General features: G+C 38.0%; 1 protein-coding gene across 1 annotated transcript; it reads left to right on the top strand.

The window, feature by feature from the left end:
* The first annotated feature begins 1,899 nt into the window (after positions 1-1,899).
* CEP135 (centrosomal protein 135) lies at positions 1,900-70,107 on the top strand. The gene is made up of 24 exons (XM_065877903.1): positions 1,900-2,012; positions 4,060-4,250; positions 5,533-5,700; positions 8,132-8,273; positions 10,374-10,458; positions 19,959-20,087; positions 22,013-22,228; positions 25,111-25,176; positions 27,701-27,839; positions 30,548-30,771; positions 34,919-35,071; positions 35,972-36,124; positions 40,804-40,881; positions 47,884-48,035; positions 54,009-54,124; positions 54,199-54,353; positions 54,780-54,835; positions 57,396-57,564; positions 58,421-58,531; positions 58,817-59,002; positions 65,190-65,399; positions 66,511-66,713; positions 67,629-67,733; positions 70,008-70,107. The coding sequence occupies exons 1-24, from the start codon at positions 1,900-1,902 to the stop codon at positions 70,105-70,107; spliced, it is 3,420 nt and encodes a 1,139-aa protein (XP_065733975.1).
* The last annotated feature ends 51,789 nt before the right edge of the window (positions 70,108-121,896 follow it).

Genomic DNA, 121,896 nt, shown 5'->3' with positions numbered 1-121,896 from the left:
ACCAGGGAAGTCCCGAAAGTTACTCTCTTGAGGCAGTCTTACCTTATCTTTGAACAGGGAGGGTGTCCTGCATCCTGTCTCCCTCACAGGGTAGTTGTGAGGACCAAATTTTGCATGTATTCACATACTTGCATGTTTTATAAATTGTGAACAGTAGAGATATATAACAAAGTTTTTATTTGGTTTAGAAATATGAGTATTAGGACCATATTTACCTGGCAAAGTTAGAAAAGAGCACATTTTTCTAAAGAAGTGATCTTTGAATGACTCCATTTTAGGGCAGGTTGATAGATAATATATTCATAAATATTTAAAAAGACAAGGATAAAAACATGTACAGAGATACTTATGCGTTTGTGTCTTTTTTTTCTAATCTAAGTAAAATTTACATGGTGAAATGCACAGATCTTAAGTGTGCTATTTGAAAAGCTTTGATAAATGTATACACTGGTGTGACGTCTGTCCCCATCAACACAATATTTTCATTACCTCAGAAAGTTCCCTTGTAGCCCTTCCAGTCAGGCTCTCCTCACACCCGCATAGCCCTAGGCCACTGCTGTTCTCATTTCTGTGCACATAGTTTAATTTTGCCTGTTCTTGAACTTCATATAAATGGAATCATACAGTATATGTATCTTATGTAACTTATCTTTCCTCTATTGATGGATAAATAGGTTGTTTGCAGTTTGGGGCTATTATGAATAAAGCTGCTTGTAGAGTCTCTTTGTAGATGCTTATTTTCATTTCCTTGAGTAAATACCTTGGAATAGAATTAGAGAGTCATGGGATAGAAGTATGTTTAACTTTATAAGAAGTTACCAGGCTTTTTCCACAGAGATTTTACACTCTTGTCAGCAATGTGAAGATTCCTGTTACTCCAAGTCCTTAATGACATTTGATATTGTACCTTTAATTTTAGCCATTCTAGTATGGGCATAATTGTATCTCATTGTGGTTTCAATTTCCCTGATGTCTAATGGTATTAAGCAACTTTTCATATGATTATTCCCATTCAGGTATCTTTTGCAAATCTTAGCCCATTTTCTTATTGGGTTGTCTTTATTATTGAATTGTAAGAGTTCTTTATCCCATATACAAATCCTTTGTTAGATATTATGAATATTTTTCTCCTACTCTTTTGTTTTTGTCAAATAAAAGGGCATATTTTGATGAGCAGACTTTTTAATTTAAAGAAATCCAATTTATCAAGTTTTTCCTTTGTATTTAATGCTGTTAAAAGAGGCTTTTCTAAGTATTCTCTGCCTGTCTCAGGCTTGGGAAAATATTTTTTTTTCCTAGAAGCTTTATTGTTTTAACTTTTTTTAAAAAAATTATTTATTTATTTTTTGCTGCATTGGGTCTTCGTTGCCGCACGCGGGCTTTCTCTAGTTGCAGCAAGCGGGGGCTACTCTTCATTGTGGTGCACGGGCTTCTCGTTGCGGTGGTTTCTCTTTGTTGTGAAGCACAGGCTCTAGGCGTACAGGCTTCAGTAGTTGTGGCACGCGGGATCAGTAGTTGTGGCACAGGGGTTTAGTTGCTCCGCGACATGTGGGATCTTCCTGGACCAGGGCTCGAACCGATGTGCCCTGCATTGGCAGGCGGATTCTTAACGACTGCACCACCAGGGAAGTCCCTGTTTTAACTTTTCTGTATAGGTTTATGAGGAGATGTTTATTTTAATGCAGCAATGTGAATATCATAAACGTTGGATTTAAATCAATCTAAATATTCCAGAAGACTGCCTACCTGAAAAGAAACAAAGAATAATTGCTTCATATTAAAAGATTCTTTTCTTCTTAACGTGAAACAATAATAATAGCTGATAACAGAATGATGTTTCATTCTTTTCTTTTAGGATTTTAACTTTTGGAAATGAATAAAACCAGTTTGGAAGACAAGATGACTACAGCTGCAGAAAGAAAATATATTAATATTAGGAAAAGATTGGATCAGTTGGGATACCGCCAGACTCTGACAGTGGAGTGTTTACCTTTGGTAGAAAAACTTTTCAGGTAAAGATGAAAATACGGTTCTAAACCTGTGTGATCCTTAATCCCATTTATCTAGTTTCTGATTGAACTTTATCCTTCAGTAGAGAAATGGGTAGATTTTTTAAAAGTCCTTAAGTCATCTGAAGTTTCTCTATTCTTCTTAGATTCTACTCTGCTGTCGTCATTCAGGGCCTCCACATTGCAAAACTCTAGGGTCACCATTCACACTATACTATTCAGAGTGAATGTTTCTGCAGGTTTTGTCTGTGAGTAAAAGTACAATTTTTAATGTGATTTTCTGATCTAGTTGAGAGTTCTGTAACTGCTTTATTCACTGATCATTAATTTTTTATTGAAATATATTTGACATTATGTTAGTCACTGGTCTCTAATTACTATTACGTTTATAATGTTTCTCTAATGTGGTTGACCATGACTTTAGCTGTTACCTGTTACTTTAACTGAAAGAGTCTTTGTGATTTTTGTTCTTTTCTGCATGAATTCTACTACTGTGATTTGAGACTAGAGCAGGGAAGTGGCCTAGGAGGCTTTTGTAGTAGGACTATAAGTGATGATGATGGAAAGGAGAGAATGGATGAAAGATACTTTATGGTCTTTAGCATGGCCTGCAGAATCCTTCATGATCGAGTACTAGATCGACAATTCGGAGTTATAGGGTAGAAGTATATTTAACTTTTCAGGAAACTGACAAACTTTTTCCACAGTGATTTTATACTCGTACACCTTCATCTCCCCTGTATTAACCACCTGAAGCTCCTAAACATGTGTTCACTTTCTCCCTTGGTCTCTCCATATGCTATTCTATCTGCCTATAAAGTCCCTTTCTCCTCTCCCTCCTGCCTTGCCCTTATGTTCAGTTAGCCATATGGCCTGCAGGACTCTGTCACATCTGCTGCATGTTATTAGTTATTATCATTGTTGGAAACTTGTGTTATCTTCCCGATAGAATGCAAACTCCATGAGACTAGAGACTGACTTTAAAACTGGCATACCTAGAACAGGCTGAACACATTGTGGGCACTGAAATATTTGTTGAGGTTATCACGTAGTATTATAACTTTTGACAAATTGTTAGTAGAATATAAGATCCGTGATAGTGGGTTCTTTACCATGTGCCCTGCTCAATAAATGTTGATGGAATGAATATTCCACTGGTCTGTGTTCTTAGAGGTCGGGAACTGACTCATTATTTGTTGCGTCCCTGACACAGCATATAGCAGGCATTCAGTAAATGTTTGCTGAATGAACAAATAAGTTTCACAGATTCCACCGGATTAGGTGACTAATTAGACATGGGGGGGGTAAGTTAGAGGGGAGATTGAAAGATGATTCTGCCTGTGTGTATATGTTTCATAACTTTTTTTTTTTTGCGGTATGTGGGCCTCTCACTGGTGTGGCCTCTTCCGCTGTGGAGCACAGGCTCCGGACGCGCAGGCCCAGCGGCCATGGCTCACGAGCCCAGCCGCTCCGCGGCACATGGGATCCTCCCAGACCAGGGCATGAACCCGTGTCCCCAGCATCGGCAGGCGGACTCCCAACCACTGTGCCACCAGGGAAGCCTGTTTCATAACTTTTAATTAATCTTGTTTTGGGACTTCACTGGTGGCTCAGTGGTTAGGAATCCGCCTGCCAATGCAGGGGGCACAGGTTCGATTCCTGGTCTGGGAAGATCCCACATGCGGCAGAGTGACTGAGCCCACGTGCCACAACTACTGAAGCCCATGTGCCTAGAGCCCGTGCACCACAACAAAGAGTAGCCCCTGCTCACCGCAACTAGTGAAAGCCTGTGCACAGCAACGAAGACCCAATGCAGCCAAAAATAAAATAAATTTATATTTAAAAAAATCTTTAATCCTGTTTTGAGAAGTTTTTGAGTACTTTCTGGTACCTTGAAAGACTCCTAGTGTTTGTTTATGTTTGTTTGTTTTTAGATTTGAGCTCACTTAACATTAACATTTATTTTAAGTCTTTTTACAAATATGTTTTTAGTTATTAAAAGTTAATGGAATGTTTCCTTGTATTTACATTTTCTGTTCTTGAATATTAGTGATCTGGTTCATACAACAGAAAGTCTTCGGAAATCAAAATTATCTGCTGTGAAAGCTGAAAAAGAAAGTGCCAATTTTGATTTTGTATTGGAACCTTATAAACTTGAAAATGCAAGATTGAGTAAGGAAAATAATGAATTATACCTGGAATTAATGAAACTGAGAGAACAATCAGGCCAACACATTAAAGGTAAAATATTGTGATTTTTTTTTTTTGCGATACGCGGGCCTCTCACTGTTGTGGCCTCTCCCGTTGCGGAGCACAGGCTCTGGACGCGCAGGCTCAGCAGTCATGGCTCATGGGCCCAGCCGCTCTGCCGCATATGGGGTCTTCCCGGACCGGGGCACGAACCCGCGTCCCCTGCATCGGCAGGCGGACTCTCAACCACTGCACCACCAGGGAAGCCCAAATTTTGTGATTTTTAAAATGCAATATTTTTGCCCTTTTCATTTTATATATAAGAAAGCCTAGTCTACCTTTAAAACTTGATTAGAAAATGTGATAGTCAGCCTATTGACACCTCTTGAAATATTGTAGGGTGTGTTGAAGAGTTTCCAAGAAGGAAAGTAAATTTGCATTCCATAACTGTATTCATTTTTACTTTATGTGGATTAAATTTTTAGAATTAAAATTGCTGTAGAGGGCCCTCCCTGGTGACACAGTGGTTAAGAATCCACTTGCCAATGCAGGGGACATGGGTTTGAGCCCTGGTCCAGGAAGATCTCACATGCCGCAGAGCAACTAAGCCTGTGCACCACAACTACTGAGCCCATGTGCCACAACTACTGAAGCCCACGTGCCACAACTGCTGAAGCCTGTGTGCCTAGAGCCCATGCTGTGCAACAAGAGAAGCCCGCACACCACAACAAAGAGTAGCCCCCGCACGCTGCAACTAGAGAAAAGCCCGCACACAGCAACAAAGACCCAACACAGCCATAAATTAATTAATTAATTTTTTAAAAAATTGCTGTAGAAAATATTAAATGCTGGTACTGAAGAAATGTTCTTGAAATAACTTTTGTTTTTCTCTTACTGAGAGAAAGCCATGTATCTGTCGTTCTGATTCTTTAATATCCCATCTTTGATCTGGAAGGTAGAAATAGAATGATTTCAAAGGTACTGGGCAAAGGGTAATTATATGGCTAACTTATTATAAAATCTTCTCATATTCAGTAGGAAGCCCTGTCTGATACCTGGCATGAATTCATAATCCCTTAGCTTCATATTCAATTTACTGGATCAAAAGCCATGATTTATATTAGGCTCATAACACAGAAGAAAAATATAATTCCTTTTTGTGCTTAGTGACTTATTTGCAGTTTGTTAATGGCGGTAGAAAAGGTATAGCCTTTCTAACAAAGCATACATGAGAATCAGGTGGAGCCTTTCAAATTACTATGGCTTTTTGTATTTTGTGAAATGGAAGAATTTCTAGATTGTAAAATACTCTTTGAATCTTTTTCATTTTAAGAGTTGAAAACCACATTGAAAAAGTGTGCACGTGAAACAGCTGATCTGAAATTTCTAAATAATCAATATGTTCATAAACTCAAACTTTTGGAGAAAGAGAGTAAAGCTAAGAATGAAAAAATTCAACAACTTCAAGAAAAGAATTTGCAAGCTATAGTACAAACTCCAGGTGAGTCTGTTCCCTCTCAAAACAAATTGTACGCATGTAATATTTTAAAGATATTAGAACTGTTGACTGAAATGGGACTTTGGATTTTCATGCTTAGACTTTAGTATTTGAAAAGATGTACTTGGCTAGTCACAAAAACTTTTAAATTTATTTCTGAATATGCAGCTTATATTCTATACATGTGCTTAGAAATTTATGTAATAATAACTTCTTAGATACAAGTAGTCTGGCTTCAGTGCCCAGAGTTTTATTTCCTTAATCATTAATTTAAATTCTTTTTTCTATTATTTTTATCATTATTATTATTTCAGTTATAAAAGTAATTCATACTCATTAAAGAATTTGGAAATGATGTACTTTCTTATTTCTTAGTTTATTTTACTCTTTTTTTTTTGCGGTACGCGGGCCTCTCACTGCTGTGGCCTCTCCCGCCACGGAGCATAGGCTCCGGACGCGCAGGCCCAGCGGCCATGGCTCACGGGCCCAGCCGCTCCGCGGCATGCGGGATCCTCCCAGACCAGGGCATGAACCCGCATCCCCTGCATCAACAGGCGGACCCTCAACCACTGCGCCACCAGGGAAGCCCTATTTTACTCTTTTTAGCTTTATGCTCAGTAGTTCTTAAGCAAGAAAAAAGAAATGATGGGGTATGTGCAGAGTTGGTGGTTGTCTGGGCATAAAGTCAGTGGAACAATCTCCAGTACTAGTAACCAGATCATTGAGATGTCTAAACCATGGGATTAAGATTATGGAAGTAAGTGAGGTGTAGGAAAGTGCTGAATTATGAGACTAGGTAGAGAGTGAAGTAATTTGGTCAGAATGAAGATTGCCATCAGAAGAGAGTTGAAGATCTGGGCACTGGCACAGTTCTAACCAGTGACAAAGTCCAGGCGTAATCATGTTATTGTGTGCCTATAGCTGAGTGAAGAGGAGACTCATGAGAGTTGAGGAATTGTGAACCGAGGGGTCAGGGTCGGGGAGGAATCAGTGGGATTTGAAATGGCAGGAAATGAGATGGCGAGGGAAGACCGTGAGCCAAAGGCAGAAAAGATGGAGAAATGTGGAGAAGATCTCAGAAGTACCTAGAAGATTAAGAAAACAAAAAAGAGGATTTTCTGAGAAAAGAGTGGGACAGATTCAAGAGAGATTTAGGAGGTGTAATCTCTAAAATTTAGTGACTGAATGTGGTAGACTTGGGAAGTAGAGAAATTCCTAAATTTCTGTTTGAAGGGAATGAGTGGGTGGATGATGGTAATATTTCTTAAGGTAGAGAATGTGGAAAGCAGAACAGAAGTCCACCCTTCACAAAGGGTGTGTTGAGTGTGTTATACCTACAGGACATTCACACTGAGATTTCTAGTATGCAGTGGGATAGGTAGATCTGTTCTCAGCAGTATGATCCCAGATGGAGATTCACATTTGGGGATCATTGGGATATCATGAGAATTGAAGCTCTGAATGTGGTAGGAATTATCTAGTAAGATTATGTAGACTGGAAAGAGAGGAGAACCAAAGACAGACCCTAGGAAAATTGGCATTTAAGGCACAGGTGGAAGAAGAGGGTCTTTGAAAGAAACTGAGGAGCAACCAAGGAGGAAAACCAGGAGATAAGGGAAGAAGAAAATGGTTTACCTGTTCAGGTGTGTATACAAGCAGGTCATTTAAATACTTTTGACCCAGTTTCTTCATCCTCAAAACAAAAGATTAGGAGTATAAAAAATTTGGTAGGATTCTAATGAAGACAAAGTTGAGAGTTATGTTTGTTCTTTGTGAGGGTCGATTAGTTTTTCAAGTACATGTCTAATCTTGGCCAGATACTGGAAAAGGTAAATTATCCATGTGGCTTGGACCAAGGCAGGATATATCTAACCATAAAAATAAATTACTCCTGCTAGTTTTAAGGATAATTGAGACAATTTACTAATTAAGAAATTATACTAATTCAGGGTATACATTCCGCTATATATTAATTTGGCTTCTTAAAGTTTCAGTTATCTTCTCCTTTGGCATTGCTTAATAAGCATGTTTATTTTAGTTATCACTACCTTAAGCTCCTCGTTTGACAGTTTTCTGCTGGTGATGATTTCTTGAGCTCATAATAGCGAATACCACAAGGCACACTCAACTTTCATCTTGCCGAAGTCTGGTCCTCATCTCTTGGAGGAACAGATTAAATCTTGCCATATGTACCAAGCATGCAGAAAATAAAGCTTGTTTTATAACCATATCTTGTTGAGGTTTTTAGGAATGCATTGTTTAAAGATCAGGTGGGTATTTATATATAAGGGAGAAAACATTTTATCAGTATGTAATATGAGCTAGAGACACACTTTATAACTAAAAGGCTAACCTTCTGAAATATTTAATTCTAAGACAGTGTTTTGTTTTCAATTTTTTTTTTTTTTTTTTTTTTGAAATACACATTTGCTAGGTGGCAAGAAAAGAAGTATTGCTTTCAGGCGCCAGCGTATGCAAATTGATGAACCAGTCCCTCCCTCTGAAGTCAGTTCTTATCCAGTTCCTCAGCCAGATGACCCTTACATTGCAGACCTCCTGCAAGTGGCTGATAACAGGTGCATTAAATAATTCTTTGTTGGCTTCAGTTAATTGATCACTTGGTTCCCCTTCAATTTCTTCATAGTAGGGCTTCTGTCTTCTTAACTAGCATATCTCTGGTGCCTAGCACAGAACTTTGCACAAGCACTCAGTAAATGCTTTCTGAGTGTATTCTGAATATAGAAGGTTTTTACTTGTTTTGAAACTTTTGATTTCAAAGAGATCATATATCTGATGTTTCTGTCCATATTTGATTTAAAACAATTTAGTGCCATCTAGAGCCTGTTTCAGTAGAGTTGCTTTGACATTTAGTTTCATCACCCAGTAAATCTTTTACAGACTCCTTATTACTTCAGATTTTTGTCAAATACCAGTAGACATGAGTAGACTTGTAACTGGCTTTGAAATTCTGCTTCATGATTCTCTAGCTGTATATGTTGATATTTCCTTAAATTGGAATCAGATATAAATTGTTTTAATTAAAACTTCATTAAGTTCTCTGGAAAAGGCAGTATGTAACTGTTCTGGGGATGTAAAGATGAATAAGGTGGTGTTGCAGCTTTTGAGAAGCTTATAACCCAGTATAATAAAGATGAGACAAGGGAAATACACAAAATGCCATTAAGAAAATTATAAGAGGTACAGAGGAGTGAGAAAACACTAGTGACAGCCTCTGTGGTCTTTGCTGCAGAAACAGTTTAAAGTACGGAACACACTAGTGGAAATGGTTAGTGCAGTTAGCTTTTTACTTTGTAGATTATGCAGAGAATATGGGGGAGTTTTCTACTTTATTAATCTCAATATAGCAAAAAAAAAAAAAGACATTGATTGAGGGACCAGTTAGGATCTTTTAGCTCAGTTCATCTCACACAGTATTATGTACCTGTATTTATATAGTTATCTGACCTTACCCATGAAATATCTCGTGTTTTGTTTTTATGGTACAGTTATAATCTAGGACTTAGACAGTGTGTTAGTATTATGCAAGAAGTTTTTGGGGGCTACATGTGTTATCATTTTCTGTCTTTTTCTTTCACCTTAATGTTCTTCTTCATTCTTCTTTTCTATCAAACCATCATAGGTAGCATTAGTCTCCCGATTATCTTGTTTGTTTTAATTTGCATGTGCACATTTAATTGTATTCAGAGTTATTCGTGCATATGTAAGTGTGGTTGCATACATACTCCTCTCCTACACCTAGATTAGTAGGAAATGTTGGTTCCAGTAATGGCAGGGACGAGCAGTGTTTAGCCTTATTCACCCCTACTCCATGGGAAATCTCTTTTTTTTTTTTTTTTTTTTTTTTGCGGTATGCGGGCCTCTCCCGTTGTGGAGCACAGACTCCGGATGCGCAGGCTCAGCAGCCATGGCTTCACGGGCCCAGCCGCTCTGTGGCATGTGGGATCTTCCTGGACCAGGCCACGAACCCGTGTCCCCTGCATTGGCAGGCGGACTCTCAACCACTGCACCGCCAGGGAAGCCCCTCTCTTAAAAGCAGACCTGGCTTCAGGCTTTATTTTTCCAGTATGAAAGTGGTTGTGTCATATTTATGTTAATGCGTGGCAAAGTTTGATGTAAAACAAATACATTTGGGCAGTTGCAGAATTCAGATAGTTTAGACAAACCTTGTTTCTCTTAGAATTAACGAGTTCTGGAAAGGAGTAGGTTTTTTACTGTAGTTACTTGGAAAGTGGTAGTATTTCTCAATATTTTTCTTTTTTCTAGGATTGCAGGATAGTTCATTAGAAAATACAGGGTCATGTAGGATCCCTTATTTCACTTTATAATATTGTGGATTTTGGACTAGACGCTTAGTTCCCTGAACCTGAGAATTGGCAACAGTACCTGGAAGAGTTGTCCTGAGGATTAAAATGCAGTAGTAGGCATAATGTATCTGAGTTTCAAATTATTTACCACTCAATTTTTTATCTATTCTTGGAAAATTAAATCTGCAAGATGATGTACTCTATGCTGTGGCTTCGGAACCCTTTGGCACAGTACCTCCTACCTCACTGAGAAACAAAAAGTAGAGGGTTTTTAAGAGAAGGCATCTGGTTTCATTTCTTGTTATTTTGTATTTCTTAAGTATATTGACATTAGTTATAAATGTGTTTCAGAATTCAAGAACTTCAGCAAGAAGTCTACCAGTTACAAGAAAAGTTAGCAGTGATGGAAAGTGGACTGAGAGATTATAACAAGCAGGTAGGATTTTTATTTACTTGCATAGTAGGTATGATTGTAAGTGAAATTAAGTTATATTTGATATTACTGATACTGAGTTTTTAATACAGCTCTTCTTTTTCATATATTTGTTAATATTTAGAATTAATAGATGGAATGGCTTAGATGGCTTCAGGGCATTCAGTCCATTCCCTTCATTATGGATGAAGGTGAATAGTAGTTTTTTGTTTTGTTTTGATTTTTTTAAGGTGAATCATCTGTCTCCCCAAATATAACCATATTAACTGTTTCCATCTCAGGAGGTATTTTATTAAAGTGTGTTATGCTTTGTAATGGTATTTTAAATAATTTTTTAATCTTACTATAGATTTTGTCATTTTGAATATAAGGCTCTTCGAAAGTTACTTTTCTGTGTTACCATATTTGTTGCATGTTTTTGCTATAAGCACTAGTACCCCATAACACAGTTTTCTGAAGAAGCAGGGGAATTAATAGATGCAGAGTTAGATTATAACTTTAACAAGCTTTGTTCTTTCCTACTTTCTGTTGACGTCTTGGCTAAATTCTGACTTGGATAATTATAGGCTTTCTTTCTTAACAGCTTACTGAAGTTTAAATTGGGTAACATGTTTTTCATTTTCTGCACATGACTACCTTTTTTTGGAGTGAAGAAATCTGCACATACAAATATAGATGTAACTTATGTGTTGGTGTAACTGTTAAGTTTATAAAGTACTTTGAAGATTACTTGGATAAAATAGAGTTAAAAGGAATTGTTATAATATCAACCAAAAAACTTACTTCATGGAGAGATGTTGAAGATATCAAATATGCACGTGAGATGAATTGTATTGATATTTTTCAATTTATATTCAGTCATTCTTTCATCATATTTTTTTCCAAGTACTTTATGAACATAAACTGACCAATCTTTGCTATCTCTGCATGAGGTGGCTGGGGTGTTTGGAGAAAATAACCTGACCATTCTGATTGAAACCACCAATCTATTGTGGTTATCAATCTTGATTGAGTCCACTGTGTTCCCTGTCAGTTTTTTTTGTTTGTTTGAACTTGTTCTGTTTTTCTCAGCATATATTCCAGATTTTACTGTTCTCTTCAAGCTCTTTCCCTGGACTATAAGACCCTCCTTCTCAGGATATCACCTTTTTCTCAATTTCCTATCTCTACCCCTTTAAAATGAGCAATATTCACACTCAGGCTCTCCTTAAGACTCAGTGGGTAGGGTGGTGCTTCTTCCTGTTTAAGGTTTAGTCTTTCTGCCTGTGCACTTGGCCCCATTTCCTCTCTTCTCCTTAGGATATTGCTTTAATCAGTTATTCTTCAACAAGCTTACATGGCCGCTTTACAATTATAATTTTTTTAGTCTTCTTAACAGTCCGGTGAGGAGGCACTAGTGTCATCACTAATATCCCGTTAAAAATCTCTTTTAACTACTTTTCCCTCTTGTTAATTAATGTTTTCTCCCTCAGAAGTACTTCTCTAAAGAGTATCTTATTCTTCTTTCTCTGCTTCTTCACCTCCTGTTCACTCCATAACCTTTTGCATTCTGGCTTCTGTCCCACACTTTATAAATTGACCTAGTAATTGATACCACTGACATCAATTGCTACCTCCAGAAGGATACTTTTAAGTCTTCATTTTTGTGACCCACTCTGTAGTATTTGACATCATTCATAATTTTTCTTTGAAACTCATCCATGGCTTCATTTTCTGTTGGTTTTCCTTTTCTTGCTTTTTTTTTTTAACCTCTTATAATATCTTCTTTGCTCTTTTCCTTTGCCTGCTCCCTAAAATATCACTGTCTCTCAAAACTCTGTCTTTGACTCCTTCTCCTCTCCCTCTGTGTTTTCTCAAATAGTCTCATCCACTCTCTTAGTTTATTACCTGAATACTGATGACTCCCCAGTGTCTCAGGCTCAGACCTCTCTGCTGAGGTCCAGACCCATATACCCAACTTGACACTGGGCATTTTCACTTGGATGAATGCTCTCTGTACACATATGCCTAGTACTGAACTTCCCAATTTCTGTCTCAAATCTCTTTTTCCTCCTATATTCTATACTTTGGTTGGAAGCATCAGCATTTGCCCAAGCCAACATTCTGTAGTCTTTCTAGATCTCATTCTCCTCTTGTCACACACCACTCACCATGCTCTGTCAGTTCTGAGTGCTTCTTAAACTTACTACTTCTGCTCTGCCCTATCCCACTGGCCCTAATCATCTCTCATATATTTCCTACAATGGTCTTCCTGCCTCTGGTCTTATCAAATTCATCCTTTAGTCCAGAGTAATATTTCTCCCAGCGAAGTATTCAGTGCTTATCATAATTAGTTCCTGCCTAATTCTTCAGACTCATCTCCAACTATTAGTTTCCTCGCACATTACAGTCCAGTCATACTGAGTCATTTCTGCTCCCTCAAACATATCGTGTTGCTTTATGCTTCTCTGTCACTGCCTGGAACATCTCTCCTTTCTTCTCTGCCTAGCATCATTTATAAGTTTTTTAGACTTGTTTTTTGATAAGGCCTTCATTAATTTCGATAGAAATGACTGTATAATGGAGTCTAAATCACTCTATTCCCTTCACTACTTTGGTACCATATACCTATTTCTATTTTTCTACCACTGAATAACATATTAAAGCAATTATTGGTTAGCTTGCTTGCTTTTCCTGTAAAGCTGTGTGTTCCTGAAAGTAAGGGACTGTGTTTTATTCATCTTTGTATACTTAAGAACAAAGCTCAATAATTGTTTCTTAAGTTGAATACTTGGTTTTTGTTTTCAAATTTTTTGGAAAACAAAACCAAATATTCAGAGTGTGTGGGGTTTTCTTTTTTTTTTAATATTTGAATTTTATTTTATTTATTTTTCTATACAGCAGGTTATTATTAGTCATCAAATTTATACACATCAGTGTATACATGTCAATTCCAATTGCCCAATTCATTACACCACAATCCCCCCACCCACCCGCGGCTTTCCCCCCTTGGTGTCCATATGTTTTCTCTCTACATCTGTCTCTCAACTTCTGCCCTGAGAAATGGTACAGATGAACCGGTTTTCTACATTCCCATACATGCATTAATATACGATATTTGTTTTTCTCTTTCTGGCTTACTTCACTCTGTATGATAGTCTCTAGATCCATCCACATCTCAACACATGACCCAATTTCGTTCCTTTTTATGGCTGAGTAATATTCCATTGTATATATGTACCACAACTTCTTTATCCATTTGTCTGTCGATGGGCATTTAGGCTGCTTCCATGACCTGGCTATTGTAAATAGTGCTGCAATGAACATTGGGGTGCACATGTCTTTTTGAATTATGGTTTTCTCTCGGTATATGCCCAGTAGTGGGATTGCTGGGTCATATGGTAGTTCTATTTTTAGTTTCTTAAGGATCCTCCATACTGTTCTCCATAGTGGCTGCATCAATTTACATTCCCACCAACAGCGCAAGAGGGTTCCCTTTTCTCCACACCCTCTCCAGCATTTGTTGTTTGTAGATTTTCTGATGATGCCCATTCTAACTGGTGTGAGGTGATCCCTCATTGTAGTTTTGATTTGCATTTCTCCAATAATTAATGATGTTGAGCAGCTTTTCATGTGCTTCCTGGCCATCTGTATGTCTTCTTTGGAGAACTGTCTATTTAGGTCTTCTGACCATTTTTGGATTGGGTTGTTTGTTTCTTTAATATTGAGCTGCATGAGCTGTTTATATATTTTGGAGATTAATCCTTTGTCCATTGATTTGTTTGCAAATATTTTCTCCCATCCTGAGGGTTGTCTTTTCTTGTTTATGGGTTCCTTTGCTGTGCAAAAGCTTTGAAGTTTCATTAGGTCCTATTTGTTTATTCTCATTTTTATTTCCATTACTCTAGGAGGTGGATCAAAAAAGATTTGCTGTGATTCATGTCAAAGAGTGTTCTTCCTATGTTTTCCTCTAAGACTTTTATAGTGTCTGCTCTTACATTTAGGTCTCGAATCCATTTTGATTTTATTTTTGTGTATGGTGTTAGGGAGTGTTCTAATTTCATTCTTTTACATGTAGCTGTCCAGTTTTCCCAGCACCACTTACTGAAGAGACTGTCTTTTCTCCATTGTATATCCTTGCCTCCTTTGTCATAGATTAGTTGACCATAGGTGCGTGAGTTTACCTCTGAGCTTTCTATCTTGTTCCATTGATCTATGTTTCTGTTTTTGTGTCAGGACCATATTGTCTTGATTACTGTAGCTTTGTAGTATAGTCTGAAGTCAGGGAGTCTGATTCCTGCAGCTCCGTTTTTTTCCCTCAATACTTCTTTGGCTATTTGGGGTCTTTTGTGTCTCAATACAAATTTTAAGATTGTTCTAGTTCTGTAAAAAATGCCATTGGTAATTTGATAGGGATTGCATTGAATCTGTAGATTGCTTTCGGTAGTATAGTCATTTTCACAATATTGATTCTTCCAATCCAAGAACATGGTATATCTCTCCATCTGTTGGTATCATCTTTAATTTCTTTCATCAGTGTCTTATAGTTTTCTGCATACAGGTCTTTTGTCTCCCTAGGTAGGTTTATTCCTAGGTATTTTATTCTTTTTGTTGCAATGGCAAATAGGAGTGTTTCCTTAATTTCTCTTTCAGATTTTTTATCATTAGTGTATAGGAATGCAAGAGATTTCTGTGCATTAATTTTGTATCCTGCAGCTTTACCAAATTCATTGATTAGCTCTAGTAGTTTTCTGGTGGCATTTTTAGGATTCTCTATGTATAGTATCATGTCATCTGCAAACAGTGACAGTTTTACTTCTTCTTTTCCAATTTGTATTCCTTTTATTTCTTTTTCTTCTCTGATTGCCGTGGCTAGGACTTCCAAAACTATGTTGAATAATAGTGGTGAGAGTGGACATCCTTGTCTTGTACCTGATCTTAGAGGAAATGCTTTCAGTTTTTCACCATTGAGAATGATATTTGCTGTGGGTTTGTCATATATGGCCTTTATTATGTTGAGTAGGTTCCCTCTATGCCCACTTTCTGGGGAGTTTGTGTCATAAATGGGTGTTGAATTTAGTCAAAAGCTTTTTCTGCATCTATTGAGATGATCATATGGTTTTTATTCTTCAATTTGTTAATATGGTGTATCACATTGATTGATTTGTGTATATTGAAGAATCCTCATATCCCTGGGATAAATCCCACTTGATCATGGTGTATGATCCTTTTAATGTGTTGTTGGATTCTGTTGGCTAGTATTTTGTTGAGGATTTTTGCATGTATATTCATCAGTGCTATTGGTCTATAATTTTCTTTTTTTTTTTGTATCTCTGTCTGGTTTTGGTATCAGGGTGATGGTGGCCTCATAGAATGAGTTTGGAAGTGTTCCTTCCTCTGCAATTTTTTGGAATAGTTTGTGAAGGATGGGTGTTATCTCTTCTGTAAATGTTTGATAGAGTTCACCTGTGAAGCCATCTGGTCCTGGACTTTTGTTTGTTGGAAGATTTTTTTTTTTTTTTGTGGTATGCGGGCCTCTCACTGTTGTGGCCCCTCCCCGTTGCGGAGCACAGGCTCCGGATGTGCAGGCTCAGCGGCCATGACTCATGGGCCTAGCCGCTACGCGGCATGTGGGATCTTCCCAGACCGGGGCACGAACCCGTGTCCCCTGCATCGGCAGGCAGACTCTCAACCACTGCGCCACCAGGGAAGTCCTGTTGGAAGATTTTTAATCACAGTTTCCATTCCATTACTTGTGATTGGTCTGTTCATATTTTCTATTCCTGGTTCAGTCTTGGAAGGTTATACCTTTCTAAGAATTTGTCCATTTCTTCCAGGTTGTCCATTATATTGGCATAGGGTTGCTTGCATTAGTCTCTTAGGATGCTTTGTATTTCTGCAGTGTCTGTTATAACTTCTCCTTTTTCATTTCTAATTTTATTGATTTGAGTCCTCTCCCTATTTTTCTTGATGAGTCTGGCTAATGGTTTATCAATTTTGTTTCTCTTCTCAAAGAACCAGCTTTTACTTTTATTGATCTTTGCTATTGTTTTCTTTGTTTCTGTTTCATTTATTTCTGCTCTGATCTTTATGATTTCTTTCCTTCTGCTAACTTTGGGTTTTGTTTGCTGTTCTTTCTCTAGTTCCTTTAGGTGTAAGGTTAGATTGTTTATTTGAGATTTTTCTTGTTTCTTGATGTAGGCTTGTATAGCTATAAACTTCCCTCTTAGAACTGCTTTTGCTGCATCCCATAGGTTTTGGATCATTGTATTTTCATTGTCATTTGTCTCTAGGTATTATTTGATTTCCTCTTTGATTTCTTCAGTGATCTCTTGGTTATTTAGTAACGTACTGTTTAGCCTCCATGTGTTTGTGTTTCTTACGTTTTTTCCCATGTAGTTCATTTCTAATCTCATAGCGCTGTGGTCAGAAAAGATGCTTGATATGATTTCAGTTTTCTTAAATTTACTGAGGCTTGATTTGTGCCCCAAGATGTGATCTATCCTGGAGAATGTTCCATACACACTTGAGAAGAAATTATAATCTGCCGTTTTCAGATAGCATGTCCTATAAATACCAATTAAATCTATCTGGTCTATTGTGTAATTTAAAACTTCTGTTTCCTTATTTATTTTCATTTTGGATGGTCTGTCCATTGGTGTACGTGAGGTTCTAAAGTCCCCCACTATTATTGTGTTACTGTCAATTTCCTCTTTTATAGCTGTTAGTAGTTGCCTTATGTATCGAGGTGCTCCTATGTTGGGTGCATATATATTTATAATTGTTGTATCTTCTTGGATTGATTCCTTGATCATTGTGTAGTGTCCTTCCTTGTCTCTTGTAACATTCTTTATTTTAAAGTCTGTTTTATCACATATGAGTATTGCTATTCCAACTTTCTTTTGATTTCCATTTGCATGGAATATCTTTTTTCATCCCCTCACTTTCAGTCTGTCTGTGTCCCTAGGACTGAAGTGGTTCTCTTGTAGGCAGCATGTATATGGGTCTTGTTTTTGTATCCATTCAGCAAGCCTGTGTCTTTTGGTTGGAGCATTTAATCCATTCACGTTTAAGGTAATTATCGATATGTATGTTCCTGTGACCATTTTCTTAATTGTTTTGGGTTTGTTTTTGTAGGTCCTTTTCTTCTCTTGTGTTTCCCACTTAGAGAAGTTCTTTTAGCATTTGCTATATAGCTGGTTTGGTGGTGCTGAATTCTCTTAGCTTTTGTGTGTCTGTAAAGCTTTTGATTTCTCCATCGAATCTGAATGAGATCCTTGCTGGGTAGAGTAATCTTGGTTTTAGGGTTCTTCCCTTTCATCACTTTAAGTATATCATGCCACTCGCTTCTGGCTTGTAGAGTTTCTGCTGAGAAATCAGCTGTTAACCTTATGGGAGTTCCCTTGTATGTTATTTGTCGTTTTTCCCTTGCTGCTTTCAATAATTTTTCTTTTTCTTTAATTTTTGCCAATTTGAGTACTATGTGTCTCATTGTGTTTCTACTTGGGTTTATCCTATGTGGGACTTGCTGTAGTTCCTGGACTTGGGTGGCTATTTCCTTTCCCATGTTAGGGAAGTTTTCGACTCTGGTCTCTTCAAATATTTTCTCGGGTCCTTTCTCTCTCTCTTCTCCTTCTGGGACCCCTATAATGCAAATGTTGTTGCATTTAATGTTGTCCCACAGGTCTCTTAGGCTGTCTTCATTTCTTTTCATTCTCTTTTCTTTATTCCATTCCGCAACAGTGAATTCCACCATTCTGTCTTCCAGATCACTTATCTGTTCTTCTGCCTCAGTTATTCTGGTATTGATTTCTTCTAGTGTAGTTTTCATTTCAGTTATTGTTCATCTCTGTTTGTTTCTTCTTTAACTCTTCTAGGTCTTTGTGAAACATTTCTTATATCTTCTCGATATTTGCCTCCATTCTTTTTCCAAGGTCCTGGGTCATCTTCACTATTGTTATTCTGAATTCTTTTTCTGGCAGGTTGCCTATCTCCACTTCATTTAGTTGTTTTTCTGGGGTTTTATCTTGTTCTTTCATCTGGTATATAGCCGTCTGCCTTTTCATCTTGTCTATCTTTCTGTGAATGTGGCTTTTGATCCACAGGCTGCAGGATCGTAGTTCTTGCTTCTGCTGTCTGCCCTCTGGTGGATGAGGCTATATAAGAGGCTTATGTAGGTTTCGTGATGGGAGGGACTGGTGGTGGGTAGAGCTGACTGTTGCTCTGGTGGGCAGAGCTCAGTAAAACTTTAATCTGCTTGAATGCTGATGGGTGGGGCTGGGTTCCCTCCCTGTTGGTTGTTTGGCCTGAGGCAACCCAACACTGGAGCCTATGGTGGACTCTTTGGTGGGGCTAGTGACAGACTGTGGGAGGGCTCACACCAAGGAGTACTTCCCAGAACTTCTGCTGCCAGTGTCCTTGTCCCCACGGTGAGCCACAGCCACCCCCTGCCTCTGCAGGAGACCCTCCAACGCTAGCAGGTAGGTCTGGTTCAGTCTCACTTGAGGTCACTGCTCCTTCCCCTGGGTCCCAGTACGCTCACCACTTTGTGTGTGCACTCCAAGAGTGGAGTCTCTGTTTCCCTGAGTCATGTCGAAATCCTGTAGTCAAATCCCAGTAGCCTTCAAAGTCTGTAAGTCTAGGAATTCCTCCTCTCACTGCTGGACCCCCAGGTTGGGAAGCCTGACGTGGGGCTCAGAACCTTCACTCCAGTGGGTGGACTTCTGTGGTATAAGTGTTCTCCAGTCTGTGAGTCACCCATCCAGCAGTTATGGGATTTGATTTTACTGTGATTGCGCCCCTCCTGCAGTCTTATTGTGGCTTCTCCTTTGCCTTTGGATGTGGGGTATCCTTTTTGGTGAGTTCCAGTGTCTTCCTGTCGATGATTGTCCAGCAGCTAGTTGTGATTCTTGTGTTCTCCCAAGAGGGAGTGAGAGCACGTCATTCTACTCCACCATCTTGGTTCAGGTTGTTTTTCCAGAGTCTTGTATGTGAATTCGTGGTTGGTAGTGATGTTTTTAATCATAGTCTGTTGTTTTCTAAATAATAGATAATTAATTAAATTCACTCCAGCCTCATATCCTTTTTAATATTGAGTTTCAGTAGCAAATCACTTTCCTTTGTGTTTTACATTCATTTGTTTATCCCACATTTATTCCACCAGGCAGTGAAGTAGTTCAGACTCAATTCCAGTAGTTAGTAGTTTCTTTTTATATAAACATTGCCTACTCTTAGAGGAGGAAAAAACAAAACAAAAAAATTAGGAAGAATCTCTTCAATAAAAATACTTATGAAACCTATGTTGACAGTTCTTAGGTTGATATTTTCTGTGTATATTTTTGCTCTGCATAAATGCATTTCATAATCCCATTTATGTGTGGGTATATATATGAATGTTAATCTTTTGTGTATATTGTGGGACCTAAGAAAAATGGAAGTTTATCCAAATAAATGTTTGTCCAGTGTTAATCATTTCAGTTGAAAACCCGAGTTTTTAAAATGATAGCACAACTTTATGTCTTCAGATTGAACTAAGAGAACGAGAGATAGAACGACTGTCGGTTGCATTGGATGGGGGTCGCTCCCCTGATATCCTTTCTCTGGAGACTAAAAATAAAGCCAACGAAAAGCTTATTGCTCATTTAAATATTCAGGTAATGAGTTTTATAATTATTTCACTGAGCATATGAAATCATAAGTGTTTATAATGGTCTGTGGGTTTGTGAAAGTGACAGGGTTGTTTTCTTGGCTATTATTTACGGTGGAAAAAATTTGATGGAGTCAAAGTATCCAAAATTGGGTGCAGCTATTGAAAACTCATGTTTTTTAAGAATATTTAATGAGGTAGGAATGTATACACCATAATGATAAATATTTAAAAGAAGAGAATAAACCATAGGTAAAATGTAACCTTCAATTTGCTTTAAAAAAAAATGTGTGTGTGTATAGAATTGATGACTAATAAGAGCCTGCTGTATAAAAAAATTAAAAAAACACTAGGTGAACACACACACACACACACACCAAAAAAATGTGTGTATGCATTCAGAAAGAGAAAACACTAGAAGAGAATACACCAAAGTACACTAGCAATGTTTATCTTTGTGTGATGGGATAGTCTTCTTTATGATTTTCTCCATTTTCAAAATTTTTATGACAGTATTTCTTTTATAATATATAAAAGGTGGTTTTTTAAAATAAATATAAAAATTAAACATATAGTTTTCACTTACCTATGTAGTGGTTTCCCTTGTCATGCATTTGACCTAAGAGTGAAAGAACAAGAGACTTATATGAAGCATGACAAATGACCTTTAGGAATTTATTTATTTGTTTTTTAATTGAAGTATAGTTGAGTTACAATGTGTGTTAGTTTCTGGTATACAGCAAAGTGACTCAGTTATATATATTATATATTATTCTTTTTCATATTCTTTTCCATTATGTTTTATTACATAATATTGAATATAGTTCCCTGTGCTATACAGTAGGACCTTGTTCTTTGTTTTATATACGGTAGTTTGTATCTGCTAATTCCAAACTCCTGATTTATCCATCCTCCATCCCCTTATCCCTTTGGTAACCATAAGTTTGTTTTCTATGTCTCTGAGTCTGTTTCTGTTTAGTAAATAAGTACATTTGTATTATTTTTTTTATTCCACATATAAGTGGTATCATATGGTATTTGTCTTTCTCTTTCTGACTTACTTCATTTAGTATGATAATCTCTAGGCCCATCCATGTGTCTGTAAATGGCATTATTTCATTCTTTTTTATGGCTAGGTAATATTCCATTGTGTGTGTGTATATATTTACACACCACAACTTCTTTATCCATTCTTCTGATGGACATTTAGGTTGTTTCCATGACCTTCAGAAATTTAAATGTCACTGCTGCCTAGACTGCAACCAGAATATAGTAAGCCCCAAATATCAGCAGTAACTCTCGAGCAGTGCTGTTGAATAGAAATAGGATATGAGCCACATATGTAATTTAAAACTTCCTAGTAGCCTGATTAAAAAAGTAAAAAGAAAACAGATGAGATTAATTTTAATAATGTATCTACCTAACTATATCCAAAATATAACCATTTCAACATGTAATCAATGTTGTTAAATATCATTGCAACGTTTTACTTTTTTTTGTACTAAGTCTTTGGGATCCTGTTTGTATTTTACATTTATAGCACATCTCTGTTTGGACTAGCCACATTTTAAGTGCTCAGTAGCCATGTGTGGATGCTAGTGGCTACTATATTGGACAGCACTCTAGACTAATATTATCATCATAGTGATAATCTTGTCATATTTTTAAAACTGCATTGGGAAAAAGTTCACACAAATTTCTTACTTATCCTTTCTGTCCATGCTTGAAAATTGAAGACAGTGGATATATATTTTTACTAAACCACACATTGTGAGTTTTGCAAATAGAAACAGTATAAGTTTGCAAATGTAAAAGAGCTGGGGTTTTAACTTTTGGGTTTTTTTTAAATATAGTATTTTGAAATATTTTGGAAGTTCAGTATTTTAATAATTTTCCAATTTATATACCTTATGAATTACAAATTCAATTTAGGTTGACTTTCTTCAGCAAGCTAATAAAGACCTGGAAAAGCATATACAAGAGCTTATGGAAACCAAGGAAACAGTAACTACTGAAGTTGTTAATTTAAGTAACAAAAATGAAAAACTCTGCCAGGAATTAACTGAAATAGACCAGTTAGCACAGCAGTTGGAAAGACATAAAGAAGAAGTGCTCGAGACTGCCGACAAAGAACTTGAGGAAGCAAAGGTGTGTCTAGGTTGTGGAGGTGCTCATTAATTCTCCTAGAGTATGGTGAGCTTGAGACCTTTTGATGTCTTATTCAGGCCTTTTGGTTTGTTTTGTAATTCACGTTTTTCTAAGGTGTTGTTCACATCCCCTAAATTCTTGCCCTTTTTCTAGTTGTTTGTCTTTCTGAAGCACATCTCTTCCTAGGACAGCTCTCCAGACTCTATCCTCTTTTTCTACAAGATTTTCATCTCTGTCCTTTTATCTCTGCATTGTGAGCAGGCTTCTGAAGTTTGTCCTCTAGGTCATTTTGTGCTCATGAACCTTTAAAGGTATTTTTTAAAACTGTGTATGTCCTTGCACATTTTTAAGTTGATAGCTAACATTTTTCATCTTCAAGTTTAAATAGATGCAAAGGATGTAATTTCTAATCAATTGTAAGTATTGATCTCTTAAAACTGTCATATCATTCTTTTAAATATAGCCAGTATAATCCAAATGACCCTTCTTGAAAGCCTCACAAAATTTTATCCTATTTTAACATATTTTATGCTTGAATATCTTTTTATAATAACTCATATCAAATGTCTGCAGTTAAAAAAATACATGAATTGAAATTTTTTATTTTAAAAAATGTCCTGCGACTGTAAGGTTCAGAGTGTTAGTATTTAGTATTTTCCTCTAAATAGTGTTATCATTATAATTATTAGTAATCAGTGGATCAAAGTGACAGCTGTAGTACAAATGTTGATAAATACTTATTAAATTAAAAAGTAAAATTTTATTGGAAATACATCTCTTAGTAAGATATAATGGGAGAAAATAGTGTCTTAATCAAAGGCTTCGGCCAGCTCCAACATTTCAGGTTATCTTTTTGTCTGGTGCCTCGGAAGTTTTTTATAAGTAGAGATAGAATTACATTAGATGCATGCCCCTCTTTTGAAAAGTGGGGAAAAGGCAGTTTTGGAAGGGGAAGTGGGAAAGAAGAACTCACATGATACCTAGAGTACAAGCAGGTTCTCAGGTAGATAATTTTTAAGAAGGACTGTATGTGCAAATTTAAGAATCCAGATATTGATTCCTTAAAACTATATATACATATATATATAATATATATTGTAAATAATATATTATTTGTGTGTGTGTGTATATATATATATATATATATGTGTATATATATATATATATATGATAGTTTTACATAATACTTGGATAGTCTTTATGTTATCCCGGGAATGAGTATAACCTAGTTTGAAGATCCCTACTTTACATCAGTTGAATAATATGAGTTAATTTTATAGTGTCACCTCCACTAATTAGGAGAATAGGAGGAAACTACCTCAACATAATAAAGGCCATATTATGAAAAGCCCACAGCTAACATCATACCCAGTGACAAAAGACTGAAAACTTTTCCTCTAAGGTTAGGAGCAAGGGAAGGATGCCCATTCTTACTACTTCTATTCAACATAGTACTGGCAGTCCTAACCAGAGGAATTAGGCAAGAAAAAGAAATAAAAGGCATCCAATTAAAAGAAAGAAGTAAGATTATGTTTCCAGATGAGATGATCTTATGTGTAGAAAACCCTAAAGATTCCATTAAAAAGAAAAAAAAAACCAAAAACAGAACTAATAAATTCAGCAAACTTGCAGGATACAAAATCATTGCATAAAAACCTGGTGTATTTCTATATGCTAGTAATTAAAATATAAAAAGGAAATTAAGAAAATAATCCCATTTACAATAGCATCAAAAAAGAATAAAGTACTTAGGGATAAACTTAATCAAGGAGGCAAAAGACTTGTACCCTGACAGTTATAAAACACTGCTGAAAGAAATTAAGACAGAAATAAATGGAACGATATCCTGTGTTCATGGATGGGAAGACTGTATACTGCTCGAATGTCCATACTACCCAAAACAATGTGCAGATTCAGTGTAATACCTCTCCAAATCCCAATGGCATTTTTTACAGAAATAGGAAAAAAATCCTAAAATTCATGTGGAATCTTAAGGGACCCAGAATAGTCAAGACAGCCTTGAAAATGAAGAACATAATTATTGCGGTTTTAATTTTGCTTTTGTGGCTTTAGTTTCATTGCAACACTCCTATATCTCATTCCTCTCCTTTTCCACTTCCTTTTGCATATTCTGTGCTGTGCATACAACATATTGAACACAGCTTCACGTGTCCCATTGGCAGTAATCAAGAATGACACCTTGGCTCAATAGAAGATTCCTATTAGGTTATAATTTTTTTTTTTTTTTTTGCGGTACGCGGGCCTCTCACTGTTGTGGCCTCTCCCGTTGCGGAGCACAGGCTCCAGACGCACAGGCTCAGCGGCCATGGCTCACGGGCCCAGCCGCTCCGTGGCACGTGGGATCTTCCCGGACCGGGGCACGATCCCGTGTCCCCTGTATCGGCAGGTGGACTCTCAACCACTGCGCCACCAGGGAAGCCCCTAGCTTATAATATTTTAATCTTGGCATTCAGTACTCTCAGTTGCAGTGTAGAGGATCCAGGTTGGTAGTAGCAGGTGGTGAGAAAGCAAATAAGATAGGAAAGTCAGGAAATGACAGGGCCACAAGATGAATCCTAAAAATCAAGGATCAAGAAAAGTCCTACAAGTATACAGATAGAAAAAGATTTTCAAGTAGCCCTCTTTTTTCATATGTTACCGATAGGTCCCTGTAAGCATTCAGGATACCAATAAATTAGAGAAACCTAAACTTTGCCTCCTCCTCATTGAAACTGAGGCTTAGGGCTGGCTAATGCCTCAGGTCTCACTGGTGAGAGGGAACATGAACTGCTCGAAAAATGGCTTGGTCTCATTTGCACTGTGACTTAGTGATAAGTATTCTTGACTTTTAGGTATTTACCTAATAGGCTTTTTATTCCTAGAAAGAGATTAAAAAAAAGCTATCTGAAATGCGGAATCTTGAAGAAACAATGGGAAAACTTCAACTGGTAAGTAGGTGTTATATTGCACGGGTCCCCAACCCTCGGGTCGTGGACTGGTACTGGTCTGTGGCCTGTTAGGAACCGGGCCGCACAGCAGGAGGTGAGCGGCGGATGAGCACAGCTTCATCTGCTGCTCCCCATCACGCGCATTACCGCCTGAGCCATCCCCACCCCCATCCGTGGAAAAATGGTCTTCCACGAAACCAGTCCCTGGTGCCAGAAAGGTTGGGGACTGCTGTTATATTGAATTGCCAGCATTTTCATCAAGAAAATTTTTATGTTTTATTTTACTTTTTTTTTACTAAGATATAATTAACCTATCATGATATTCACTCTTTTAAGTGAACATTTCAGCGGTTTTGGTACAGGCACAAAGTAGTGCAACCATAGTTTGTCCAAATTATGGAAGACATTCTAAACCATGGCAGGATGTTTGGATTTTATTCTAGTGGACAGTAGAAAGCCATCTAAAGTGTAAGCAGAGTAAGACAAAGGCATCAGAGTTTCAAATGAATGAACTGGTTTCTTAGAAAATGGGGTAAAGTAATTTAAGGTATTAAAATGATCTTCATCTCTTGGGGGTCTCATTGCTACTCTCCTCCCACAGTTTTGTATCCACTCCCTGAGGGGCTGTCTGGTCAGTCTTTAACTTGCCATTGGCAAGGCTGGCATGGGCAAAAGAGTGAGGAGGAAGATAGGAGGTGCAATGGTGTTTTTCATTACTATCTAATTCCAGAACATTTTTTCACTCCAGGAAAAAGCTTCATATGCATTAGCAGTCACCCCTCATTTTCCTCTGCTCAGCCTCTGGCGACCACTGGTCTGCTTTCTGTTTCTGTAGATTTGCCTATTCTGGATATTCTGTATAAATAGAATTATATAATATGTGACCTTTTGTGTTTGGCTTTCACTTAGCACAATGTTTTCAAGGTTCAAGCATGTCATAGCATGTATCGTTACTCCTTTTATGGCTAAGTAATATTCCATTGTATGTATATATTTAGTTTCATTTATATTTTTATAATTCTTTAATATCATATATAATAGGTAGCAAGTTACACTCAAATTTGGAAAACCTGTTAGGAATTTTATATTCTTTAAATGACTTCGTGACTTGTCAGTTTACTAATATTTAAACTAAAAATTGATAGTTACTTTGTAAAATTTTGTTGACTTTTATTAAAAGCACTCAGTCGTCTTTTAATAATTTTATTTGGCATTACAAACCATTTTACTAGTCATATTGTTTGTTCCGGTGGTCTTCAAATGAGAAAACTCATAATCATCCCAGCATAAACCTAGATATAGCATATAGTCTTAGAGTCTAAAGCTGGCAGAAAGAATGTCTTGCTTACAGGTAGAAATTTCTAGGTGGTCATCCAAAAGATTGTTAAGAATTTTTTTAATAGCCTGTTAAATTGGATGAGTTTCCACTAATAATGAAAAGACTAATACTAATTTCCAAGTTTTCTCATTACTTATACTCTTTTTACAGTCAAGCTGTAATGTTCTGGTGGCAGTCATAAGGCAAATTAAAAAACAAAGCCATTTGTGATATGCTGGCACATAGTAGGTGTTCAAATACTTGTTGATTTTTATATGCTCACTATAAACAGTGCATCACAATGGCTTCCTGTTTTACTCAACTGCAGGTATTCAGTTCAGCTCAATATTGAATAATTGAATTAGCTAAACCTGCTAAATGTTGTCTACTCTTGAGTTTCGTAGATATTTTTAAATTCTCCAGTGAGGTCAATAAATGTAAAGTAGATGTTTTGATGTTTTCACTACAGTGTAAGCTCTGTGAGGACAAGGATTTTTGTTGTTTGTTCAGTGCTGTTTTTATGCACACTGTATACAGTTATATGTGATTCATAATGCTTATCTCAGAACTCTGACCAAGTTTCAGTCTTGTTGCCTGACAGCAAGATGTTGCTGTACTTTCTGACCTTCTTATTTTTTCCATTGGTACTACATTTTATGTTTTTTTAAGGTAAATACTAATGATATCATTAGCTAACACTTATTAAGTACTTGCCATGTGCCAGACACTGTACAGAGTGCTTCACATTCACAGAGTCATCCATTCATAGATGAATCCTCAGTGTCCAGGTACTGATCTTACCCTCATTGTGCAGATGAGGCTGAGAGAGAAACCTTTGTACTTATGTATACCTATGGTAGTCTTAGAGCACTGTCTTAACTTCTGCTTTCCTTTAAACATAAAAAACTTTAAAATTTTTTATTGCACAAGTACATATTCATTTTTCAAAAAGACAGTATGCTAACAAATTAAAAGAAAATAAAATCCGATAGTTCTACTACTTTAGAAAGGAGCACTGTTGAATTTGGGTTTTATTGTTGCTTTTAGCCACAATTGATAATTAACTTTCATTGAAACCATATATATTTGACTGACTAAAAGTGTGTATGTGACTTACTCTTAAATAAATGTGCTTACAAATATCTATTTTAAGTGCTATATTTATAAAGTTGCTAGAAATCTTAATTATAGTGTTAAAATTTTCAGGAATTAACCTTATGTCATAAAGAAAAGGAGAGGCTGAGTGATGAACTCCTTATAAAATCAGACCTGGAAACTGTTGTTCATCAGCTTGAACAAGAAAAGCAAAGACTTAACAAAAAAATTGAAAGTTTCGCAGTTACAGGTAAAATATAAAATGTTGATAACTTAAAAAGTGATTGTGATGTCTTCTTAATGTATTATTTTTAGTAGTAGATGATCTTTCATTCATTCATTCAATAAATATTTGTTGAGTGCTTGCTGTGTATCAGAAACCAGAGTAGGCACTGAGATACAGTAGAAAACCTCTCTGCCTCAGGGACCTTACAGGGGCCTTTTACATTCTGACTAGTTGGTGCAGGGAACCCCGTTTGAATATTTTTCAATGTACATATATCCTTCTTTGAGGCATGCAGTAATAGAATTAATTACGACTACACGGAAGACCATTCTGAAATAGTGGAAAATTGAATTATAGAATCTTTTTAAGTAAATGCAGTTTTATCACCTTAAAGTACACACACACACACACACACACACACACACACACTTGAAATAGGCTTTCTGCCAGGTACCCCATCCTAAATGAGTTGATTTAAGGAACTTGTAAGAATTCATTCATTTGTTCATTAATTCTACAAGTGTTTATGAACCGGTTTTGGTGCCAGGGTACATAATGGTAAACAAGATACACAAAGGCCCCTGCCCTTGTGGTGGCTTTAATCTAGTTAGGGAGACAAAACTAGTAGCACATAAGTGAAGAAGTTAGTTTTAGGTGGTAAGAATTTTCAAATACAATGGGAAGGGTATGCTAGAGATCGACTGATCCAAGGGCTTAGTGACAGGACACCAGCCATATGAAAATCTGGGGCAATTTTCCAGGCAGAGGGGATGGCAAGTGTGGAAGCCTGGTGCCATCAAACTCCATGTAGTGAAAGAAAGCCAGTGTGCTATTTTAAGAAGAAGCTATATCCTAGGCTCTTCAGCATTCATGTGGATAATCTGTCTAACCTTCTCTACTTACCAGCTGTATGACTTGAGCATGTTCCTTAGCATTGCTTCAGTTTCCATATCTGTTTGGTTAATGATGGCACCTAATCCAAAAGGTTGTTGTGAGGATTAAATGGGTTAATATATTATTAAAGTGCTTAGACCTACATATAAAACTTTGCAATTTACTTCCTTTCATGCTAGCTCTATCCTGCCATTTCAGTGTAATTTTTCAGATACCTGAAACTCCCTCGTTCCTTTGTGTTTTGAATATATCCCCCTGCACAAAACCTAGCCATGGATCAACCAAAGTACTCACACACGAGCAGCTAAGCAGTCCTCGCGTGTGCACCTGACAGTATCAACGGCACCGTAACTTGTATGGTCCCAAACCACAGCACCCACCCCTCAGTGATGTATGGAAATCTTACTCTATACTTCTTACTGCTTAGTTGCCCAGTCTCTGCAGGGAACATTTTCAAGTGTTTTTCATTCTCAGTAAACCCATTCTAAGAGGATGATCTTAACCTTTGGTTTCCCCTAAGAAAATGGAAGCCGTCAGGGAGGCATTCTGTCGGTTTCCTGTCCCCAGATCTTGAACCTGTCCATCTTTATCTTCCCTCCTGTTACTTGTACCTCTTATGAAAGGCCACTGCCTCCATCTGTTCTCTAGATCCCATTCTCTCTAATTTTAAAATGCTTTCATATTAATTATCTCCTTTCCTAACTTTAGCCTTTGTACTGTTTTTTCCCATTAGTATTCAAACATGCTTACCCTTCTCCCATTCTAAAAGCAAAAATTGTACCCATTCCTATCCAGCCACTCTTTCCTTCTCATCATAGCTTTAACACCTTAAAAAGTCATCTGTACTTTTCTGCTTGATCACCAACTACCCTTTATCACCTCAATCCACTCCAGTTGGCTCTGTCCTCACATCACCAATAAAACAGCTCTTGTTAAGGTCACCACTCACCTCCATTATGCTAAATGCAGTGGATACTTTTCCATTCATCAGTTTATTTGACTTAGCATTTAACACATTTGCCTGTTCCTTCCACTCTCATACTTTCTTACCTCTCTGGTCACCCCTCAGAATGAATTCCCCTATTCATCCTCCAGATTGCATTGCATGCTGTTCTTTTGTAGCTCTTGTCCTACTACAACTAGAATAATTATTTGACCTTGGCTATGTTTTTCATACTTGTATCCTTAGCTCATGCTGGGCATATAGTAAATACTCAGTAATTATCTGTGGAATGAATGAAAGAAAAGATGGGAAGTGAATCAGAATATGTCTTGAAAATCATTTCATGCTTTAGAGTTGTAAAGAATATCAGTTAAATTGAACTATATGAAATTGCCAGTATTAGGCTACTTATGACTCCTGAAAAGGTGATTTCTATGGTAAAAGTTAATAATTGTGTTTATTTAAAGAAAGACTAGTTGTTTTGACCTCTTTGTATATATACTATATTAAATTCAAGCTTAATGTTAAAATTGCCCACGTTATGATCAATTGTTTACAGGTAAATTTTATTTTAGTGCATTTTCAGGTCATCAGAATGTACCATGTGGTGATTTACTGCTTCACTGTGTAGTACTAAATAGTACCTATCCTTGTATATGACAAAAGCAGAGGACTTTGACTTATTGGATTTTATTTAAACTTTTAATTTTTGCTTTTGTTTTTTTTCTCTTTTCCTTTCAGCATTTACCTCTTTGATATCTGGCAGTTATAGGTGATATACGAAATAGCTAATGATTTTTAGTAACTTACATTGTAAAAGTTATTGATAATTTATTTGGCTGATTATACATTTTATATGCAACATTGTTTTAATATTTTATACTTTAATTTGCAGAAAGAGAACTTACTTTGGAAGTTGAGAGGATGAGGCTAGAACATGGAATAAAACGACGAGACAAGTCACCTTCTCGTTTAGATACGTTTCTGAAAGGTATAGAAGATGAACGAGATTTTTATAAGAAAGAGCTAGAAAGACTCCAGCATTTAATACAGCGAAGATCTTGCTCTCGAAGTCATTCTACATGTGAAAAAATTACAGTATTTAAGACACTAGAAAAGGTAATATCTCTTTATGAGAGTAATTGATAAGGCAAGAAAGTATCTTTATGAGCAAACTTTTATGGTTTATTATTGTATTAAATGTAACGTTATTCTACTTGCTTTTAAGAAGTCTTTCTTAATTTTGATTTTTGTTTTCTTCCATGACCTGTACTTTAGGAACACTGTATTAATTAGGAAAACTACTTAAGAACAAAGCAAAGCATACTGACTCCTGGAAATTAAGGAAAGATTGAATAGCTCATTATATATATGGGAGGAGTGCAGGGGCATCTGAGCTTCCAGAAACTGGAACCAGGAACTCATGCTATTGGATATTTCCTCTCTTTCTATCCTTTACTTTCTGTATCAGATGCATTTTGTCTCTTGAAGCAAAGTGGCTTTGTTTATATGGCTTCATGCCATTCCCAGCCTTGGACCAGTCAGAAAGCCAGGCCACATTGTACAGACCAGTCATCTTCCATGATAACTATGCAACAGGGGAAGGTACAAAATGTCAGTGAGTACTGGACAGATCATCCCATTTGTGCACTACAATCACATTTGCAACTCGGTAGTCTAAAGACATATATTACTTAAAGTTAACCATGACTTATAAGAGATTAAAAGCATGTGTCTCTATTTTAGGTCTTAATTATTTTCAACATTTTATAAATATCATTTGGGTTCTTTAGATTTTTCTTTATTTTAAGATTTGGAGCTATGGGAGTCCTGGAGGCTTATGTGAGCCTAATGTTGTCTACACACTAGATAAAATTAGGGGAAGTTAGGAGTAAAATCATTAAAACTCAGAACATTTGATTTCAGACTTGGCTCTATTAACCAACTATGTCATCTTTTTCCTGAAGATCTCTGTCCATTGTCAAATGGTTTTGAGTCATTTTCTGATTAGACTGTTTTTTAACCTCATTGGCTAGTGGCTGAATTTGACTTACAAAGTTTAGTTTATGCTGTGTTATCTGTTACAAGCACAATGAATTGGTGGAAAATGCAGTGTAAGTTAATTTATGTGTACTAAGTTGTTTTCAAGCTCCATATATACCTAAGGATCGGGAAAAATCACTGAATTGATCACCTTCATTGTGTCAGACAATCTTGTACAAGAGGGTTGATGAGTTTAATCAAGTATTTATTAAATAGAACTGAGTAGATAAGTACCTTAACGCTTTTAAATATTTGATTTGTTTGCTTGGTGTGAATTCATAATTGAAAGACAAATTGAGATGTACTGGTAAGGTACTGGTGAAATTAGGAGAGATTTTCCCCCCTTCAACTTATTTACTTCTTGAAATATTCTAATGTTACCTGACATAGATAAAGAATTCACTTTCTAAAGTTTAGAAAGTTGGGACATTGATAGCATTTTAAAGTCCCAGTAATAAATTTCAGGCATGGTAGGGAATAATAGGTGATGTACATGAGTGAAATGGATGGAGTGTAAGACAGTTGTGAGTGCTGGGAACTAGAGTAAATTCCCACCTAAAATTGGGTATTTTAAACGTGCTTAGAAACACTTGTTGGCAGACAACAGACTTCTCTAAAGCTGAATTAGGTACAGGCTGTGAGTTTTCAACCCCTGCTTTATGGCAAATTGTTAGGCAGAGTTTCTTGGGATTGCAGCAACTCAGTAAAATATTGACATTTTTAATATCAATGATTTTTGTCAACAGTACACCCATTGATTCTCTGTTGTCTGTGTAGGGACGGCACTGTCCTCTTTCATGTTGTACTGACTAGGGTTCCAAATGTGAGTTTTGAGTATAGTGTAGCAGAAAGTGCTTTGGATTTGGAAACCTGATAGAAGTTTCAACTCTGCACACTGGCTTTATGACCTTAGACAAGTTACCTAACTTCACGTTTCCTCATTTGCAAAGTGAGGAAAGTAACTACAGCCTCTTGTGAAGGTTACATGAGATAATTTGTAGAAGGGTTCAGCATAACACCTAGTTCCTAGTAAATGTTTCATTTCCTTATTATTTGCTGGTTCAAAGCACATCAGGTCTAGGTAGAAAGTTAGGTTCAGTTCAGTAGACATATACTGAGAATGTACTATGAATGAGACACCCAGAATATGAGATAAAGAAGACCTATTTCCTATCCTCACAGTCTTTAGCATTGTGTGTGTGCCTATGTGTGTGTGTGTGTGTGTGTGTGTATATTAGGAACAATGGAGTGGTAAAAGGGAATTATTAACACAAATATAAATGCCTACATACAAGATCTATTTGGAAAAGTAGAGAATTCATTCATTTTACTGGGTACCATGCTAGGTGCTGAAGATGTGGTAAGACCAGATACCTACTGTGTCCCTGATAGAGCTTACATTTTAGTGGTAAAGACACATTAAACACCCAGTCATGTAAATAACTTTATAATCTCATGTAAAGTAAGTGTTAATGAGGAAAGAATACAGGAAAGATTCAGAATGCTATGAGAGTACATTGAGGGAGATCTGAATTAGGTTGGAGAATCCTGAAGGACTCCTTAGAGAAAGTGATGTTTAAGCTGAGACCTAGACAGTAATGAAAATAGACTGTCAAATCCTTATTCATTGAGCTCTCCTTTCTAAAACATAGGCAGCCCACCTCCTTTCGGTAAGATATTTTTATTTAGATACTGTTAAGTTACAGATTTTCTTTTATTGTTATTTAAACCTTGATTAAGTCCTCACCCTAATTGCTTTTGTCCTATAATACATCTTGTCCTTTAAGGTGTCCATATAGCTAATCTCATCCATTATGCCTTGATTTTGCTTGTTTAACCAAGAGGATAACTTATTTCCAAGTGGCAGGTGAAGGGAACTTCACAGATATCTACCATTTACCAAGTCTACATTGGTCATGGTATGTGCACAGTAGATATTGAATAACATAGATCAGGATGCTTCCCAGTGTACCAAATTATCAGATTATCACTATCTGGAGCTTCTGCATTTAGTACTTGAACATTAATATACCACAGATCCCAAGTCTACATTTACTGTATTTATTTTCTACAATAGCTATGAAGATAGTGGATTTTTTGAATTGTACTGGAATAATAGGCAAAATCTTGTTTTAGAAATGTTGGAAGTTGTTGCTTATTCAGTGAACATCCCTAATGTACACCGTCTGGTAGAAATATTTATATTGGGACTTTCCTGGTGGTCCAGTGGTAAAGAATCGGCCTTCCAATGCAGGCCACGCAGGTTCGATCCCTGGTCGGGGAACTAAGATCCCACATGCCGCAGGGCAACTAAGCCTGCGCACGCCACAACTACTGAGCTCGCCCGCCTCAACTAGAGAGCCCGTGTGCCGCAAACTACAGAGCCCACGCTCCCTGGAGCCTGCACACCACAACTTCAGAAGAGAAAACCCACACTCCACAACTGGAGAGAATCCCGCATGCCGCAACGAAGGGCCCGTGAGCTGCAACTAAGACCCGATGCAGCCAAAAATAAATAAATCTTTAAAAAAAGAAATATTTATATGTATCTGATTGCAAAAATAGGCCTCACATAGGTTTGAAGCTGGGATAGTTGGGGGTTGGTGTGCTAGGGAAATTGATCTTAGATTCAGTCACAGAAGACACTGAGGAATGTGCTAGGCTGTACAGTTACTTGTACTGGATGAGCAGCTATACACATACCCTCTTAATTCCTCCCCTGGAGAGGGTTATAAACTAGGGATTCCCAACAATCAGTATGAATCAGAATCACCTGGAGGGCTTGATAAACCAGTTACTGGGCCCTGTCCCCAAAGTTTCTGATCGAGTAGGTCTGGGGTGGGCCCCAAAACTTGCATGCCTAACAAGTTCCCAGATGCTACATGCTTCTTGTCTGGGGATTATGCTTTAGTTACCACCAGTATAAACAACTCAGGGAGAATGACAGTTGAAACATCTCATGGAATCTGATCAAGTAGTATCAGTGGCAACTGAGTCCCTTGCTGGGAACTTGAAGGCCAGGAAATTTGCCCCAGTACTGCCAGCACTCTCTGTCCTTCTCTCCTTATAGATTAAAAATTGTGTTCCTTAATTACATTAAAGGAAGTTGTGTTCTTTTTGTCTGTTAGCATCTTTCAGTCAGTCTCATCATCAGCATCCTTGTGGCAACCAAATGGTGATAATTATAACAAATGATAACTTCTGTTTTTGAATTATGTTTCAGGGTGATTACAACTCAGAAATTCATCTGATCACAAGAGAAAGAGATGAACTTCAGCATATGCTAGAAAGATTTGAAAAACATATGGAGGATATACAGTCCAATGTTAAATTATTGACAGCAGAAAGAGATAAACTAAGTGTCTTATATAATGAAGTAAGATATTGATTATAATTAAGCCAACAGATTATATAGCACCAGTTAACTGTAATGGTACCAGTATATATCCTTTAAATTACTGTAATATATGGACCTTAGTGATTTTCCTTCAGAGTTAGAATTAATAAGTAACAGTTTCTACTATCATCCTGTTCCCAAAGCAGAGATTTCTATTGCTTTTTCTTATTTATTCTTCCTCTTTTCTAGCTTATCTATGGGTCAGGTCAGTTAGGGATAATTCCCTATTTCTAAAACTGCTGAATGAGTCTCAGCCTGACTCTGAGCCAAGTGTATCCTTGGGATTCAGACATGTTGGGGTATGTCTGTGAAACAGTGGGTAGCACTCACTAATTGGATATTAAGGACTTAGCCTCTAGGGATAGGGAGGGGAGATTCAATACAGTTTGGGCTAATTATAAAGCCTCAGTTGTTAGAGGGCAAGGTGAGTCTGAGCAAAGCATGGTGTTTATCACCAAAATTTGTTCCCATACCAATCTCCCATGAAATCCTATTGCTATTTTTAGAGGGAGAAAGGACATACGGGTTAAGAGGCCAAGTTGAAAAAGCCGTTTTCACTTCTGGTGCTTTTTTGGGATTCTGCAGTACAAATTGATCCACTTCTGGGCTTTTGCCACTGTTAGCTTAGATTTCTGCTTTCTTGGGACTGCTTAGTTTATTACTAGTTGTCCATGTGCTATTTGATTTCCCAAATTTTGTGACTGGCACTTCCCTCAATCTCCTTGTCCTTTGTTTTTATTATTACTATTATTACATTAATCCTTTTACTCTCATTTTGGTGGCATTTGGGAAGAGAGCAAAAGTAGCATATGTTTAGTTGCCTTTTTTAAACTGGGAGCATGTCCAATGTTTTTTAATTTATATCTTTAATACATTAAGGCTCAGGAAGAATTATCTGCACTCAGACAAGAATCTACCCAAACCGCAATCTCCCATAATACTGTTAGTCTTATGGAAAAGGAAAAAGAACTTGCATTATCTGACTTAAGAAGGATTATGGCAGAAAAAGAAGCTTTAAAAGAAAAGTTAAAAGTACGTATTGACTTAATTGACTTATTTTTAAAAGATAATTTATTGAGAAAAGGGGAGGTCTTTTTATATGTTTTCCTGTGACATGACTATTTTGAATCTAGATCAGGGGTTGGCAGACAATGACACATGAGCCAAATCCAGAACGCTGTGTTTTTGTATGGACCGTGTGCTAAGAATGGTTTTTACATTTTAAAATCATTGAAAAAATATCAAAAGAAAAATATTTCATGAGACGTGAAAATTATGAAACTCAAATTTCATTGTTGATAATACTCATTAATTGGAATACTCATTGGAATACTCATTCGTTTATGTGTTTTGTGTAGCTTTTTTTGTGCTGCAGTGGCAGAGTTGAGTAACTGCAATAAAAACTGTATGGTCCACAAAGCCTAAATTTTTATCATCTGGTTCTTTATAGAAAAGAACCAACCTCTGATCTCAATAGGAAGTCCTTCATGTGGAGGGGCATTATCTTTTTTTGCAAAACAACTTCATTGAGATATTCACTTTACTATATAATTCACCCATTTAAAGTGTACAATGCTTTGGCTTTAGTATATTCACAGCCTTGTTCAACCATCACCACAATCAATTTTAGAGGATTTTCATTACCTCGAAAAGAAACCCTGTACCCAGTAGCAGCCACTCTTAATTTTCCCCAGCCTCCTCAGGCCTAGACAACCACTAATCTACTTTCTATCTCTAGATTTACCTACTCGGGACATTTCATATAAATTGAATCATTCAGTATGTGTTTCTTTATGTCTGGCTTCCATAGCTTAGCATAATGTTTTCAAGGTTCATCCATTATGTAGTATGTATCAATACTTTATTCCTTTTTATTGTGGAATAATATTCCATTTTATGGATAGAAAATATTTTATCATTGGGGTGGTTTCTGCTTTTTGGCTGTTATGAATAATGGTGCTATGAACATTTGTGTACAACTTTTTATGTGGATATATGTTTTCACTTATCTTGGACGTATACCTAGATTCATATGATAACTATAACTAACCATATGAGCAACTGCCAAGCTGTTTTCCAAAGTGGCTTTACCATTTATATTCCCACCAACAGTGTACAAGAGTTCTAATTTCTGTACATCCTCACCAATACTTGTTATTAGGTTTTTTATTATCATCATGCTGGTGGGCGTGAAGTAGTATCCATTGTGGTTTTCATTTGCATTTCTCTGTTAGCGAATGTGCTTATTTTCAGTGCTTATTTGGTCACTTGTATATCTTCTTTAGTGTCTATTCAGATCCTTTGCCCATTTTTAAGTGGGGTTGTCTCATTATTATTGAATTATAAGAATATTTTGTATCAATATATTCTCAATATAGTCCCCTTATCAGATATATGATTTGCAGATACTTTCCCCCATTCAGTGGGTTGTCTTTTCATTTTCTTAGTATTGTCCTTTGAAGCACAGATAGTTTTTAATTTTGATGAAGTCCAATTTATCTATTTTTTCTTTTATTGTGTGTGCTTTTGGTATAATATCTAGGGACAGTATATTTTATAATCTCCCCCAAAATTTTAATATACATAAAGCACTTAATACTACTCAGTACATTATAAGAACTCAATATTAAACTATTACTGTTAACTATTACAGAGTCCATAGTTTACTTCCAATAAATATTATTGAATTAATGCTTAGAAATTAGTCGCTAAGATTAAGAATAAAAACATTTAAGTATTAGAAGGGTAGTCTTTATGTCATAAATTTTCAGTTAAAGTTTTACCCCTACAAAATACTTTTAATTGGGATCCTTTGGAATATTGCCTTCCAAAAAGTGCTTTTTTATAAAAATAATTGTTAAAATTACCAAATGGAAAACTGTGCAATATGGCAAGTTTTAGTACAAGCTACTGGTTTAGCCTTTTCCATATCATTGAAATGACTAAGGAATGTAAAAACAGGATTAAAAAAATGTACTTATACCAAAAACTCAGAAAAAGTGACATTCATATGACCAGAATCTTTCTGGATTACAAGAGTCAGGATTTATGAGTTTGCAATAGGTCTTTTACATAAAAACTGAACTAATCCTCTCATTCTTTAAGTCTTCTCTAGTAGTTTCCTGTTGTTCCACTATCTATCTACCCAGTTGTTGAACCCAGGCACTGAGTCCTCTTTCCCTGAAAGCTCCTATCTCTCATTTAATCACAAAGTCCTATTGATGCTACCTCTTAAATAATAGTTAACATTTATTAAGCCCTTTCCATGTGGGAAGCTCTGTTCTGAGTGCTTTTTACAAGAGCTATCTCAATAAATCTTCACAATTGCCTTTTTAGTCAGGTAATGCTTACAGATGTGGTCTCTGAGTTACAGTGAGTTTAAATAATTTGCCCAACCAACAGACACGTGAAAAGATGCTCAACATCGCTAATCATCAGAGAAATGACATTCAAAACCGCAACGAGATTATCACCTTATACCTGTCAGAATGGCTGTCGTCAAAAAAAAAAAAAAACACAAATAGCGAATGTTGGCAAGGTTGTGGAGAAAAGGGAACCCTTGTATACTGTTGGTGGGAATGTAAATTGGTGCAGCCACTGTGGAAAACAGTACACAGGTTCCTCAGAAACCTAAAAATGCAACTACTGTATGATCCAGCAATTTCACTCCTGGGTATATATCTGAAGAAAAGGAAAACACTAATTCGAAAAGATATATGTTCATAGCAGCATTATTTATAGTTGCCAAGATATGGACGCAACTTAAGTGTCCATCAACAAATGAATGGATAAAGAAGATGTGATATATATACATATATATATATATATATATACATATATATATATATATATATATGTATATATATATATATATATATACACACACACACACACAATGGAGTACCCACTCAGCCATAAAAAAAGAATTAAATTTTGGCGTTTGCAACAACATGGGTGGACTTGGAGGGTATTATGCTTAGGTAAGTCAGAGGAAGAGAAATACTGTCTGTTATCACTTATATATAGAATCTAAATAAAACAAACTAGTGAATATAACAAAAAAGAATCAGACTCACAGATATAGAGAATAAACTAGTGGTGACCAGTGGGGAGAGGGAAGGGGAGAGGAGCAAAATGGGGTAGGAGATTAAGAGGTACAAACACCTATGTATAAAATAAATAAGCTACAAGGATATATTGTACAGCACAGGGAATACAGCCAGTATTTTATAAAAACTATAAATGAAGTATAATCTTTAAAAATTGTGAGTCACTATGTTGTACACCTAAGACATATAATATTGTGGATCAACTATACCTTAATTTTAAAAAAGCAGTAATAATAATTTGTCCAAGATCACCTACTAATGAAGTCACAAAGAATCTGGCTCCTCAGCTCACAGTGGTTTCTCTTCAATCAGCCTACTTGTTTCTGTTCCCCTGCTACCATCCTATTCTGGCCATTGTTCTCTCTCAACTGCACTAGTGTATTAGCGGCCTCTCAAATCTGTATTTCACACTGAAGTCAGAGTCATCTTTCAAAGATGTAAATCCGATCACATCACTTCCTATTTAAAATCCATTAACTGTTTTCAGGGACTTCGATGATTGGCCCTTGCCTACTTCAAGGTCTAGCTTCTTTTCCCCAAGCTCATCCCCCCCATTCCTCACCCCTCAGTTTCTCAATGCCAGGCTTAATGGACTTTTTCTTGCCCTCAACTTTCTAAGGAAAAAATCCTTCACCCCTTCCAGTCCCCTCACCTGGCTAATTCCTGTTCATCCTTTATAGCCAAGTTAAACATCATTTCCTCACAAAGGAAATGAACCCTAGATCCTAGACTCCCTTTCAGTATGTCGCCATAAAGTTCCTTTTCCTAGCAGAATATTCATGGATTTTATTTTAATATCTGTTTAAGGTTTGTCTTTAATAGACTACAATGTCTATGATATCAGAGACTTTATCCATTTTACTGTATTCCTAATACCTTACTTGGTGCTGGGTATATAGTAGGTACTCAATACCAGTCCAATGATTTAATAAACAAAAAAATGCATACAGCACAGTGATCTTTTCAATGAAATATATAATCCAAACATCAGATGTCTTTACTTATTTTTAATGAATAACATGGATGGAAGTAAGAATTTGCACGAAAAATTCTCACAGAACGCCAACATATCACTTGTCCTAGACTTAGCATCAGCAAAAGTTGGATAACGTAATATAACCAAAAATAACAACACTCATGTTTACACTGTTGACCAGCTCATTGTTGAAACTGATCACTTGCATGGCCCTGTAGTGTTCTGCTTCCTGTGTCTTTCTGATCCCATCTGTTCTTCCTTTATACTCTTTTTCTCTTTCATCTCCTCTCATGAGGGCATTCTCCTGAGCTTACTTAACCTGCTGGGTTTCTCCCTTTATAGTTGTGCTAATGGATTGATCTGTGTAAATCTTTATAAATGAACCCATACCAATCTGTGTCTTGTTATAGTCATACATGGAGGTAAAGCATAAAAGATGAGAACCTCTTGTGTTTTTGTTTTCAACCAAAAGCAGTGTTTTGGTAAAATTTCGAATGATTTTCTTTCTAAAACATTTCTATGTTATAAAAAGACAGATAAAATAGTACTGTAGACTTGCATTGCTTACTTTGGTAATTTTGTTTTATTATCTGATGTGAGTGAACATCTATAAAATTCTCTTACAGCATCTCCATGAAATGAGTATTTTGGGAAAATCAGAATTAGAGAAAACTGTTGAACATTTGACATGTGTTAATCACCAGGTAATTTATCAAACTGAATTTGAGGTATATTTTGTTATATGAATGACTATTTTAATTATAGTTTTAATGTACTGTATGTTTTTTTTGTTTGTTTTTCTTTATCTTTTTTTAATTCACATCTTTATTGGAGTATAATTGCTTTACAATATTGTGTTAGTTTCTGCTCTATAACAAAGTGAATCAGCTATATGTATACATACATCCCCATATCCCCTCCCTCTTGTGTCTCCTCCCACCCTCCCTATCCCACCCCTCTAGGTGGTCACAAAGCACTGAGCTGATCTCCCTGTGCTATACAGTTGCTTCCCACTAGCTATCTATTTTACATTTGGTAGTGTATATATGTCCATGCCCTCTCTCACTTCATCCCAGCTTACCCTTCCCCCGCCCAGCCCCCATGTCCTCAAATCCATCCTCTACATCTGTGTCTTTATTCCGGTCCTGACCCTAGGTTCATCAGAACCATTTTTTTTTTTAGATTCCATATATATGTGTTAGCATATGGTATTTGTTTTTTTTTTTTTATGTTTTTAAAATTAAAAAATAATATGTTAGAGAAACTGTATAACAGTGACTAGGAGTATGTACTCTGAAGGTTGACTGCTTAGATTCAAATCCATCTTTGTCACCTGTTACCTGTAGGCAAGTTTCTTAAACTTTTCATCGCTTAATTTCTTTATTTGTAAGATAGAAATGGTGCTAATACTTACTTCTTAGAGTTTTTGTGAAAATTAAATGAGTTAATAGATATCAAGAACTTAGTATAGTTACTGACATATCGTAAGCACTCAGTAAGTGTTAGCTATGATTATCGTTGTTTTGCTCTTGTTTAAAAAATCATGTAATACAGACTTAGAGTAAAAAGTGAAAATCATTTTCATTCCTTATTGCTCTCACTAGAGATAGGGCTTTTAACAAATTGGTATGTGTTCTGATAGTCTTTTTTTCTTTCTGTGTTTTGTTTTGACTAGTTTCTTTTTCCCTGTCTTCATTGTTTTTATTTGTCTGCTAATTCTATCATCTGTTTCTATCAGCTTTGGGCCACTTGATTTTTTTCCCTCTTCCTCATAGGTTGTATTTTCCTGCTTCTTTGTATGCCTGGTAACTTTAGATTGGATGTCAGACATTGTGAATTTTATTTTCTTGGTTGCTGGAGAGCTTGTATTCCTAGAAACACTCTTGAAGTTTGTTCTGGGATACACTTAAGACAGATGGAGGTAGCTTGTTACTTTTTGGTTTTGCTTTTAAGCTTAATTAGGTGGGACTAGAATGGCATTTAGTTTCGGACTAATTTTGTTTTACTACTGAAACCAAATCTTTTTGAGTACGCTCACTACCAGTTGCCTCATGAATTATGAGGTTTTCAAATGACTGATGGGAAAAGAACCTATTCCTGGCCCTGCATGAGCCCTCAGTACTGTTCCCTCTAATTCTTTGATGGTTCTTTCCCTGGCCTTGGGTAGCTCTCTGTGAGCTGTGCTCTCCTCAGCTGAAGATTCAAGGGGCACCGTTTATAGATCTCTGGTGCTCTTACTCTGTGCAGTTCTCCTCCAGTATCCACCCTGCGAATTCTACCTGCTTTGGCCTCCCTTGACTCTCAGTCCTGTATTCTGAACTTACAGGAATCACCAGGTCCAGCTGGTTTCTTTCCCTGTGCCACAGCCTGGAAATTCTTCAGGCAATAAACTGGAACAATTATAGGGCTCATCTCACTTGTTTCATCTCTCAGGGATCACTATCCATCATTGCCTAATGGCCAGTGTCTGGAAAACCATTGTTCCATATACTTTGCCCAAATTTTTAGTTATTTCAGGTAAAAGGGTCCCTGTCACTCTAGCCTGCCCAGAATCTGAAAGCAAGAATTAATGAACTGGAAAATATATCTGAAGTACTAGAAGTCATTGGAAAGAGACTAGGAGATAGAAAATATAAAATAAGTTAAAGCCTTAGAGAATAAAGTGAGAAGGTCCAACATTTATTTAGTCAAAATTCTAGGAGAATATAATAAAATATGGGAGAAGGCTGTATTTGAAGACATAATAACTGATACTTTTCTAGGTATGATAGAAAACACAGGAATCCTCTGATTCAGGATGTACAGTGAATTCTAGTAGCATGACAAATCCTAAGCAAGATAAAAAGAAAATCCATACCATTTTTATAGCAGTAAATAATTCAAGATACCTATGTATAATTTTGCAGGATCTTAATAGAAAACATTTTGCATCCTTACTGAAAGACATTAAGGAAGACCTAAGTAAGTGGAGAGATATATCCAATTTATTAAAAAGGTGACAGATATTATGTTTATAAAAAAATGTAAATTCTCACCAAGTTCATCTGTAGAGTTGATGTAGTTTCAGCTGAAATCCCAAGAAGATGGGTGGGTGGGTGGATGTGTGTGAGAGTGAACACTGACAATAGATTTTAAAATTTACATGGAAGCAAAGAGCCAAGAATCACGAAGAAATTTTAAAGAAGAACGTGGTGTGGAACTTGTCTTACTAGATATGAAGGCTTTAGAGTTATTAATTAAGATAGGGTGGTAGTGCTCAGGGATTAAGAGAGTGATAAAACCCAGCAGAGAGCAAACCCACAAAATTGTGTCTGGGACAATTGTTCATATATATGTATATAAAAAAGTAATTGGGGACTTCCCCTGTGGTCCAGTGGGAAAGACTCTGCACTCCCAATGAAGAGGGCCCAGGTTTGATCCCTGGTCAGGAAACTAGATCACACATGCATGCCGTAACTAAGAGTCCGCATGCCACAACTAAAAGATACCACATGCCGCAACGAAGATCTCGTGTGCCGCACCTAAGACCCAGCGCAGTCTAGATAGATGGATGGATGGATGGATGGATGGATGGATGAATGGATAGGTAGATAGATAGATAGATATTTTTTTAAATAAAAAATAAAAGAGGAATTGGATCCTACCTAAAATATACCAGACCCAAAAATCAGTTCAAGGTTACTTGCAACCTTGAATGTTCAAGAAATAGCTACAAATTTTAGAAGAAAATACAAGAGAAAAATCTTTTTTACCTTGACAAAATAATAATAATAGCAATCATTTATATAGCATTTACTGTGTGTCAGGTACTATTCTCAACATTTTATATATATTCATGTATATCATTTTAATTCTCACAACAACCATAAGAAGTAAATGCTAATATTATCCTTATTTCACAGATAAAGAAACAGAGGGGAAGCTTGCCCAAGATCACACAGCTAGCAGGTGTCAGGTGCCAGTGTTTGCTCCTAAACAAGACACAAATAAGTTTATTCCTTTAAAGAAAACATAGATAAATAGGACCACATTGACAAGAACATCTTTGTTTATCCAATTGCCATAAATTGAAAAGACAAGCCACTAATGCAGAGAACAACTTACCATACATTTAACCTAAAAAAAACTCAACAGAAGATGTGAATTGACACTTCATGGCAGAAGAAATTATAAATGGTTAATAAATATAAAAAGATGTTCTACCTCAATAAGGGGAAATACCAATTACAACCACAGCAAAATCATTTCACATCCATCAGAAATTAACAAGTTATAGCTAGTATTATTAGTTTTGTGAAGCTTCTGGGAGTGCAAACTGGTGGTACCTCTTTGGAGAATAATTTGGCATTGTTCTAGGTTAGCAAAGGCATACTCTATTAGCCAGCAAATACATTTCTAGACTTTGACCCTGGGTCAAAGTCAATAAACTATGGTCTCTAGACCACATCTGGTCTCCAGTCTGTTTTTGTAATAAAGTTTTTATTGGAACACAGCCATGCTTATTTGTTAATACATTGTTTATGGCTGTGTCTTTGTTACAGTAGAGTAGTGGCAAAGGACCATATGGCTCACAAAACCTAAAATGTTTACTCTCTGACAGAAAAAAGAAAACAATCTGGATGTCAGTTGTGAGGAAAATAAACAGTGGTAAGTCATACAATGGCGTGTTACAGAGCAACATAAATGAATGAATAATAGCTACAAACATCAACATGCATGAATCTTGCAACTATGATGTTGAAGAAAACATGCAGTATGATTCTGCTTATGTAAAGTTGAAAACCATGCTAACCTAAACTGTAAATTGTTTGGAGATTGATACAAATGTGGTGTGCTAAGGAAAAGCAAGAAATGAGAAACAGAAGACTCAGGTTAGTGGATACTGCGGGCAGGAGTTAGGGGATGTCACTGGAGACTGCTCACAGTAGTGTCAAAGGTTCAGGTAATATTTTTTAAGCCAGGTGATGGGTACACAAATGTTCTTGTTTTTAGTCTTTATACCACACATGTACTCTTGTTTGAACAAGAATTCTGGAAGATTTTTAGTGCAAAAAATTTTTTTTTCCTTTCCCACCTCCATATCCCACAAATTACCATCCACAATTCTCTTTCCTGGTGTTTACTTCCCTGTTTCTAAATAATGTGCTCGTGCTATTTAGTCTTTATTGATTTAAGGTTATTTAGTGAGTCTCCGTGATGGTAGATGATGGATTAGCACTCCCCTTTTCTTCCCCCATTACATAGTTTAATTACATATTTTGCTCACTTAAGTAGTTATTGTTTATATTACCAAGACTTCTCGTGGTTTATGGCTCAGCCAAGTGGGACAGTACTACTCTTACCTTTTTTCTTGTAGACCATTTTCCTGGAGTTAATAATTGCTTTTGCTTTGTTTTGTTTCATTTTGTTTTTTGTTACTTTTCTGTTTTTCATTGCTAATTTTTATCAAGAACTCCATCTCTGCCACATGCCTTTCAATATTTTTTGAGTTTTCAAACTTACCAGTTCTGGTCTTTTTCCCCCTTTTTCCTCCTTCTTGAGCTTTCTGTCTTGATTCATTATGGACTATGTCTCTCCATAGCTGTCCTCATAAGACTTTCCCTGTCCCCCTCTCCTGTGTTGAACCTCATATTTTCTTCTTTTCTTGGTTTGTTCCTTCATTATGGTATAGCATCTTCTCCAGCAGTTTCCTGAAAAAGAATACATGGGAGGAAATTTTTTTGGTACTCTACTTGTCTGAAAATGTCTTTATTGAACTTTTATAATTTATGATTTGGCTCAGGCATATGGCAGTCCAGACTGGAAAATTATTTTCACTAAAAATTTTGAATACTGTTCTCCATTGGTCCTTCAACTTTCTTTGAGATGTCTGATGCTATTCTTTTCTGAGTCCTCTGTACATGACATGTTTTTATTTCTGAAAGGATTCGGGGTTTTCTCTTTATCTTGTGTCTTCAATTTACTATACTCTTCTGTTTTCTCTCTCTGGAGCTTTATTTGTTGGTTTTAGACTTCCTAAAGAGATCTAATATTCTTATCATTTCTCCTTTATTTTCTCTTTGACTTTTTGTTCAACTTTCTGGGAGATTGCCTCAACTTTGTCTTTTAGCCCATCTATTGATTTTTTAAATATATTTGATTTCCAAGAGAACTTTCTAGAAAGAGATAACTGGGGTATGAGTGTCCCAGTATATAGACTTTCAGCCAATCTCCTTGTTCAGTTCTCTTTGTGACCCCACCTCACGGCTTCATGCCTCCACGTGTTGAGCTTCTTCAGGCTAACTCAACTGGCTGCGCTCCTTGGTATTCCCGACTGTGGCCATTTTAGGTCAGTGATTCTCTACTGGGGCCAGTTCTGCCTCCTAAGAGATATTTGGCAATATCTGGAGAATTTTTGTCTGTCACAATTAGGGGAAAAAGTACTTATTGTATCTGGTAAGCAGAAGGCAGGGATGTCGCTAAACGTCCTACAGTGCACAGGACGGCCCTCACAACAAACAATTATCTGGCCTCAAAGGTCATTAGTTCCTAGGTTCAGACCCTGCTTTAGATTGTATATATCTTTCTTCCACTCTGAACCACTCTCTGCTCTGTCTTCCACAAGTTTTTGAAGTCACTTGTTCACCCTTGTTTTCTCTCTTGTTCTCTCTGTCCTTATGAGTATATAACCTTATTTCTTTACTGTCATTTTAGCACTGTTTCCAGAAGAAGGAGTGTTAAAAATGTGTGTGGTCAGTCTACAGTTTCAACTGGAAGACTGAAATTTATCACTAATGTTTCTTGGTTTTGAATTTTGTATATAGATCATTATTGCATCTGGAATTTATTTTTGTACGTAAAATAGAATAGAATCTAGCTAATTTTTTGTCTCCGATGAGTGGCTATCCAGCTCTATTTTTAAAAAGTTTATTCTTTTCCCACTTTCTTAAAATGCTGCCTTTTCTAAACTTATATCTGTGATGTATCTGCTTATCCATATGTGAAATCCATACTGTCTTAATTATAGTAGCTTTTTCATTTATTTTGATATCTCATAAAGCAAGTCTAGCTGCAGTCTTCCTCCCGCCCCCCATTTTTACTGTTTTTTCTTAACTTCCTTTTTTCCTAAATAAATTTTAGAATGAAATCTGAGTCACCCATCTAATTTTAAAAAGGTTGTGTCAAGATTCTTACTGAAATTTTATTGAATTTACAATTATTTCAGGAAATTTTAATCCCTTTCCAATATTGTGTTCCCATTCAGAAATATGGTGTGTCTTCACATTGTCAGGTTGTGTTTTATGCTCTTCAGGAACATGTTACAGGTTCCTCATATAAATCTTGTCCATTTTGTGTTTGGGTTACGGTATTTTCTGCTCTGATCTTTCTTCAGTTCAGTCCTAGCTACGTTTTTTTTTAGAAATTTCTCAAAATTTTGGCCTGCTAGTGGTTTCCCTTCATTGCTGTTATGGATACATTCTTTTCTTCCTTTCTTGCCTTTCTTTTTTGGTATCTTTTCTTTGATTTCAATGATATTGAAGAGGAGAGAGAGAAAAATGTGTTTGCCTATTCTGACATCTAGAACCTAAAGTGTACACATGACTTTTAAAGTATTTTTAAATAAATCTAATTTATTTCCTTAGTTTTCTTCCAGAAATATTATGAAAGAGTGCTTAAGGAAAAGAAACTGAGACATATACCTATTAATTTTTAAAATTTAATTATAGCTTGAAAACGAAAATTGTGAATTAAAGTCTAAAATGTTAAAAATGAAAGAAACAATAGAGTCTTTAGAGAAAAAAGTAAAACTCCAAGCTCAAAAACTTAGCCATGTGACTGGTGACTCATCTCATCAGAAAACAGAGATGAACTCACTTAGGTAAGTTTATTGAAAGTTTCATTTCTCTTCTGGGAACAAGCTTGTTGCTATATAAGGTTCATAATGGTGGCATTTTGGACTAGGCCTTTGAAAAGCAGTAGTTCTCAAAGTTGGCTTTGCAGCAGAATCACTTGGGGAGCTTTTGTAAAGTATGGATTTAGGGACTGATCTCTGGAGGTTCCTGTTCACTGAGTGAATCTGGGTAAGTTTTGAGTATCTGTACTTCTAAAGACTTTCATAGCTTGATATGATTGCAGGCAAATTTTTGTACCTACCTCCTTCTAAAATCTCCCTAACAGATACAGGTGTACTTTGTTTTATTGTGCTTCAATTTATTGTGCTTTGCAGATGTTGTGTTTTTTACAAATTGAAGGTTTTTGGCAAACCTGCATCAAGCAAGTTTATTGGTGCCTTATTTCCAACAGCATTTGCTCACTTCATGTTTCTGTGTCACATTTTGGTAATTCTTGCAATATTTCAAACTTTTTCGTAATTCTTATATTTGTTATGATGATCTGTGATCAGTGAGCTTTGACTATTACTACAACTCACTGAAGGCTCAGATGATGGTTACTATTTTTTAGAAATAAGGTTTTTTAAATTAAGGTGTGTGCATCGTTTTTTTCAGACATAATGCTGTTGCACACCTAATAGACTACAGTATAGTACAGACATAACTTTTATTTACTTATTTTTTTAATGGCTTTGAATTTTTAATTTAATATTTTTTATTGAAGTATAGTTGTTTACAATGCTTTGTTAGTTTCTGGTATACAGCAAAGTGATTCACTAATACATATATGCATATATATATATACACACATATATACTTTTTCATATTCTTTCCATTATGTTTTATAACAAGATAGTGATTATAGTTCTCTGTGCTATACAGTAGGACCTTGTTGTTTATTTTATATATAGTAGTTTGTATCTGCTATTCCCAAACTCCTAATTTACCCCTTCCCCCTTCCCCCTTCCCCCTTCCCCCTTCCCCCTTCCCCTTTGTTAACCGTTAAGTTTGTTTTTTATGTTTGTGAGTATTAAACATAATTTTATATGCCCTGGGAAACCAAATAATCCACATGATTCACTTTATTGCCATATTTTCTTTTCTGTGGTGGTCTGGAACCAAACCCACAATATCTCCAAGGTAGGCCTGTACTTCAGATTATTTGTACTCCTTAGTGTAGAATTGCTGGAAATTACAGAGATTTTTGCTACCTATGTCATTGTTCTTCTCGTTCTTCTTTCAAAGAAATGTAAAATCAGAATATTTATATACAGAGTCTAAAAGGTGATGTCTGAAAAATGGTAAAAAAAAGTCAATATGGCCCAAGTAGGCTGTATCTACATGTTGAAGTCAGGTAATAAAGAACTTGGTATGATAACCAAGAGTGTCTGGATTTTATCTTATAAACATGGAGAACAAACAAAATTTTAACCAAGGGGGTGACTTCCTACCATGCCTCTTAGGAAGTGAACTCTCACAAAAATAGGGAAGGTGAATTTGGAGTCTTAAGAGACTGATGGCAGACAATGGAGACAATGTGTCTGGAGTGAAACAGTGGCAATGAACTTGGAGAACAGTGGTGAGATTTAGGAAACGTTTGTTACACAAAATCAAAACAAACTATGTAATAAGACCAAGAGCTGGCTGTTTGTCTGTTTAATTAAGGAATACCATTTAGGAAGAACTAAGGTAGAAGCTTCTTTTTCCGTTTTGTTTTTTTTTTTCCTTGCAAGGCACTACATAACATCCTATGAAGGAGAGCTACCTGAATGGAATGGCCTCTCCCCCTCTGGTTCATGTCTATGTTCAACTCCAAAGTACAAATACCATGGTATATTTCTGTCACCCAGAATTACTAGTCTACCCATTTCCGTTTTGTGTCCAGATGATTGGAGCTGCATTTAGTCCATTTTGCTTTTTCCTTCAAACTATAGCTATAACTCCCCTTTCCTTCCCTCACAGGATGCCCTTTCCAGTCTTATAAGACAGAGCTTTCAGTGCCCTCCCTTGGATCCCCTACTGGGCAGCTCCTTGGGCGTTTTCTCTGCTATACTAATACCCTTTTCTCTTACCCAACCTGCTACTTCCCTCACCTAGGAATAATCCAGTTCACTGTGTTATAGGAATGGGTTGTGGAGAATTTTCTCTTTACCTTGTTATAGGAATGGGTTGTGGAGAATTTTCTCTTTACCTTTGTTTGTCTGTAAACAGAGACAGGTAATAATGGGGGGATTGCAGGATTCCATAACTTTTTTTGCTCTGACAAATATCAGACTTGTCTGAGGAAGGTGTGTCAGTCACATTCTCCATATCAGTATACATCAGTAAACATTAGAACTATGAGTTCAAGCTGTCAGGTTCACATCCAAAGCTGAACCCAATACAAACATAATACCAAGAACTGTATGGAAATAAAGTCGCCTTGTCCAAACCTCATGCAACTTTTGATATGTTTAATAGAGATCTTGCTGTCCCTTTAATCACATCAAGTTGTTTCCCTTAACATGAAGACATTTAAGAAGCTGATACTCAGATAGATAAAGCATATATTCCTTTTCATCCACCTGGTGGGCCCATTTTCTCTTTCCCTTCCTGAGTTAGGCATTTTTCATCAAATTTCAGTGCCACCAAACAGTCTTTTCTATATCAAGCACAGTCTCTAATTGTCCAAATAGAGGATCTTTGGTCTAGTCTCTTGGTGCAGCAGCAGAGGACAATAGCCCTAATCCTTACCACTGCTAGCTATGAGCCTCTCAACATTTAGATTTCTGCAGCTGAAAATACCGTCAGACTGTTTTCATTTCACCTTAGTCTTTAGTTATTCTGTGTACCTTCTTTAAAACTAGAGGGTTATGTACGTATCCAGGATCAAATAAATGCATTAGCTGATTTTCCTGGGAAGAGCCCATAAGCTCTAGTTAGAGTTATTATTATGGCAATAAGTATCAGCTTTTATAGTAGAGTGTGTTTGTATATTCAGAAAACCAAATATAACTGGTCTCCTTTGAGAAGTATTTATTTGTTAAGGGAATTGAGAGCCATTTTAGATAAGGCTCATAGATTCCTTAGGATGCCTAAGAATTATCTTCTGGGCATGTCTAACATTTTTTTCTACCAAGACAGGAAGAGGAGCCAGGGCCCTAAGTAAAGACAGCTGAGCTCATGGAACTGGACTTAGAAGGGCCAAGGGACCTAGGACCACCAGATATAAATCATCATCCTTTTGCAGAAATGTGACAGAAAAGCCAGTCCTTATCCCTATTCCCCTCTCTCAGTTATCAAGAGATGATACTTTCTCAGTTAGTGGTGGGTCATAACCATAGAGTCTTGGAGACATCTGAAATAAAACAGGGATACCAAAAAAAAATCCAGCGATACTGGGCTTCCCTGGTGGCGCAGTGGTTAAGAATCCGCCTGCCAGTGCAGGAGACAGGTTCGAGCCCTGGTCCGAGAAGATCCCACATGCCGCGGAGCAACTAAGCCCGTGCACCACAACTACTGGGCCTGCACTCTAGAGCCTGCAAGCCACAACTACTGAAGCCCGTGCGCCTAAAGCCCATGCTCCGCAACAAGAGAAGCCACTGCAATGAGAAGCCTGCTCACTGCAATGAAGAGTAGCCCCACTCTCTGCAACTAAGAAAGCCCATGGGCAGCAACAAAGACCCAACGCAGCCAAAAATAATTAATTTAAAAAAAACAGGGATACCATATCAATCTCTCTTTCTTCTAAGAGGCCATTAAAATTCCAAACCTATGCCTCTTAGATAGAGCTTCAGCTCCATTTTACAACTTGAACACTTCTTATGAATAAAGGACCCTTTATGATGCTGTCTTTGTTTAAAATATACTCTATCATGAAGAGAAGTAATTACTTTTGCCCCCTAAGATGAGAGCATGTATACATCCATGTACTGTAATAAAACTCAGGAATTTGAGGCTCAGAGAGATGGTCTTATCCAGCCACGTGGCTGGTAAGTGGAGAGCTAGATTTTGATTCTAAGTTTTATTGCTTCACTCTCTGGTGGGAAGTCATCACTTCCCTTTGCTTTTTGCTTATAGCACTTTCGAAGCTAAGAAATTAGCTCATCCTAGCAACTTACTTCTCAACAGGTTCTCAAATTTTCCTTTCCAAACACCATGATGACAAATAATATGATAGTCACTCCACTGTTCTTTCCTATGAACTTTATACCTCAGTTCTTTCATTTAGAAGACCTTTATCTTAGCAGCAATCCTTCTGTCAGAAAGTTACTGCCGAGGTCTGTGTGGAATCTCTATTATTCCCTTGCCTGCCTACACTAGAATATGAAAAGGCAAAGCTATTTTTAAGACTCACTAAGGGCCTCCTTTATATGTATAATCAATCAAGATGTTATCCTGCCTTCATTTATCAACCCTACTTTCATTAGGAATTAACCCTGCTAATGAACTTAGATGTAAAAAATCTTTACATTTCTACTTAGGATTTCAAGCACTGCCAACTACTCAGTGTCCTTCAGTAGGAACTCTGGGAGCCATTCCATTTTTGAAAGGATTCTTTATAGCTTACTGGCAGACATTTTCCCTTCCACATGGAAGATGTCCTGTGCTCTTTGTAGTAGGCAGTGTGATGTAGTAGAAAAACATTGATATCAGGGTAGACTAAACTGGATTTATATATTTTCTTTGCCTTAATAGCTTTGCCATCTTGAACAAGTTATTATTTGTTTCTATAATATCAATATAATGGTTCTAATTATGGAACTGTCCTAGGAATAAATGAGGTAACGTCTGTCAATTATCAGTACGGTGAATATTAGCTTTCTTTTTTCTCCACTCCGTGTAGTTATATCCCTCAGAGTCATAGTTGTAGCTTTTACAAGCAGCTTGAATACAGTGAGTCACCTGGACCTCACAGATGATTCTATGAAGTAAAATTGCTTGAACCGAGAGTCTTTCTGACTTGGTTTTATTTGGTTGTGCAATTCTAAAGAAGTCAGCCTCACCTTGACTTCCCTCCCTGCCTCTGGGTCATCATTCATTTGCTATTAGAGCAGTCAGGGTCATGTCTTTTGTGTTTCAGAATATCTCAGTGTTGCATGTAAAACTTTTTCATTTCTGTGGGAGATGTCCCATCTTACTAGTGGTTTCAGAATCCAACCTCCTCCCTATTAGGCAATTCTAAACTAAGCCACCTTTAGTATCTTCTACTATCTCATCTTCAAACAAACCCTAAAAGGAACCTGTGGAAGTCCCCAATAAATAGCCTAATGTGAGAGCCATGTTTTTCCAGCACGGCCAGACTAAGAATTCCTAGGCCAGGACTAAAAGCTTCCAAAGACCCTAGATGACATGAGAGCAAATTCTTGTTACTTCTGAAAAAAAATTAATCTTACTGATCAGTAAGGGATTTGTCTGAAATTGTCTTTATTTTTGCTGTATGTCTTTTTTTTTTGCTTCCTGAAACCAATCTTTAGTCTTAAATCCTCATTGCACTACAGTAAATACCTATTTCCCTCTTTACTATGACCTCCTGTTGACTACCTATCAAAAAAAGTCAGAATGGGAAGCAGAATTCAAAGCTTCCTGGTCAGGATGGTCAGGATGTTGAAGTGCTAGGCCATTCTGTAAAAGCAAGACTTTTCCTTTGCCTTGACTATTGAAAGTAGATTTTAAGAGAAAGAAAGAGGGTTGTTATTAGGAAACTGAGAGAAGCTTTAAAACTACTAGGAAGCCTCTAGAAAAAAGTATGCAATTAATTTGATTTTTACACCGTATTATTTTGAGGAAGATGGAACAGTTTTGAAGAAAGGAATAATATATATAGTATATTGCCATTGATTATACTGGAAGAGCTTTAAAATAAGGAATAAAAGAAACTTTAAAAATAAGAAAAATATTTTTTAAGATCTTTCATTTAAAAAAAATTATTTCTACCAGAGATAAAGAATACCATTTGTTTTTATCCACTGACCCTTTAGGCTAGTAAATGAGCAGCTACAGCGGTCACTTGAGGACCATCAGCACCAACTTTCCATGAAAAGAAGTGAACTTGAATCAGCACAAGCACAAGTTAAAATACTGGAGGAAAAAATAGGTAAGTATTCTTCAATTTTGTTTTTGCGAATCCTAATTTACTTTGTCTAACAAACATTTCTTTTTCATTTATAGATAAACTACACTTCAAGATGACTTCACAGAATGAAGAGGCTCATGTAATGAAAAAGACCATTGGTGTTATTGATAAAGAAAAAGACATTCTTCAGGAGACTGTAGATGAGAAGACAGAAAAGATTGCAAACTTGCATGAAAACCTAGCTAATAAAGTATGTGACTGTTAAGTAATGTTATCCAGCATCTGAACAGAAAAGCTTATTTTATTCTCTGTTTTAGATATGCAGTTCTTATTGCCTGTGTACAAGCTCCTAAGACCCAAAGCCGTATCTTCTAATGTGTTTAAATTTCATTTTATACCAATAATTTGAATCTTTCAAAGTTCTATTTCTAGAAGACAGTTTTATCATATATGATTATAGCAAACTGAAGGAACAATTCAAATTCTTAGTGGGTAGAAATATGCCAATATATGAAATATAATTCGTACATGGAAATATGTTTACTTGGAGGTTTCTTTTATAATATAATTTATATAATTGGATTTAAACTATATAAATGTGATATTGTATCAATTCAAATGAAGACATTTCTATATGAATGGTTTAGAATCTTACATATTTTTATAATTTCTATAGGAAAAAGCTATTACTCAGATGAAGATAACAGTCTCAGAGTATGAATCTTCTATGAAGTAAGTAATCAATGGAACGGCATCCAGTTTTGTTTTGTTTTTGCGGTACGCGGGCCTCTCACTGTTGTGGCCTCTCCCGTTGCGGAGCACAGGCTCCGGACGCACAGGCTCAGCGGCCATGGCTCACGGGCCCAGCCGCTCCGTGGCATGTGGGTTCTTCCCGGACTGGGGCACGAACTCGTGTCCCCTGCATCGGCAGGCGGACTCTCAACCACTGCGCCACCAGGGAAGCCCCGGCATCCAGTTTTTTTAGAAATTTTCAGTGAATGCAGCTTTATCTATTTGAATAGCAATCTGGCAATAGGAAAATTTCTTTTTCAATTTTCCTGTTTTTATCAGTAGCAGTTATTTTCTCAGTCTCCTGCATGGAAATGTTATCCTCTTTAACTTTCTTCCCTCCTCTGTCATCCACATCTAAACAATTATGTCTTACTAATTATTCTTATACATACCTACTTGCTCCTTATTTCTACTGTAATTACCCTGTGCAGGCCCTAATCATTAAAACTTAGATTACCCTAGTAGCCAGTGTTGAATTATTCCACATCTAAACCTTTTTGAACATTGTTACAAGACTTTACATTTTATGTCTGGTCTCTACTTCAAGACAAACGTCACTAATTGTATTTATTTTATACACCCTTACATATTATATAATAGTGGGGACTTAAACATTATATAAGTGTTTGCCAATTGAATCGTTTATGTTCTGCTCCTAACACTTGAAAGTCTTCTGTTTTTACTTGACTTTTAGAATAATAAATTTATTTTATGACTTTATTTGCACATAATGATTGGTAGAGATCTAAAATATCTGCTTCACCTAATTAATCAGTATCTTAATTCAGTAGTTGTAATTTCTTTTTTTTAATTTTATTGCAGTATGGTTGATTTATAATGTGTTAATTTCTGCTATACAGCAAAGTGATTCAGTTATATATATATATTCTTTATCATATTATTTTCCATTATTTTTTTTGGCTGCATTGGGTCTTCGTTGCTGCGCGCAGGCTTTCTCTAGTTGCGGTGAGCGGGGGTTACTCTTCGTTGGCAGTGCGCAGGCTTCTCATTGTGGTGGCTTCTGTTGTTGTGGAGCACAGGCTCTAGGTGCGTGGGCTTCAGTAGTTGCAGTGCGTAGGCTCTAGGGCACGCGGGCTTCAGTAGTTGTGGCACGCGGGCTCTGGAGCGCAGGCTCAATAGTTGTGGGCCACAAGCGTAGTTGTTCTGAGGCATGTGGGATCTTCCCGGACCAGGGATTGAACCTGTGTCCCCTGCATTGGCAGGCAGATTCTTAACCACTGCACCACCAGGGAAGTCTCCCATTATGGTTTATTATAGGATATTGAACATAGTTCCCTGTGTTATATAGTAGGACTTGTTGTTTATCCATTCTATAATACTAGTTTGCATCTGCTAATCCCAAACTCCCAATCCTTTCCTCCTCCAGCCCCCTCCCCATTGGCAACCACAATCTCTGTCTGTGAGTCTGTTTCTGTTTCTTCAATATGTTCATTTGTGTCATATTTTAGATTCCACATATAAGTGATACCATATGGTATTTGTCTTTCTCTTTCTGACTTATTCGTTCAGTATGATAATCTCTAGGTCCCTCCATGTTGCTGCAAATGGCTTTATTTCATTCTTTTTAATGGCTGAGTAGTATTCCATTGTATATATGTACCACATCTTCTTTATAGATTTCACTGTCAGTGGACATTTAGGTTGCTTCCATGTCTTGGCTATTGTAAATAATGCTGCTATGAACATAGGGGCGTGTGTATCTTTTCAAATTATACTTTTGTCTGGGTATAGGCCCAGGTGTGGGATTGCTGGATCATATGGTAACTCTCTTTTTTAAGGAACCTCCATACTGTTCTCCATAGTGGCTGTATCAATTTACATTCCCACCAACAGTGTAGGAGGGTTCCCTTTTCTCCACACCCTCTCCAGCATTTGTTATTTGTAGACTTTTTTTTCTTTTTTGCGGTACGCGGGCCTCTCACTGTTGTGGCCTCTCCCGTTCCGGAGCACAGGCTCCAGACGCACAGGCTCAGTGGCCATGGCTCACAGGCCCAGCTGCTCCGCGGCATGTGGGATCCTCCCGGACCGGGGCACGAACCCGTGTCCCCTGCATCGGCAGGCGGACTCTCAACCGCTGTGCCACCAGGGAAGCCCTATTTGTAGACTTTTTAATGTTTGCCATTCTGACTGGTGTGAGGTGGTACCTCATTGTAGTTTTGATTTGCATTTCTCTAATAATTAGCAATGTTGAGCATCTTTTCATGTGCCTATTGGCCATCTGCATTTCTTCTTTGGAGAAATGTCCATTTAGGTCTTCTGTCCAGTTTTTGCTTGGGTTGTTTGTTTTTTTGTTATTGAGTTGTGTGAGCTGTTGGTATACACCCTTGTTGGTTGCATCATTTACAAATATTTTCTCCCAGTCCATAGGTTGAGTAGTTGTAGTTTCTTACATTCCTAGTATACTTAAATCAGAGTACAACAGTTAAATGAACTAAATTTTCCAAAAAGCTTTATTATTGCTACACCACCCATGTAACAGCCACCTAAAGGAAACATTGATTAATCGGGACCGTGAGATAAGCAGCCTCCGGCGCCAGCTTGATGCAGCTCACAAGGAACTTGATGAAGTAGGAAGATCTAAAGAAATGTCTTTTAAGGAAAACAGAAGATTACAGGATGATCTGGCTACAGTAGCAAGAGAAAACCAGGTATGAGGACAAAGCATAAACTTTGATAGTTTTATAGTATACAGTTATACAATATATTCATAGTTTGCTAAATTTTAAAGCTTTAAGTATGCTTTCTAAATTTTAATTATATAAATATCAACAACAAAAGAAATAATTCTTTAAGGAGAATAGTGTTTATAAGGGTATCTTAAAATGTGGTTTAGAATGCTGCGGTATATTACAGGGTGTGTAATGGGTACAACTGTAGTCCCCTCACCATTGTGGTCTTTGTTGCAAGGAATCCTGAAGCTGGGAGCATGGTGTTCTCTATGGCAGAAATCGGTGTTACTCTACTGGGTGAGGACCTCAGCATCACTCCCAGGGCAAAGTTGCTGTGTTTTAAAGACCCATGATAGATTTTAATTATTCGTACTTACTTCCAGTGGCTTAGAGATATGCCTGTAAGTTAATTAATGAATATTTTAGAATGGCAAATACTAAAAGGTATTGGTTTTGTTTGTGCTGGTTTATTAAAGGATTACACCAAGAAAACCAATAATTTTCTTATTTTAAATATTTTATTTTTAAAAATTATTCATTATAGAGTATATTGCTGATATATAAATTTTTTTAAATGTCAACCCCTGAGCGTAGCTAGCCCTTAGTTTAAATACCAGATATGTGGTCACATATATTGTGGGAGATATATGGTAATATTTGCTTAAAAAAGTCAAGATCAGTCCAGAAAAACATGTGAAAATAACGGTCAGGAACAGTTTTCCTTTTTTCCTACTCTCACTTATTCCCCAAATTCAGAAAGAGCTATTTGAACATAAATAGAACTCATTAGGTGCTACATTCATTTTAGATTTGTCTTCAATTTTCTGATTTATAGCAAATTTCATTGGAATTAGAAGCAGCAGTGCAAGAAAAAGAAGAAATGAAGAGTAGAGTTCATAATTACATAACTGAAGTGTCACGATGGGAGAGCTTAATGGCTTCTAAGGTGAAAAAACATTGTTTAGGTTGGATTTAAGACTGATTTTTTTTTTAACTTTTTCATGTTTCTTTATTCTGTCTCCTCTATTAGATATTAACATATGAAAGTGGAGATCTTGCCTACTGTCTTTGTATATTTTCTTACAGATCTTACTTAGTATAGTGTCTGCACAGATAGCTTATGCTTCCTAAATTAAAACAAAAATCCCAGTGTGTGTATATGTTTATGACATGGGTATTCCAGTGAGTAATGATGACTAATTTAGAAACAATTTAATTGTGGTTAAACCAGGAAAGAGAAAATCAAGATTTGTTAGATAGATTTCAGATGCTTCATGACCGTGCTGAAGACTGGGAGGTCAAAGCCCATCAAGCTGAGGGAGAAAGCAGCTCAGTTCGACTGGAACTTCTTTCTATTGACACCGAGAGGAGGCACCTTCGAGAAAGAGTGGAGCTACTAGAAAAAGAAATTCAGGAGGTAATATATTCATTTGTCTTGCACAGACAGAATTTAGTAAAACAGAAAACATTCAAAGGCACTTTATTGAAGTGAGGTTTAAGCATTGGTAAAAATCAAGTTCAGTGGTAATCTGTCATTCTGATAATTTGCTTAGGAGAGCCCCATTACTTTTATATTATAAGTAAAATATACATAATATCAAATTTACCATTATAACCATTTTTAAGTATACAGTGGCAGTTAGTACATGCATATTGTTGTGCAACTATCACCACCATCCTTCTCCAGAACTTTTTCATCTTCCCCAGTTAAAACTCTGTACCCATTAAATACTAACTAGCTCCTCATTCTCCCCTCCCCCAGCCACTGACAACCACCATTCTACTTTCTCTCTATGAATTTGACTACTCCATGTCCCTCTTATAAGTGGAGTCATACAATATTTGTCTTTTTGTGACTGAATTATTTTACTTAGGCCCAAGGTTCACTTAAATCTCAAGGTTCACCCATGTTGTAGCATGTGTCAGAATTTCATTCCTTTTTAAGGCTGAATAATATCCCACTGTATGCATATACCACATTCTAAACATTCATCTGTCAATGAACATTTGGTTTGTTTCCATCTTTGGCTATTGAAAATAATGCTGCTATGAACTTGGATGTACAATATCTATTCAAGTCTTTATTTTCAGTTCTTTAGGATATATCCAGACATGGAATTACTGGATCATGTTGTAATTTTATGTTTAATTTTTTGAATAACCACCATACAGTTTTTCACAGGGGCTGCACCATTTTACATTCCCACCTGCAATGTTAGGCTTCCAGTTCCTCCACATCTTCACCAACACTTGTTATTTTCTGGGGTTTTTTGTTTTGTTTTTTTTTAATAATGGCCATCCCAATGGGAGTGAAGTGGTATTTCATTTTGGTTTTGACTTGTATTTTCTTAATGATTAGTGATGTTGAGCATATTTTGTGTGTTTATTGGCCATTTGTATAGTTTCTTTGGAGAAATATCTATTCAAATCCTTTGCCTAGTTTTTTTTTTTTTTTCGGTACGCGGGCCTCTCACTGTTGTGGCCTCTCCCGCTGCAGAGCACAGGCTCCAGACGTGCAGGCTCAGCGGCCATGACTCACGGGCCCAGCCACTCCACGGCATGTGGGATCTTCCCGGACCGGGGCACGAACCCATGTCCCCTGCATCGGCAGGCAGAGTCTCAACCACTGCGCCACCAGGGAAGCCCCTTTGCCTAGTTTTTAATCAGGTTGTTTTCTGTTGTTGTTGAGTTGTAGGACTTGTTTGTATATTCTGGATTTCAATCCCTTATTAGATATGTGATTTGTGAATATTTTCTCCTATCTCATGGCTTACCTTGTCACTCAGTTTTATCCTTTGATGCACAAGAGTTTTAAATTTTGATGAAGTCCAATTTATCTATTTTTTTCTTCTTGCCTGTATTTTTGGTGTCATATCTAAGAAATCATTGCTAAATCCAACATAATGAAGCTTTTCCCCTGTTTTTTCTATGCGTTTTATAGTTTTAGCTCTTATGTTGAGGTCTTTGATCCATTTTGAGTTAATTTTTATACATGATATAAGGTAAGGTTCCAACTTCATTCTTTTGCATGTGGATTTAAATAAGCTTTTGTCATAAAGACAGTCTAATAAAAGTCTCTTAGGGCTTCCCTGGTGGCGCAGTGGTTGAGAGTCCGCCTAACGATGCGGGGGACACGGGTTCGTGTCCCGGTCCGGGAGGATCCCACATGCTGTGGAGCAGCTGGGCCCTTGAGCCATGGCCACTGAGCCTGCGTGTCTGGAGCCTGTGCTCCGCAACGGGAGAGGTCACAATAGTGAGAGGCCCGCGTACTGCAAAAAAGAAGTCTCATATAAAATTTTGAGTTTAGTTAAAATATAGGGACCCTAAATAAGTTAGATTGATAAGGAACAGTTGGCTATTAGTTCTACTTTTGTTTTGTTTTGTTGGTATAGTATCGTAGTTGGTCTTTATTTTTTAGAAGAAAGTATTGATTATCTGTAGTGCGTAGAATTATGCACCCCTCCCCCCCAAAATATATTTAGGTCCTAGCTCCCAGTACCTGTGAATGTGACCTTATTTGGAAATAGCATCTTTGCAGATTTAATCAAGTTAAAATGAGGTGGGCTTCCCTGGTGGCACAGTGGTTGAGAATCCGCCTGCCAGTGCAGGGGACACGGGTTCGAGCCCTGGTCTGGGAAGATCCACATGCCGTGGAGCAACTAAGCCCGTGCGCAGAACTACTGAGCCTGTACTCTAGAGCCCACGAGCCACAACTACTGAAGCCCGTGCGCCTAGAGCCCGTGCTCCGCAACAAGAGAAGCCACCGCAATGAGAAGCCTGTGCACCGTAACGAAGACTAACCCCCGCTCGCCGCAACTGGAGAAAAGCCCGTGCACGGCAATGAAGACCCAATGCAGCCAAAAATAAATAAATATTTTTTAAAAAGGTTAAAATGAGGTGACACTGGGTAGGATAGACCCTAATCTGATAACTGGTGTCCTTGTAAAATAAGGGAGATTCAGACACAGAAGACACAGGGGAGAATGCCATATGAGGATAGAGGCAGAGATTGAAATGATGTGTCTACCAAGACAAGGAACCCCAAGGATTGCCAGCAATCACTTGAGCTGGGAGAGAGGTGTGGAAAAGATTCTCGTTCAGAACCTCCAGAAGGAACCGATCCTGCTGACATCTGGATTTCAGACTTGTGGCCTCCAGAACTGAGAGGGAATACATTTCTGTTGTTTTAAGCTATCTAGTTTCTGGTAATTTGTTATGGCAGCGTTAAGAAACTAGTACAGATTTTGGTACCAGGAAGTGGGGTGCTTTTGTAACAAACCTAAAAAGGGTCTTTGGAATTGGGTACAGGCTGGAAGGGTAATGGGTACAGGCTGGAAGAGTTTTGTAATGGGTACAGGCTGGAAGAGTTTTGAGGTGCCTGATAGAAAAGTCTAGACAACCTTGAAAAGTTTGTAGATAGAAAGATGGATATTAAAGGCAATTCTGGTGAGAACTCAGAAAAAAAGAGGAGGGCTTCCCTGGTGGCGCAGTGGTTGAGAGTCCGCCTGCCGATGCAGGGGACGCAGGTTTGTGCCCCGGTCTGGGAGGATTCCACATGCCACAGAGCGGCTGGGCCTGTGAGCCATGGCCGCTGGGCCTGCGCGTCCAGAGCTGTGCTCCACAGTGGGAGAAGCCACAGCAGTGAGAGGCCCGCGTACTGCAGAAAAAAAGAGGAAAGCTGTAGCAAAAACTTCTATTATTTACAAAATACATAAATTGTCATGAATGGAATTTGTCCAGAAATAAGAATGTTTCTTCTAGTGAGGTCTCAGATGGAATTGAGGAACATGTTATTGGACACTGGAGAAAAGGTAATTCTTATTATAAAATGGCAGAGGACTTGGCTGAATTATGGTATACTCTTAGGAAAGTAGAACTTATAAGTTATGAACTTGGATATTTAGCTGAGGAAATTTCCAAGCAAAGTATGAAAGGTGCACCTGGTTTCTCCTTGCTGCTTATAGTAAGATGTGAAGGAAAGAGACAGATTGAAGAAGGAATTGCTAAGCAAAAAAAGAGCTGGGACTTGATGATTTGGAAAAGTCTTAGCCTATCCAGATAGCGTGTTCTGGAGGCAGGGCCGAGAGTGTGGCTAGGCAAAGAGAGTAGGTGAGTGACTCATAGACCCAACCAATCACCTCAGCAGAAACACTGCCAGCTTGGGCTGAAAGGGACAGAAACAGGATACAAGGAAAGAAGGTTAAACTTCTTGCATCCTCCTAGCAGAAAACAGGCCACTAGAGTTATGAACATATGTTCTCCTTCAAGAAAAGGGAAGAATGAAGGTGGCTCAGAGATCAGCAGGGCTGCCAAGGGCAGCTCAAAAGCTGGCGGACCTGCTACGCTACCATAGGCCCAGGGGACTGGGCTATTTCTTCCTTGATTCCAGAAAGCAGCGCCACTGCCACTGTGAGCCAAGAGATGGGGCTATACCTGAGGGCTGAGAAGGTGGGGCTGCCCTAGCAGGTCCAGAGGACATAGTATCAAGACACAGATAATTATTTTTAGGCCTTGAAATCTAATGGAATTTGCCCTACTTGGCTGCAAGCTTACTTTGGACTAGTAACTCCTTTATTCCTTCTATTTTCTCCCTTTCAGAATGGGACCATTTTATGTGTTTTCCACCATTTTATTTCAGAGGGAGGTAACTTGTTTTCTAGTATCACAGGTCTGTGGAAGGAGAGGAATTTTGCCCCAGGAAGGACCATACCCAGAGTCTTACCCATTCTGACTTAGATAAGATTTTGGACTTAGAGTTGATGCTAGAATGTTGGGATAGAATGAATATATTTTGCACATGGGAAGGACATGAATTTGGGGGAGCCAGAGAGTTGATAGAATTATGGCCCCCCCCCCAAATATATTGAAATGCTAACCACCAGAACCTGTGAATGTGACCTTTTTGGAAATAGGACCTTTGCAGGTGTAATCAATTTAAGATGAGGTCATACTGGACTAGGGCAGGCCATAACCTAATGTTTGGTATCCTTATGAGATAAGAGAAATCTGGACACAGAAGACACAAGGAGAATGTCAAGTGAAGGTGAAGGCAGAGATTGGAGTTATGTGTCTACAAGGCAAGGAACACCAAGGATTGCCAGCAATCACCAGAAGTTTGGAGAGAGGCGTGGAACAGATTCTACCTCAGAACCTCCAGAAGAAGCCAACTCTGCCAGCATCTAAATTTCAGACTTGTAACCTCCAGAATTGTGAGGGAATAAATTTCTATTGTTTTAAGCCACCCAGCAATTTGCAGTAATTTGTTACAGCAGTCCTAGGAAAGGAATACACTACTTCTGTAAGTTTTTCTGTTAAGAGTATAATAACTAAAGGAATGTTTTTCAACCTTCAGAATAGTTCTCAGGAGAAACTATTCTTTAGTTCTTTTGTTCTTTGTCATTGTTCATGTTCTTATGTGGTATATAAGATTGACTTACATATTTATATTTCTTTGGGGGAATTTTGATTAATTAATTCATTAATATTTGGAAAATCCAAGTACTTTTCTACAATTGTTGAAATTTATTAAATCTTCAAAGCAGTGTATTAGATTTTTAATGTTGATTCATTTTAGTAAAGCTTGTTTAATAATTTAATTTTCAAATGTGGAATTCTTCCTAAATTCTAGAAGTAGAGTTTATATCTGTTTGTATTTATCACTCACATTTTAAATTGTGAAAAATTTTAAATGTGCATTACTTGGGACTTCCCTGGTGGCCCACGCAGTGGTTAAGAATCTGCAGGGGACATGGGTTCGAGCCCAGGAAGATCCCACATGCCACGGAGCAATGAAGCCCATGCACCACAACTACTGAGCCTGAGCGCTAGAGCCATGAGCCACAACTACTGAAACCTGCGCACCACAACTACTGAAGCCTGTGTGCTGCAACTACTGAAGCCCGCACGCCTAGAGCCCGTGCTCCGCAACAAGAGAAGCCACTGCAATGAGAAGCCCGCACACCGCAACGAAGAGTAGCCCCCACTCACCACAACTAGAGAAAGCCTGTGTGCAGCAACGAAGACCCAACGCAAGCAAAAATAAATTAATTAATTTTTTAAAATGTATATTACTTTAGGAAAGAAGTGTTTATCAGTATTTCAAATTTTGCTCGTCATTTCAGTTATTAAAATCTTATAGAGTATACTATTATTAGGTTAAATTAAATTTAAATATGAGTTTAGGTATATAGTTTTAAAGCAAACTCCATTTTTGAAATTCAGAATTTAAAGGCATTTGAGGAGTGATAAGTATATATGTTACTTTAAAAAGCATTATTATAAGAGTTTATAAAGGAAAAATTTAATATGACTTAAAAGGTCTCTCACGTTCACAACCCTAAAGCAGTAATTTTCATCTTTGCCTCTTCCAAATATATACATGAGGTACTTAGTTATCATGATTAATAATTAAACACAGTTTATTTTTTTAAGCATTAAATAGGCCATCTTTAAATAGCTTCCTGAGAGTATCTTAAAATTGCAAAATTTTTTAAATTGCAAAAATTGGCTTTTATAGTTATATAAAGGGACGTTGTAGTTACACAGATTCAAACCTTTAATATTACTGAGTTACTTTAACTTTTTACCTGTTTTCTTATTTTCAGCACATAAATGCACATCATGCTTATGAATCTCAGATCTCATCCATGGCAAAAGCCATGTCTAGATTAGAAGAAGAGCTGAGACACCAAGAAGATGAGAAAGCAGCAGTATTAAATGATCTGTCGTCTCTTAGAGACCTTTGCATTAAGCTTGATTCAGGCAAAGATATTATGACCCAGCAATTGAATTCCAAAAACCTTGAATTTGAGAGGGTAAGAACTTAAAAGATAATATTTTAGCATGTTGTTTTTTAATATATAAATTTACTTATTTTATTTATTTATTTTTAGCTGTATTGGGTCTTCATTGCTGCATGCAGCCTTTCTCTAGTTGTGGCGAGTGGGGGCTACTCTTTGTTGTGTGTGGGCTTCTCATTGCGGTGGCTTCTCTTGTTGCAGAGCATGGGCTCTAGGCATGTGGGCTTCAGTAGCTGTGGCACGTGGGCTTCAGTAGTTGTGGCTCACGGGCTCTAGAGCGCAGGCTCAGTAGTTGTGGCGCACGGGCTTAGTTGCTCCGAGGCATGTGGGATCTTCCCGGACCAGGGCTCGAACCTGTGTCCCCTACATTGGCAGGCGGATTCTTAACCACTGCGCCACCAGGAAGTCCCAGTAGCATATTGTTTTATTCAGCCCTACTCTAATTTGACTACTACATTTTTTGTCGAGGTTTTTTTGGCAAACATAATGATAAAATTAGGTCCTGTTTTGAAGCAGATGGGTATTTAGGAGAATATAAGTCTTCTAATTATAGAATAGGAACATATCCCAATACATTCTTTCTCTGCTTAAAAGTAAGACTTATATGAAGAATTGAGCAGTTCATTCCTTTCTAAGTGGAATATTTTCCTGATAAAAATCTTACTTAATTTTAAAAGTCGAGTTAACTAGAACGTCCCATTTCCAAACCAAAGCATTACTTTAAACAACCCAATGTGTGTTTTTAAACACTTATTTAGTAGTAACTTTATTTTCAGGTACTGAGAAGCTTCAAGACTGGTTTGACTATGTAAACAGAATATACATATTTACTAAATCAGAAGGGCCTCCTTACTGATAGGGTGGCCACATTTTAGGATTTTACGTTAATTACCCTCTCTTGACAAGATAACATGAAAGAAAACTATTTGAGGGTTGGGATAGGTCTTTGCTAAAAATAACAAAGATTATTTTGAAAATAAGATGTTTTTCCTATATGTGAAAAGTATTACAGAATCTTTAATCAGTACCCAAAATGAAGCAACTGATGTGTGTATAGCTCTGCAGATAATTTTTCAGAGTAAGTCTAAAATTATACTGAAGTAATCTTGCTTTGTTTTTCTTGTAGGTTGCAGTGGAATTAGAAAATGTAAAATCAGAATCAGAGCTGTTAAAAAAACAACTGTCAAGTGAGAGACATACGATTAAAAACCTTGAATCATTGTTGGCTACAAATAGAGATAAAGAATTTCATTCCCATTTAACCTCCCATGAGAAGGATACAGAAATTCAGCTACTTAAAGAGAAGTTAACCCTTTCAGAAAGCAAACTGTAAGTGTCATGAATCAACTTATGTGAGGAAAATAGCTTGTCACAAATAATTTTTCAATATGAATAATTTTTTATAGATTTGTAGCGTAAAACAAATGATAGAAAAATAGTGGAGGAACCAAAAAAATTTTGTTTTCGAAGTGTTGGGGGACTGGGGGCTGGGAGTGCAAAGCAAAGTATTTTGATTACATGGCCGCTGCTTTGGGAGACTCAGGGGGTTTAGCTCAGAAGAGACATCATGTTTGGGCGTGTAATTTGTATATGTTCTCCACAGAGGTGGTACTCATGGAAGTGAACGAGTGGACTTTAGAAAAATACCTAAATTTGAGGAGTGAAGAGAGAAGTCAGCGAAGGGGAGAGCATTTCAGAATGGGGAGAGTTGGCTGTGTTTCATGCTATGGATTAGGAAAAAGACTTTGAAAAGGCCATGAAATTTGACCCTCATAATATTGATTACCTTTTAGGAGATTGATAATGGAGAAGTTTGGACATATTTTTGGAAGAAGGGAGGAAACACAGAGTAGATAGTATGAGTGGAATAATTAACTTTTAAAAGGAATTAGAAATATATCTCTTTCTGAGGTAGGAGTCAAGAAAGAGCCAATAAAGATACTTTACTTTTTGATGTTACAATTCATGTCTTCTCACATTTGTATCTCCAGCATTGCTGCAGTGCCTAGCACATACTAGAAGCTTAGTAAATGTTCGTTAAATAAATGAGATGAATGAAAAAGAAAACTTTGTGATAGAAGCTCCAGACGTTTATGGAATTATTGTTGGAAAGTCTTCTCTTTTTTCATCCTTATATGTCACCTCCATTTGTATTTATTAATAACAAAAACAAAAATCCATAGCACTTGATGCTATAAAACAGAATATTTATTATTTATTTGATTTTCTAAATTTGTTTTTAAGAAATAGTCAAAGCCGGGAAAACACCATGCTTCGGGCTAAAATGGCACAATTACAAACAGATCTTGATGTTCTGCAAAGGCAGATTTCAACTGAAAGATACGAACGGTAAGAATATATTTTTAGCATTGAACAGCATTTTTATTTATTCCCTATTCTATTCCAAAAGGATTTAATATGGCTTACAAATAGCAAACTTTTCTTAGCATTAATATGTAAAATAAATTTCTTTGGTAATTCTTCCTAAAAAGGCAACAAGTGTTGTAGAAGATAATATCCCCACAATAAAGTAGCAAGTATTGTATAAATGTTTGCTGTAGCATTCCTCAGGACAAAATTAAGGCATTATTTCAAAGGATATAGTTAGGGAATCAGCAAGCTAGTAAGGATTCTACAAGAGCCCAAAACATTATGGTCCAATAGGAAATTCCAAATACAAATCATCATGAAAGCAATGATGCTGATGATCTTAAGGGCACTTAACAAATATATGCCAGATACTATGTATGTATCTGATTAATCCTATTAACTATCTATTATTGTGCCTATATTATTATTAAAAACTAAGGTCATGCCAATAGTAAATAGCAGAGCCAAGACTAAAATCCATATAGGTTTGTCTAATTTTAAAGCCTGTGCTCTTAATCTTTTCAGTATATTCCCTAAAGCTTAGGAATTTTCATAGTCACTTATATTTCAGTTCATTTGCTTTATTATGTTGAAAATTTTAATCTCCAAGTGTTACAGACAGGAATGAGACCTGCTTTAACAGTTAAAATGCAAGTCTAATTTGTGAATCAATTTGTCAATTTACTTTTCTTCCATTATTCTTTCCTACTGTATTAATACCATAGGCATCAGCATTCCTAAGATTTCATTCTCAAATAGTGGTCAGATTGCTTATTTAGGTCAATATTTTGAGTTCTCTAATCTTATTCTTAACCATTTGCTTCAAAACTTTTAAGTGATGTGCAATTTGGATTATAGATGGAATTTGCTAGGAAATCAATATTTGTGATTTCAAAGAGAAATGAAGCCTGAGGTTGCATCAGTGTCATGAAAGCAGTGTTGTTAATTTCTTGTAATTTAGAAGATCTATTTTCTGAATGTACTAAACTGTATATATGTAATGATTTTCATTTATTAATGACAACTGAAATTCTCTTCAATTCAAGGGTCCTAAACCAAGCTCTCTGTTGCCTAGGGTTATAGACTCCCTTAATTCTTCTCCTTTTTCCTTGCCCCTGGTCCCCAAAGAAACCTTGACCCACATGACCATGTCTTTCCTTCTGTTTACCATGCAACTAGATCTTGCATTTTTAAAGAGGCAATATTGTCTCTGCAGGGAACAATATAGATTCTTGGGGAAGAGGGAATGGCAAAGAAACCTTAGGTACTACAGTGATTTATGGCCCTCGGAAGGGCCACAGTATATTAACAGTGTATCTGTGTATTAAAATCTGATGTATTAAAATTGGACGGAGGGGGAATAATTTGGGGAGGGGCATCTAAAAAAGTTTTTGTAGGGGATTATAATGAAAAAAGTTTGTGAAGCACCTGTCTAGGTAGAAATCCTAGGTACTGAAGAGCTCAAGTCAGAAAGTCTGGGCCAGGGACTGTGAATAGCCCACAGTAGAGGTGGCAGCACAGTCATTATGCTTTGTGGGGAGACCAAGACATAACAGAAAGTAGATTATTTTACTTCTAACATTTGGGCGTTTTGAGACAGGAAGGAAGAGGACTAGATTTATGTGCAAGAAGGGGTGGGAAAGGTAGAGACAGAGAGGGGAACCAACCAACTTTGAAAATCTATATTCAGAGGGGCTTTGAACAATCTCTTAAAGTACATATTCCTTTAATTGACATCTTTTATCCTCAACTTAAAAATGATATAAAGACATAGGATTTATTTATTTGTTTGTTTATGGCTGCGTTGGGTCTTCGTTGCTGCGTGGGCTTTCTCTAGTTGCCATGGCAAGCAGGGGCTACTCTTCATTGAGGTGTGCAGGCTTCTCATTGCAGTGGCTTCTCTTGTTGTGGAGCACAGGCTGTAGGCACGCGGGCTTCAGTAGTTGTGGCACGTGGGCTCAGTAGTTGTAGCTCACGGGCTCTAGAATGCCGACCCAGTAGTTGTGGCACACGGGCTTAGTTGCTCCACGGCATGTGGGATCGTCCTGGACCAGGGCTCAAACCTGTGTCCCCTGCATTGGCAGGCGGATTCTTAACCACTGTGCCACCCGGGAAGTCCCTTCAAAGGATTTAAATTTAGTAGAAATACTAACTAATCAATTGAGTAGAAATTACTTAACTAATAACAATAACAGGACCTTTCATTTGTTTACCACTTTTTGGTATAATCTCTTATTTTGTCTTTATTGACAGAGAACGAGCAATCCAAGAGATGCGTCGGCACGATCTTCGCACACCACCCCTTAGTTCTACTCTGAAGTCTCCTTTACATTCTCCTGAACATATAAACTGATTATCAGAAAGGTATGTATGTAACACCAAGTACAAGCAAAACTTATCTCTGGTTATAAAAACTACAAGAGTTGTTTTCTGTGTGGGGGGAGAGGAGATTGCCTATAAAGGTGGTAGGGAACTTTCAGAGGTAATGGAATGTGCTGTATCATGGTGGTGATGGTTACATGGCTGTATACAATTGTAAAAATTCGTTGAACTGAACGTTTACAGTCCATGTATTTTATTGTACATAAATTATACATTAATTAAAAAAGAAGACATCTGGGGACTTCCCTGGTGGTCCAGTGGTAAAGAATCTGCCTTCCAATGCAGGGGACGTGGGTTTGATCCCTGATCGGGGAACTAAGATCCCACATGCCGTGGGGCAACTAAGCCGATGCACCACAACTACTGAGCTTGCGCGCCTCAGTGAGAGCCTGGGTGCCACAAACTACAGAGCCCACGTGCTCTGGAGCCCGCACACCACAACTAGAGAAAGGAAACTCACGCACCACAACTAGAGAGAAGCCCACGCGCCGCTACAACTAGAGAGAAAACCTGCACGCCACAACTAGAGGGAAGCCCATGCGCCACTACAACTAGAGAGAGAAAACCCACGCACCACAACTAGAGAGAAGCCCATGCACTGCAAGGAAGAGCCTGCACGCCGCAACGAAAGATCCCGCATGCCTCAATGAAGATCCCACACGCCGCAACTAAGACCCGATGCCGATTTAAAAAAAGAGAGAGAGAAGACATCCACAACAAAAATTAAATGACAGTATATCACAGGGTAATACTTGATGAAGTGTCAAACTCAAGGTACAAATAACAGATAGTGAAAGTATGGACAAAGACATAGAAAATATTATTTAATATTGAAAGCTAGATATTTTAAGATAAATTATTATATACATACAGAAAAGTGCTATATCATAGGATATACAGCTCAATGAATTTTTACAAACTGAACACACCTATGCAACCTGCACCCGGATCAAGAAACAAAACATGACCTCTCTTGGTTGTCCTTCTGGTCATAAGCCTTACTCTAAAAGTAATGGTCTCGGTTATTAAAAGCATAGATTTCTTTTGTCTGTTTCTGGACATTTTATAAGTGAAATCATATATTTCTGGCTTTTTTTCTCAGTAGTACCTCTGTGACATTCATCCATACTGCTGTGTACTTGTAGTTGGTTCAGTCTTGTTGCTGTATAGTATTCCATTATGTGAACATACCACAGTCCATTTACTCATTCTGTTTTTGATGGGCATGTGATAATTTCCAGTTTGGGCTATTACAGATAGAATTATGATGAACATTCTAGTACCTTATGTTGGCGAACAGATGTGTGCATTTCTTTTGGGTATACACTTAGGAGTGAGATTGTCAGGTCATTGGACGTGCATGTGTTCGAGCTTGAGTAGTTATGGTAAGGCAGTTTTCCAGAGTGATTGTAAAGAGCTAGGACACATTTGGCTGAGGAAGGGTCAAAGTGATGTGCTCATTCATTGGAGATGGGAGTGAATGGGAAAGAAGCATGTCAGACCCAGGGTTTGAAAAGTAGATGACTGAAAAATTCAGGCTTATTGACAGAAATAGTAAAGTCAGTCCTTTTAAAATTTTTTGGCTTCTCCCAATAGAATTTTATAGGAGATAATTAAGCATTTCCTTGGTGACTTCAGAATCCTCATAAGAGTATTAGCTATGTTCTATTCTTTAATATACTGATGCCCCAGGGTTTACTGGTATTTGTAGGGCCTATGTTTAAATGATTCCTGATTGCTGTGCTTTTTGCTTTTGTGTTTGTTTATTTGACTAAAACATTTGACTTCCTCTTTCACTTTGAGGACCACTTCCTAGTGCTGGCAGCAGTCACTTTGTCCTCACAACTTCTAAGCTGCTGCATTAATTTGAATGTGATTAGATGGAGGTTCTGCTTCTCATTATAAAGCCTCTTGGCAGTTGTGACACAAGCATTTTTTTCATGCTTGATTTACAGCTGCATTTTAGATCAAGGGTTGGTAAACTATAGGCCAAATCCACACCACTGCCTAATTTTGTAAATTAAGCTTTATTAAGCCACACCGATTTGTTTACATATTGTCTCAGACTGCTTTTTTGCAGTGGCAGAATTAGGTAGTTGTGACAGAGACCCTGTGGCCCACAAATCTGAAATATTTATTTACTAACTGGCCTTTCATGTCACATAGCCCCTGGAAAACTTATCTGTATACTTGTGAGATAATATGAGTGAAAAAGCAAGTAATTCCTTAGTTTATGAAAAGAGGCTTGACTCCCAGGGATCCCCAAACTATACTTTAAGAACCACTGGGGGCTTTCCTGGTGGCACAGTGGTTGAGAGTCTGCCTGCCGATGCAGGGGACATGGGTTCGTGCCCCGGTCCAGGAAGATCCCACATGCCGCGGAACGGCTGGGCCCGTGAACCGTGGCTGCTGAGCCTGTGCATCCAGAGCCTGTGCTCCGCAACGGGAAAGGTCACAACAGTGAGAGAGGCCCACATACCGCAAAAAAAAAAAAAAAAAAAGAACCACTGATCTAGAACATAGTGCTTTCCAGCAATCTCTAAAGCTGTAATGAATTAGAAAACTTTTTAAAATTATGATAAAATATATATAACATGAACTTTGCCTACTTTTTTTAAAAGATTTTTTTTGATGTGCACCATTTTTAAAGTCTTTATTGAATTTGTTACAATATTGCTTCAGTTTTATGTTTTGTTTTGTTTTTTTTCTGGCCAGGAGGGATGTGGGATCTTATTTCCCTGACCTGGGATCGAACCCACACCCCCTGCATTGGAAGGCAAAGTCTTAACCACTGGACAACCAGGGAAGTCCCTCAACTTTGCCTTCTTAACTCTTTTGTAAAGTGTACAGCTCAGTGGCATTAAATTCACAATGTTGTACAACCATCACCACTATTTCCAGAATTTTTTATCACCCCGACAGAAACTCTGTATCTATTAAGCAATAACTCTCCAGTCCCCTGTCTTCACTTCCCTGCCCCTGATAACCTCTAATCTACTTTCTATCTCTATAAATTAGCCTACTCTAGATTTTCATATAAGTGAATTTATACAATATTTGTCTTTTTGCATCTAGCTTACTTCATTTAGAATAATGTCTTCAGGGTTCATCTGTGTTGTAGCATGTATCAGAACTTCATTCCTTTTCATCCCTGAATGATATTCCTTTGTGTTTATACCACATTTTGTTCTTTTGCTCATCAGTTGATGGACACCTGGGTTGTTTTCATCTCTTAGCTATTGTGAATAATGCTGCTGTGAACATTGGTGTACAAGTATCTGTTTTAGTCTCTTTTAATATCTTTTGGGAGTACCTAGAGTTGCTGGGTCATAAGGTAATTCTATGTTTAACTTTTTGAATACCTGCCAAACTTTTCCCACATAACTGTACCATTCTCACCAGCAGTGTAAGAGTTCCAGTTTTCCAAGTCCTTATCAACACTTGTTATTTTCCATTTTTTTATTATAGCCATTCTAGTAGATGTAGATTAGAAAATGTCTACAACCATTAACAAATTCCCAGTGTATCCTAATGATGTTGTTAATTGGTAGCACATTTCCATTCATATTTTCTAACGTTGTCACCAAAACTAATTTTAAGGGATTTCCCCATAAGTACCCAGAAATGAATATGAAATATTCATATCAAGTCGTATTTACAGTGTCTCTAATAGTTAACATATATAATCCAGTTTTGCTTTTACTGTTTTGATTATTGCATCTAAAAAATGCTCACTGAGAAAACATAAAATACAAAAGTATAAAGAAGATAACCAAAATCACTTCTTTTTATATTTTTTTTATTGGAGTAAAATATACATAAGGTCAAATTTTAACCATTTTTAAGTGTACATTTCTCTGGCAGTTAGTACATTCACACTCTTGTGCAAAAATCATCTCCACCATCAATCTCCAGAACTTTTTCATCTTCCCCAGCTAAAACTCTGTACCCATTAAACACTAACTCCCCATTCTCCCTTTCCCCTAACCTCTTGCAATCACCGTGACAATTTCTGTCTCTATGAATTTGACTATTCTTTGTACCTTAAGTAAGTGGAATCATGCAGCATTTGTGTTTTTGTGACTGACTTATTTCACTTACTGTAATGTTTTCAAGTTTTATCCATGAGGGAGGGAGTATGTGTCAGAATTCCCTTCCTTTTTGAGGCTATTATTCCATACTATGTATATAGCACACTTTGTTTATCCATTCATCACTTGGCTTGCTTCCATCTTTTGGCTATTGTGAAAATGCTGCTATGAACATGGATGTACAAATCAAAATCACTTTCAATCCTACAACCCAGAGAAAATAGCAATTAGCCATTTGGTACGCTCCCTTCTTTTTAAAAAGAAGAAAAAGGTTTATTTATTTATTTTTTTTAAACTTTATTTATTTATTTATTTTGGCCGTGACATGCGACATGCAGAATCTTTGCAGGATCTTAGTTCCCCAACAAGGGGTCAAATCCGTGACCCCTGCATTGGGAGGGGAGCATGGAGTCTTAACCACTGGACCACCAGGGAAGCCCCTACTCCTTTCTTATGTTTAATTTGTAATAAATATACACACAAGCATAGACATACATGTATAATTCTAATAGAAATCATACTCAAAATAGTTTTTATCAGTTTTTTTGTTTTGTTCTGTTCTGTGGGGTTTTCCCCTTAATATAGTTGCATGCATTTATTCTTATCATTAAAATATATCATCAAATGATATCATTTGATATCATTATGATATCAAAAATGATATCATATCATTTTCAAGAATGCCATTTTAAAATAGTGATTTAACAGTTGATCACATGGATATTTCATAAATTATTTAATCATTCTCCTCTTATGGAACATATATCAATAGTTTGTTTCCAGCTTTTTTTCCTTATAAACAATGTTTTACATCAGTATTTGACAACCTGCCTGATAATTTCTTCTTAAGTATGTCTTCCTCGATATAGAAAAAAATAATTACTTTCTCAGTGTTTCCATTGTGTGATTTTTTTATATTTTAATGTCTGTGTTTTTTAATTGGGAGGGTGGTTAGATAGCACATAAGGTCAAAATACTTGGAAAAATATTTGACTATCCCTAGCATGCTATTTTAAGACTCAGACAACATAATTTACAGTACTTGTCTGTAATTTTATGAAACCTATACATCATAGTATCCCTTCTTTTGAGCAATTTTTCTCAGTTAACATTCTATGTTACCCCATTCTTTTCACTGTGTATCATTCTTTCAGTACTCTTATACTTTGAAGTGCTTTTGTATAATAGTTTAAAGGGAATATCTTTTTGAAATATAGAATAATACTTCTTGACTATTAACTATAATTTGTGGGCAAAGGTTTTATTAGAGATTATAATTTCAGTTAAAACATTACTGCATTGCAGTTTTTCATGAAAGTACTGAGTAATTTTATCATTTTTTTCTTAATCCACCTTTCCCCTCCCCGCTTTTTCAGAATGATGGCTTTCATGAGTTGGCTATGTGGATTTTTTTAAAGGACAGACAGTAATGAAATATTTGAAGCACTTGTTCCTGAAAATTATGAACATTGACACAAATTCTACCTCTGTCAACTTTTATTTAAATCAGTGAATATTAATGTAAAAATGTGGTTTTAAAAGAGCTATATCCATGTGTATATTTTCATATATATGACAGAACAGAATATGTATGGATAGTGCTAATGTTATATCTGTATTTTTATTATTCCTGACTTAAATTACTTCTCAAAGTGTGTTTATACTGTGAATTAATATGATGTATTATTCACATTATGCTTTAATAATCTGTTTCTTAATGAGCCATGATATATGTATATAAATATTCTCATTTCCATGCCTGTGTTTATAACCCATATCTTTAATACATTCACAAGGGATGATCAACTTTGATGCTGTGCTGTCATGTTTAACTTTTTTCTTCTAAATGTAAAATTAATTATGCACCAATATGCTATCTATCATTGAGGGGACTATATTCAGGTCTATTCTTATAATAGCAAAGGTCTTGATAAAATAATGGTTGCCATATATAATTTGTTATTGCCAACTAGAAGAACTGTGATAGAAAAGATACATTCGTATATTATATACAATATACTATTTTGGCTACCACATGGACTCTTCACATAATATAAACGCTATCAAAATTAAACTAAAAGCTGTATTTAGAATTTTGTAAAACGATAGAACAGAAATTTGGGATATTTTTCAGTAAATAAAATTTCTCACTGTACGAATCTAAAATTTTGAATGCAAAAGTATCAATATATAGGGTAAATACAGTAAAACATTTTGTTAAAATTCCATTATACATTCAATAATATCCAGTTTTTTGCTTCTAAACCTGTGTTGTAATTTATCAGTCTTCCAGAATAGTATGTAAACACTGACCTGTTGTGGCATATTAGATAGAAAACAGCTTTTTACAGTGAATTTTCAAAGTTGTAACTTTAAAGGATTTAGATATATACAGATATTAATAAAAGAACAAAAGTACAAAATAGATTGTCGTACAAAAACTAATCGTGTTTAAACCATACATTTGAAGAAAATCCTGTTCTTAATAAATTTCATTATGATCGAAAAAGAACTTAAAAACTAGCATTGGAAAATGGAAGACCAATTATTTATGATACATTTTATTTCCTCCTGTGGTTTAATAAAGTGCAGTTTGTGTGTGAGTGTTTGTGTGTACCTGGGGGTGGGCAGCGCTCTTTTTCTAAAATGAATATTCCTTATATGTTCTCATTATGCCCTTTGCAGTAATTATGTATTTGGTGTGATGTGGCTTACTCTTTCACCATCTATGTAATTTTTTTTTTTTTTTTTTTTTTTTTTACGATACACGGGCCTTTCACTGTTGTGGCCTCTCCCGTTGTGGAGCACAGGCTCCGGATGCGCAGGCTCAGCAGCCATGGCTCACAGGCCCAGCCGCTCCACGGCATGTGGGATCTTCCTGGACCGGGGCACGAACTTGTGTCCCCTGCATCGGCAGGCGGACTCTCAACCACTGCGCCACTAGGGAAGCCCCATCTATGTAATTTTATGTATTCTGTCTCCTGTGTGTGAATTCATGTGTTACAGCAAAATACAATAGAAATGGGACTATTTACAATGTCATATGGAAAATCTTTTAATAAATATATGTAAATAAAATTTAAAAATTTGTCCCCACCTTTTCCCCAAAACAACAGCAAGGCATATTTTGTTCAATATTTTATTTTTAATGTTTCTATAATTAAAAAATGTATAGTTTGCCATAATTGTTATTTTCATAACCATGATACAATTTTTTAAAGTAGTTTTATCTTGAAATACTGAATGTTCTGACCTTTTATAGATATTTTTAATTTGTTTTAAATAATTTTAAATTATGGAGCTTGACATAGATTTTCCAATAAACTTTCCAGTCCATTTATTTTCTCTTTCTTACAAATAATTTTGTATAATGGTAGCAATATTCTTAATTCTAAAGTTAAGTATAATTTATTCAAATCAAATTTTATCATGGTGGGATATGGAGAAGTCTCTGAACTCAGATTCCAGGCACTTTCTTTTTTTAACATCTTTATTGAAGTATAATTGCATTACAATGTTGTGGTAGTTTCTGCTGAATAACAAAGTGAATCAGCTGAACGTGTACATATATCCCCATATCCCCTCCCTCTGCGTCTCCCTCCCACCCTCCCTATCCCACCCCTCTGGGTGGTCACAAACCATGGAGCTGATCTCCCGGTGCTATGCGGCTGCTTCCCACTAGCTATCTGTTTTACATTTGGTAGTGTATATATGTCAGTGCCACTCTTTCACTTCATCCCGGCTTACCCTTCCCCCCTCCCCGTGTCCTCAAGTCCATTCTCTACATCTGCGTCTCTATTCCTGTCCTGCCCCTAGGTTCATCAGAACCATTTCTGTTTTTCAGATTCCATATATATGTGTTAGCATAACGGTATTTATTTTTCTCTTTCTGACTTACTTCACTCTGTATGACAGACTCTAGATCCATCCACCTCACTACAAATAACTCAATTTCGTTTCTTTTTATGGCTGAGTAATATTCTACTGTATATATGTGCCACGTCTTCTTTATCCATTCGTCTGTCAATGGACATTTAGGTTGCTTCCATGTCCTGGCTATTGTAAATAGAGCTGCAGTGAACATATTGGTACGTGATTCCTTTTGAATTATAGTTTTCTCAGGGTATATGCTGAGTAGTGGGATTGTTGGGTCGTATGGTAGTTCTATTTTTAGTTTTTTAAGGAACCTCCATACTGTTCTCCATAGTGGCTGTATCAATTTTCATTCCCACCAACAGTGCAAGAGGGTTCCCTTTTCTCCACACCCTCTCCAGCATTTATTGTTTGTAGATTTTTTGATGATGGCCAACTGGCACAAAAACAGAAATACAGATCAATGGAACAAGATAGGAAGCCCCAGAGATTAAACCCACACACATATGGTCACCTTATCTTTGATAAAGGAGGCAAGAATATACAATGGAGAAAAGACAGCCTCTTCAATAAGTGGTGCTGGGAAAGCTGGACAGCTACATGTAAAAGAATGAAATTAGAACACTCCCTAACACCATACACAAAAATAAACTCAAAATGGATTAAAGACCCAAATGAAGGCCAGACACTAGAAAACTCTTAGAGGAAATCATAGGCAGAACACTCTATGAGATAAATCACAGCAAGATCCTGTTTGACCCACCTCCTAGAGAAATGGAAATAAAAACAAAAATAAACAAATGGGACCTAATGAAACTTCAAAGCTTTTGCACAGCAAAGGAAACCATAAACAAGATGAAATGACAACCCTCAGAATGGGAGAAAATATTTGCAAACGAAGCAACTGACAAAGGATTAATCTCCAAAATTTACAAGCAGCTCGTGCAGTTCAATAACAAAAAAACAAACAACCCGATCCAAAAATGGGCAGAAGACCTAAATAGACATTTCTCCAAAGAAGATATACAGACGGCCAACAAACACATAAAAGGTTGCTCAACATCACTAATCGTTAGAGAAATGCAAGTGAGGACTACAATGTGGTATCACCTCACACCAGTCAGAATGGCCATCATCAAAAAATACCTCCCATTTTTAATCTCCCATTTTAAAACCCTCTCGAACCATACCATTCCATTTTTCATACTCTTTGTAGCAAAAGTTCCTTGAAAGGAGTTATCCATACTCACTTCATGCCACCTTTCCTTCTTGAACTATTCTAATCACCTAATCACAATTTATTCCCATTACTCCAGTCAAACCATTCTTATCAAGGCACCAACAACCCCCATGTGTTCTTTATTTCCACTATTACCTTTTTCATACCTAATATTTCCACTTAGTGCTTTTTCGTTATGTTTGATACTGCTCCTATTTTTCTTTGAGGAAGGATTAGGTACAGATATAGCTTTAAAGTAGTGCATTTGAAGATAAGATTGAGGACTTCTTCCAGAGGGCATCAGAAAAAGAGATCGAAAATGTAAAAGAAAGGATGAGCATCATAGGGGATATGTGTAGGAGTGCCAACATCCAGGTAATAATGAGCCTTAGAAATGAGAAATATTAGAAAGGAGTGTAGAAAATAGTTTAAGAAATAATGGAGATAAATGTCCCCAAATTAAGCATACTTTAATAAAGTCTGAGGTCTTTATTAAAAGGGCTCAGAGAAAGCCAAGTAGGAGAGAAGGAAAAACCCACATTTAGACACAGTATTGAAGACAGGAGAGAAATTATAAAAGCTTCAGAGAGAATACAGGTCACCTAAAAAGGAACAAGGGTCAGATTTACATCTGTTGTGGACTGAATGTGTCTCCCAAAATTGCTATGTGGAAACCCTATTTTCTAATGTGATGATATTAGGAGGTGGGGCCTTTGGGAGGTAATTAGGTCATGAGGGTGGAGCCCTCATGAATGGGATTAGTACCCTTGTAAAAGGAATCCCAGAAAGCTCTTGTACTCTCTGCTGTATGAAGGTACAATAATAAGTCAGCAGTCTATAACCCAGAAAAGGGCTCTCACCAGAACCTGACCATGCTGGCACCCTTATCTCTGACTTCTAGCCTCCAAAACCATGAGAAATAAATTTTTATTGTTTACCAATCTATGGTAAATTATTATAGCAATTCCAACAGAGCTGAGACAACATCAACCTTCTCGATAATTACACTGGAAATGAGCAACATAGTATTTTTAGAACATTGAAAGAAATGAATTTTGAACCTATTTTATAACTATGCTGTCATTCAAATCTGAAGGTGTAATAAAAATGTTCTTAGGCATACAAAGTCTCAATGTTTGTCAAGTGAAGATCAACATTGAAAAAACTTGAAGGAAGTAATCAGAGAAGTAGGTATAGAAGATGCTGCAAGAGATGTGATAATTAAAGATAATCAAATAGCTTGGTAAAGCATATTAAGAAGAGGAGGGACCAAAAAAAGAAACAAAATATATCTATAAAAATTAAGACCAAAAATTTTAGAATCTGGATAATACCAACATGCTAGATAGTGGGGAGGAGGACAGAAAGAGAAGAAAGGCACATGAGGTAAAATACCTGTCAGGAGAACATACAAATCTCGATATTTCAGAAATCAACAAGGAGGGGTAACACAAACAGGTATCTTAAGAGCAACTATCAAAATGATATAACAGTAAACACATAGAACTTTATTCTTACCAGGCACTTTCTCAAGAGTTTTACATATATTAATTAATTCCCACAACAACCATATTCTCCTTTATTCTCATTTTACAGATGAGAGCACAGGCAAGACTTGCCCATGACCACTTAACTAATAATGATGAAGTCATTTTGGGATGCTTTCAAAAGTGATTTAATATTTAAACCAGCAGAAGAACACTTGACCTCTGCAGTGGAAAGCAGGAAAAGAGAAAAAAAATCAAAACAAAAAAACGAAATTGAAGTACAGTAGATGGAAAATATGAAACAAAATGGCAGAAATAAATCCTTATGCAGGAGTAACCACAATAAATTGTAAATTGATGGATAAAATCCATCAATAAAAAGAAAGAATCAGGGGCTTCCCTGGTGATGCAGTGGTTAAGAATCCACCTGCCAGTGCAGGGGACACGGGTTCGATCCCTGGTCTGGGAAGATGCCACATGGTGCGGAGCAACTAAGCCCGTGAGCCACAACTACTGAGCCTGTGCTCTAGAGCCAGTGAGCCACAACTACTGAGCCCATGCACCACAACTACTGAAGGCTGCGTGCCTAGAACCTGTGCTCCACAGCAAGAGAAGCCCCCACAATGAGAAGCCGATGCACTGCAACGAAGAGCAGCCCCCACTTGCAGCAACTAGAGAAAGCCCACGCATGGCAACAAAGACCCAACGCAGCCAAAAATAAATAAATAAATTGATTTTTAAAAAAAAGAATCAGATTTAAAACACAGGGGACTTCCCTGGTGGCGCGGTGGTTAAGAATCCGCCTGCCAATGCAGAAGAGATGGGTTCAAGCCCTCGTCCAAGAAGATCCCACATGCCGTGTAGCAACTAAGCCTGTTTGCCACAACTACTGAGCCTGCACTCTAGAGCCTGCGAGCCACAACTACTGAGCCTGTATGCCACAACTACTGAAGCCCGTGTGCCTAGAGCCTGTGCTCCGCAACAAGAGAAGCCACTGCAATGAGAAGCCTGCGCACCGCAACGAATAGTAGCTCCCACTCACCGCAACTAGAGAAAGCCCATGCGCAGCAATGAAGACCTAACACAGCCAAAAATAAATATTAAAAAATAAATAAATTTATTAAAACAAAAGACAGTATGTGAGTTACAAGAGAGATATGCTTTTTAAAATTTGAAAATAGAAGGAAAGAAAAAGATTCACCAGGCAAATGGGAACCAAAAGAAAGCTGGAGTACTAACCTTATTATCTAAAAAGATAGAATCTTAGGGTGGAAAAAAAGTGTGATATAGTGGTGAGCAACAAGAAGAATAACAAGTACAGTAGAACAAGAAGATATAGCCAACATAAACATATGGCTATATATGTACATACATGTATAAAACTCCACACCCTATAAACTGAGAATACACGTTTTTCAAGCATATCTCTTACATTTGAAAAAATAGACCATATAGTAGCCCTTAAAGGAAGCCTCAGATTCAAAAGAATTATATAAATCATTTCTCTGACCATAATGCATAAAATTAGAAAATAATTTTTCAAAAGGATAGAAAAAACTTCAATATGTCTGGAAACTAAAAATGTCTTTCTAAATTACCCTTTGTTAAAGATGAAAATCATAAAGTAAAATAATTTAGACTGATAATCAAGTAATAAACCATTAAAATCAAAATTGTGGGACACAGCTAAAGATGAGTAATTAGAGGAAAACCTGTAATTTTAAATATGTTAATCAGGAAATAAAACTGTTCACAAATGAGCAAGCATTTAAATCAAGAGATTGGAAAAAAGTAACAGTAACCCCTGCTCCTCCTCCGCCAAAAATAACAGAAATAATAAAGGACAAAAAACAATGAGTTGGAGAACAATAATATCAACCGCAAAAATTGAGATTTACAAAATTAAGAGCTGGATCTATAAAAGGACTGATTAATGAACTTTACTTGAAATAAGACAAATATATAGTCGAAACACAGAAGGGGGAAATAACTACAAATATTTTAGATATTAAGAAAATAAAAGTATGAAGAGTGAAGATATGCTAATATATAAAATGGATAAATGCAATGAAAACTAAAAATGCTGAAACTTGGTACAAGAAATAAAAGAGAGCTCAATGAGAACAATATGTACTAAAGAAATTGAGAGACAGTCAAATATAATGGTTGGGATTTTATTTTACCTTAGTTGCAAGCTAATAAGTTAACCTATTACTGTTTCCTAGATGCAGGAATAAAAGAGGAGACTCCTGGATCAGAGACAGAGGCTTTTGTTACTCATGGCACAGCAAGCAGCATAAGCATCATGTTTGCACTGGTCCTCCTTACCTCCTCAGTCCCCACAGGGGCAATGTGGAGGGGCCCAGATGAATACTAAGCATGCAGAGGTTCACGTAGCAGCCTAGAACACTGAACTTAATTAATCCGTCTCTTTTATAGCAAGCAATTAGTAAGCCTGCTCTTTGTCCCAGAAGGATGCATCACTTCATCCCCCAAGGTTGCTCACTGCAAACACAATGCTGAGAAATGGCCTGGGTGAAGATTAATCAGGGCCTTGCATTCTTTGCATACCCACAACAAGAATGTACAGGGAGGGGCTTCCCTCGTGGTGCAGTGGTTAAGAATCTGCCTGCCAATGCAGGAGACACAGGGTTGAGCCCTGGTCCGGGAAGATCCCACATGCTGCGGAGCAACTAAGCCTGTGAACCGCAACTACTGAGCCTGCACTCTAGAGCCCCCGAGCCACAACTACTGAGCCCATGTGCCACAACCACTGAAGTCCGCGCACCTAGAGCCTGTGCTGCCAACAAGAGAAGCCACCACAATGAGAAACCCGCGCACCACAACGAAGAGTAGCCCCCCCCTCACCGCTACCAGAGAAAAGCCCGCGTGCAGCAACGAAGACCCAATGCAGCCAAAAATAAATATTTAAAAAGAAAGAATGTACAGGGATACTCAGGGGTGTATGGCACATTGCCTCTCCCAAGGATATTCTATCCCTTGATCCTATACATTCTTGGCCAAAGTTGAGTATGCCACTCCATTGACCACCTGCTGAAAATGCCCAACAGAGGGTGGGACCAAACCTGTTCAATGTGTCTCATATAGCATTAATGAAGGCTAATATCAGTACGATCCCAAAAGCAGAAGGAAGAGGCTAACCAGCAGTACTGATCTCAATTGTGCCTTCCAGGATCCCAGATGTAGCCCACTATAGTTATCATGGGGAGCAGAGGGTGTTATTTTAGACATGAAGGATGTGGTCTAAAGTCATTGTTCTCCATTATGACTCATGCAGTTTAGATTGACTGGTTAATCTCTGGTGTCATTGCCAATGGGGCAATAGATGAGCAAAAAAGCAACCCTCATCCACAATGGAGAGTCCATGGCCATCTCTCCCCCACATACAAACAGATAGCCCAAAGGTCACAAGTCACTCCAGTTTGGGGTTTGTTGTTAAACTTGATTGGGATCATCATCACACTGGTTTGGTTGAGAAACCTGGGCTATGTCACTGGGTAGTGATAGCCTTGAGAGTTGTACATGGCATAACCCAAAGCTGCTCAGCCGTCAGGAGAAGCATATGAATTTGCATCGATCAGATTTTTAAAAGATTGTGTTGGTGTGTGCGTTTGTACCTGTACAAGGCGGAGTCCATGCCTGGGAGCTCCCATCGATGGCATTAGGCGTAGCAAAATAAATGGTTCAAGAGTGGATGAGTTTTTCTGTTTTCATAGCCTGTGGACAGGGGTGACAGACACAGCAGCAGGTCAGATTGCCAGCCACTGCAGTTTCTTGCTTCAGGCAGACCATATGATTTTTTGCAGGCTGCAGTGTAGGCTTTTTGTAGGGGACAAAGAGAGCATTCATTGCTATTGGTTTGGGCCCCGCTCAAAAAGTGCTGATTTGTGGGTTAGCTGATATAAAGGACCAAATAGAAAGCCCAAGTGGGCACATACTCTCTCCAGTTCCCCAAGAGTCCAACAAGAAGCTAAACCTCAAAGGTTTGGTTGGAGGAAGACGGTAGGTGGAGCAGATATACAGCACTTTTTCCTGGGGTGCCAGAGAAATAGAGGGTTGTGAATCTGCCCATTTAAGTCCGAGAAACTTCACTTGGAAAGCCAGCCTCTGAATTTTGTTAGGGTTTATCAGCCACCCCGCTAGTGTAGGTGTGATAGGGGCCTTGAGATGGAGGCTTCTGACTTGCCAACCAATAGGATGTCATCTATAGGGTGAAAACTTTGAAATCAGAGGGTAAAGACACACCCACTAGTGACAAATGGCAGGGAGTTCATCTCACAAGCATGTCTCTACTTTCTATACTTTCCTGATTGGGATAATCCCCTCTGATACTTACAGGATGGGAGTATAAGCCTATAGCACCTCAATTCCTACTATTTATTCAGATGTACAGGCAACAGCAGCACATTGAATTAGTTCCACCCATATGGTCAAATTAGCTTCTCTTCCCCATTCAGAACCCTGTCCTAATCCCATCAATTAAATTTGAGCATCAATGGACCAGGTAGGACGGTGACTTGGGTGCCTACATCGAAGGAAGCCATAGAAATTTGAGTCCCTCCCCTCCCTGAGGTTCCTAAGTGTATTTGTACAGAGTGTGTATGGCCTTCAGTCCTCCTTTGGGACAAACCCAAACATTTGGCTTCTTAGAGTAACAAGACTTTCCTGAGGTCAGAAAAAAGAAGGAGGGAGAGAGCAGCTCCTCCCTTTGGACAAAGAATGTCGCCTGCCATATCAGTAAGCTAAGGATGTTGTGGCCATCAAGCCATCAGTGACTGCACCCTGAGGGCATTTCAGGATGGACAAAAGCAGGATCCTGGCCCTGGATAGCTAAGGTTCATATCAAAGGAATGATTTCAATGAGCCCAGACCCTTGCATCCTCCCATACCTAGAAAAGCACCAAATTCATTAACTTGAGAGGTCTGTTTTTCTTTAATTAACAGTAACATTTTGATGTTCCAACTACCTGGTTTTTGTTGCAAAGAAAACCGGCCCCTCCCTTATGTACCCGGGCCCCTCCCTTACCTCTTTGGAGTAGTCCCTCAGAGCTGAGAGGCTGTCTTCCAGGCTTAAGTCCTCAGTTTGGTCCACCAAATAAAACATAATTCCCAACTTTTAGGTTGTACCTTTTTTTTTTCAGTTGACATCCCCAATAAGCAAAGCTTTGCACTGACTTCTAATTTCAAGTGGCTGAACCAAAGTTCTATGTCCTTATTGCTGACACCATTTATTTCAGCAGCTACAGTGTATTGCCTTTTGACTGGGGCTGTAGGGCTTGCTGCCCATTGTCACGATGACATCTCTTTCCTGTGCCACCTGAGCAGAACACCATTCCAACAGCTTGTTTCAATCCCACCTCTCATTGCTCAGCTTCTAAATATTCACTAACAGGTAGGACAGTCCGGGACCCCTATTTCCGCGCCTTCACTCAACACTTGGGTGAGAGCGTTCACTACAATCATTTCCTGCGCAATCTTCTCCTGTCCCCTAACTTCATCCTTTCTCTTCAGCGAGCCATGTCTGTCAGCACCCATCTTTTTGTGGCCCAAACTGGAGAACCGTGAGTGGTCTGAGACTTGGTTCTGCTCACAGCCTGGTATGTAGCCTGCCACATGTTCGTGAGCGCCAGCAGAGGACGAGAGACTCCTGGGTCAGGGAGGAAGCTCTTTATCACTGCACAGCAGGCAGTGTGAGTTTTATACCAGTTCCTCCTGTCCCCATATCCCACAGGGGGCATTCAGGCAGACCTAGATGGATGCTGCACATGCAGTGGGTTTATATCCCAACTGAGGAATTGGAATTTAGGAAACCTCAGTCTCAAATAAGGGGCTTCAAGCAAACCTGCACAACCTTTGCCCTGGAAGGAGATGTGATCTTTCTTATATTGGATGGAAAACAAAGCTGCCTTGTTCTCTGGGGTGACATTGTCTCTGCCTCCCAAAGCTTTACAAGCATCCTTGAAAAGATTGTTCAGAACAAAAACTGTCCCTACCTCAGTGAAAAAAAACATGCAGAAATGAGAGCTCTGTGCAGAGTTGTCTCCAACATCTGTAATGTTTTCTTTTTTTTAATTCTGCTAAGATGTACATGAAATGTACCATTTTAACAATTTTTAAGTGTACAGTTCAGTGGCATTAAATACATTCACAATGTTGTAGTACTATCACCACTGTTCATTTCCAGAGCTGTAATATTATTTTTAGTGCACCGCTGGTTTTGCATTTAATTTGAATTTTTTATCTGTCTTCATAGGTGGGACTGGCCCATAGTCATCTTTTGTGTGAAAGCAGTGTTGTCTAGCTTTGATGTCATAGTCATCCTTGCTTACCAGCACATTATTGACGAGGGGATTTTTGCAGAATCTAATGCCTGTGTCCGGTGATGTGTTATGTAAGTGAATATTAAAACACCTGCATTTGAGTAAATATCAACAACATTTTTTGCACTTCATGTATTTATTTGAAACTTCGTACATGTCATACTAAGGCATTTTAATATTTTGTTAGAGTGTGATAGGCATTATAACAGGCACCTTCGTGCAGGGGAACAGAACATCTATTACAACTATACCGTGTTTCACTGCCCTTTCCCTGGAAGAGCAGACTACACTTTCTGGCGGCACTTTTTTTCTTAGTCCTGTGGGTATTATTTCCTCTAGAATATATTCTTTTATTTTACCTGATAATCGGGAAGGTGAATCTTTGCAGGGGGCTCTTTTAGAAACTCCACAAGAAGGACCAGGTGTTGGACTACCATTACATTTACAAGAATGGTCAGTTACCCATTCTCTAGCTAGTGCTAATAAAAATTGCTTGTAAGTCATTTTATTCTGTGCATTAAGGCTACAATAAATTTTAGACGCATTGAATAAACTGCAATTACTCAAATAGAAACCTACTTTCTTATACCATTTTCGAGTTTTCCAGAGGATATTGAAGTTTGCCAGATATTGATAGGATCAATCAACTCCTTCCATATATTTATTATACTCTAATATACAAGTGGGCTTAGTTATCTGATGGCCAGTCCTCCTGTCTTCCTTTCCTGGAGATGCTATGGAGGTGTCATGAATAGTTGTCACCATGTGGACTAGCCTCTTGTCTTTCCACATGAGAAGAATCACTTCTCCCTTCCGTAAGAATGTCATTTCTCCCCTCTGTAGATTTTTAGATTTCTCCTTTAATTGGTTTGGTAGACCACTATTCTCTCTTATAATCCCACAAACTCTGGTTTTATTTTTCAACAATATTTCAGATGTGGACACACTGTTGTAATAATTGTTTTGGTAACTATGGTGCCATGAACCAAGATAAGGTTGTAGGACTGATAATATTGTTTCTTGCAGTTTCTTTCCTTCACCCGTGTAAATCTCAAGCTTGCATATATATCCAGTTCCACTTTCGCTAACCATCCTGGCCAAAGCTCCATATTTTGTAAGTTTTCCAGGATTATAGGATTTTAAAAAATATATTTATTTATTTGGCTGCACCGGGTCTTAGTTGCAGCATGCAGGATCTTTGTTGGCGCGTGTGGAATCTAGTTCCCTGATCAGGGATTGAATCCGGGCCCTCTGCGCTGTAGCGTGGAGTCCACTGGACCACCACGGAAGTCCTCGAGATTATAGGTTTCGAAACTGAGTTGTCCTCTCCACTTTATCATTGCCTCATCAAGTGATAGCTCTTGTTTGGGTATATAGATCAATTGAAATTTTGGTAGAAAAAATAATCCAAAAGAGGTTTAACTTTTGAAATTCTGTCCACAGGAAGTGGAGTTTCCGAGTTATTGTTAAAGTGAAGAAATTATTTGTTTGAAACTTCCTCTCGTCATAATCTTTGGAAAGATAAGTGTTTCAAGTAAGTGATCAGTTGACCAATATTTTTCCAGTTTGACTTTCTTATTTTTTCCATCAAAATTATTAATCCAAGAAACTTCTTCATGTCACTGTTGGCTACATCAGTCCATTTTAAAGCCTTATCATACTTTTTATATGATTCTTCATTCTGTTGGCGATACAAGTTTGTTTGAGAAGCAACCAACTCAAAAAAGTCATTACCGGGACTTCCTTGGTGGCGCAGTGGTTAAGAATCCACCTGCCAATGCAGGGGACATGGATTTGAGCCCTGGTCCGGGAAGATCCCACATGAAGTGGAGCAACTAAGCCCGTGCTCCACAACTACTGAGCCTGCGCTCTACAGCCCTCAAGCGACAACAACTGAGCCCGTGAGCCGTAACTACTGAGGCCCAGGCGCCTAGAGCCCGTGCTCTGCAACAAGAGAAGCCACCGCAACGAGAAGCCCGTGCACCACAACTAACAGTAGCCCCCGCTCACTGCAACTAGAGAAACCCTGCGTGCAGCAGTGAAGACCCAATGAAGCCAAAAAAAGAAGTCGTTACCCAAAATTAATTCTGTTATTTCACTAACGCTTTGCGGGTTATTACATTCAGTAGTTACACCTGACACACCTGTAAAGTCTTCTACTTTTCGTGAAATGGTCAATCCATTCTTCTGTAGAAGCAAAGGAGCATTCTCCAGCACCATGAGTTTCATTTTCACTTTCTGTATCAGAATCAATCACTAACGTTTTTTGTCTTTCTGTTGGTCTAATATTCACATCGTCTGAAGAACTATCATCTTCTGAGACATTAGTATATATGTCACTTGGACAATCAGAGAAAGTATCTGCATAAAATTCACTGAAAAATTCTTCACTCAAAATTTCATGGTGTCATTTTTGAAAATTTTATGGTAATAAACTTGCATTTATAATACACACAAGGTTAGAACAAAAACCTAACAGAGCAAAATATGAATGATAACGACAATCATAAGTTGTATAATGAACTCTTGATCAATTTTAAGCTCTAACAGCTTCACAAGGTGATGTTAATTAATCACTCTCTAAAATACGTATTGATACGTCTCCGGTCAATAACGTTCGGGTAACAAAAGACGTATTAATACGTCTCTGGCCAATAATGTCCTGGAATGGGTAGTGAAATTTCTCTTTTCCCATGCCCTGGAACCCTTTGCCTTACATGGGAATTGTTGACTCCTTGAACGTTTGCTAGAGCTGACTCATGAAATTACCTGGGTGGGTGTCTTTTTTAGAAGAAAACATTTGACCACCTTTTTGATTTCTCCTATAATATTCATCTATTCTGATTTTCTTCCCCTTCTCAAGTCACTTTTGGAAATTCAGTTTTTCTGGAAAATCTATTTCATCTAGATTTTTAAAAATCCATACCTTAATTGTTTCTCTTGTGAAACGCTTATTTTTTGTGTCTCTTCTCTGACTGACCTTTTCCTAAGAATCAACATTTTGTTTTGCTGATCAAGTCTACTGTTTGTTTTTATTTCGTTACTTCTGCTTTCATTTCCTCTTTTCTGCTTTCTTTGCCTTTATGTGTTTTCATTCTTGAGTTATATACTTAGTTTACTTTTAATCTTTCTTAAATTTCCTCTAAGAACCTTGGGCTGTACCCCCAAAGGTATTTTGTCATTGCTTTCTAAATAGATTCCTTTTTCAGTTCTGGATTATTCATTAACTGGGGTCACTATATAATTCACCATCCAAACTGGGATACTTTCATGAGTGAAATATGCATATTATGTCCAGACAATAAGTGTAAGCTGGGACTGTTTAGGGTGAACCAGAAAGGTTCTGGTGAACCACCCTATTTTTAACATGAGTTATTTAAAAGGAAGTTTAAAATTTTCACATAGGACATAGGATCTTTTTACAACTTTGTAATGTACTGAATTTTAATCACAGAATGTGGTCTGCAAGGATTTTTTTTTTTTTAATTTATTGAGCTTTTGGGGGTGTGTGGCGCTAAGACTTGGTAAAGTTTTGTGACTGTGCCACATGGTGCTGTACGAAATGTGCATGTTTTCTGTTGGATACACATTTCTTGACATCTTTTAAATCAAGCTTGTTAATTTTCTGTGTAGTTATCTTTGTTTATGTGATGCGTCAATTTCTAAGAAAAGTTGAAAGCTCTCCCGCTATGACAGCAGATTTTTAACCTTTCCTTTTATTTCCGTTTTTGGCTTAAATAATTCAAAATTTCTATTGTTAGATATGTAAATTTTCAAGACTGTTTTTCTGTTGTTGGCTTGTACCTTTTAGCATTTGATACTTTTTACCTTAAAATCTCTTTTATCAAATATTAATATTGCTGCTTATGCTTTCTACTCTTTTTTGAACAGCTTTATTGAGATATACTTTACATATCTCCATAAAATGCACCCATTTAAATTGTATGATTTGATGATTTTTTTAGTACCTTCACAGCGTTGTACAACCATTACCACAACCAATTTTAGAATATTTTCATCATCCTAAAAAGAAACCTCATACCTATTAAGCGTCACTCTACATTCTCCCCACTCCCCCTCCCCGCAGCCATGAATCTCCTACTGTCTCTATAGATTTGCCTGTCTGGACATTTGATATAAATAGAATCATGTGATATATGGCCTTTTGTGCCTAGCTTCTTCCATTTAGCATAACGTTTTCAAGGTTCATCCATGTGGTAGCATGTATCAGTATTTCATTCCTTTTTTATTGCCAAATATTCCACTGTATGGATAATACCACCTTTTGTTTAATCCATTCATGAGTCGATGGACATTTTGATTATTTCCACTTTTGGCCATTATAAGTAATGCTACCATAAACATTCATGTACATCGTTTGTGCCACATATCTTTCATTTCTCTTAGGTGTGTGCCTAGGAGTGGAATTTCTGGGTCATATGGTAGGTAACTCCATATTTAACATATTTCGGAACAGCCAACTATTTCCCAAAGTTGCTGCACCATTTTACATTACTACCAGCAATGTGTGAGGGTTGAATGTTTCTACATCCTCACCCACAATTGTTATTATCTTTTAAATTATTGCTATCCTAGTGGGTGTAAAGTGGTATTTCATTGTGGCTTTGATTTGCATTTCCCTGTTGGTTAATGGTGTTGAGCATCTTTTCATTTGCTTATTGGCCGTTCGTATATCTTTACGAGAGAAATGTCTGTTGAGATCCTTTGCCCATTTAAAAATTCGGATATTTCTCTTTTAAACTATTGAGTTGTACAAGTTCTTTATATATTTTGCCTACAAGTCCCTTATCAGATACATATATGATTTGCAAATACAGGTATCCCTGGATTTTCAAAAGTTTGCTTTATGCCGCTTCGTTGTATTAGTACCTGTTTTTGCTAACTGAAAGAAATCCAAAGAGAATTTTCTCTTTTACAGAAAAAGTCAAAAAGCAAAAATAGTGGTCAGTGTTCTACAGCAAGCTGTTATAGAAAAGATGTGCATCCCAAGCAGTGAGAGTGGCACTGCCAAGCTCTTTCCCCAGAAACTACACTTAGCATCTCAGCATCAAGCTGCCATAGTTTGAACTGTGTCTGTATGTATCTGTGCCTTATCTTTTTAAAATTGTGTTATTATTTTTTAATTGAAGTATAGTTGATTTACAATGTTGTGTTGATTACTGCTGTACAGCAAATTGATTCAGTTATACATATGTATACGTTTTTTATATTCTTTTCCATTATGTTTTGTCATAGGATATTGAATATAATTCTCTGTGCTATACGGGAGGACCTTATTGTCTAAGTGCTTTACCCTGATTTATTTTGTGCATCTGTTAGCAAGCTGTGTCCTAAGGTAATTGCTTCTTTGCTTTATACCACTTTGGATTATGAAAGTCTTCATAAGAATGCTCTGCTTTCAGATAGCAGGGGAAACCTATATATTTTCCCACCCTGTGGGTCATATTTTCACTCTTTTTTTTAAATTTATTTTTGGCTGCATCGGGTCTTCATTGCTGTGCACTGGCTTTTCTCTAGTTGCGGTGAGCCAGGGCCACTCCTCGTTGCGGAGCACAGGCTCCAGGCGCGTGGGCCTCAGCAGTTGCAGCACACAGGCTCAGTAGCTGTGGCGCACGGGCCCAGCTGCTCTGCAGCATGTGGGATCCTCCTGGGCCAGGGCTCGAACCTGCGTCCCCTGCATTGGCAGGTGGACTCCCAACCACTGCACCACCAGGGAAGTCCCACTCTCTTGATGATATTATTTGCAGCACAAAAGCTTTGAATTTTGATGTAGTCTTGTTTTATTTATTTTTTCTTTAGTTGCTTGTGCTTTTGGTGTTGTAGCTAAGAAACCATTGTCTAAGCCAAGGATGTGAAGATTTACTCCTATGTTTTGTTTGAAGAGTTTTACAGTTTTAGCTTTTACTTTTAGGTCTATGATCTATTTTGAATTTATTTTTGTATATGGTGTGAGATGGTGTGTCATTCTTTTGCATATTAATATCCAGTTGTCTCCATGTGCTTTCTTTTTGTTAGTGTTTGCCTAGTATACTTTGCTGTTACTTTATTTTTAGACACCATTATAACTTTGTAATTTATTTTTAAAAATTTATTTTATTGAAATATATTTGATTTACAATGTTTTAATTTCTACTGTATGGCAAAGTGATTCAGTTATACATGTATATACATTCTTTTTCATATTCTTTTCCATTATGGCTTATCACAGGAATAACTTTGTAATTTAGATGTAAGATATGTAACATGCAACAATTATCTCCATTTTACAGACCTGAAGAAACGTCTGAAATTAAGTGAATTATCCACAAACCCATGCACAGAACACAAAGCCAGTACTATGGATAGGGTAGGTGTTATTCCGAGTGTCACCCCATCCCAAGAGCCACTGCCTGCCCTTTGAGTCTTTTAAATAAGTCCACCTCACTCACCTTGAACTCTGAATATTCACAACAGCCCATCCCCTGGAGTGGTCAGAAGGGAATTACTAACCTTATCCTTGACTAATAGAAATTTTCAAAATGATGTTATACTTCAATTTTCTCACTTTGGAGGTTAAGGCTGTCGGGAACACAACAAGGTTCTGAAGAAGTTGCAAGGGACAATCACGATACTTCCTACATCACAGTATTTCTACTCCTTTAGCTTTTTCCTATCTTTATTTATTTATTGCCTATATAACTTTTATTTGCACAATTACTTTTTGTCCTATTCAGTTCATTGGTCTCTCCTCCCAGTGAAAGATTTTACTATTGTACTCCTTTCCTGAGCACTAAGAAAATTCCATGTGAATACACAGGGAAAGGGATGTTAAGCAGACATGGTGGAGTATAGTATCCTGAGGTTTTGGAAGTCCATGGTCTAATTCAGGGTTTCTCAGCCTTGGCACTGTTGACATTTTAGGTTAGATAATTCTTGGTTGTGGAGGCAGTTCTGTGCATTGTAGGATGTTTGGCAGCATCTCTGGCCTCTACCCACTAGATGCTCGTAGCAGCACCTACCAACCAGTTGTGACAACCAAAGATGTCTCCAGAAACTGCCAAATGTTTCCTAGAGGAAAAATCACTCACAATTGAGAACTGTTGGTTTAACTGTATAATTTCTTTCTTATATCTTTTAACCTGTATCCTCTAATACAGCAGTTAAATGGTAAATATTTTAAAAATTCTTAATGTTCTGCATCTTTCTTTTGTATTTGTATTATGGTCTCTGAAAATCCATGTCTTACATGTCAAAAGTGGAATAGTGGACTGATACCTGGTTTGATGTGCCACATTGTTATTATAGTCCTGAATGTAGTAACTAGGAACCAATGTGTTTGAAAAGTGAGGGAAAAAACAGCACCTGTCAAAAGTGGTGCCTGATAGCTGCTTATTTCTGAGGCCCATGAGACACAAAGTCCATTAGAGCTAGAGAACTCTAACATAAGCATAAACTCTCTAGAACTCTTTCAATATTTTAAGGGTGTATAATTTGGTATTCCTTGCCCTGCAAAATTAAAAGACAGTAGACCTACACTTGATTTATGTAAATTTGAATATTTATAGTGTGTGTATTCATGTCCTTGGCAAGACTATAATATGTCAAGAAAAAGACCCCAGTTATATGTTCTACACAGATTTAATTTTTGGCTTCTGAGAACTTCTAGTGCTACTAGATCAAATCAAAGAGAACTTGCTCAAGCCTTTATAAAACTCTTCATTATGCTTATTTGGAATAAAGCAGACATTATTTAGAATATGCAGGCACTGAACAATGATATCTATATTTACAAAAATACACAACCATATTCTGTAGTTAATTGTTTATCTAGAAAAACTCAGTTGGATAAGGCAATATGCACTATTCTCCCACTATCAAAGTTGCTCTTGTAAGTCAGGCACCTGCATTTAAATTAGTAGCCCTGGTTTTGGCATTGGGACATCCAACTCAAGATGGAGCACCTATTAAGTTTACCCCTCATCTTCTGCATTTTTTTGTCACAGAAATTTTTTTTTGCTTTGTTTTCAACTTCTTGATTAATAATGATACAAAATTGTTTTTAGCATCTTTGCATGCATACTGAAGGAAAAGATCACTAGAAACGGATTTCCAAGTTCCATTGAAATAGTCATAGCAAAACATATGGAGAAAAAACCTTAGTGTTTCCAGTTAGGCCAAAAAAGGAAAAGACAGTTTTCTTAAAATATCAAAGTCAATATTTAATTATGGCTAGGGAGAATAATGTCCAATGTCAGTGTCAGTCTGATCAGACGTACAGCGACTCAGCAAAGCAATTTTGAGCCTTTCTATTTGTGTAGCATCTTTCAACTTGACTTTCAGGAGTCCACTGCCATTTCTCACTGTCTGGGCTCTGCAGGGCGCAACTCCTTCTGGAGTCCAGGTCGTTCCCGTGAGTCTCTGACTCATCCAGGTACCAGGGGCCAGACTTGCATCCCGTGGGGTGGTGACTTACGGTCCCCGGTTCTTGCCCCACGTGAGCCTCCCTGGGAGCTCACCACAGTAACCTCCGACGCCACGGGTTCAGCCGGGACATCCCTGTGGTGGTAGGGAGGGCACTGACCAATCCCACGCCCTTCCCTGTGCCTGGCTCCGGTTTTTAGGCAACCCCCCCCGGTCCCCCGGGAAGGGAGCCGTCCGGCGCCTGTCTTTCCTGGAGGGCGCGAAAGGGAACTCGGGGCTCCCCGCGCCCCGCAGCAGGGCCCGGCGGTCCACGCCCGAAGCCAGGCGGAGCCGCGGCGCAGGTCCGAGCGCCCGAGGCGCGGGCGGAGCATGTGACCACGCCGCGCGGGGCCGGGAGCGCAGTGCCGCGCGCTGGCGGCGGCGGGGAGAGCAATGGAGGCCGCGGCCGCCTGAGAGGCGGGTGCGCTGCCGGTGCTGCTGAGGAGTCTGCTGGTGCTGCGGCAGCGCCGCGGGCTGTGCATCCGCGCCCGCCGCCCGCGCGGGACCGCCCGTCGCCGTCCAGCCCCTCTGCCAGCCCCGGCTCCAGGCGGGGACCTCAGGTGAGCGCCCTCCCGGCCCGCGGCCAGAGCCAGACAATGGGTGCAGCGGGCGGGCTTCTCCCTTCCCCTCGCGACCCGCGGGCCAGGCCCCCGCGGCGCCCCGGGGTCCCCGACCTTGCCTTTGCCCTGGGGGCGTGGGCTCGGCGTGGCCGGCCGTGGACTTTGGGGCGGTGTCCCCGCGCGTTCTGCGCGGACCCTCCCTGAGGCACCCGCTCGTGGTGTGCGCCGCTTTGGATCCCACTCGAGGAACCTGCGGACCGGCTGTGCCCCCGGGAACTTGCAGAGAGCGTGGGACCTTCTAATTCCCTCTGTCCTTCCCGCGCCGCAGCAGCCTGTCCCGGGGTCCCCGGCTCGGGTCCCGACTGTGGCGGGGGTCAAAGCGAGACCTCGCCGTCTGGGATCTCGGACGCTGACCCGGCTCAGCCCTCTCCCCGGGCCTGAACTGCATTGCTTTGTTTAACCTCTGCCGAGCCATTTCGCACAAACTCTTGTTGCTCCAATTCTGATGAGCCACCAGTTTGATGGCTGAGGCAAGACAAAGGTTTTCCCTGTTTACAAGGGCTGGAGTCGGGAGACTGCACGCTGCCAGTGGTGTAAAATGTGTTTTCCTTATCTCCTCCCAGAGGTTTTTCTGGTTCTATAACCCTCCTTTCTTGCAGAGCTCTGTAGTGGCGAGATTGGACCTCCTAACCCTACCGAGACGGTGGGTGGGGTATGGCTTTTATTCCGGCTTATCAGTAAACAGAAGGGCAGACGGCTACATTTGAGATAGTCTCAGAATAGAGGCATCGTAATCATCTTCTGAATTTTGCATTTTCAGAGAAAATATATATATTTAAAGACACATTGATTCAGTGGATGGGCGGGGTGGCAAGGGGCAGAAAACCTAGTAACTACCACCGTGTGTTGTGAAATTTTAATATGGTTTTAAGAATAATGGCCCGGAAACTGATCTGGTGTAGGTGAGGGAGTGCGTGTGTGTTGGGGGTGGTGGTGATGGAGAGGGAGTGGTTAGAATACAAAGGATAAGGCAATTTTAGTAAAGGCTTCTTAGTATCATGTAGGAAATTTTCAGTTCATCAAGTTGTCATTAAATCATCGTTTCCCTGTAAAAATCACCTGTAGTAGTTGTTGAATTATATATAAAAAGGCTAACAATTATTTGGTGTTGTATGTGACTCAGGAATCTGAAAACAACAATTTTGAGTAATTTTAAAAAGTCAACAAAGGAAAGACACTTCCACTACTCCCTCCTTTATGCTATGAGAAAACTGAATCCTAGTTCCATATATTCAACAGAAAATTAGCTGTAAGAAAAAAAGATTTCAAAGGCAGGTTTTTTAAGAAACATTTTGAAAAATGCATCTTATGTAGGCGATATGGTTGCGTTACTTCAGCTCAGACATGTGAAGGGAGGAAAATCAGGCTACTAGATTGCCCCTTTCCAGAATTAAAAGGTAGCTTCTTCAAATCCGATATTCAGAAATGGGGAAACTTTCACTTTAAAGACTTAGCAGTCATTTAGCACTGAATTTGGAGTCAGGAAGATAATAATACTGACTTGACACACTTAGGCAATTGGCGTGAGAGACAAAAGCTTCCACATAGTTCTTTCCAAAAACTGTAAAGCATTGTAATAAATATGTTATTATTATTGCTAGGTGAAGAAGCTGTACTTTACAGTTTTCTCTTACACAATTTTGGGAAAATTAATTGAAATTAATATGAAATTCTCCAGGGTAAGGGACAGTCTGGTATATACTAAGTGTTCAATAAATAGTTGAGGAAAGAATGAATTAATTAAAAATAAAATGCAAATGGATAAAATATGCATACAGATCGAATTGGTTTACTTCTTTTAGTTTAATGAACATTTACTGAAGGCCTACTGTGTGCCAAGAACTGTACAGACTGTTTCCACACACAGTTTATAATAAAAGCCTGGTGACATTCCTTTTTTGATCATGTGTGATGTATGTTTCTATGAAGACTGGGGCCCCTTGGGTCATGTTAATGATCATCTCATGTAACTGAGTAGCACAATAGAACATTTCACTTGTTATATGTACAAATACTTTCTCACAATGGCCTGTAGGGAGGCAGGGCAGATACTATCATTCCCGTTTTGTAGGTGAGGAAATCCAGACACAGCGAGATTAAATGACTTGCCAACTCCTCGCCACTGAAGCAACAATGCCAGGGACAGAAGCTCGACCTCACGCCTGGTGCTTTCATCTCTGAATCACACTGTCTTCTCCAAGATACGCTGCACCTCCAGAAAAATCTCTCTTGAATTAGGCCTTATTAAAGTCTACCTTTTGAATAACTTTTACATAAGGAAAAGTTATATCTTATAACCCACTACTTAGTGAAGTGGTTAAATGTGCGAGTTCTGGAGACAGGTGACTAAACTTGAACTCTGGATTTACCAGCCACTAGTTCTGCATCTTTGGCAAGTGACTTAATCTAAGTCTCAGTTTTCTCACCTGTAAAATGGTGAAAGTAATAGTACCTACCTACCTTACAGGATTTGGGGGAGGATCAAATGAAACAATGTGCTTAGCGTAATGCTTAGCTGAGTGTCCAGTAGAAACTAAGCATTCAGTGTCAGCTAATTACTTTTATTCTCATTATTGTAATGAAGCAGTGGCTTTTAAACTTTTTTTTTTGGCACAATAAGAGATGAGTTTTACTTTGCCATCCAGTATACAGATACATTACAAGTGTGTTTAATTTAAAAAAATTCATTAATCAGTGCTCAGACTTCCTATGTGCAATGCATTCTTATATTTTTCATTCTGTTTTATTTAGAAATGCTGGTTGAGATACACTAAATAATTTCATATCCCGTTAATGCACCAGGACCTGCAATTTGAAAAGCACTAATGTAAAGGATAATCAGGTTAATGAGTGCCTTAAAGAAAAATCTGTTATTGAATCTTTGTTTTTCCCTCTAATGATTTACAGCATCTTTTGGAATTTGAATATTAAATTACACTGAAAATAGGTTTTTAAACATTTCTTAGTAATTATAACCACATATTGAGTATTTATTACCATCTAGGTACGGTGCTAAGCGGTCTGTTTTTGTATGTTATCTAATTTAGTGCTCATGACAGCCTTGTAAGAAGGTCTTCTGTTTCCATTTGGTAATTGAAATTAAGACTCAAAGTGGTTTTAGGAACTTGCACAAGGTCACCAAGTTAGTGAGAGTTGAAGCAAGAATTGTTCTGTTTGACCCCAAAGCTCTATGCTCTTTCAGCCTCAGCACCGTGTTCTGAGGTTCTCTCACAGTGATTTCTGAAGACATCATTCCTTCTTTTGCATAAATTTGAATGGTAATATTGAGAACTTACCGGTTGTGGTGCATCTTTTGTAGTTTCCTTTGAAAGGACCCATTTGAAGAAAATCTTCAAGTTAGTAAAGAAAGTATACTGCATAGACTAGTACTTCATTTTGACTTTGGCTGGTCTTTGATGTAAACATTTTGGAATAATTTCTCAGGTTTTTATGACAGAGTCACTCAATTGGTCAGTTTTATTGTGTACCCAAAGGTTTAATATATATTCAGAAGAGACATGAAATAGCTGTGTCACTGTAAAAAGATTTCATTACAAATGGATGTCGGCTTTTGTTAAGGCACAAAATGAAGACTTAAGAGCTACAAGAGTACTTTATAGTATATTGATTTGTTTCAGACTCACCAGGCAGTGAAAGTATTTATTTTGTGAAGTACTTGTCAGAAACCACCACTAACTGTACTATTAATTTTTTGTTTTTCACTTCCTTGCAAATGTTTCTTAAATTTTTAGCAGTGTTTTAATTTTAATTTTTTGGTAGTTCTGGGACTTTCCTCCTCTTTTAAAAATATTGTGAAAAAAAATATTGTGAGAAAGAATTTAGGAAATATATTTTATAAAGAGTACTTCAAAACACAAATAGATAATTATACATGACAATGGAAAGGCAGATTTCACTGTTACTTTCACACTTATGTCTGACAGATTCAGGCTTTTTCAGTGTCTGGTTGAACGCGTAGGAGTGTATCTTATAAATAAGATAAATACCAGGTGCTTAAAGATATATAAATACGCTTTTGCTTTTGCATTATAGCTTCCGTGTGTATGGAGCTTTAAACTTTCGCCGGTATGTTTAACTAGTTTATTTGTTGAATTAAGGTTGGTATTTTCAAAACTGACAATTTTTTAAAATCAGAGTTTGTGTAGATCATGATGCTATATTAGACAAGGATCAGCAGTTTCATGGTTTATGTGAAACCACATATTTTTCATAAACCATCATTTTCTGTTAAGATGATAAAAGTGAGTATATTGTTTCATTTATTGTTGGACATCAGATTTTATCCTTAGATGAGCCCTCAAAAACTTGTTTTGCCCCTGACGAAATTGTGTACAGTTGTCATAAGCTTACGTTTTATGCTTATTTTATTAATTTATTCCTTTTGTCTAACACTTGACCCTTAGTGGATTGGTATAGTTTTTATGAGCATCAAGAAACATTACAGCTATTGAATGGTCACTGTGATGTTTTTATATCCAGGCAAGTAAACTGGGTTCCCATTACATTTTGTACTACTTTTATTCTTGATGTGAAAATTCTTTGAGATAAAAAGAGCAAAATCAATTTAGATATGTACTTGTACTAGTGCCTTTGAGGCGGATACATAGGCATATTTTGGATCTACTTATATGTATGATTTCCACAGTTACATGAGAAGTGCAAGATGACAAGCTCTTAATCCATAAATTAAAAAATTACCTTAAGTAACTCTGTGGAAATGAAAAAACCGAGTAAACACATTTAAGAGATGTTGAATGCTTTAGTCACATGTTATCAGAAATATTTAAGAAGCCAAAGAGAACAACTGTACATAATAGCTTTTATATTCTAGTGAGTTTGCATGTGGAAAGATGATTCCATTTAAAATGTCAAAAATGAAATGCAGAAGTATTTTCAGATTTTAAAATCTTCACCAGCTCTTCCAGATGTTTGTAGAATTTTTCAAATAGTATTCTTTGAGGCTTGTGTGGAAATTTTAATAAACTTACTTCTGAAACTGGTACTATTTTCAAAATGTGTCTTTGAGGAAAAGATACAGAAGCTGCCTCCCTGAAACACTTTGGGAAATATTTAAATTGGCAGCAAGTACTCAGCTCACTAGAGACAGGTTTTTAGAGTAGCATTTAGAGCTGATACCAGCTGCTAAGAATTATTCTCATTAACAAGAAAGGAGGGAGCACTTGTGAAAAAGGTGTTGGGCTTTTTACCAGGGAGAGTAGGAATAAGCCACCCAGAGGTCCACTGGCCTGTCTCCACTCCCCTGGTCAGGGATTGGCTGGCACTAATAGGGGAGAAGGGGAGCAGGCGGGGGCAACAGAGAAACTCAGTTATTGTTTAAATCAGGGATAAGCCGGATTCAACAAATAATCTGTGAAAGTTCTTGTATGTAATTGTTAACCCACACTTTCCCAACTTGGGAGAAAAAAAAGGAAAGTCCATGGTCCCAAGATCATGGTTTTTGGAAGAGGAAACCTCAGGACCCCATTGTCAAAGCCATTTGTGGTCTCAGGCCAGGGCCACTGCTGAAGTTCTTAGGGAAGCCTGCGACGGATTCAGCAGAGCTGGTAAGACACTGCCGATGAATTCCAGCTGCCCTCAATGATTGCATTCCAGCTTTTCTTCATTTTGAAAAGTTCTTAATAGATGTAGAGTGACTTTTTCTCTACCAGAGTATTATTGTGACAGATGCAGTGGGCTTGTTTGGCACTACTTAGGATGTAGCTGCCCAGGCATGTTTGTGATGGGTTAACTGTTTTCTAGAGTTAATGAGGTCAGGGTGACAGGTTCAGTTCCCGGGAAGGCCAGTTAGCTTTGCTTTGTTCTCTGATCTCATATTGTGCTCTTAACGCAGACCAGCCATCTGGCGAAGGCAGATCATTGATCACAAAGGGACTAATAAGCAAGACCGGTGTGGGAGGAGTAGCATGAATCTTCCTCAGTGGATGTTGAGTAATTAGAGAAACAATTCCAAAAGCACGTGCACATTTGGTGTTTCCCAGCATTATCTTAATACGTGGAGGATAACATGGTTGTCCCGTAATTTTCTTTGTCATTTCTGTTGAACTCCCATTTTAACAGTTGTTTTTTCTGGTTCTGAGGTTTTAGAAGTCTCATTTATTTATCAGTTATACATTGTCTTGAATGTTAGCTGTCCTTATAGGTTTGTAGGACAGTGGCTCTGTTAGTGAGAACAGGGTAAGTCTGACAGTAATAGATTAGACCACCTACTCAGTTGTTTACAAATCCAACCCCATTTGAATTAATAAAATAAAAGTTAAAAAAAGCAAAACATTTTGAATGAGAATGAATAGAAAACACTTTATAGTTTTTTTTTAAAGCATACCTTCATCTCCAAATCTCTCTTTATTAAAATTACTTCTAGTGTCGAGAGAAATATCCAAGATCATCTAGACCAGTGCTGTCTCGTACGGTAACTGGTCCCCCATGTGGTTATTGAGCATTTGAAATGTGGCCTGTCCAAATTGGGAGGAGCCCTAAGTTTGAAATACACACTGGATTTCAAACTCTTGGTATGAAAAAAATGTACAATATATCATTGATAATTTAAAAATATAACATGTTGAAATAATGTTTTAGCTATGTTAGATTGACTAAAACATTATTAAAGTTAATTTTACCTTTTTTTTTTTTTACTTTTTAAAATGTACCTACTAGAAAAATAAAAGCTACATATGCGGCTTGCATTATATTTCTATTGGGTGGTGTTGTTCTAGACCAACCCTTCATTTTACAGATGAGAAGGCTAAGTTCAGAGGTTAAGTAACTGAGCTGAGTTCTTTCCATTGCCTGTAATCTCTTCCTGCTAATAGGTTAGGTGTTCAGGAAGATGGGAACCCTTTGAACCATTAAAAGACCATTTAGTGCATGGCAATTATCATATGTTGCAAGATCTGTGCCTGAGTCACTGCATATTAGGTATTATGCCAGGTGTGTGTGTGTGTGTGTGCGTGCATGCGTGTGCGTGTGTAGGAGGGGGGCTTTGTTTTGTTTATGGTGTTGATTTTTAGGCTCAGTTTTACCTTCCTATTATAGGCCAGAAGCCCTATGGCTTTATTTAGTTATGAGAAAAGCACATTAAATTATTAGACATTAACAGTTGTAACTCTGGAATAAATATGGTGCTCAATTGAGTGCATACTTTAATATATATCGTGAAGATTTCAGACAGTTTTGAATGACGCTTGAGGACAAAGCAGCAAGATTTAAAGGCTGTATTCCTTTTGGAGGGAGGAGAGCTGAAGTGAAGAGAGATTGCTTAGCCGGTGTTCCACAGGAAGAGCTTATGAGCTGTTAGTGACTATCTCTTAACCATGGTTGTGACTGATGTTCCAGTCAAAGAAGGAATAGCCAGGATCAGGTGGTGCGAAAGCCGTGGCCCCCAGTGGGGGCTTCTTTTGTGACAATTTTGTGACATAATAGTCTTTAATTGGCAAAGATAGAAAGGAAGAAAACCTCAGGACCAAATTTGTTATTTTTAGTTGAGATTTTTGTTTTCCTAGTCATCATAGACAGCTCAGATTAACATCTTAAAGATGTTTTCATTATGCAGCTCAGATCTAGTCTGTCTTTTTCTCCCCCTTGCCCACACAGAGTTGTAAGTCACTATCAGTTTGTTACCAGTGACAACTCATGAGCAGCAACTTTGTCAGGCAACCTCTTTACACTTCAATTACTCTCATCATCCATGCTAGCTAGTAATGTGCACGAACTTGTCCTTTTACTAGGGGCAGTGTGGAGGTTGAGAGAAGATAGGCAATTACTTCTAGAAGGGTGGCTTATAAAAATATATCAAGAGGTCATTTTTCTATGCTTTTTGTCTGTTGCAAACAACCGAAGTTGATCAGAGGAACAAAACAAGATAGCAGTCTTAAATGCTTACCTTGGAGTAGACCAGAAATAAGTAACTGTGTCCTGTGGTACCATGACCATCCACATCCCATGCAGCCTGAGTCATCGTAAATCCAGTTTATCTCACGTCAGCAGACGTGTGTTGAGTGCTGCGAACCGTGGGCTGGGCACCATGGACATAGCGTGAAAAGAACAAAGATTAGGGAAGTACAGGTCACTTGAATGAGAACTTTTCTTGTAGTTTCTAGCTTGAGAAAAGAATGTAACGTTTTTACATTGCTGCAGAATGAATGAATGCATTATGATTTATGTCATACAGTTCACTAGTTGATTTCATGTGCTGTCACGTCCCATTTCTAGTTGTAACCGATTTTTTTTTTAAATTTGGGTCATTGGGACAGTCAGTTGGGGTGCTGGGAGGCTTGTTGTCATGTTGGGAATCATACTGAATATGGAAAGGTAGCATATGTCCCCTGTGTTTCTCCTTCTTTCCCTGATCCAGCTGTTCATACCAGGCACTGTGGAGTTGCTAGTGAATATAAAAATGAAGAATTCACAGTCTAGTAAAGAAGAAAGACAAGAATGTAAAATGTGCTGTGATAGAAGGTCCAAGTGCTATGGTGACTCAGAAGAAGGAGTGACTGTTCTGGGGAAGGAGGATAGAATGAAGAAAGTTAAGGAGGTTGCTTACAGAGGAAGTGATAGTTGAGCTGGGTCTTGAAGGGTGGGTAGAATTTTGACAGATGGAGAGGAGGTGGAAAGGTATTCCAGAGGTAGGGAACAGAGTGAGCAAAGATATGGCAAGCATGAGGCCATGGTATACTGAGGTGGCAGGAACATTCAGGCACGGTAGGGAGTGGCAGGAGACAAGACTAGAGGAAGGGGATCAGGCAAAATTTGGAGAGATTTGAAAGGCTGAAGCATACTGACAATTTTTAGGAGCTATAAAAAGCAGGGCGTGGCATAATTGTATCTACTTTGGAAAGATGACTGGGAGTTAAGCTTGGCTCTAAGGCCAACTTTCCCTCTGATTAGTGTAGTGACCATGGGCAAGTCACTTTACTCCTCTGGGCCTCGAATAATCTCGTGTATAAAACAAAAGGGTGGGCCTTCCCTGTTGGCGCAGTGGTTGAGAGTCCGCCTGCCGATGCAGGGGACGCCGGTTCGTGCCCCGGTCTGGGAAGATCCCACATGCCGCGGAGCCTGCGCGTCCAGAGCCTGTGCTCCGCAACAGGAGAGGCCACAGCAGTGAGAGGCCCTCGTACTGCAAAAAAAACAAAAAACAAAAAAAAAACCCCAAAAGGGTGTGGCAAGAGTTATCCGGTCAATCAGTAAACAAAGACGGGACTTACCAAGGGCCTGGTCTGTGCTAGGTGCTGCTGTTGGTGCTGGGATACAAAAGCAGACATACAGCCAGGGCTCCTGTGCTGTGAAGATGATATTCTGGTGGGAGAGAGGGACCAGAAACAGTACACAAATAGTATATAGCACAGTGTCACGTCGTGATAAGTGCTGTAAGGAAAGTCAAGCTGAGCGAGTGGAGTGAGAAGTTTCCACAGAGCAGCCCAGAAAACTTTGGATGAAGTGAAAGAAGCCATGGGACTCTTTGGAATCTCTTCCAGATCTCAAATCATAGGTATAATTAAGTGAAAAGCTATGGGAGTTCAATCTCTTCAATATTGATTAAAGTCAGTTTCCAAATAGATGTTGTTCTTACAGTTTCCATTAGGTCCACCGGTATGGCTGTCTTTTTAGTGCTCCATCTTTGAAAGTACAGCATAATCGACTAAGTACAGCATAATCTCATTTTAGAAAACAATTTCTTCAGTGTTTTGGAAAAATGCCCCTTGCATGGGTAATTCTGCACGTTATCCCTCAGCGCATTACCCATCTCAAAGCTTATGGCTTATGAAAGGGGAAGATGCTCCTGTTTAAGCCACTAGATTTAGGGTGGTTGTTCAGTATATTGAATGGCTCTTCTATTGTAATATAAATTAAAATTAAGTGGGAGCCCTGGGAAAGCTCTGTTTTAATTAGAGTTGGAATGCATCTTAGGAGACCATTTCTGCCTGTTATAATCGTAACAGTGGCATGATTTTTTTAAAAGACTCCTTAATAAGCTGAGTCTTTCTGAGGTCTTAAAGTTTATTTTATAGATGATTCTTGTCAAATCAAGTGAAAGGCAGAAGAATACAAACATTCTTCTTTGGCCCTAAACCTTTTTCTTGGAGATGTGAAACAGCTGAGCAGTAATCCGCAAAAGAGCATGCTTAAAACTGGCTTGTTGTTGAACATGAGCTATGAGCTTGGGAAATCTGGACTTACTATTTAGTGAGGACCATTCACATAGAGGTTTTTTTTTTTTCCTCACAGAGTTTTTTTTTTTTTTTTTTTGTGCTACGCGGGCCTCTCACCGTTGCGGCCCCTCCCGCTGCAGAGCACAGGCTCTGGATGCGCAGGCCCAGCGGCCATGGCCCATGGGCCCAGCCACTCTGCGGCACGCGGGATCCTCCCAGACCGGGGCACGAACCTGCGTCCCCTGCATCGGCAGGCGGACCCCCAACCACTGTGCCACCAGGGAAGCCCCCTCACATAGAGTTTTAAATTGATTTCCCACAAATTATGTCTGCAGTGTTGGGAAGTTAGAGTGGTAGACTGTACTTTCAGAGATGGTGTAAGATGTGATCCCTGGCCTCCGCTGGCATGGAATCCAGGCTGTTGCTTTGTCTCCTTGCCTAGTAGTTCACAGCCAGTGAGACTGGCCCCACCTGAATTATTTAACTCATCCTTTAAAATAATTACAAGGAGTTGTTCTAGAACTAAATGACTTACAAATTTGGGGCTTGCATATACATTTTTGTCTTTTCTTCATTTTCACTTTTACTGAAGATAGAAATACCTCCTGGTCTTTGGTTCTGCCTGCTAGTTTTTTTATAATCCCTGCTCTGGATTACCTCATTCTGCCAGTCTCTGTTGCAATATGATTTATTTTTTTAAAATTAAATTTTCATTATAATTCCCTCATGCATCTGTCTTCCTTAGAATGTTTTGTTGTTTGGTATAGCTTAAGAAAGAGAAAGGAAGGCAAGGAAGGAAGGAAAGGAGGGAAAGAAGAAAGGGAATTCTGTTTGGACACTGTACTAACAGGTCATGTTAGTATTTGATTTGCTCATTATATATGAATTTACAGTATTCTGCTTTTTTTTCCTTCAAATGTTAAAAATATTTTTTATTATGGTAAAATATAACAAAATGTATCATTTTAACCATTTTTAAGTGTACAGTTTATTAGCATTAAGTACATTCAAAATGTTATGCAAAACAAAAAAAGTTTGGGGGGAATTCCCTGGTCCTCCAGTGGTTAGGACTCCGAGCTTCCACTACCCGGGGCCCAGGTTCCATCCCTGGTCAGGGAACTAAGATCCTGCAAGCTGCACTGTGTGGCCAAAAAACAAAAAAAGTCATGCAACCATCACCTTTATCCATTTCCAGAACTTTACATTACAAACAGAAACTCTGTATCTGTTAAACAATAACTCTTCATTCCCCCCATCTGCTGGTAACCTCTATTCTTCTTTCTGTCTCTATGAATTTTCTATGAATTCTAGGTACCTCATAGAAGTGGTATCATACAATATTTGTCCTTTTGTGACTGACTTATTTCACTTAGAATAATGTTTTCAAGGTTCATTTATGTTGTAGCAAATAACAGACCTTTATTCCTTTTTATGGCTGAATAAGATTCCACTGTGTGTGGTGTGTGTGTGTGTGTGTGTGTGTGTGTGTGTGTGTGTGTGTGTATACATTTAAAAAAATCCATTCATCTGTTGATAGACATTTGGGTTGTTTCCACCTTTTGGTTATTGTGAATAATGCTGCTGTGAACATTGTTATATAGGTATCTGATTGAGTCCCTGCTTTCTATTCTTTTGGATATATAGGTAGGAGTGGAATTGCTGGGTCGTATGGTAATTCATTGTTTAACCTTTTGAGGACCTGCCAAATTGTTTTCCATGCTGACTATACCATTTTAAATTCCCACCATCAATGTACAAGGGTTTCAGTTTCTCCACAGCTTCACTGGTGATCGCTTGTTATAACAATTAATATTCCATTGTATGTATATACCACATTTTGTTTATTTATTCATCTGTCAGTGAAAACTTGTGTTACTTCCATGGGTGGATTTTTGTTTTTTTTTTTTTTTTTTGGGCTGTGCTGTGCGACATGTGGGATCTTAGTTCCCCTACCAGGGATCGAACCCGTGTACCGTGCAGTGGAAGTGCAAAGCCCTGACCACTGGACTGCCAGGGAATTCCCTCCATGTCTTAGCTATAGTAAATAATGCTGCTATGAACAAGGGTGTATAAATATCTCTTTGTGAACCTGCTTTCAGTTCTTTTAGATATATACGCAGAAATGAATTGTTGGATCATATGGTAATTCTATTTTTAATTTTTTGAGGAACCACCATACTGTTATCCAGTGTGTCTATACCATTTTATATTCCTACCAACAGTGCACAAGGGTTCCAATTTCTCTACATCCTCTCCAGTACTTATTGTCTTTTGTTTTTTCCTAATAGTCATCCTGACAGGTGTGAAGTGATATTTCACTGTGGTTTTGATTTGCATTTCCCTAAGGATTAGTTACGTTGAGCATCTTATCATGTGCTTATTGTCCATTCCTATATCTTCTTTGGAGAAATGTCTATTCAAGCCCTTTGCCCTCTTTTGAATCAGACTGTTTGCTTTTTTTGTTGTTGAGTTTTAGGAGTTCTCTGTATATTCTGGATATCAATCCCTTATCAGATATATATGATTTGCAGATATTTTCTTCCATTCTGTGGTTGCCTTTTTACTCAGTGGGTAGTGTCTTTTAATGCACAAAATTTTAAAGTTTTCATGAAGTCCAATTGGTCTATTTTTTTCTTTTGTTACCTGTGTCTTTGGTGTCATATCCAAGAAATCATTGCCAAATCCAATATTGTGAAGCTTTTGTCCTATGATTTCTTCTAAGGGTTTTATTGTTTTAGGTCTTACATTTTGATCCTTGATTCATTTTGAGTTAATTTTTGTATATGGTGTTAGGCAAGGGTCCAACTTCATTTTTCTGCAGGTGGATATCAAGTTTTTCTAGCACCATTTGTTGAAAAGACTGTTCTTTCCATATTGAATGGTGTTAGTGCCCTTGTCAAAAATCATTTGACCCTATATGCAAGAGTTTATTTCTGGGCTCTCTGTTGTATTCCATTGGTCTATATGTCTGTCCTTAATGCCAATACTACACTGTTTGGATTACTATAGCTTTGTGGTAAGTTTTGAAATTCAGAAATGTGAATCTCCCAGTTTTGTACTTCTTTTGCAAGATCGTTTTGGCTACTTGGGGCTCCTAGAGATTCCATATGAATTTTAGGATGAGTTTTCCATGTCTGCAAAAAAACATCATTGGGATTTTGATAGGGATTACACTGAGTCTATAGATGGCTTTGAGTAGTATTAACATTTTAACAATATCAGGTCTTCTAATCCATGAACATGGGATGTGTTTCCATTTATTTATGTCTTCTTTAATTTCTTCCAGCAGTGTTCTGCAGTTTTCATTGTACAAGTCTACACCTCTTTGGTTAAGTTAATTGTGAAGTATTTTATTCTTTTTGATGCTAATGTAAATGTTTTTGTAATTTCCTTTTCAGATTGTTCATTGTTTGTGTGTAGAAATACAGCTGATTTTTCTGTGCTTTGTATCCTGCTGCTTCGCTGAATTCATTTATTAGTTCTAACAGCTTTTTTCTTTGTGGAGTCTTTATGATTTTCTAGATCTGTCATTTGTAAACAGATATTTTACATCTTTCTTTCCAATTTGGATGCCTCTTTTTCTTTTTCTTGCTTAATTGCTCTGGCTAGAACTTCCAGTACTATGTTGAATAGAAGTGGTGAAAGCAGACATCCTTATGTTCTTGCTGATATTAGGGGGAAAACTTTCAGTCTTTTACCATTGAATATGATGTTTGCTGTGGGTTTTTTTTTTTTTTTTTTTTTTGGCGGTACGCGGGCCTCTCACTGTTGTGGCCTCTCCCGTTGCGGAGCACAGGCTCTGGACGTGCAGGCTCAGCGACCATGGCTCACAGGCGCAGCTGCTCCGTGGCATGTGGGATCTTCTTGGACCGGGGCATGAACCCGTGTCCCCTGCATTGGCAGGCGGACTCTCAACCACTGCGCCACCAGGGAAGCCCTCTTGTTTTTTAATGTGTTTGTAGCTATAAATTTCCCTCTTAGTGCTGCTTTTGCTGTGTCTTATATGTTTTGGTATGTTGTTGTTTTCATTTTCATTCATCTCTATTTTCTAATTTCCCTTGTGATTTCTTCTTTGACCCATTGGTTGTTTAAAAGTGTATTGTTTAATTTCCACAATTTTGTTAGTTTTCCACTTTCACTTTTGTTATTGATTTCTAACTTTGTTATGGTCAGAGAAGATACTTTGTATGATACCTATGTTTTAAAATCTTTTGAGACTTAATTTGTGGTCTAACAGATAGTTTATCCTGGAAAATATCCCACATGCACTTGTTGGGTAGAGTGTTCTGTATGTCTGTTAGATCTAGTTGGTTTATTAAGTTGTTTAAGTCCTCTCTTCCCTTATCTATCTTTTGTCTGGCTGTTCTATCCATTATTGTGAGTGGGATATTGAAGTCTCCAACTGCTATTTTAAAACTATCTAGTTCTCCTTTCAGTTCTGTCAGTTTTGCTTCATATAATTTGGTGGTCTGTTTTTAGATGCCTAAGTGTTTATGTAATTGTTATATTTCCTTGATGTATTAAACCTTTTATTACTTTATAATATCCTTGTAAACTTTTTCTGATTTAAAATCTATTTTTTCTGATGTTAGTATAGCCACCATATTCTATTTTGGTTACTATTTGCACAGAATATCTTTTTCCCATCCTTTCACTTTTAACCTGTTTGTATCTCTGGATCTCAAATGAATCTCTTATAGACAACATATACAGATCTTCCTTGACTTACAGTGGGGTAATGTCCCAGTAAACCCATCATAAGCTGAAACTATCATAAGTCAAAAATGCATTTAATACACCTAACCTACTGAACATCATACCTAACCTACCTTAAATGTGCTCAGTCACTCAGTCACTTAGCCTACAGTTGGGCAAAATCATCTGACACAGTTTATTTTATAATAAAGTGTTGAATATTTCATATAATTCATTGACTATTGAACTATAAGTGAAAAACAGAATGGTTGTAAGTGTATTGGTTGTTTACTTTCGTGATTGTATGACTGATTAGGATCTGCAGCTCACTGCTGCTGCCCATCATCACCAGAGAGTATTGTACTGCATATCACTAGCTCAGGAAAAGAACAAAATTTAAAGTACAGGTTGTTTACTTTCGTGATTGTATGACTGATTAGGATCTGCAGCTCACTGCTGCTGCCCATCATCACCAGAGAGTATTGTACTGCATATCACTAGCTCAGGAAAAGAACAAAATTTAAAGTACAGTTTCTACTGAATGCATATTGCTTTAGCACTGTCGTAAATTCAAAGAATTATGAACTGAGCCTTCATAAATAGGGGACCTGTTATTGGGTCATATGTTTTTATTTACTCTGCCAAGTCTGTGTCTTTTGATTCGGGAGTTTAATTCATTTACGTTTAAAGTGATTACTGATAATAAGGGACTTCTGTCATTGTGCTGTTTGTCTTCTATTTGCCCTGTGACGTTTTTATCCCTTATTTCCTGCATTACTGTCATCTTTGTTTACTTGATTTTTTTAGGGAAATGTTTAAATTCCTTTCTTATTTCCTTTTGTGTATATTCTATAGTTATTTTCTTTGTGGTTACCATGGGGATTACATTTACCATCCTAAATTTATAATACTCTAATTAGACTTTATATCAGCTTAACTTCAATAACATATAAAAACTGCACCTTTATAGCTCTGTCCCCATCCCTTTTGGTTGTTTTTGTCACAAAATTATATCTTTATATAGATTGTATGACAAAGTACATACTCTATTAATTCTTTTAAATGCATTAGTCTCCTAACTTATGTAGAAATCAAGATTTGGAGTTACATACCAAAGTTACAGTAATACTAGCTTTATATTAATAATTATTTTTTTCTGTAAATGGATTAGTCTCCTAAATCATATAGAAAGCAAACAAAATGCATAGTTACAAACCATTGTTACAATAATACTAGCTTTTATAATTGCCCATATGGTTACCTTTTTTGAGATCATTATTTCTCCATATAGTTTTAAGTTACTGTCTGGTGTCCTTTCATTTCACCTTGCAGGACTCTATTGAGCATTTCTTGCAGGTCAGGTTTAGTGATCATGAACCCCTTCAACTTTTGTTTATCTGGGAATGTCTTAATTTCTCCCTCACTTTTGAAGGACATTTTGGTGGATGTTGATTTCTTGGTTGACAGCGTTTTTCTTTTGGCACACTGAATATACCAGCCCACTGCCTTCTGGCCTCCAAAGTTTCCCATGAGAAATCTGTTGATAATCTCAGGTCTTTTTCTGTTGAGGATTCCTTGTATGTGATGATTTGCTTCTCTCTTGCTGCTTTGAAAGTTTGATTATAATGTGTCTTGGTGTGGGTCTCTGAGTTCATCTTACTTGAAATTCATTGAACTTTCTGGATTTGTATATTCATGTCTTTCATCAAATTTGGGCAGTTTTAGCCATTATTTCTTCAAATATTCTCTCTGTACCTTTCCCTCTCTTCTCACTCTAGGATTCCCATGATGCAAATATTGGTCAGCTTGGTGGTGTCCCACAGGTCCCTTAGGCTCTCTTTGCTTTTCTTCAATCTTTTTTCTTTCTGTTCCTCAGCCTCATTAATTTCCATTGTTCTATCTTCAAGTTCACTGATTCATTCTTCTACCTACTTAAATCTGCCTTTGAATCTGTCTAGTGAATTTTTCCTTTTTGTTATACTTTTCAGCTCCAGAATTTCTTTTCAAGTTTTGTATTTCTTTTTTGACATTTCCATTTTCTTGACTTTCTCCACATCTTCTTTTAGTTCCTTGAGCATCTTTAAGATAGTTGTTTTAGAGTCTTTGTTTTAGAGTCTTTGTCTAGTATATATGCCATTAGGTCTTTTTCAGGGACAGTTACTATTCTATAGATTTATTTTCTCTTTTGAATGGACCTTGCTTTCTTGTTTCTTTGTAAGCCATGTTATTTTTTTGTTGAACCTTGGACATTTGAATCTAACTCTGGAAATCAGATTCTCTACCTTCTCTGGGATTTGCTATTTTCTTTTACTTTGTATTTTTGTGATTGTTGTAGGCTGTCTCTGTGCTGAGAATTAGTCTGAAGTGTAAACTTAATGTCTTCTCAGATCTTTTCTGAGCCTTTCCCAGAGTATGTATGGCCACTTTCTAATTTTCCCCATATATGCAGTTGTTTCTGAATGTCCTAGTCCTCAATATCTGGCTCCCAAAAGGGGAAAGAGTGAAAAATGGTGGTGGTGGGGGAAGGGCACTGGCCTTGTAAATTCCCATAAGTCACTTCAGCCACAGGGAGAGGGGCTTACAACAACGGGAAGAGATACAGCAATGGCTGGCAGCCCCTTTGTTTGCACCTCTGTGATGAGGGACAGCAATCAACAATCACAGCACAGTTCCCAAGTATTTGGAGGACAGATTCCTTTTTGCCCACCCTGGCTGTCTCAGGCTGTGTGCAAGCTGCTCCAGTAACCATGCACAGCTGCCTGCCATGTGGCTGGAGTCGGGGATGATAACTGCCATGGTGCTAAGAGCTGAAGTTGACTTAAATAAACCACAACTTACAGCCCAGGTCTTCCTCTGGAAATTGCAAGCCTTCAACAGACTCCAGAATTCCAGATAGTTACATCTAACAGATTCTGCCAGTGCAGTTGTTTTCTAGGTGGGGAGACAGATTCTCTGCCATCTTCCCAGAACCCCTCTCCCCTTTGCCCATTTTTTTTTTTTTTTTTTTGCGGTATGTGGGCCCCTCATTGTTGTGGCCTCTCCTGTTGTGGAGCACAGACTCCGGACGCACAGGCTCAGCGACCATGGCTCACAGGTCCAGCCGCTGTGTGGCATGTGGGATCTTCCTGGACCAGGGCACGAACCTGTGTACCCTGCATTGGCAGGTGGACTGTCAACCACTGCGCCACCAGGGAAGCCTCCTTTGCCCATTTTTGAATTGAGATGTTTGCTTTTTTTGTTGTTGAGTTGTAGGAATTCTTTATATATTCTGGATATCAATCACTTACCAGATACATCATTTGTAACTATTTTCTCTTATTCTAAGGGTTATCTTTTTACTTTCTTGATGGTGTTTACATGTTTTCTTAACTGTAAAAGTTAATATATGTATGTGAAAGAGGCTTAAAAAGCAAGCCACAAACTCAGCTCTTCAAGTAGATGGTACTATTGATGCTGTTTGATTAAAGCTTCCAGGAGAAGACAAGATGAAGTCTCTGAGTCACAATCTGGATTCAGGGTCCCTGAGAGTTTACAAGCGCTTCTTCTGGGAAGCCAGTGGGCAAAGCCATGAATGAATACTGAGAAATGTAGGGCTTCCTACAGCCAGGGCATCTGACATAGAGTGTAGTTTAGTGTTGGTCATTCATATATTTTTCCTCCATATTGCTTCCCAAAACTTTGCTGATAACCCCATGTTCTGGTTCTCTTACAAATTTTGATCCACTTTGATTCAGCAGTGATATTCTGCCTGTGGTGCTCACCTGCTTTTCCCTGTTGTATCTCCTTCTGTGCTAATTGTATGTTTGTCCTAGTGTCTCTTATGTTGGTGAGAGAAAAGCTATACACTAGTTCAGTGAGTAACCAGATACACTTTCACTCTTGTTATTTCTTTTGGGGACAGGATTATCCATTACATTTCCACCTACAAGATTTTTTAAATTATAAATCTTCTGTTTGCAGCTGCTGTATCCAACTTTCTCAAGCAATCTGCCTTTTTGACTGGAACGGTCATCGTTTGTTTACCACCTGAAGCTTACAGTGGTGGTGCTTATGCTTTTCACTGTTAAAATGAAGAAAATTTCCTTTATTATCTCTCTAAACTCATTCTTAGGACAATGGGAAGAAAACACAATTGTGTACTTCTTTTTTTTTCTTTTTTTCATTTATTTTTGGCTGCATTGGGTCTTCGTTGCTGTACGCAGGCTTCCTCTAGTTGTGGTGAGTGCGGGCCACTCTCTGCTGCGGTGCGCAGGCCTCTCATTGCAGTGGCCTTGCCTGTTGTGGAGCATGGGCTCTAGGCATGTGGGCTTCAGCAGTTGTGGCACACAGGTTCAGTAGTTGTGGCTCGTGGGCTCCAGAGTGCAGGCTCAGCATTTGTGGCACACGGGCTTAGTTGCCTCACAGCATGTGGGATCTTCCCGGACCAGGGATTGAATCTGTGTCCCCTGCATTGGCAGGCGGATTCTTAAGCACTGCACCACCAGGGAAGTCCCAACTGTGTACTTACTGGTTCTCTCAAGCTGGCGAAGAATTTGTGGTGGTATGTGAGGCTGAGTAAGTAAGCAGAAAACGTGCAGTACAGATTTTCAGGAAATTGTCTTTACAGTGTGATAGATGGAGAAACGGCATGAGGAGGTAGCATAAGTTTTCAGTATGTGGTCCCTTGTCTTTAAGTCTAATATGTAAAATCAAAACAAAACAGAAATAGTTAACTAGGAGATTGAGGGTTGTTAAGAAGTTTAGAATTAGCGATGTTTCCTGACATGTCTGTAGAGATGCAAAGATGCTAACCACTATAGTTCCATCTTTTTTCTTTTATAAATTTATTTGTTTTTATTTATTTTTGTCTGCATTGGGTCTTTGTTGCTGCGCATGGGCTTTCTCTAGGTGCAGTGAGCGGGGGGCTACTCTTCATTGCAGTGTGTGGGCTTCTCATTGCGGTGGCTTCTCTTGTTGTGGAGCACAGGCTCTAGCTGTGTGGGCTTCAGTAGTTGTGTCCCATGGGCTCAGTAGTTGTGGCTCGTGGTCTCTAGAGTGCAGGCTCAGTAGTTGTGGCTCGCAGGCTTAGTTGCTCCGCGGCACGTGGGATCTTCCCGGACCAGGGCTCGAGCCCGTGTCCCCTGCATTGGCAGGTGGATTCTTAACCACTGTGCCACCAGGGAAGCCCTATAGTTCCATCTTTAATTGATAAGAGGGGTGCATAGAAGAGTCCAATTTTTGTGCATGAGATCAACTCCAAGTGTAAAATTGGTATTGACGAATAGATTAATGTAAAAACTAGAATAGAGCTATTAATCATGTCCTCTTTCCAATCCCAGGGTGCCATCTCAGTTCTCAAGAATGGGTAAATTTCATGTCCCCAGTATTGCACAAATAGTTTCAGCCAGTATAGAATTCGGGGGGGGGGCCTTTTTGTCTTCTTGTAAGATAACAAGAGTTATTCTTAGATGCAGCTGAATCTTTATTTTTTAAAAAAGTTTTATGAAACATCATAAAACTGCTTTGCTGGAATAATTTTACAGTTACGGATTTTTTTACGTGTATAAATGTGCATGTACATATATACGTATGACTTTGTTTTTATGCAAACTTGTTTAAAAATAGTTTCTCCAAATAGAGTATTTGTTTTTGATTGGTTAGCGAGAGCCAGTGTCTTTAAAAATGTAATAAAGGAACAAGTATTTCCTTAGAGGATATTTCAGAGTTTTACTGCACCAAGTAACGTTTCAATGTAAAAGAAATGAGCCATTTCCGTACCTAGCCTCAGGTTATAGAGTCTCACAGTGTTCTTTGACCTCCTTCCTTTGGCTGTGATGAATGTGTTAGCATCTGTCCCAGAGCTAAGAATAATTTAATATAAATTCCATACCACCCACCAACCTTGCAACAAGAGAAGAAATAAATACGCACGTTCTCATTCTGAGTAGATTGGAACTTTTGGACCTTGGCCTTAGCGGATCTCATTTTGTCCAATATCTCTGTGCTGTTTAAAGGGTAGAGACAGCTAGGATTCAGGATTGAATGTTGAGCTCATCCCCACCTGCTAGCATTCTGGACTTCTTGCTCCAGACCCTGCGGATGGAGCCCCCTTCTCTGACCACAGCCGTCTTGCCTTTCAGTCCCACCATTTCCTCATAGTGATAGTCTTTCTTTTCTGCCTTCATTCTGAGTTTTTCCCCTTTTCTACCCCCTCCCATTTGCCCAGTGCATCAGTCTCCTCGTTTTACTCACCCTCATGCTCAGCCTGGGCTCCATGAGCAAACGTGTCAATATGCACCAGTACTTCCCTCCTAACGCCCTAAAGACACCCCCAACCTCAGCTGCTGCACCCCTGCCTCCAGTCCTCTTCACTGTTAGTTACACATTTATATTGCCAGTCCTTGACTGAGCCATCATTGTTTGTCAGGACTAAAAGGTTTCCAATAAAATACTAATTAAAATTTTCAGTGACTTATTTTACTGCCCTTGACTCCTTCATGCAGTTTTCTTTTTAAATTATTTTTTATTTATTTTTATTTATTTATTAATTAATTATTTTATTTTATTTTTTTTGCGATACACGGGCCTCTCGCTGTTGTGGCCTCTCCCGTTGCGGAGCACAGGCTCCGGACGCGCAGGCTCAGCGGCCATGGCTCCCGGGCCCAGCTGCTCTGCGGCATGTGGGATCTTCCCAGACCGGGGCACGAACCCATGTCCCCTGCATCGGCAGGCGGACTCTCAACCACTGCGCCACCAGGGAAGCCCCTATCTTTATTTATTTTTAACATCTTTATTGGAGTATAATTGCTTTACAACGGTGTGTTAGTTTCTGCTCTGGAACAAGGTGAATCAGCTATACATGCACATACATCCCCCATATCTCCTCCCCCTTGCTTCACACAGTTTTCAAAGCAGTTATTTCAAACCTTTTCCATACATTTCAAATCTGCCTTCAATTTTGGGTGACTTAGTCTTTTGCTTTTCTCAGGAAATTCAGCATGAACTTGCTTCTCTTCTCCTTTTCTTAAGCATTTCAGTTCCCATAACTATTTCATTATCTTAGGTTTTCTCTAGATCTCATTTATTTATTTATTTATTTATTTTTGGCTGCATTGGGTCTTTGTTGCTGCGTGCAGGCTTTCTCTAGTTGCGGCGAGTGGGGGCTAACTCTTCGTTGCAGAGCACGGGCTCTAGGCGCCCGGGCTTCAGCAGTTGTGGCATGTGGGTTCAGTAGTTGTGGCTCACGGGCTCTAGAGCGCAGGCTCAGTCGTTTTGGCGCACAGGATTAGTTGCTCCGTGGCATGTGGCATCTTCCTGGACCAGGGATTGAACCCGTGTGCCTTGCATTGGCAGACAGATTCTTAACCACTGCACCACCAGGGAAGACCCAAGATCTCATTTATTTTAACAGACATGGTTTTCATTTCTGTTTTTAAAGACACGTTTTGAATGCCTGCTCTTTTGGCATTTGGTAGATGCTGCATAATAACTAACTTTAGAGGGAGCAGTACACTTCACAAGGTGCTTGCATATACATTAATCTCAATTAATCTTTACCCAAGCTTCTCTTCTTTAGTGTTCCAGAAGAAAAACTTCTCTTTTTCTGAAGTCAAACTTTGTGTTTGTTCTCTTGACCTTATTACCTCCCATCTTCTCAGATTATCTCCTTTTCCCCACTAATTTTTTACCTTTTTTTTTTTTTTTTTCTTGTTTTTGGCCGTGGCATATGACTTGTGGGATCTTAGTTCCCCGACCAGGGATGGAGCCCGTGCCCCCTGCAGTGGAAGTGTGAAGGCTTAACCACTTGACCGCCAGGGAAAGTCCCTAGTTTTTGTTCTGTACTAACCTCAGATATCTTCCACCAGGGAACACTTTATATCAGAGGAGGAAGAAAGGATGGGGGACCCTTTATCCAGTTCAAGAATGAGCTTGCATAGAAAGCTGCCAGAATAAATTGGAGCGGCAGAGAAGCTGTGTGCTGTTTTCTCTTCTCCCACTCCAGAGAATACACCAGGTCAAAGGAGGAATTAGAATCAATTAGAGAGATAGACTCTTTCAAAGAGTTGTAGCAGGTTGAGACTGGAAGGGGCTTAATTAATGTGATAGTGTGTGTACACGCACAGCACACAGCTCTACATGTAATGGGTGAGCAACTTATGTAATTATTATTAGTTAATAGCTATTTTCTAATCCTAAACTGTCACTTTATAGATAAGGAGATTGAGACTCAGATGCTCAGGAACCAACAACGATTCCCTTAAGCTACACAAAAAGAGAAATCAGTGAAAAGTCATTTGCTTGGCACCTAAGGCTCTCTGCTTTCTGGTTCCAACTCCGTTTCCATTCCACTTCCTCCCCCACCGTGTCTTGCGTCTCACTCTCTTGTTCGACCCTCTGTTCAGTGCCTCCAGTCACCCACTCTCTGCTGCCATCAGTCCCTGTCAATTCCATGCTTTCCCCCTGTGTGCTTTGCCTGCGGCCCCTCCCACTTCCTCTCTCCCTGTCCAGGTCCTGGCCCATTTTCACAGCTCTGACAACACCTGTGAATTCCTTCCTGACCTGTCTAGTCACATTTCTCTCTTCCTCTTTGAAATTCTTTAGCATGATTCCCAGGACAATATGTGGGTGCTGCAGCTATGCTGGTGGTGGTAGTGGGGAGTAGAATGCTTTAGCTTCCAGTCCCCCATCGCTTTTCTGCAGATGCTTCCTGCCTGTGCCTCAGAGCCGAACCTGCTGGGTAAATATGGAGGAAAGCAGCCCAGGGGCTGTGGGTTGTGTATGTGTGTGTGTGTACGTGTGAGCACACATGCACAGGGCACCCCCATGGGCAGGTGTACCTTTGGGCTCCCAGCGAGAGGAAAACTGTCTTTTCTGCTTGGCAGCTCCCCTGATGAGTCTCTCCTAGCAGAAGTTTTGTGTTGTGTCTGGCATGACCTGTGTAACATTTTGCCAGTCTTTATTACCTTGTAAAAAGACCTTGTAAGGCTTTAAAGTTGGATTCTTCTCATATTAGTATCTGGATTAAAATAGCTAGCGTTAAGAACCCTATTAGTACTGACAACTTCTAAGTATCAAATACTTAACTTCTTTTGGTTAAGACTTTCATTCCCCTTAAGTTTTTGCACTAGGATAAACTTAGGACAACCAAGGAAAAGAGAAAACTGATTCTTTGCAAGAAAGATACTGGTGACAGTGATGTGTACCCATGCTAGCTGGTATCTTTTCAGATAGACAGTTTCTTCCTTCAGGGTCTGAGATATACCAGAGCTTCCCTGGTGACAGTAATGAAGGATCCATCCTCTTGTATTTACCTTTGCTCAAGGTAAATTGTATTTACCTTGTCAATAGAAGATCTAGGTTGTTTTTCTCTACCTTAATATGTTGTGATGGTAACAATCACTGTTAGTGAAGGTTGTATTTATTTATTTAATTCTTACAAAAGTTTCAAAATTGGAATATCTGGGTTCAGATAAAGTATAAACTCTGACTAAAGTTCATAGTATAAGAGACACAAATTATGCTTCTGTTTATCCTTTCACTCTCATAAATTATTTTTACATAAGTTTTTCTATCTGGGTACATATTTTTATATTATACTTTGTACATAATGAACATTTGTGGACAAGTTTTTGAGTGGATGTACATTTTCAATCTCTAGGGTGTACTTCTAGGAGTGGAATTGCTGGATCATGTGGTAATTTGTGTTTAATATTTTGAGGAACTGCCAGACTTTTCCAAGGTGGCTGTACCATTTTACATTCCCACCAGCAGTGTATGAAGGTTCTAGTTTCTCTATGTCCTTGCAACACTTATTATTATGAGAGTGTTTTGGATTATAACTATCCTAGTGGCTATGAAGTGGTATCTCAGTGTGATTTTGATTTGCACTTCCCTGATGGCTAATGACTTAGAGCTTCTTTTGATATGCTTATGGGCCATTAGTATATCTTCTTTGGAGAAATGTCTATTGAGATTCTTTGCCAATTTTATATTGGGTTGGTTTTCTAAAAATTATTTTGTAGGAGTACTTTATATATTCTAGATATAGGGTTTGCAAATATTTTCTTCTGTTCTGTGGGTTGTCTTCTCACTTTCTTGATGGTGTCCTTTGAACCACAAAAGTTTTACATTGTGATATAGTTCAATTTATCTATTTTTTCTTTTATCATTTGTGCTTTTCATGTCAAATATAAGAAATCGTTACCTGATCAGTGGTCATGAAGATTTATGCCTGTGTTTTCTTCTATGAGCTTTATAGTTTTAGCCCTTTAAGCCTTTGATCCATTTTAGTTAATTTTTGTACATGGTGTAAGGTAGGACTCCAACTTTATTCTTTTGCCTGTGGATGTGGAATTGTCTCTTCTTTTCCCCATTGAATTGTCTTGACACCAAATAGATAATAAAAAAACATAGTTTGCTTAGCTTCCTGATTAAAGAGAATGTGACATAATCATTGTAAAAAATGTATGAAACTCAGAAAAGTATTAACAAAAAAGTAAAAATCATCCTGTTAGCCACATTGGGGTCACATGGCATTTTAGTTCAGTATAATTCACCATCTCATGCCCTTTGGCTGGATGTTGATCTGGTTGTTTTGTTTTGTTTTTTGGCTGTGCCGTGTGACATGCGGGATCTTAAGTTCCCCAACCAGAGGATGAACTTGCACCCCCTGCATTGGAAATGGGGAGTCTTAACCACTGGACCACCAGGGAAGTCCCTTGATCTGGTTGTTTTTAATGAGGAGCATGTGTTCTCAACAGGGAGGATACTGCCTTCAAGGGCACAAAAATTGGTTCTCAGAGGGGCTA

The sequence above is a fragment of the Phocoena phocoena genome, chromosome 5 (assembly GCF_963924675.1).
Source record: "Phocoena phocoena chromosome 5, mPhoPho1.1, whole genome shotgun sequence".
Classification (NCBI taxonomy): Eukaryota; Metazoa; Chordata; class Mammalia; order Artiodactyla; family Phocoenidae; genus Phocoena; species Phocoena phocoena.
This window is presented reverse-complemented; position numbering and strand designations above follow the sequence as displayed.

Coding starts and splice junctions, on each gene's coding strand:
- CEP135 (XM_065877903.1), top strand. CDS start 1,900: ATGACTACAGCTGCAGAAAGAAAATATATTAATATTAGGAAAAGATTG. Junction 20,088..22,012: donor TTGCTCATTTAAATATTCAG/GTAATGAGTTTT, acceptor AATTCAATTTAG/GTTGACTTTCTTCAGCAAGC. Junction 54,125..54,198: donor AATACTGGAGGAAAAAATAG/GTAAGTATTCTT, acceptor TTTCATTTATAG/ATAAACTACACTTCAAGATG.